The 144179-nt window shown below is 27.0% G+C and overlaps 42 protein-coding genes across 42 annotated transcripts; 21 read left to right on the top strand and 21 right to left on the bottom strand.

The window, feature by feature from the left end:
* Positions 1–1950: 1950 nt before the first annotated feature.
* On the bottom strand, positions 1951–2594 carry OCT59_025752 (uncharacterized protein; the record flags this gene model as incomplete). The annotated part of the gene is made up of 3 exons (XM_066140769.1): positions 1951–1980; positions 2068–2217; positions 2298–2594. The coding sequence occupies 3 exons, from the start codon at positions 2592–2594 to the stop codon at positions 1951–1953; spliced, it is 477 nt and encodes a 158-aa protein (XP_065992281.1).
* A 717-nt stretch (positions 2595–3311) lies between these two features.
* Positions 3312–4013, bottom strand: OCT59_025753 (uncharacterized protein; the record flags this gene model as incomplete). Its single annotated transcript, XM_066140771.1, has 2 exons — positions 3312–3799; positions 3881–4013. The coding sequence occupies 2 exons, from the start codon at positions 4011–4013 to the stop codon at positions 3312–3314; spliced, it is 621 nt and encodes a 206-aa protein (XP_065992282.1).
* A 4753-nt stretch (positions 4014–8766) lies between these two features.
* OCT59_025754 (uncharacterized protein) lies at positions 8767–11633 on the top strand (the record flags this gene model as incomplete). The annotated part of the gene is made up of 8 exons (XM_066140782.1): positions 8767–8814; positions 8878–8980; positions 9042–9175; positions 9247–9636; positions 9728–9876; positions 10891–11185; positions 11342–11471; positions 11539–11633. The coding sequence occupies 8 exons, from the start codon at positions 8767–8769 to the stop codon at positions 11631–11633; spliced, it is 1344 nt and encodes a 447-aa protein (XP_065992283.1).
* Positions 11634–12535: 902 nt separating this feature from the next.
* OCT59_025755 (uncharacterized protein) lies at positions 12536–13069 on the top strand (the record flags this gene model as incomplete). The annotated part of the gene is made up of 1 exon (XM_066140786.1): positions 12536–13069. One exon carries the CDS (start codon positions 12536–12538, stop codon positions 13067–13069), a length of 534 nt encoding a protein of 177 aa, XP_065992284.1.
* A 5507-nt stretch (positions 13070–18576) lies between these two features.
* Positions 18577–20199, bottom strand: OCT59_025756 (uncharacterized protein; the record flags this gene model as incomplete). The annotated part of the gene is made up of 3 exons (XM_066140795.1): positions 18577–19055; positions 19200–19585; positions 19979–20199. 3 exons carry the CDS (start codon positions 20197–20199, stop codon positions 18577–18579), a joined length of 1086 nt encoding a protein of 361 aa, XP_065992285.1.
* A 946-nt stretch (positions 20200–21145) lies between these two features.
* Positions 21146–23014, bottom strand: OCT59_025757 (uncharacterized protein; the record flags this gene model as incomplete). The annotated part of the gene is made up of 6 exons (XM_025312204.2): positions 21146–21314; positions 21393–22162; positions 22241–22557; positions 22630–22681; positions 22751–22849; positions 22937–23014. 6 exons carry the CDS (start codon positions 23012–23014, stop codon positions 21146–21148), a joined length of 1485 nt encoding a protein of 494 aa, XP_025164138.2.
* A 2327-nt stretch (positions 23015–25341) lies between these two features.
* Positions 25342–25830, top strand: OCT59_025758 (uncharacterized protein; the record flags this gene model as incomplete). Its single annotated transcript, XM_025331860.2, has 1 exon — positions 25342–25830. One exon carries the CDS (start codon positions 25342–25344, stop codon positions 25828–25830), a length of 489 nt encoding a protein of 162 aa, XP_025181063.1.
* A 487-nt stretch (positions 25831–26317) lies between these two features.
* On the top strand, positions 26318–28556 carry OCT59_025759 (uncharacterized protein; the record flags this gene model as incomplete). Its single annotated transcript, XM_066140813.1, has 10 exons — positions 26318–26530; positions 26598–26658; positions 26727–26815; positions 26899–27099; positions 27174–27489; positions 27618–27667; positions 27745–27825; positions 27948–28219; positions 28309–28361; positions 28432–28556. The coding sequence occupies 10 exons, from the start codon at positions 26318–26320 to the stop codon at positions 28554–28556; spliced, it is 1461 nt and encodes a 486-aa protein (XP_065992286.1).
* Positions 28557–31007: 2451 nt separating this feature from the next.
* On the top strand, positions 31008–32870 carry OCT59_025760 (uncharacterized protein; the record flags this gene model as incomplete). The annotated part of the gene is made up of 6 exons (XM_025310571.2): positions 31008–31085; positions 31162–31260; positions 31335–31386; positions 31482–31789; positions 31873–32624; positions 32696–32870. 6 exons carry the CDS (start codon positions 31008–31010, stop codon positions 32868–32870), a joined length of 1464 nt encoding a protein of 487 aa, XP_025181061.2.
* Positions 32871–35290: 2420 nt separating this feature from the next.
* OCT59_025761 (uncharacterized protein) lies at positions 35291–36625 on the bottom strand (the record flags this gene model as incomplete). The annotated part of the gene is made up of 2 exons (XM_066140827.1): positions 35291–35445; positions 36256–36625. The coding sequence occupies 2 exons, from the start codon at positions 36623–36625 to the stop codon at positions 35291–35293; spliced, it is 525 nt and encodes a 174-aa protein (XP_065992287.1).
* A 1967-nt stretch (positions 36626–38592) lies between these two features.
* On the top strand, positions 38593–39489 carry OCT59_025762 (uncharacterized protein; the record flags this gene model as incomplete). The annotated part of the gene is made up of 1 exon (XM_025328075.1): positions 38593–39489. One exon carries the CDS (start codon positions 38593–38595, stop codon positions 39487–39489), a length of 897 nt encoding a protein of 298 aa, XP_025168322.1.
* Positions 39490–44154: 4665 nt separating this feature from the next.
* OCT59_025763 (uncharacterized protein) lies at positions 44155–44754 on the top strand (the record flags this gene model as incomplete). Its single annotated transcript, XM_025309585.2, has 1 exon — positions 44155–44754. One exon carries the CDS (start codon positions 44155–44157, stop codon positions 44752–44754), a length of 600 nt encoding a protein of 199 aa, XP_025168321.2.
* A 1273-nt stretch (positions 44755–46027) lies between these two features.
* OCT59_025764 (uncharacterized protein) lies at positions 46028–46816 on the bottom strand (the record flags this gene model as incomplete). Its single annotated transcript, XM_066140842.1, has 1 exon — positions 46028–46816. One exon carries the CDS (start codon positions 46814–46816, stop codon positions 46028–46030), a length of 789 nt encoding a protein of 262 aa, XP_065992288.1.
* Positions 46817–47147: 331 nt separating this feature from the next.
* On the bottom strand, positions 47148–47642 carry OCT59_025765 (uncharacterized protein; the record flags this gene model as incomplete). Its single annotated transcript, XM_066140846.1, has 2 exons — positions 47148–47212; positions 47288–47642. 2 exons carry the CDS (start codon positions 47640–47642, stop codon positions 47148–47150), a joined length of 420 nt encoding a protein of 139 aa, XP_065992289.1.
* Positions 47643–51130: 3488 nt separating this feature from the next.
* Positions 51131–51943, bottom strand: OCT59_025766 (uncharacterized protein; the record flags this gene model as incomplete). The annotated part of the gene is made up of 1 exon (XM_025329491.1): positions 51131–51943. One exon carries the CDS (start codon positions 51941–51943, stop codon positions 51131–51133), a length of 813 nt encoding a protein of 270 aa, XP_025168319.1.
* A 1220-nt stretch (positions 51944–53163) lies between these two features.
* Positions 53164–53634, top strand: OCT59_025767 (uncharacterized protein; the record flags this gene model as incomplete). The annotated part of the gene is made up of 1 exon (XM_025328074.1): positions 53164–53634. The coding sequence occupies one exon, from the start codon at positions 53164–53166 to the stop codon at positions 53632–53634; it is 471 nt and encodes a 156-aa protein (XP_025168318.1).
* A 1149-nt stretch (positions 53635–54783) lies between these two features.
* Positions 54784–55383, top strand: OCT59_025768 (uncharacterized protein; the record flags this gene model as incomplete). The annotated part of the gene is made up of 1 exon (XM_025328073.1): positions 54784–55383. The coding sequence occupies one exon, from the start codon at positions 54784–54786 to the stop codon at positions 55381–55383; it is 600 nt and encodes a 199-aa protein (XP_025168317.1).
* A 1965-nt stretch (positions 55384–57348) lies between these two features.
* OCT59_025769 (uncharacterized protein) lies at positions 57349–57795 on the top strand (the record flags this gene model as incomplete). Its single annotated transcript, XM_066140880.1, has 2 exons — positions 57349–57429; positions 57490–57795. The coding sequence occupies 2 exons, from the start codon at positions 57349–57351 to the stop codon at positions 57793–57795; spliced, it is 387 nt and encodes a 128-aa protein (XP_065992290.1).
* Positions 57796–60912: 3117 nt separating this feature from the next.
* Positions 60913–62063, bottom strand: OCT59_025770 (uncharacterized protein; the record flags this gene model as incomplete). Its single annotated transcript, XM_066140890.1, has 3 exons — positions 60913–61238; positions 61717–61756; positions 61821–62063. 3 exons carry the CDS (start codon positions 62061–62063, stop codon positions 60913–60915), a joined length of 609 nt encoding a protein of 202 aa, XP_065992291.1.
* A 1613-nt stretch (positions 62064–63676) lies between these two features.
* On the bottom strand, positions 63677–64093 carry OCT59_025771 (uncharacterized protein; the record flags this gene model as incomplete). Its single annotated transcript, XM_066140906.1, has 1 exon — positions 63677–64093. One exon carries the CDS (start codon positions 64091–64093, stop codon positions 63677–63679), a length of 417 nt encoding a protein of 138 aa, XP_065992292.1.
* A 3449-nt stretch (positions 64094–67542) lies between these two features.
* Positions 67543–68778, bottom strand: OCT59_025772 (uncharacterized protein; the record flags this gene model as incomplete). Its single annotated transcript, XM_025330818.1, has 1 exon — positions 67543–68778. The coding sequence occupies one exon, from the start codon at positions 68776–68778 to the stop codon at positions 67543–67545; it is 1236 nt and encodes a 411-aa protein (XP_025168315.1).
* Positions 68779–68886: 108 nt separating this feature from the next.
* On the bottom strand, positions 68887–69180 carry OCT59_025773 (uncharacterized protein; the record flags this gene model as incomplete). Its single annotated transcript, XM_066140925.1, has 1 exon — positions 68887–69180. The coding sequence occupies one exon, from the start codon at positions 69178–69180 to the stop codon at positions 68887–68889; it is 294 nt and encodes a 97-aa protein (XP_065992293.1).
* A 451-nt stretch (positions 69181–69631) lies between these two features.
* OCT59_025774 (uncharacterized protein) lies at positions 69632–74935 on the bottom strand (the record flags this gene model as incomplete). The annotated part of the gene is made up of 9 exons (XM_066140930.1): positions 69632–71012; positions 71086–71540; positions 71603–71864; positions 71925–72720; positions 72784–73025; positions 73088–73311; positions 73381–73673; positions 73740–74287; positions 74748–74935. The coding sequence occupies 9 exons, from the start codon at positions 74933–74935 to the stop codon at positions 69632–69634; spliced, it is 4389 nt and encodes a 1462-aa protein (XP_065992294.1).
* A 2920-nt stretch (positions 74936–77855) lies between these two features.
* OCT59_025775 (uncharacterized protein) lies at positions 77856–79208 on the top strand (the record flags this gene model as incomplete). Its single annotated transcript, XM_025328071.2, has 2 exons — positions 77856–78123; positions 78241–79208. 2 exons carry the CDS (start codon positions 77856–77858, stop codon positions 79206–79208), a joined length of 1236 nt encoding a protein of 411 aa, XP_025168312.2.
* A 619-nt stretch (positions 79209–79827) lies between these two features.
* Positions 79828–80781, top strand: OCT59_025776 (uncharacterized protein; the record flags this gene model as incomplete). Its single annotated transcript, XM_066140942.1, has 1 exon — positions 79828–80781. One exon carries the CDS (start codon positions 79828–79830, stop codon positions 80779–80781), a length of 954 nt encoding a protein of 317 aa, XP_065992295.1.
* An 8281-nt stretch (positions 80782–89062) lies between these two features.
* OCT59_025777 (uncharacterized protein) lies at positions 89063–90088 on the top strand (the record flags this gene model as incomplete). The annotated part of the gene is made up of 4 exons (XM_025328069.1): positions 89063–89086; positions 89160–89631; positions 89871–89950; positions 90053–90088. 4 exons carry the CDS (start codon positions 89063–89065, stop codon positions 90086–90088), a joined length of 612 nt encoding a protein of 203 aa, XP_025168310.1.
* A 7807-nt stretch (positions 90089–97895) lies between these two features.
* Positions 97896–98713, bottom strand: OCT59_025778 (uncharacterized protein; the record flags this gene model as incomplete). The annotated part of the gene is made up of 3 exons (XM_025328068.2): positions 97896–98041; positions 98192–98440; positions 98524–98713. The coding sequence occupies 3 exons, from the start codon at positions 98711–98713 to the stop codon at positions 97896–97898; spliced, it is 585 nt and encodes a 194-aa protein (XP_025168309.2).
* Positions 98714–99132: 419 nt separating this feature from the next.
* On the top strand, positions 99133–100588 carry OCT59_025779 (uncharacterized protein; the record flags this gene model as incomplete). Its single annotated transcript, XM_066140957.1, has 4 exons — positions 99133–99684; positions 99752–99874; positions 99941–100063; positions 100130–100588. 4 exons carry the CDS (start codon positions 99133–99135, stop codon positions 100586–100588), a joined length of 1257 nt encoding a protein of 418 aa, XP_065992296.1.
* A 2118-nt stretch (positions 100589–102706) lies between these two features.
* Positions 102707–103113, top strand: OCT59_025780 (uncharacterized protein; the record flags this gene model as incomplete). Its single annotated transcript, XM_025328066.1, has 2 exons — positions 102707–102728; positions 102803–103113. The coding sequence occupies 2 exons, from the start codon at positions 102707–102709 to the stop codon at positions 103111–103113; spliced, it is 333 nt and encodes a 110-aa protein (XP_025168307.1).
* Positions 103114–104348: 1235 nt separating this feature from the next.
* OCT59_025781 (uncharacterized protein) lies at positions 104349–104803 on the bottom strand (the record flags this gene model as incomplete). The annotated part of the gene is made up of 2 exons (XM_025311792.1): positions 104349–104584; positions 104674–104803. The coding sequence occupies 2 exons, from the start codon at positions 104801–104803 to the stop codon at positions 104349–104351; spliced, it is 366 nt and encodes a 121-aa protein (XP_025168306.1).
* Positions 104804–109291: 4488 nt separating this feature from the next.
* Positions 109292–109546, top strand: OCT59_025782 (uncharacterized protein; the record flags this gene model as incomplete). Its single annotated transcript, XM_025328725.2, has 1 exon — positions 109292–109546. One exon carries the CDS (start codon positions 109292–109294, stop codon positions 109544–109546), a length of 255 nt encoding a protein of 84 aa, XP_025165355.2.
* Positions 109547–110268: 722 nt separating this feature from the next.
* Positions 110269–110658, bottom strand: OCT59_025783 (uncharacterized protein; the record flags this gene model as incomplete). Its single annotated transcript, XM_025328724.2, has 1 exon — positions 110269–110658. One exon carries the CDS (start codon positions 110656–110658, stop codon positions 110269–110271), a length of 390 nt encoding a protein of 129 aa, XP_025165354.2.
* Positions 110659–111991: 1333 nt separating this feature from the next.
* Positions 111992–112273, bottom strand: OCT59_025784 (uncharacterized protein; the record flags this gene model as incomplete). Its single annotated transcript, XM_025328723.2, has 1 exon — positions 111992–112273. One exon carries the CDS (start codon positions 112271–112273, stop codon positions 111992–111994), a length of 282 nt encoding a protein of 93 aa, XP_025165353.2.
* Positions 112274–116878: 4605 nt separating this feature from the next.
* On the bottom strand, positions 116879–117495 carry OCT59_025785 (uncharacterized protein; the record flags this gene model as incomplete). The annotated part of the gene is made up of 3 exons (XM_025328722.2): positions 116879–116947; positions 117016–117060; positions 117133–117495. The coding sequence occupies 3 exons, from the start codon at positions 117493–117495 to the stop codon at positions 116879–116881; spliced, it is 477 nt and encodes a 158-aa protein (XP_025165352.2).
* Positions 117496–118852: 1357 nt separating this feature from the next.
* On the bottom strand, positions 118853–120174 carry OCT59_025786 (uncharacterized protein; the record flags this gene model as incomplete). The annotated part of the gene is made up of 4 exons (XM_066140991.1): positions 118853–118920; positions 119304–119372; positions 119540–119572; positions 119805–120174. 4 exons carry the CDS (start codon positions 120172–120174, stop codon positions 118853–118855), a joined length of 540 nt encoding a protein of 179 aa, XP_065992297.1.
* Positions 120175–122202: 2028 nt separating this feature from the next.
* On the top strand, positions 122203–122415 carry OCT59_025787 (uncharacterized protein; the record flags this gene model as incomplete). The annotated part of the gene is made up of 1 exon (XM_066140996.1): positions 122203–122415. The coding sequence occupies one exon, from the start codon at positions 122203–122205 to the stop codon at positions 122413–122415; it is 213 nt and encodes a 70-aa protein (XP_065992298.1).
* A 2221-nt stretch (positions 122416–124636) lies between these two features.
* On the top strand, positions 124637–124837 carry OCT59_025788 (uncharacterized protein; the record flags this gene model as incomplete). The annotated part of the gene is made up of 1 exon (XM_025328721.2): positions 124637–124837. The coding sequence occupies one exon, from the start codon at positions 124637–124639 to the stop codon at positions 124835–124837; it is 201 nt and encodes a 66-aa protein (XP_025165351.2).
* A 736-nt stretch (positions 124838–125573) lies between these two features.
* OCT59_025789 (uncharacterized protein) lies at positions 125574–126111 on the top strand (the record flags this gene model as incomplete). The annotated part of the gene is made up of 2 exons (XM_066141014.1): positions 125574–125631; positions 125702–126111. The coding sequence occupies 2 exons, from the start codon at positions 125574–125576 to the stop codon at positions 126109–126111; spliced, it is 468 nt and encodes a 155-aa protein (XP_065992299.1).
* A 415-nt stretch (positions 126112–126526) lies between these two features.
* Positions 126527–129598, bottom strand: OCT59_025790 (uncharacterized protein; the record flags this gene model as incomplete). The annotated part of the gene is made up of 15 exons (XM_066141021.1): positions 126527–126931; positions 127004–127384; positions 127450–127507; positions 127568–127681; positions 127752–127869; positions 127953–127980; positions 128049–128226; positions 128291–128508; positions 128584–128612; positions 128681–128721; positions 128797–128847; positions 128942–128965; positions 129045–129267; positions 129337–129382; positions 129572–129598. The coding sequence occupies 15 exons, from the start codon at positions 129596–129598 to the stop codon at positions 126755–126757; spliced, it is 1713 nt and encodes a 570-aa protein (XP_065992300.1). The 3' UTR covers positions 126527–126754.
* A 194-nt stretch (positions 129599–129792) lies between these two features.
* OCT59_025791 (uncharacterized protein) lies at positions 129793–130305 on the top strand (the record flags this gene model as incomplete). The annotated part of the gene is made up of 1 exon (XM_025329660.2): positions 129793–130305. One exon carries the CDS (start codon positions 129793–129795, stop codon positions 130303–130305), a length of 513 nt encoding a protein of 170 aa, XP_025165347.2.
* A 120-nt stretch (positions 130306–130425) lies between these two features.
* Positions 130426–131640, top strand: OCT59_025792 (uncharacterized protein; the record flags this gene model as incomplete). Its single annotated transcript, XM_025312088.2, has 1 exon — positions 130426–131640. One exon carries the CDS (start codon positions 130426–130428, stop codon positions 131638–131640), a length of 1215 nt encoding a protein of 404 aa, XP_025165346.2.
* Positions 131641–139707: 8067 nt separating this feature from the next.
* On the bottom strand, positions 139708–142380 carry OCT59_025793 (uncharacterized protein; the record flags this gene model as incomplete). The annotated part of the gene is made up of 8 exons (XM_066141054.1): positions 139708–140086; positions 140158–140431; positions 140536–141057; positions 141169–141489; positions 141576–141728; positions 141912–141988; positions 142082–142250; positions 142350–142380. The coding sequence occupies 8 exons, from the start codon at positions 142378–142380 to the stop codon at positions 139708–139710; spliced, it is 1926 nt and encodes a 641-aa protein (XP_065992301.1).
* Positions 142381–144179: the final 1799 nt, after the last annotated feature.

Genomic DNA, 144179 nt, shown 5'->3' on the forward strand with positions numbered 1-144179 from the left:
TAGAGTTGCCGGACGAAAAGTATGGCCGGACTTTTGAAATTGAGGTAAGAGAAGGACCGGGAAGGATTTTCGTTATTTTTTTTAAAATTTATTTTTTTTCATTTTTGTAGTGTTGCCAGATGAAAAGCTCAAGATAAGGGAAAACCAGAAAGGGTTTTCATTATTTTTTTTAATAACTAATTTATTTTTTTTTGTTTTTGTTGAGTTGCCAGAAGAAAAGCATGACCAGACTTTTGAAATTAAGGTAAGGAAAAATCGGGAAGGGTTTTTGTTGCTTTTTTTTAATATTTTCAAACTAATTTATTTTTTTTTTCATTTTTGTAGAGTTGCCAAACGAAAAGCATGACCAAACTTCTGGAATTGAGGTAAGAGAGGACCGGGAAGGGATTTTGTTACTTTTTTTTAATAATTTTCACTAATTTATTTTTTTTTTCATTTTTGTAAAGTTGCCAGGACGAAAAGTATGACCAGAATTCTGGATTGAGGTAAGGGAGGACCGGAAAATTTTTGTTATTTTTTTTTGATAAATTTAATTAATTTATTTTTTTTTTCTTTTTGTAGGGTTTTAATAATTAAAAACACGACCAGAATTTTGAAATTGAGGTAAGGGAGAACCGAAGGAAAAGATGTTTTTTGCTAATTTTCTTTAAAAAGAAACGTCACTAACATTTCTTTTCTTTTTATAGGGTTGCTGGATGAAAATATATATAGCGGGGAGACTTATTTTAAAAATGGACAAAATTGTCCAGAATTTTTTTCTAAGAAACGGCACAGTTATGCAATTTATAAAAATATCGGTCTATGCTTAAGACGAATGATAAACAAATAAATAAATAAATAAATAAATTTATTATATTGATTTAAAAAACATTTTTATTTATTTATCGTTATAAACGTTTAAAAAATAATTTATTATTTAAAAATATTAGCCAATCAGAATTGTGGAATTGCGGATTACTAACCGCAATTTGACTCCAAAATCCGCAATATTGCGGATTTGAAAAATCATTTGAGGGCCCATCCTTACCTTAAACAATTGTAATAATCATACTATTTCATTATTTCACTGATTGATTAAATAACGCCTTCGCCCTTAAACTACTGTTTCACTGATAACGTCTTAATTATAATAAGTCCTTCTCCTACCGTAATACTAATTTAAAACAAAGTCTTGCTCCTATCGTAACACTGATTAAAATAAATCCTTTGTTCTTACATTCCTACTTTAACACTGATCGATTAAAAATAAAACCTTCACCCTTACACAATTTTGAATTTAAAATATCATCAAAAATAACAGAAGTTTTTTTACGACATATATATTATAAAAATAGTTAACTATAAAGTTGTATATATTAGCGAAACTTCATAAAATAAACTTTGTAAACTTGAAAATGTGAAAAAGCCGTCTTTCGTTAACTAGACCATTCTCTTTGCGAAAAGGTACAAAATTTTCTGGACGTAATATTCTTCCAAGGCATAAGAAGTTAAGTTCGTATAAGTAAAAATAAATTGGTATATAAATAGACTTGAATAACCATCGGGAAATTTTTTGGGGTGCAGATCTGCGCAGATCTGCAGGTGACATTTTTGCGCAGATCTGCGACCCTGTCGGCAGTCTTTGGAAAAAAAAATTCATCAAAAACTGCGCAGAATTTCAAGAAACAAAATTCTGCGAAAATTTTTAAAAAATAAATAATGAAATTCTGCGAAGATTATAAAAAAACAAATAACGAAATTCTGCAAAGATTTTTAAAAAATAAATATTTGAAATAATTCAAATATATTTAATTTCACTGATCATCACAATTATTACAAACAATTTTATATATAGTAATTTATTTAATATGTAATTTATTTAATAAAATATATTCAAAAAAAATTGAAGAATTTCAAATACAAATTTCCGAATTCTGAAAATTAATGTAATACGAAGAAATTTGACGAATGTTAAGAGAATTTTGAATCTAAACTCTTGAGCTGTAAATTTTTTTGATTTAGATTATTAGTAAAATAAATTAACGCAGTGTAAAAATCATTATATACCAGATAATAACTTTGACTTACTAATTCTTCGTAACTACTACTATTACCATCATCAGCATCGCTCGATTCTTCGATAATAGACGAAATCTCTGGACTTTGTTCTGAATCTTCTTTCGCCGCTAACTCCTGCAACAAACGCGGAGTTACAGTAACTTTATTTTTGATCGATTGCTGATAATTGATTATACATTAATATTTGCGAAATATTTTAAAATTTTTAACTTCAAAGTACTAATAAACGTTATTATTACCATAAGAAAATCAACTCTCTTTAAAACTAACTTGTCATTGCATTTAATCCCAGGGCTACTGGGATTTAAGACAATATCGCAGATGGCGAGTACATAAACCCAGTGTTCTGGAGGAAGCTCACTGCCTTCGTATGATTTGAAAACAGAAGAAATTATTTTCGTGAGAATACCTTGATTTTCGAAAAGTTCTCGATATGCTTCTCGCGTTTTTGCACTTTTTTTCCATTCAGCAATCTTTTTAGAGGACGCACTGCTATCCACACGTTCTAATTTCTGCTCACCGAAGTTAGAAAACATAGTATTTTGAATATTTGCCGCTAAATCATTTCACTTACTTCGGCATTTGTTTTTTATCTTAATAATCAAATAATTTTGGATTATTATTATTATTATTATTATTGATTATTATTAATGATTTCACGTACTTCTAGTAATAACTTTGATTCGAATAGGGAAACCCACGTATTTCTTCTGAGATTTTCAATATAATGACTGGCATGTTCAGCGAGGTATTTCTCTAAAGCTTCTAAGGTTGCTTGTCTAAACCTCTTCAAAATCCTACGATTAGTTTCATCAAAATTTTACTATAGATTTATTATAGTTTCGGCAGAGTTTTGGCAGTTTCGGCATTTATAATAAGTTTCAGCAGTTTCGTCTTTCTCCAAAGTTTCGCCAGTTTTTTAATATAACTTTAATATAGTTTTGGCAGAATTTCGCTTTTCGGCGAAACGCCATCTTGCCTAAACCCCTAGGTTTCGGCAAGCAACCTTAAAAGCTTCACGGTACTCCGTATCTGAGGAAAATAGGATCTTCGGAATAAGTTCTTTGGACACCTTTTTATATGCGCGCTGTAAAGACAATCAGTTATTTTTAAATATCTTGAGATCAAATAAAGTTGCTAAATCTATTAAAGTAACTTATGTTCCAAAATTCATCCGAAAGCTCATCAACTACCACAAGTCTCTGTATCATTTTAGAATCTAATCATTGTTGCTCACTAATACGTCAGCACAATCAATATATTGAAGTGATTTTTTCGTCTAATAATTTCATAGTATAGTTGAATTTCTCAATTGTAAGGTAACGTTCGTCACGTTCTTCGAAGTTACAATATTCGTCATCAATTTGCATAGGTGTGATAGGTGTAGAAGCTCTGATAGGTGTGGGTGCTTTGATAGGTGTGGAAGTTCTTCGGTTTGAATCATCATCGGGTTTAGTTGGAGAATTTTCAAGATTTCTTGTTGAATTATTACCAACAATGGGCGTTAATGATCTACCCTGATTTTTTTTTGGCTTGCCACTTTTGATACTTTTTGTAGGATTATTGGATGTTGAAGACTTGAGAATTTCATCTGAAACAACCAACACAAACGGTCCTTCAGTATGGGGTGTTGAAGTTAAAATATTATCGTAATCAGGGCCAGTACGAGTTTTAGTATAAGATGTTGAAGCTGAAGCATTATCATCAACATTTCCTGTATCTTGTGATGATACATCATCAGCTGTTGGTATCGATTGAACAAGCGAAGATTAATTATAATATTAAATTAATGTAAGAAATGCAATTCCTTGACGGACTGTACCTGATAAAATTTGAGATAATATATTTCCAGTTTTTTGAGAAGCTTCATCTTTTTTTTCCGGACTATTATGGGAAACTTTCATTTTTTTCTTTGCATTTTTTCCAGTTTTTTTCTTAGTATTTTTCATTGACATTATTAACAACTAATTTAGAAAATTGTATAGGAAAAAATATACTTGAAATTTACGAAACAATTTAAATAAAAAATTGATTACCGAAATCGATAAAAAAATCCAAAATCTATAAATTAAATAATTTAATTATCAGTAAAAATATTAATTAAAATGATTAAAATCTGTAAATTAAAATGATTAAAATTTAAAAATAGAAATAGTTAAAAATCTGTAAATTAAAATGATTAAAATTTGAAAATAGAAATAGTTAAAAATCTGTAAATTAAAATGATTAAAATTAAATAAAATAATTAAGAAATCTGCAAATTAAAATGATTAAAATTTAAAAATAAAATGATTAAAAATCTGTAAATTAAAATGATTGAACCCCTGCGCCAAAAATGTAAAAAAATCAAAAAAAAAAAAAAAAAATTGAGAATTCACACAAACGAAAGAAATATCAAATTCTTCATTAAAATTCGCAAATTCACAAAATTCATAATTTCGCATTAATTAAAATAATCATTAATAAAATCACTAAAATTCGCTTAAAATTAGCAAAGAACAAATAAAAACAAATATTTACTATACCGCAAATAAATCCTCATAAATTGTTCTTCAAATAAAAATGGTTAGATATCAATGCCAAATTTGTAAAAGAGAATTTTCAACTTACGGCGGTTTAAAACAACATGCCAATGCTAAACATCACGGGAAAATGAGATCTTCCCAACTAAATGAGTCACCAGTATAGCAAAGATCTTTGTTGCAGCCATTAAGAGAAATGATAAAATCAGAACATGATGCAGAACTTTGGAGCACGTCAATTATTATGCCAAACCCAACTACTTCACAAGAAAAGCTTACATCACAGGATGATGATGATGAGATGAAGCAATTTGAACCTTCATCTCAAGATGAAGACTTAGTAAATATTGCAAATGAGTTAGAAGATGAACCACGTTATCATTTGCGAAAAAGGTTATGGTCAGAAGAGAGGGTCGAAGCAAATTTTGAAGAATCAGAAGCAGAATTAGAATTAGTAAACTTTGAAAATACTGAATTCATTGATCCTGAAGACCTTCAGGGTGCGTCATTAGATGATGCCATAGATGTAGTTGATGGAAAACCCATACCAGAGCGCGTAGTAAAATAGCCGAATGATGCATATCGTGACTTTTTGGAGTTGATAGTAGAGGGTAATATCTCTAATAAGATAGGTGATAAAATAATAAAGTTTTTCAACAAACATAGTAATTTAGACAAATCACCATTGCCAAGTTTAACGAAAAATGGCAAGGATTATCTTAATCAAATAAATTCACCTTTGATAGACTTTAAAGAAAAGGTTGTTGCGACCTATAATAAAATTAATTTTACCCTCTACTATCGCCCACTTTTTCGTGCTATTCAAGCTCTTCTGCAACGACCAGAAGTAGCCAATAACTTTGTCCATAAAGGAATCCAAAATAAAATGAAGGTCTGTATAATAATTTGATTTCCGTCTGCAATAATAAATTACATTATTTATGCTTATTTAGTTGTTTATATTCTCAGGATGATAGAGGTGAAACAAGAATATTTGGCGAACCTTTCGAAGGTAACTGGTGGTTAGAAACTGAAAAGAACCTTCCATCATTAAATCGACTATTGTCCATCATTTTATACTCAGACGCAACAACTTTCGATGGACTTGGGAAATCATCAGGCCATCCAGTTTTTGTAACTCTTGGTAACATTCCAAATCGTGTTCAAAATTTGCCGGAGGCTAAAATTCTTTTAGGATTTCTCCCTAAAGTCCAAGATACAGGAATCAAAACAACTTTTCAAAGCTTACAGCACGATGTATATCATAAATGCTTCAAAATTATGCTCCAACCTTTATTAGAAAAATCTGAAGCGCTATATTTTGGAATTAATGGACAAGTGATTACTTTCGCTGCACGGATATCTTTTTTTCTTGCAGATATGCTTGAAGCTGATGATATAACTGCGACATATAAAGGAGCGCGGTGCAAAATGCCATGCCATACTTGCATGGTTTTGCAAAGTGATCTGAACAATATGAGTCTTAAACTAGAGAACGTACCTCATAGAACTCATGAAAATATGAAGCAAGTAATCAACGATGGCCAAGGAAAGGAGTATTCTGTGCATTCTGTTGAAAATTCCTTCTGGAAATTTCCGTAAATATCTTTATATTTCTGTAATGAATTTCAAAAATGTAAATTTTTATGCACATATAATTTGTTTCAGAAATTTGAATATATACGAAGCCTGCGTTCCTGACCGTATGTATACTTGCCGCCCATTTAAAATCCCCTCCCCTCCCATCACATATTCCATCCCATCCCAAATCCCAATCCCAAATCCCATCCCATCCCAAATCCCAAATCATCCTAAATACTTGTGTAACATTTCTCCCATTGGCCAATTATCACGTGACGTTACACAAACTTCCAAAAAAGGAAATTTTGCCTCCCGCAAAAAATGGGCGGATTTGGTTTCACAAGTATTCCAAAAAAGGAAATTTCTATGCCGATCACATAATTCCGGCCGTAATATTTTAGTCTAATGTTAATTCAGGTCAGAATTTAGTTTAAATCCTTATCCTACATACACCAATTTTTAAGAGATTTACCGATCAGATTTTAATGAAATTTATATCATTGGATTTGTCTTGATGCAAGGAATTTAATGGCAGTGAAATTATATTCCTAACATTAATATTGACTAAGTTATTATAAAAAATGTATTTTATAATATATATTATTAAATAACATGTATAAAGCAAGCAATAATTGGTTACTTTTAATATAAAAAGTTTTTAAAATATATTTATTCAATTTATTATTTTATATTTTTTATTACAATTTAACTTTGAATTAACTTAAACCTATCTATTAATTCATCAAAAAAAGTTTGATTATTTATTTCTAATATATATAATTTGATAGATATTATTATTATTGCATAAATATTTAATAAAATAATATTTACAAACCAGGAATTAATTTACTGTTAATCTAAAAAAACAATATCAGCAGATATCATCAAAATTATTAATTCAAATAAAATAATCAATATATTACTGAATACTAACTGCTAACATGTTACTTTCAAATAATATATAGTATAAAAATACATTTTTTATAATAAATCAGTCAATATCAATCATTGGTCATGTCACGGATCGGCATAGGGACTTTTTATTATAAAATGATTGATATATTTTGTGTAACAGTAAATTCCAGTAAATTTTTGCTCTGTACGAAATATTTTACATAACAATACACTTTGAAATTTTAAAAATATCTTTACAATATCTTGAAATTATCCCACATTAATTTTTATTAAAATTAAACTATTATTGAATTACTTTTATTAATAACAACTTTTATAAGTCTTTTATCTAATAAAAAAAATTATTAAATTAAAAAAAAATATAATTGTTATTGATTATAAGATGTAATTTGCACCAAATATTCTTTTTATGCTATTAAAATAGAACTTATTTATGTAATTTTTACAAGTTTAATATAAGCTAATTGGATAAAAAAGTAAAAAACTTGAATTTTCTATAAAAATCAATAATTAACCTGCCTTTTATGCAATATGTTTTTTGATTCTACATAAAATAATACATATATCTGCATTATTAAACTGATGTTTAGTTTTCATACAAACTTGCATCTCTGGATTAAAGTCAAAAAAAATAGGAGAAGTTAACCTAAATATAAGTTTTTTATACAAGTATTGTACTGTCAAAATAAACGTCAAAATAAGCAGAAAAAAGCCTAAAGAACAAAAGTTTTCTAAGGTCCATATAAAGGTTATTTGAGAGAAAACTATGTTATATTAGAAGCGTTTGTGCAGATCATTTTTTATTACGCAAATTTTAATTAGTAATCAACACTTCCCGTGACATGACCGAGGATTGATATTAATTTTAGAAATATGATTTCACTACCATTTAATTCCTTGCATCAAGACGAATCCAAAGATATAAATTTCATTAAAATCTGATCAGTAAATCTCTTAAAAATTGGGTTTGTAGGATAAGGATTTAAACCTTTATAATTTGTAATTCCGGCCGGAGTTAAAATATAAACTTCGTAAATCTGTTCGGGATCTTAATTTTGCTCATATTCTGGTAATGGATGCAATGCTGGCCAGAATTATATGATCGGCGCAAAAATTTCCTTTTTTGGAATACTTGTGAAACCAAAATCTCAATTTTTGCGGGAAGCAAAATTTCCTTTTTTTGGAAATTTGTGTAACGTCACGTGATAATTGACCAATGAGATTATTTGGGATAAGGGATGGGATAAGGGATATGGGATATGGGTGGGATTTGGATTTGGGATTGGGATGGGATTTTGGCAAATGGGAGGGGATTTTGGCAAAAGGGATGGGATATGGGATGGGATGGGATAGGGGATTCTCCCATCCCATTTAATATGGGTGGCAAGTATAACCGTATGCACCATATCGATCTTACTTTAAATACCAATTGGAATTTACACAAGATATTTTGAAGGCAGTCGGAGGAACAGAACTACAAAAAAAATTTGATGATTGACTTTGTCAGATTTCTCGCTTCCCGGGTCTTAAACTCTTACATAAATTAGGACATTTAAACGTACTTACTGCGTCAGACTATCGTAACATAATGAAAATTGCCCTTTTTGTCTTAAATGAAATTTTTGAAGGGAACGAAATAACCTGTAAAGAACTTTGCAAACTTTACGCAAAGTTTAGTAAGATGTACATAATGAGCAGAAAAGAAATGTACACTGAAGAAGATCTGAAAATTTTTGAAGTAAGTCAAAGTTCATAAAGTCACATTGGAAATCATCAACACACTAAAGATTATCAATTATAGTCAGCAATTATTGATTGGTGCATTGATTTCAAAAAGATCTTCTCTCCATTATCCACTACTGACTGCAATTTTCCGAAGTTACACAGTTGGCGGTATCATGCAGGTAGGACACTAGTAAACATACAGTATATGATTTTATCCTAATTTATTTTGATTGTTTTCAGTGCCTGCTATTAGAAAATATGGTGCATTGAATGGGTTGTCAACAGAAACGTACGAAACCCTCCACAAATCATATGTCAAAACCCCATATCGGTTATCAAACAGAAAAGACGTAATGAGACAATTGGTGATCGCTGTTAGTTGAATCCGACATGACTGAAATCAATTTCTTTGAAATATACATACATTTAATAATATTTTTTATAGGTAAAACATAAAGAATTGACATCTTCTGCTAAAAAAGTTATTCATCGTAAAGCCAAAGGATTTGAAAAAGTACTTTGGGAACTAACATTAGATAATATCGACCAAAAAATAAAATCGTTGAAAAAATCTGAAAATCCGCCACATTCAAACTTCATTGAAGGGTTATCACAATTAATTTCAACTTTAGATACCTTTCTGGATATATCTTCGCAGGAGTCTGAAAGTGACGAATTTTACATTAAAATTTATGATTCAGTACACCTGGAAGATAGACATATTTTAAGAACGACAGGAGAATTCCAAGGTAAAGAATGGTTCAGTAATATTGCGGTAACTCCTGCAGAAGATCAAGAGCAATACAATTCAGATGAGGGAGCTTGGTATGGAAAAGTAAGTGAATGATTAAGATTGATAAAGTGTTGTATGTCATTAATCAATTTTCTTTATAAGGTGTTGTTATTATTTAAATTCTTCGAGTTAGCTTCTTTCGAGTATAGACTTGCTCGTTCGTTGGTTTGATATTATTACAGAGAAACCTGAACAGTACGAGTGTCCGCAGTTGTATTACACCAAAGAATACAACACAATACCAATCGGTTCAATTAACCAAGAAGTTCATATAGTTCCAAGGTTTGGCAAAGTAAATCGTTATTTGTTAAATAAATACATGTTTTAAAAATTACTGGAAAACTTTAACGAAAGTAAAGTCAGAAAGTTTAAAAAATAAAATTTGTAAATTTGTTGAAAAACTTTAACGAAAGTATTAAAAAAAACTATTAAAAAACTTTAACGAAAATAAATTGTCAACGGAAATGATCGAAAAGCTTAATTAAGTTTAATTACTAATTGAAATCGAAAAGTTTAATTAGTTAGTTACTCAAAGTTTAAACGCAATTATAAACCTGCAATTTTGAGTTAAAGAATTCGCAGAGTTTCACAAAAAAAAAGGACAAAAAGCGAAGATCTACTATTTCGCAGAACTTCGCAAAACTGGCATGTTTTAAATTTTCTGTTAAATGAAATTCTGCAAAATTGCAGAATTTTGCTGATTTTATAGATAAAAATATTCAATTATCTGCGAAGTTGCAAAGTTTGCAGAACTTCGCAGAAATACACAAAAAATGACAAAAAAAAAGCGGAGATCTGCTAATTTTACAGATCTCTGCAGTTCTGCATCCCAAAAAATTTCCCGATGACTATTACATCTAAATCATATGTTTCCAAGTATCCAGATTTTTTATTATTCTTTAAAGTCAATATTCAAACAATATATATTAAAATTAAATGATTTTTTAACTGTTTCAAACTTTCGGTAGTACTTATTAGTATAGATAATAATGAAGGTAATGAAATGGAATTACAAGATGAAATGAACGATAACTAAGGTTGCTTGTCTAAACCTCTTCAAAATCCTACGATTAGTTTCGTCAAAATTTTACTATAGATTTATTATAGTTTCGGCAGAGTTTCAGCAGTTTCGGCATTTATAATAAGTTTCGGCAGTTTCGCCTTTCTCCAAAGTTTCGCCAGTTTTTTAATATAACTTTAATATAGTTTCGGCAGAATTTCGCTTTTCGGCGAAACGCCATCTTGCCTAAACCCCTAGGTTTCGGCAAGCAACTTTAACGATAACGTCGATAATAGTGAAGAAAATGAAGAAAATGTTGATAACTACGATGAAGAAACTGATTATAACTCTCACGACGGAAATGAAGAAGAAAATAACTATGGAGAAGAAACCGATTATAACCATCATGACGGAAATAAAGAAGAAAATGATGATAACTACAGAGAAGAAACTGATTATAACTACCATGAAGAAAGTAACTACAGTGAAGAAAATGTTTATTATGATGATAGTAGCAATATAGAAGACAAGGACAAACTGAAAGATGATTATAATATGGAAGAGAATAATATTATTGATGAAAGTGATAATGTAACTTTTAATTTATTTGTTTGCTCCAAAATAAACTAGATTTGGAGTTGCAGTCACAATCAGACTGGTTCTTACGATCTGAATCAGAATTGATCAATGAACCCATCCCTAATGCTGATGGCATATTTTTTAATGACAATTTTTCCATTTTAAAAGCATGAAGACACTATAGTTGATTCGTCAATAGGTTGTGACCATATGTTGAATATAGATGGAAGGTTTGCACCTTACTTTGAAAATTTGACCTCTGCATTATTATTTTGTTGGATACAGAAACACAACATATGTAAGTCTAATTTTGCTATAACGAACCTATTTGACAATTTATTTAAAAGATTTACACCGATATATAGCAACGCATGCATATAACAACTTGGTAGAAGTACTACACCATCAAAATTTTAAAGTTAAAGACGTTGTAAAGAATATACGAAGGCTTCGGCAATGAAGAAATCGGTTACTATTGATGCCAATACAGACGCACCCTGTTAGAATAAATCCAAAGAAGACGCCATCTACGTCTAAAGGAACAAAGTCTTATTATTATTTGTCAATTTGTGATATTATTCAGAATATATTAAATAATCCGTCACTCTACAATACATTATACTTCAGACCGGAAATAGAATCTGAAGAAAAAAAGGAATATTGGCATGGGGATCTTTGGGCTGAATCACCATTGTTTGGCCAAGAAAAAATAGCCATCAATAGAGGTACTTTCGATTTATTATTATTGTAAATGAAATAAATGTATGTAACTTATCTTATACTTCTTTGGTATTTAGAAATTTATTGACCAAGTGAATTTGTTTTATATATAGAAAATGGTAATCGAAGATTTGGACGAATACGATCAATAATATTGGTCAATGATAAACTTCGGGTAAAATACAACGTACGAAGGAATCGCAATTGTGAATAGTAGATCAATATTTAAAAGAAGGTAGTATTATTGCAAATACTTATGAGATCATTAGAAAAGTTAATATTATGATTATTCATGAAACAAATACTACTGACGGAATTTTTATTAAAGAAATTTTATACAAAAGTAATGGTTATTAGAAAATGCGAAATGTGACGCTAGATTACAAGCATCCAGTTGAATATTTTGTTCTAAGTTTACCACCACTACAATATAAAAATCTACGAGTTTTGAAGATATTTATTGATATCTACTATGATGACTTCAGTACCTATCGAAATGTTTACCATTCCTTAGGCAGAGTTTATGTTCAATTGGAAAATATGCCATTCGATATAAGAAAACTTGTTCACAACCATTTTGTCTTAGGTTTTGTTCCCTTTGGTGGTTGTTTTGAGGATTTCATTTGTCCTTTCATTAAAGATATGAAGCGGTTGGAAAAAGGAATATTGATGAACATCCAAGGAATAGATTGCTGGATCATAGCTAGCCTTGGATGCGTTACTGCAGACCTACCCCAAAGAAACGATTTAGCAGGTGTAAAACGCCATGGTGCGATAAGGGGGTGTAGAATATGTCTGGTCACTAAGGAAAACTCGACAGATCTTATATTAGATATTGCCAGTGTATCCCGTTGTCACCATATTACTGACTCCCAATTCAAAATAATCTTCACAGCTTCAACTCTTAGGCAACAAAACAATATTGCAAAGGAATACAGTTTACAAACTAGATTGCCAATTCTTGATCAACTTCAATGTGAACGACACTTGCAGTCACCACAAGATATTTATCACATAATAGCCAGTAAAACATTAAAACTACTAAAAGTAACAATTTTCATGTTATCTCCAGAAGGTGAAAGAAATTTTATTAGTGTCTGGAAATTATTCAAATACTCTCATCAATGGTCAAAGCTTCCAAATCCCATTAGTCATATCGAAACTTTTATGATGTGACTTCGATTGGGAATGGTAATGCCATTTATTTTAAATAGATCGCTGACCATTAATTGTTTAAAGCCACAAGAAATAGAAAAACTACAAGAGCGAACAAACATGAATTGCAATCAAGTAATTTCTAATATTATTAAGTGCTGGGCAACTGTAGCTAAATGTTCCCAGTTGGCATTTAAGATTTCGTTAACAAAGAATGACTATATAGAGCTTGAAAATTATTTGAATAAAGAACAAAAAGCATTGATTGAGGTAAAATTTATAGTTGTTACGAAAAAAAAATATTATAAATTTCAATTTTATTAGGCCTTTGAAACTGAAAAAGAATAAATTCCTTACATTTGGGTAATTTGGATTCAGTTCTACTAACTATGACTATGTTATACTTATTTATACTTATTACAGTTAATGTTCTGAAAAAAATCTGATCCGATTCGTATCCGCAGATCTGATCTGAGACAGATCGGATCGAATCATAGATTTTATGATCCGTGATCTGATTCGGATCAAATCAAATCAGATCAACAATTCATTCAAATTGGATCAGATCGGATTTGATTCAAGCGGATTCAGATCAGATCCAGATCAGATTAGATCAAAGTGCCCTGTTACGTTGTGAAATGTTAAGTTAAAACGTTTTGCAACATTTTTATTAAAATGATTAAAAACCGTTGCGAAACGGTTTTTTTATTCGTTAAAATGAAATAATACGAAAAGATGCCATTTCGGCATCTTTTTTGATAAAAAAAATGAAAAAGATACTGAAACGGCATCTTTTTTATAAAATAATACGAAAGATGCCATTTTGGCATCTTTTTCTCATAAAATAATACGAAAGATGCCATTTTGGCATCTTTTTTCTCATAAAATAATATGAAAAGATGCCAAAGCAGCATCTTTTTTGATAAAAAATGAGTAAGATGCTGAAACGGCATTTTTTCGATAAAATAATACAAAAGATACTATTTCGGCATCTTTTTTGATAAAAAAGTGAAAAAGATTCTGAACAGCATCTTTTTTTTATAAAATAATATTAAAAGATGCCGTTTTGGCATCTTTTTTGATAAAAAAATGAAAAAGATGCTGAAGCATCTTTTTTGATAAAATAATATTAAAAGATGCGTTTTGGCATCTTTTTTTTCATAAAATAATACGAAAGATGCTGTTTCGGCATCTTTTTTAATAAAAAAAAATGAAAAAGATGCCAAAACATCTTTTTTGATAAAATAATATTAAAAGATGCGTTTCGGCATCTTTTTTTTATAAAATAATACAAAAAGATGCCATTTCGGCATCTTTTTTGATAAAAAAAATGAAAAAATGCCAAAACAGCATTTTTTTTATAAAATAATACGAAAGATGCTATTTTGGCATCTTTTTTGATAAAATAATACGAAAAGATGCCATTTTGGCATCTTTTTTATAAAATAATACGAAAAATGCCGTTTCGGCATCTTTTTCTTATAAAATAATATGAAAAGATGCCGAAATGGCATCTTTTTGATAAAAAAATGAAAAAGATGCCGAACAGCATCTTTTTTTCATAAAATAATATTAAAAGATGTTGTTTCGGCATCTTTTTTGATAAAAAAAATGAAAAAGATGCTGAAGCATCTTTTTTGATAAAATAATATTAAAAGATGCGTTTCGGCATTTTTTTTCATAAAATAATACGAAAAAATGCCATTTCGGCATTTTTTTATAAAATAATACGAAAGATGCCATTTCAGCATCTTTTTCTCATAAAATAATACGAAAAGATGCCGAAACAACATCTTTTTTGATAAAAAAATGAGTAAGATGCCGAAATAGCATCTTTTTTCATAAAATAATACAAAAGATGCCGTTTCAGCATCTTTTTTGATAAAAAAATGAAAAAGATGCTGAACAGCATCTTTTTTTATAAAAAAATGAAAAAGATGCTGAACAGCATCTTTTTTTATAAAATAATATTAAAAGATGCCATTTCGGCATCTTTTTTGATAAAAAAAAATGAAAAGATGCTGAAGCATTTTTTTGATAAAATAATATTAAAAGATGCGTTTTGGCATCTTTTTTTCATAAATAATACGAAAAAATGCCGTTTCAGCATCTTTTTTGATAAAAAAAATGAAAAAGATGCCAAAACAGCATTTTTTTGCATAAAATATTACGAAAAGATGCCGTTTTGGTATCTTTTTTGATAAAATAATACGAAAGATGCCGTTTCAGCATCTTTTTTGATAAAAAAATGAAAAAGATGCCGAAACAGCATTTTTTTTCATAAAATAATGCTGTTTAACATTTCTATTTATGCATTTAACAAAAAAACGTCTTTCGCAATATTTTTAATTGTTTTTATCAAAAAAGATGCTGAAACGGCATCTTTTTGCATAAAATATTATGAAAAGATGCCGTTTTGGTATCTTTTTTGATAAAATAATACGAAAGATGTCGTTTCAGCACCTTTTTTGATAAAAAAATGAAAAAGATGCTGAAACAGCATCTTTTTTCATAAAATAACGCTGTTTAACATTTCTATTTATGCATTTAACAAAAAAAATGTCTTTCGCAACATTTTTTAATTGTATTAATGAGAAACATTGTGAAACATTTTTTATTTAATAATTTAACGAAATAAAAACGTTTTTTGCAGCGGGTTTTAACTATATAAATAAAAAACGTTGCAAAAACGTTTTTTATTTAATAATTTTACTGATAAAAAATCGTTTTCGCAATTGTTTAATAAAAACATTGCGAAATGTTTTTTTGTTTGATAATTTGCTATAAAAAGTCTTTTCGCAACGTCTTTTAACAATATTAATAAAAAAAGTTGTAAAAAACGTTTTTAATTATGAAAACCAATTTGGATTCGGATCAGATCCGGATCAGATTAGATCAAATCAGTTGGGATTCAGATCAGATCGGATCAGATCTAATTTGGATCTGAATCAGATCGGATCAAATCTGATTTAATTTGATTCAAATTCAGATCAGATCAGATTTAACTCAAATCCGGTCTGATCTGATCCGTTCAGAACACTACTTACAGTTATCTGATGAATTTGTGGGTCTCCCTAACCTTTACGCTAATTACCATTTATTGCGACATGCAAGAACATTCGGTACTTTTACAAATACGGCAGTCAGAATAAAAGAAATGGTCTATCGTATCTTTAAAAACATAGTTCCGCATACAAATTTCAAGAACATTGAATTAGACTTATTAAAATGGTATACAACCTTACAATCTATTCGGTATCTTGTAAATGGTGGAATTGATCCTCAAAATTTACGATCTAGTGTTGAATTTATGAACTTATCTCAAAATTCTGATAGCTTATTTAAAGATTGGTTTATTATGGAAAATTCAGAAATGGATAATGAAAAACTAGAACACTAGTCAAAAACCAATATATCGGGTACCCGATATGTGTAGTATTAATGCAGAAAATCGGGTACCCGATATGTGTAAGATATGTGTAAATATATATATCGTCTACATATCATTTACATATCATATACATATCAGTACCCGATATGTATATGATATATATATTTACACATATCTTACACATATCGGGTACCCGATTTTCTGCATTAATACTACACATATCGGGTACATATCTGATACATATCTGCTACCCGATATATTGGTTTTTGACCAGTGGAAGGTAATATTAATTTCTTTATATAGTTAAAGTATATATATTCTAACATTTTTTATTAGTATGTTCACAATCTAGTGAGTTTCAGAATATAGTATTAAGAAAGCCAGCATCAATTCGCAACACGAATATTGGAATTAATACAATTTCGTTTCATTCTGATTTGGCTCTTGCGTATAAAAGTTTTGGATATCACGCATCATTGATTAATAAGGCTTGTAATTTTTACGAATATGTATCTTACATCCAAGTTGTGCAAAATGTCAAAATCCAATGTCATTTGAATAAGGGCGATATAGTGACGATTAAAGAGGTTGATTATGGAGAAAGTTATGCGGTTATCAAAGGTATTTTTAAACACCAGAACAATAATGGATATTATTATCCATTTATTTATGTCAATTGGTTTGAAGATACCTATAAGAAACACAACAAATTGGATTGTCCAATCTTCGTCCTTCGTCATGATAATCATTATCGCAAGATATTTCCATTGACGGTCATAGATAAAGTTCGGAAGGCGTATTTTGTACATGATTGTAACGCGAGATGCAAGGAATCTGATCATTTTCTGGAAAATAATCATTATTTAAAAAATGAATTTTTTTCGCAGCTGTTTAATTAATACAGGTAATAGTATAATAATAAATAATGAGATAATTTTTTGTTTATTTCGTACCATGATCAAATTAACACTTAAGTTCGTTCATTTTTTATATTTTAAATTTGTTATACTTTCGGAGAACATTAATTATTTAATATTACTTATAGAATATATATTTACAATGTGAAGAATACATGAATTTACTTTACATTTAACGTATATTTATTACAACTTTATTACATAGCACCTTTGTATTATCTATATGTTTACCTTAAATTAGCAATATATTTACTTTTACATTTCCTATATAGTTGCTTCATAACTACTGTATCACTTCTATACATTTGTCTATATTAAATATTTAATATTGCGTTGAAAATAACATAAAGTAGCTGTACGCTTACTATGTAAGTGGTGGCAATATGAATACTACAAAGCCCCGATTTATTATTTTTATTTATTATTATTATTTTATGTGAAGCTGGACAGACTATTAAACAGGACATATACCACACGTGAGTTATTTTACTTTTAGCTATCATCCATCACCAGGACGGATCCAAACTTCTTTAAAAACGTTGGAACCAGCCTGATCCCCTCCACTACCGAAAGAAGAACAGGAACGAGAATAAAATTCAATTAAATGACGAGCACTAATCCGTATTTTTCTTTCAACCCATAGGGCTGCCACCTGTAAATACTGTAAGAGGTGGAATGGTTTACACTATTTTAAGTTGTTAAAAGTCTAACATAAAAAATGAACTAAAATGCTAATAAGCATGTACAAATAGAAACTAATATAATCATAAATCTATATATAAAATTGACTAACGAGTACTAGATAGTATGAGCAGACGAACTATTTTCTAAATCCTTCGAGGCGGATAATATACAAATCTTTTTATCTAGATGATAACCATAATGAGTATCTAAATTACCATTATCATTGGCACGTCATTTAAGCGGTCTGTCGTCCATAATGGCACAAGGCTGAAAAGCCAAACCGATTTCATCCCTATAGTAGTTGACGATAAAAGCATCTTCATAAATGTTAACCCAAGAGCGTAACTCTTCTAAAATTTTAGTATCTTCACTTTTTTTCTGTTCAATTTCTTGTAATTTTTGTAATCGTCATTTTTCGCGTTTTTTGCGTTCACTTTGTTTGAGTGATCCAGATACGGTTGGTAATTCGGGTATTACTTCAGATAAGATTTCAAGTAATTTCGTCTCGTAATTGTACTGAGCGTCGGTGACTTCTATTACAAGATTGCATAGATTCTTTCGGTATTCGCCTTGGTCGGGGTAGTATCCCATTGTATTTTAGCAATTATTCTTTCTTGTTCATATTTTGTCATCGTTCCATGATGATCATAGATTTCTTTCATGTGAGCTAACCAACCATCACTGCCAACTGCAAGTGGTTGTAAATTCTTTTTCCAGATTTTCATACGAGAAGGTTGATTCAATCGACCACCTTCGTAAATTGCAGATTGAGGAATTAACGGAATATAATGTTCAGGTATGTTCTCCCAATTGTCGGTATTAACTGAGGATATAGGATTACCATTCGATATAGATGCGACAGAGCTAACGTTACAAATTGTCTCCGCTATAGCAGGTGCAGGTACGGTCTTAGTTTCAGGAAATGAGATCGGAAAGGTATAGTAACCTTTTGAAGGTTCAATAAATTTTTTCTTATATCGAAGATGTTTGATAGGAGCGGTGAATTGTTGATTTTCTTGAAATAATAATTTGTGACGTCATGCAGCTCAAAGTTTATCATCCATCAGCGCATTATCATCCAGCTTGGCATTGTGGAAAGTATGCCTAACCGAAGCATTAAAACGTGCTTCTTGTCTTTTTTTGACTTTTGGAGACAAACTGGGAGTAAATTGAAGATTCCCATATTTTTTGCTGTAAATAAAATCAAGTTTTTTTGTAGCGACAACATTAGTGTTATACGCATGGTATGATGTGGTGAAAGAAATTCCTAATCGGTTCGAGAAATTCTGATATTTCTTCTTCTTAGCCCATCTGTTGTGGAGGCGGGATGCGTGAAAATTTTTAAATGTTTTGCAATGACTGACATCAGGAATTTTGTTATCCTTCGAGATGAAATATAGGACTAGATTCTTGTGGTGAATAATACAGGCATGACGGTGATATGACATTGTGAAAGGAACTGGAATGGAACAGGTCACAACAGTATTTGTCAACAGACCCACTGTACGAGCATGATTACATGGGAGGTAAATTCCAAAATAAAATCTATATTTTTTGTACGAAAAATTAAAAAAAGTTTTAGTCATGTGATTGTTTTTGTCCTTTTTTTGGGCACGTAATGTTATAAAATCCAAACGCTTCAATAGTTTTTTACGAATATATGTAAAAAATTTTTCTTGCAATCTTCGAGGGATAACTTTTTGTGTTGAAAAAAAGTGCGTGAGCTGTTTTGATATTTGAAATTTAAAATTCGGGAGTTGGCTCGTGGAGTTGTGATTAATCGGGATAGAGGACATATGATAATCATTTGTGTAAATCTTCAATTGAAGTTGATTGGTGTTTGGTAATTGATCAACCAGCTCAAAAAAGAAACTTTTTGAGCGCCTAAAATTGTAAATCTTGTTATAACCGGCTCTATGATGTGGAGTCACGTGAAACTTTTCGTATTTTGTAGAAAAAATATAATTTTTGTTAGGCGAAGAAAAGGGCCTAATATCCTCAAAATCGTTATGAAATGAAGGTGTATCCGATAAACTGTCTTCAGTAGGAGGTACTGTTCGTGTAGTATCGTGGTTGAATATGAAGTCGTCAGGACCAGCAGGTGTATGGTCGTATCCGGGTGCAGGAGCAAAATCATCGGCTCTTGGAAAATAAGACATAACCAACCCTTTGAGTATGGGTGTAATAAGAACAATAAAACCTCGTCTTATGCCCGAGGCGCCTTTAGGGCCTCTTCCCTTTAGGCGTTTCAAATAGAAACTAAAAAATAAAATTTGCGCAAAATTACTGCGGAAAACTAACAAAATGGAGAAAAAGGGGAAAGAGTTTTTTTTTTTCCAAAGCCCCGATTTCATGGGTTTCAGTAAAGAATTTAACTAATTTTAATAAGTCACGTGGGGTGCGCACATGCGCACAAATTTTAAACCCATAATAATAATAATAATAATAATAATATATAATATATAATATATAATATATAATATATATGAATGAATATGAATATGAATTATGATATGGTTAGAATGATCGGAGTGAAATCATGATAGACCTGGCGCAGATGCATTATGCATTGCACAATTTAAAATTATCAGTTATTTATACGGGCTAATCTAAACGTCTCGAATTTTTGAAGAGAGATACTGTATAAAGCCAAATGTAATTAGACTAATTCGATAGAAAAAGAAGAAACAGTCCATGTGTTTATTGACAATACAAATAATTAGATATTGAAAACAGTTTGAAGAACTATTATTCTGGTTTATGCTAATCATATAGTTTCTATACCAAGTTTGTAAGTCTTTATTAAAGACAATAAAGAAATAAAATAAAATAAAAATTCCGTGTATATTAAATTGCATTAAATTAACTGCGCCTCAAAATTCTCCATGAACAAATTATAAAAGTTAAAATCAGTTAAGCAAGCTTGTTACATATAGAATAAGCATAAACATGAATAAAGATATACTATAGATGCAGAATAAATGATGTATAGATGCGGAATTAAATGATATATAGATGCAGAATAAAAAATATACAGATGCGGAATAAAAATATATAGATAGTTACAGAATGAAAAAATTAAAATTAACATAAATAATATTTAATTCATTTAGCCCTCTTCTCGAAAATGATTCCATTATTACTTGGGAGTGCTACAGGACCTAACCTGAATTTATCCTCAATTTTACCACTTTCTGTACGGATATTATAATTTAAAATAGCATTATGCATAAAAAATTTAATTTCATTTATAGCAAGAAATCTTCCAGGGCACCTAAATAATTTATGATATTTAATTAGATTGATATTTTATATTTGTTTCAAAAATAATTAAGTTGAATATTATTCTTACATATGTTTACCACCTCCAAATGTCAGGAAATTTCTACCAACTTTTGATGCTGGAACGTTATGTCTATGTGGTTCAAATGATGTTGGATTTGGACCTTGTAGTGATTCATCATGATAAGTATCGTAAGAATAAATATCAACTACATGACCTTTTGGTACTTGCAATCCATTAGAAAATGTGTGATCTTTTAATACCCAATGTGGAAGTGCAGCTACATCTCCGGTAAATCTTAATGATTCTCTAATAAAACTATCTAAATTTTTCATTTCTTTAAGTGATTCAAATGGAAGTATACCATTTTCATCAGTCTTTTTATGAATTTCCAATTGTTCTTCATACAATTCTTGCATATACTCAGGTCGAGATGCTAAATCCACAACAACATTTGCACAAGCTCTTGATGTTGAATGAATTGAAGCAAAAATAAATATGCTTAAATTACTTGCCAATGCAGTATAATTAATATTATTGGGGTCAAAACTTTTTTGTTCCATAAAATCTTGAAGTAAATCAGTAGGTCGCTTCCATGAATCACCATATTTTTGTTTCTCTCTTAAACGCTTATCAACTTGATGTTTAACATGTTTAATAAGCGTATTTACATGTCTAGTTACCGGATTATACAACCCTAATCTTATTGGAATACGTTTAACAAAATCTTGAAGACCTGGAAAAATTAAATCAAAAATTGGAGGAATTAAAAAAAATACTGCTATATCTTTTGTAAATTCCGCGAAAGTGCTTATAACATCATCATATTCTGATTCCTCCTAAGAAATAAAAAATCAGAAAGAAAATTTTAAAATTTTAACATATTTTTTTAAACAAAATCTCACAATATTACTTACTTCACCAATAAAAACATTTGCGATAGAAGCTGAAATAATTTTTGTTATCGCAGAATAAATATTATAAATTACTTTTTGATCATTACAATCACCAATGTGTTTTTGAGTGGCCAAATAAAGTGATTTTTGTATGCGTTCAGTATATAAATTCAATTTATTTGAAATAGATGATCCTCTAATCATTTTTCCATAAGATCTTAGATCGCCAAAATTATCAATACTCGTATACATGACATCACCAGGTATCATTTTTCTAAACAGTACCCCAAAATCAAACACGTCACTTCTTGAGAGTACTTCATGCGTATATTCTTTTCCTATAAGTATGGTATAATATTAATTCCGCATCACTGAAATGTTAAATCAAAAAATACGGATAACTACTTTACCAACAAACGTAATTGTTCGACCCCATATATATAAACTAAACATTTCACCATACTAATACAGTAATTTAAAAAAAAGTTTATATTAATGAAGTAAATAAATTTAATGCGCTATTTTACCAACCTCTTTTCTGCATTGACCAAGGAATTTTTCACAATTAAACGTATATCTAAACGTATGTCCAATAATTGGAATTTTATAACGAACGAGTGGTGGCATATTCTAATGAAAAGAAAATTTTTTTTAAGAAAAGGAGCGTTTCCAGTAAAATTTTATTTATAGTAATATTAGTATTAGTTAATATATTACCAATTTTGGATTACGCGGATGCTTTAAAATATAGAGCGTTGTCAATAAAATAAATCCTAAAACAATGGTTTGAAACATTTGAAAAAAAGATTGATTAAAAGCTTGTTTTAAAAAAAAAACAAAAGGTAAAAAAGCCAAAATTTAAATTTATAATTTTTGGATACTTTCCATGATATATATTGTATAAAGATCGATGCAATATGATTTCAATTTTGCAGTCTATCATTCGGCACAATTAGGCCTTGCCAATTTAAAAGTTCGTTTAACATGATCCTCCAAATTTTATGATGTAAACGAATTATTAAATTGATGGAAATATTATATTCTGGATACGGAATATTTCATGGTGCAGCCGTGAAAATCATGTGAATAATCATAGTAATTTATTTGAATTATTTAAACGGGACCGAACATGGGTTTAAAAGTAAAGATCATATATTTAATATTGTACTGAGAAAAAAAAATTAATATTTTAATACATTCACATATGTATTTAGTTATATAAGAAAAAAAAAAGAATTTTCGTTAAGTGTTATGGCAAGTAGTGCTTCGATTCGTTTACGGATTGATCCCGGATTGTCAGATTTCGGATAACTTAAAATATATCCGAAACCAGTGATCTGAATTTAACAATTAAAGGCTTGTTCCGATAGTAGCATTGCGCATATAATGGTAGGACCGAAATGATTTTCATTAAATATAATTGTTTTGATAACTCAAGCGATAAAAATGATGATACTATACATTTTGTCCCAATGGAAAAATAAATCATTTCGGAATCTCCGTATTGAGAGGATCATTCTGATACCAAATTTTACGATGATTATCTCCTTGATATTTAAAACATATCAAATAATTCGATAGATTTTTTTGTGCCGAAATGATGATCATATCCTGGAATGCATTAGATCATTAACAATCATATCTTAAAATGAAAAATTATGAAAATTTGTGAAAATTTGTGCGTTTTTATGGGTTAGTTAGTGCATTTTTATGGTTTAGATTTTGCATTTTAATCTAACCATAATCCAAATTGGGAAAATTCAAAAAAATAATTTATAAAAATAAAAAAGGAAATGGCCTTCCTTTTTTGATTTATCTTTTTCTCTATTTTTTCATAAAAAACGCTTTTTTCGTTGAAAAAATAAAAAAATTAAAATATTTATAAAAATAAAAAAGGAAATGGACTTCCTTTTTTGATTTATTTTTTCTCTTTTCTAAAAATTTTGAAATAAAAATTCAAAAAAGTATTTATGATTTATTTAATCAAAAAAAATATAATTAATAATTTTTTAAATTTTTTATTAATAATTATTTGAACTTTTTTTTAAATGATGTATGCGATGTCTGCAGATCACTATTTACAACATGTATGCAAATTTTTTTTTAAAAAAAATGATGTCTACGAATTTGCAGATCACTATTTACAACAATTTGATTTGTCATTCTTAAAAAGTGATTTATCTTAAAAAGGATATCATTTTCTTATTTTAACTTAGTAAAAAAGTTTTGAATTGAAGATTGTGATAAAAATACTTAACTAATCTAAAAAAGGAATCGTTTTTTTTTTCAAATAAAACTTTTGCAAAAAGAACTTTTAATAAAAAAAATGTAAATATGAATATTTTTTTGTTTAATAGATACAATGGGTAATATCTTCAACATTACCAACTTTCTAACTCAACAAATTCCCCAATCCAAATAATTTAACTATTATACCATATTCACAACTTATTTAATTAATTTTTTTTACATATAATGACCATTTTTTTTATTTCTTTTTTTATTTTTAGTTTAAAATATATACCTTTTTATTGTCAAATTAATAAAAATTTCTAATAAATTTTTGAGAATGTCGAATAAAATAAATCTAACTAAAAATGATAAACAATGTAGATTATTTCTAAAATCTCTTTGAATTTATGTAAATAAAACGTAAAAATAATGTTTAGAATAATATTATACAACTATATTATAGTTAATAAGAAATTAATTATACACTACTAATTATAACTAAAACAATTTTACTAAATCACATTAAGGTGATTAAACTAATACAACTAATATTATCACATAAGCTTCCTATGTGTTTAATTGTTATTTATAAATTCATTCATATTGTATTATACTTTTATTAATAATAAAATTACAAAAAAATATTGGTTAATAATAATATTAAGCAATAATTTAGTATATCAGTTGCATTATATCAATTTCAAAAATACAATCTATTTTTTTAACAATTATTTATATAATCAATCGTAAAAATAGATAAAAGAAAGGTAAAAAAATTGTAAAATTGACTCTTTTCTAACTTTCGATTTTATCATAAAATTACACTTTTTTTAAAAAAATATTTCACATATAAGATCTCAATATTTTAATATAAATTAATACATACAGACATGCCTGCCACCTTCATCAATATAACGGTAGACCATATTATGAACATCAGGTCTATTGTAGATGAAAAAAATGATTGGAATTTTCTAACAGGAACTACAACTAAATTAAATCCACCAACAAGAGTTGTAGCAGAAAATGTTGAAGGAAAACCAGTTCATTCAACCTTAAAAATTAAAGATGTTTGGCAGTCATTAGTTATGCATCAAAATCTACATCAGGAACATAAAAAAATAAAAGCTATAATTATAGATGAAGTTTCTATGTTCTCAGCAGATACTGCATATTTTGTGGTAAATGGAGGTCCTTTACAAGACGCATTTACCCTTACTGTTCATAAAACACAGGGCCTAACATTATCCCATTCTACAATTTCTTTGGATACTTCTATGTTTGAATATGGTCAATCATATCTTGCCATGAACAGAGCGAGGGTTGATGTAGAAACATTCCAAGAATTTGCACAAGAAGAGAATAGGACTAGATTGTGAATTATCTTATTGATATTTAGAATACCTAATCACGAAAATTTTACATGAATTTATAAGTTAATAAAACTTACTTGATTCCCTCTTTAAATAGTCCTTATTGTTTTATAATGCAATGAAATAAATCAAATAGCAGCTCCCCTGCTAATAAATCAATTTCTTGATTTAATATACTAATAAAATTCCTGTCGATCGGTAACGTTTAGTTTACCCCGTATAAATAATTTTTGATAATTAGATCGGACAATTTGATCGGCAGATTTTAAAAATTAGATTTTCAATTAAATTTTCTTTTAAAAAATTAAAAAATTTATACTGTATGATGCATTTCTTTTTCCGGTTTTTATTTTTTGAAACGTGTGTAATACCGTATTAAGTGATGTACCACGCATGAGTTGCACATTACAAATTTATACTGATATCCCCCGATTTTTTAATATAAATAGCTCTGGTTCTCATATGAATCACGAATTAACTATAAGAACAAAAAATGTTTGCTTTAATATTTTTCGCTATTACATTTGGTTTTATTATTAATTTCATTCGTAAATTTAATAAAAAACCTGAAGGTCTTGAGAATATTCCATATATTTCATTTATTTCTTTATTAAAAATATTGTGGGCTTATTTCCAACAAAAAAATTACGATGAAGTTGAAGATTTAGTTCAAGAACTTATAGGAGGTCATCATGATATTTATTTGGTAATGTCACATGATACGCTAATTTTTCTCTTATTTACAATTATATAATTATATTTACTTTTATTAGAGTCAGTTCGGCATTGTTCTCAACAATCCTGAATACGCTAAAATTTTATTAACTGAATCAGGTGATTTGTTTTTTTTAATGTTGAAACATAACAAAAACTTTCCTTTAAATAATTAAATTACTTTTTAGAGGATGTTGCTATCAAGTACTATTCAAAAACTGATAATGTTTTTTTTGATAAATTTTTCGGATGTGGTTTATCATTAACTAATGGAGACGTGCGTAATCTCGACTTCGATTTTTATAACTTAATTTTGTTGATTCCTAAGTAAAATCGTTAATACTTAAGTAAAATTAACAGAAATGGAGATCTACTAGAAAATTAGCGGATTCTGCATTAAATCTTGCTTCACATCAATATCCAGAGGTTGTTGGTGAAATTACAATGGATCTTTTTACTTTCATGAACCCAAATTTAAATCGACCAATTAATATAATCGAACCTATGCGACGTATTTCAATTGAAGCATTGGGAAAATTTGCCTTTGGATATAAGTTTGGGGTAAGGGTTGGAAAATATTTTTGTATATTTTTTTTATAATTATTATTTAACTTATTAAAAAAAAATTATTTTAGTGTTTAGAGTCTCAAGAAGTTCCTCGTCTCATAAGTGTTTATGAATATATTGTTTCAGTTCTTGGATCTCCTTTCCGTCGTGTATTTCCATGGATAAGTGAATTACCTTTAGAATCTAACAAAAAATACTTGGATGCTATTAAAGAATTTGATGGATTCATTAATGATATTATAGAGACGAAAAGAAATGAGATGAAGAAAGATTCTTATAATGGTCATGATTTATTAACGAGCATGATAAAACAAGGAGAAATTAATATTGATAAACATCAATTGAGAGATGAGATAGCGACCTTTTTTACTGCAGGACATGACAGTAAGTAATTTAAAACTGCGCGTTATCTGTTATAGTGCGTATTAGGACATAAAGTTTTTCGGGAACAGAAAATTATATCCATGAATTACGAAGATCTTTATTTAAAACTTTTTAAAAAATTTTTTTAGCCACTACAACGGCATTGAGTGTTTCGCTTTATTTTCTTGCAAAATATCCAGTAAGTAGTAGAATTTGCGGTTGATTTTTCAAAATTTACATCTTTTTATTAATCTTTTTGTAATTCAAAATGAATAGGAAATGCAAGAAAAAGCACGAGCAGAAGTAATCCGTATTCTTGGTAACGAACCAATTATACCAAGTTTAGATCAATTAAAGGTACTATTAAATCATTACAATCATTTATTTGTTCCCACATTTCACGATTTTATTGTATTTCATCCAAAATCATATATATTAATTATATACTGTATGTCTGTATATAACTATATATATATTAGGAATTGAAATATGTCAATGCAATTATTAAAGAAACTTTACGAACCCATCCACCGACACCAATATTAACTGTTAGAAGATTAAAGAAGCCAATTAAGGTTGGCTCCTACATTTTACCAATAAACTCTACATGTATGATAAATACTTGGAAAATTCATCGTGATCCAAAATATTGGGAAAATCCTAATCAATACAACCCTGAAAGATTCTTATCAAGTGACGAAAAAAGAGACAAATTTGCTTGGATTCCTTTTTCTGCTGGTCCAAGAAATTGGTATATATAGCAAATACTTTTTTTTTTACAAATATAAAATAATTTTATCATATTTTAAATTTTAAATTTTTCTTAAAACATTTTTATAGTGTCGGACAAAATCTCACTTTATTACAACAAAGAGTTGTTCTTTCAATGTTCCGTAAGTAAAGTATATTTGTATTGTTTTATTTTGTTCATAGTTAAGTTATTTAATATCATTTCTATTAAAGTGCTCAGATATAAATGGGTCCTTCCTGAAAATAACGTTAACAAGGACAAAATATTATTAAAGTCTCATTTTTTACTAACTCCCATTGATATAAAACTTGTGTTTACTGAAAGAATTAATGAATAAGTTATTAGGATTATTCTCAGAGATGATAATTATGTATAATTTTGTAAAAATGAATCTAGTTATCCACTTGCCTCAACATACTCAAGTATCTTTGTTGAACCTTGATGCAATAACAATACTACTTTAAAGAGTCGAATTTGAAGAGCAATAATTTCATTTATTATTTATTTATTTTATTTATTTTAAATTTTCTTGTAATACTATCTATATTCGATTTACATAAATTTTATTATTATAATTGACTCTTTAAGAGTGAAAGGTCATTTTAACTTGAGTCTTCTATAAAAACTTAATTATAAGACAAATTTTGGGCAGTAGTTTACATTATGGCTTTGTTTACCTGAAGGCCAATTGAAATTAATTTAGTAGGACGTCTTTGACCCTTGAAACAATGTAAAAATTATTAAAATTATTAAAATAAATTTGGCTCAATTCTTCTTTTCAATAATCAAGGCCAATACTAATCGAAAAAAAATATGATAAGCCTTTTCGGTCATTAAACCATACATATTCTATTAATTTTTAGATATCTGATAAATGTTCCTTTGCTGAAAAAATGTCATTTTTAATGAATTACAACAATATTGGAAACAGTAATTAATATGTATTTTTATTAAGTCAACAAAAATTTATCTTCAATTTTCTCGAATTTTCTAAAGTATTATAATAATCGTGTTGTAACGGGCTTTAATTTTCTCAAAAAGTGGAGAATTTTTTTTGATTAGCGGGTTAGGTATTAGAGTCTAAAAAAAAAGATCTGCAAATATCCAATCATGTGATTAATGAAATTTAATTATTGTACAGTACAGGGAGGCGATGTATTCAATTCCGTAATCCGCATTTTTATGGATATACACAGTATGATCTCATTTAAATTAAATTATTATTATAGATTTACATGGTGCTTTTGTAGACCATACAGTTGGATTAACAGCAGAAAAAATATTTGATATGTAGACCAAATCAAACCATATCCCATTGGCCTAAATTAGATGTTCATCGTTGATATAGCCTTAAGGCATTATTAGAATGGGTCGATAATTTAGATGGTTTGGAGTTTGGTCTACAACAGTTGCAATTTCTTCGATTTTAATATGAAAAAAAGGCAAAAATACCACTTTCACCTTTACAAATAAACTGATATTATTATCAACTGTAACGCCGATCAGAATTAAAGATATAATGTGAAAATTACGCACAATCCTAATGAGCGTGTAATAATATCCCATGTTTACTAATGGGCGCCCGTGATTTTTCATAGAAATATCAGGTGTATTTCATTTTACAAAAGATCACTTACTCTAATGAAAACAGATATCATAATGTGCTTTTGAGACATTTTATAACTTTTAGTTACTGAAAAATCTGTTTTAAACTTGGATAAAGGAAAAATAATAAGACATAAGAAAAAATAGTAATAATTAAAATAACTATAAAATAGTCTACTTTTTTATCACGGGCGTTAGTTCAAAACGTGTCGCATGAATATCATGATTTTTACGGCGCAGCCGTGAAAATCATTGATTGACTATGATAAATTATAATTAACAAAATGGAGACAAATTTAGATTGTAACACTAAAAATTTTAGCAAAATACCAAATCTATTTATTTTATAATATGACGAATTTAGAATGTCATCAATAAATAATAAATTTATGATAAACTATCTCTATTATATCTCCGATAAATTAAAATTACAATAATAATCAAATGGAGACAAATTTAGTTTGTAACACTAAAAATTTTACAAATCTATTTATTTTATAATATGACGATAATCTCTATTATATTAAAATTACAATAATAATCAAATGGAGACAAATTTAGTTTGTAACACTAAAAATTTTACAAATCTATTTATTTTATAATATGACGATAAACTATCTCTATTATATCTCCGATAAATTATAATTAACAAAATGGAGACAAATTTAGTTTGTAACACTAAAAATTTTAGCAAAATACCAAATCTATTTTATTTTATAATATGACGAATTTAGAATGTCATCAATAAATAATAAATTTATGATAAACTAGCTGTAGCCCGTCACGCTGCGCCGGACGGATGAATAAGCCAATCAGCATTTAGATTTTGAGGAGTTGACATCTTTGTTCTCTCAGTGCTGCAGCGAAGGCGTGTTTTAGGTTTTTAATTTCTTCTTTACTATTTATTTTATGTTATTTCTATTTCATCTTTTTGCTTTACCTTCAACTTTGTAATTCTGGCCGGAATTATGTGATCGTTGGAAAATATTCCCTCTACTGTGTATCAACTAGCTCTAGATAATTTAATATAAATGAGATCATACTGTGTATCAACTAGCTCTAGATAATTTAATTTAAATGATGAAAATCTCTATCTATAAAAAGATAAAAAGTCAACAGCAATTAAAATAACCACAATTCTTAAACTTTGAATATACGAAATTGTTTTTTTTTTCTCTTAAAAATGTATCAAGCGATCATTTTGGGATCCCTTCTGTTTATAACGCTTTACATTTTAAAGCGTAAGCGTGAACCAGAATTGGTAAGATAATTGATTTAAACAGAATTTTATCGCTTTTTCTCCTTTTACTCAATTTTATTTTATTTTATTTTCTTAGACCATGCCGCCACTTGTTTCTTACAAATTCCCAATTATTGGCCATACTTTTGATTTTTTTTTAAATCCCGAAAAATTTCTTAAACAATGTAGAGAAGAAGTTCGTATATCAACGAATTTTTTTTTTTTGGCGTAAAAATTCAATTAACGTTAATTATTAATTATATATAATAGTATGGTGATATCTTTTGTCTATATATATGGGGTCAAGTGAGAGTATTTGTTGGTATAGAGATTGCTCGTATTTTTTTTTGCATAAATATAAAATATTTTATATATTCTAATTTATAAATTCTTTTTAATTACTGCACAAACTTGTAGGAAAAGAACATTTTGGTGAAGTATATTCAAGAGATGATGTGTTTGATGTTTTAAAAGCATTCAACAAACGATTTCCGATAGATGTATTATGTCCAGATTTGCTGAAAGTTTCACCAGTTGCACCAAAAACACTTAAAGACACGATCTTTAGCAAATTAAAACTTTATTCTGATCGTATGCAAAAAAGGGTTTATTTATCAACTCAAAAACATTTTGGAGATTGTGATGAATCAAAAATTTTTTATAATCTATTTGAAATTGTAACAAAAATTATTTCTGATCCTATTGCAAATATTATTATTGGTGAAGTAAGTATAGATACTTTTTTTTTATGATACTAGTTAATTTTGAAAGAAAAAAAGTTTTAAAAGAAAATTACTTCTTTTTATAGGAGGAATCACAACATGAAGAAGTTTTAAATTCATTTGCAAACTTTATAATAGATAGCATGATATTTTTAACTATTCCACCATTTCTTGATATAATTTATCCAGGACTTCAAGAATATGTTAATCGTATTCAGATAAGATTAGGATTATATAATCCAGCAGTTAAACATCGAAAACCACTCCTTAAACATATAGAAAAGCAAGTATGTAAACGTTTACAAGAGAAAGAAAAATATGGTGACTCTTGGAAACGTCCTGATGATCATCTTCAAGATCTAATGGAAGAACATGATCCTAATAATATTAGTTGTCCGTATCTTTTAGACAGAATATATCTAATCATTTTTGCATCAATTCATACAACGGCAATAGCCATTACAAATGTTATTTTAAGTTTAGCATCAAGACCCGAGTACATGCAAGAATTATATGAAGAACAATTAAAAGTTCATAAAGAAACGAATGTAAATGGCATAATTCCATTTGAAGCTCTTAGTGATATGAAAAAATTAGATAGTTTTATTAGAGAAACATTAAGATTAAGTGTAAATGTTGCGGGAATTGACCATCTCGTAAAGAAAGATTATACGTTCTCTAATGGATTGCAAATACCAAAAAATTGTATAACTAGTATTTATATTGATGATGTTTATCGAGATGAACCAAAATCATTTGAACCATTCAGACATTTAGATATAAATGTAGCATCAAAAGTCACTAAAAATTTTTTGACATTTGGAAATGGTAAACACACGTGAGTATATTTATGTATATATGTATTGTAGTACAGTAAGTCAACAACTCAGTTATTATTAAATTATTTAGATGCCCTGGAAGACAACTTGCTGTAAATAATATTAAATTTTTTATGCATAACGTTATCTTAAAATATAATTTTCGTACAGTAAGTAGTAAAATTGAAGAAAGCAGAGGAACGGGTTTTACGGCATTACCAGTTGAAACAAGTACTGCTGGTGTGATTTTTGAAAAGAGGGTTTAAGTTAAATTTTATGCAAACTAAAATCCATTTTATTTTGCAAATTCTACTATGATACTTAACAAATTATCAATAATTTTAATTTATATATAAATTAATATATAAACTTCTTAATAAATTTTTAAAATTTTAGTTTTATGCACCAGAAAATTTCTGTAAAGCTCAAATTATTGCTTAATTTGAGATAAACTAAAATCCATTTTATTTTCTATTATACTCAACAATAATTTTGTAAATAACAGATAATATTACTTGAGATTTATGTTATCACGTGATCATAAATGATCGACAAATTTACTATTTTCAGTTTTACTATCTACATGAAACTCTAGTTTAGATACCCTATATGTTAATTATGACTTTAGTTAAAACTTGTTGTATTTATATTCTTAATCAATGATTATTTTTATTTTTTTGTGATTTGATTTTTTCTATTTTTTTCTTAAAGGTTGATTTTGAGTTTTGGACGAAACTTCAAGCCATTCCAATGAATCTTGATGATCTTTATAACAACTTTTGCAAAGCTTATGATTGTGCATTTGTGCTTGTTTTTACTTTTACAACCATAAATGTTGCAATATGAATTATAATCCAAAGAAGTGCAAGTAACGTGTTCACATCAAAATACAATCCGAATTTAAATAGCAATTACTACTTCAATTAATGCTTACTTTAAGTTGCTTTAGAAGTATTGTATATGTGATATAAATAGCGACTTTAATAAGAATATATCAATATCTTATATGGGAATCTCTTTTATTTGCATCAATAATATTTTGAACAAAATAAAATTATTTGCATTTTGTAAAAAATATTGTATTATAAGTATTATTAAATAGTAATTAATAAGTCAATACTATTAAATAATCTGATGCTCTCTTAAAATTTATTTATTGATACGTATTACTATTGCTTTATAATAAGTATCAAGTGTTTTAATTATTAATATCTTATTTGTCTAATTTATAAATTTATTATTATTGTCCAAGCGTTTATTTCTTTTTTTTTTGAGACGCGGATAAGTAAATGGTAATGATCTTTTATCGAATTTGTTGATGTAATCATTTAATTTCAAAAAATTTTTATGATTAACGAGAAATTCATTTTCTAATTTCAAGTATTCATTTTTTAAATCTGGCCTCACTTCTAGGTCAAGTTTGCTAAAACTAATTGTAGTTTTCAGATTATCAAAAAATCTTTCCAAAGATTTAATGGTATTATAGAATTCAAATCTAAAATCAGATTCCATATGAAGTTCACAATTTTTGTCAATAATGTGTTTCTCAAGATTATCTTTATCAATTGATAATTTGTCATAACAAAATATACAAAAGTCATGAAAGTGTTGCGAGTATCGGCATATAATTAACCGCAACACCTGTGACCATAACTATAATAAATCCAGTAAAATTGATTTTATATCTGTGATTTTTTAGCTATACGATATAACAAATAAATATGTATAAAGTCTAATTACTATTTACTAGTAAGAAGTGAATTTATTAATTAATATGGTTTTTTACAGATTATGATGCTATTAATTGTTCAAAGAGACTAATGTCGATGATCAAATTTAAAAAATTCAAGAAGGATTTTGATAAAAGCGGCAATTTTATTAATAACAAAATAATTAATATATTAATAGTGAAAGCAAGCATAATAATCAAAATATAAAAAATAAGCATTGATTAAATTTTCATAATAATAAAAAGTTGTCAAATGTGCATATGTTATCAATTGTCGAAATTTTCACGCTTGGTATTTTTATTTCATGTTGTTCATTTAATTTTAATCCTGTAAACCTTTAAAGTTTTATATTGAATTAATTTTTATAAAAATTAAATTGTCTCAAACTAGATAAAGTAATTTAACATATTATTTTATGGATCATTTTTTTTAATAGCATTTTTTTCTTAAGCTTCATAATCGCAATAAAAAAAGATCAAATAGGCATAACTCGTAGACGCCACCAACAAAATTTCAACCTTAAAATTCAGTACCGGCATCACATTATTTCTATTATACTTTACATAATTTAATAATAATATATAATCTGATAATTACAATTATTACAAATTTTTAAAGTTCAAAAAATTGTACTATACGAACAAATAAGCTAACATTTAGGTGCTCAAAAATTTGTCTAATACGAAATAACAAGATTTTCTTTAAATTATACACAAATAACATTATCGCAAGCTACTCTGAATAAAGTGATAATGCTTTGTAAATCAAGGTTTATTGTTTTATTTTTTCTAACTGTATATGTGAAATGATTAATTTAATTTTAATTTACAAAATACATTATATATATTATATATTGGCTTCAATTTTTAATAATTAATACTTTAAATTGTAAAATAATTTTATTTTAGATTTTATTACTTAACCTTTTACGACTCATTGATAAATTACACAACTCCTTAATGATTCACTAATGCTTCGCGCTTTTGTCTGACACCATCCTGATACGCAGCTGCTTCACGTTTTTGTCCACCTCCTCCACGATACGGTAATGCTTCACGTTTTTGTCCGCCACCTCCCCGATACGCGGCTGCTTCACGTTTTTGTCTACCACCTCCACGATAGCATAGCAAACATGCTTTATATCACTTTGACGATCATTTGCCGATCACAAGTTTCATTTTATTAAAAAATGATTAAATTATGAAAAAGTGCAAGGCAAAGTAAATGCCTAAATAAGAAAAAAATAAAATATGCCACCTTTTATTGTTGTATAACTTTAAATTAAATAATTTATATAATTTTTAATTTTTATATGCAAAATTATTAATATGTGATAATTTGAAGTTTCGGGATAAAAATTAAAGGCCGAAGCCAAATACGCAAAGCCGAAACTTGAAATTTTGCATGAACATTCCTTTTATTATATATAATCTGTAAAAAAAATAATGCAAGGTTTTGACCCATAATGCAGGTTTTTTGCTTATAGAGAAATTAGCCAATTATTTGTTATTAATATATTTCTAATAAAAAAGATTATTTACATCATTAAAAATAATGAAAAACTTTTAGTTGAAGATGAAGATGATAATAGTTTAAGTGAAGATAATAATGATGAGAATATTGAAAATAATTTAGAAATAATAGAAAGAAATATAGATAATCTGTTTGAAATATTATACTAAACATGGTTAAATTATTAATATAATTATTAGTATTTGTATTAATTTTTATGTTTTATATAAATTTTTAATTAAAATTAAAATTCTGTGAAGTTATTTGTAAATTTTAAACACTTATTATATTTATTATTGTGTAAAATTGATCTGTCACGACATATGTATTATGTAATAAGATCAAATAAATGATCGGCAAATGATCGGCAAATTTGTGATAAAATAGAGATGTTCGCTATGCTCTTCACGATACGGTAATGCTTCGCGTTTTTGTCCGCTACATTCCCAATACGCGGCTGCTTCACATTTTTGTCCACCACCTCCGCGATATGGTAATGTCTTGCGTTTTTGCCTGCCACCTCCCCAATACGCAGCTGCTTCACGTTTTTGTCTACCACCTCCTCGATACGGTAAAGCGTCACGTTTTAGCCCACTCGATACTCTTAAATTATCTGGACTTTTTTCTATATATGACGAAGTATTTTGTAAATTTGAGTATTTAATTTGACTAGCATGACGTCTAACAAGATGGTTGTTAGTATTTGGGTAATTGTTTAAAGTTGCACTTTGAACAATTGTGATAATTATTAAAAAAAAAGTAACAAAAATAAGTTTCATATTAAATTATGAGCTTTTTGTACAGAAATTTTGCATACTTATATAAAGTAATTTATGTAATTGTTGTATTATTTGTTGCATTTAACGTAAATTATGTAAGTGTATTATACATAGTATTTACAAAGTACAGTCAACTCCCTCTATAGTCACTCCCGTTATAGTCACAATCTATCTATAGTCACTATCACACCTATCCTCAAAAATCTTATATTAAAAAGAACCGTTTATAATCACAGTTATATAAAGAATATATTAAATAACTTGGCATCTAATAATCGTACAAAGATGTATCATAGCTTGTTAGAATCGTCTCACTGAGACGAATCGAATGGTGGTAGTTTTATCCTTTTCCTTTTGCTATTGTTTACGGCCAGACCACCCATTGCCTCTTATGAGACTAATCTCGGGTCTGTGTCCTATCATCTTCAATAGGCAACCATTAAACCGAGTACTTAATTCCTCAGGTAACAGCACCATGTAGAAGACATCCCCCATCAAGCCATTTTAGGCTGATCTGAAGCTAGGTACACGCCGCCTACTCATCCTTAATCCATTGCATGATACTGGTACTCAATTTATTTTACGACCTTTAGAGAGCACCTACTTTTATGGAGGACTTTTGACAGGTAACATCAACCATCTAGTACCCTTCCATACCACCATTTTAGGGAGTTTTATCCTTTTCCAATCACTGGCTGACGAGTTATTCAACAAAATGTTAAACATCGGCATTATAATATTTCTTGATTTACGTTTACTGCGCCATTTAACATTTTGCTAGATTTCTCGGTACCTAGTGATTGTAAAAACACGATTTATAGCTCGTTGGAATCGCCTCATCGAGACGAATCGAATGGTGGTAAGCTCATCTCTCTGTGATCAATATTGACGGAGTTATTACTTAAAAACCATTTAATATTTTTTAATTTCGGAAATTGATCTAGTGATTGGATTTCGATGTATCTTATACCATTAGATTCGTCTCATCAAGACGAATCGAATAGTAGTAAGATCGTCTTTCTAGGATCAATATTGACAGAGTTATTACACAAAAACCATTAATATTTTTTTAATTTCGGAAATTAATCTAGTGATTGGATTTCGACGTATTTTATACCATTAGAACCGTCTCATCAAGACGAATCGAATGGCGGTAAGATCGTCTTTCTAGGATCAATATTGACAGAGTTATTACACAAAAACCATTAATATTTTTTTAATTTCGGAAATTAATCTAGTGATTGGATTTCGACGTATTTTATACCATTAGAACCGTCTCATCAAGACGAATCGAATGGCGGTAAGATCATCTCTCTACGATTAATATTGGCGAAGTTACGGTACAATAAAGTTTTAAGTATAATTCTGGCTAAAATTATGTTAATTTTTGGCCAGAATTATGATATACAAATACAAGAAATTTTTTATATAGTCACATCTCTTTATAATCACCAAATATGGACTGTCCCAAATGTGTGACTATAAAGAGAGTTGACTGTATATAACTTATTGTTAAAAAATTATTTGTTTATTAATGCAATGAATGTTTATGGATATTTCATTATAAATTATTTGTCGTAATTAAAATACAATGTCTAATTATATTACTAAAAAGTCATTCCATAAAATTTATTTTAAGTTTACATGTTATTGTGAAAATTTGAAATTTTAATTGAAAACTACACGTAATGTTAAAAATGATTTAAACTGCAAATGCAGTTTTATTTAATTCATTAATAAGCCAACAATACATGAAAGTTTAAATATTTGTACTGTTTATCAATAATACGTAAATAATTATAAATTTATTTAATTTTTCTTTTGTAACGTAAATAAAATTTATTGCAATTAATGGTTTTGAACTATCAAATAATAATAAAATTAATTCATCTCAATTTGCTGGATATATTACAAGATATTCAGATGTTTGCATAAAATACAAAAATAATCATAATATATGCTCAGAAATGGTTTCAAGTCAACAAGTTAATAATGAATTAATTTCAATTTTTAAAACTTTTAATAAACAAGAAGAATCAAATTATTTAGATAATTATAGATTAAAAATTGAAACCCCAAATAGTTACATCAAACAATTAGGAAAAGAATTAATTGCTGATTACAACTATAAATACTTCCCCTCATTACGTAATAAAAGCGAAAAAATAATTTTAACAACAAATAATGACAATTATGTTAATGACTATTCAATTTATTTTGATACACTGAAAATGAGCTTAATTCGTTTAGAACAGCTTTTTATTCTCAACGATTTACCACCATTTTATATTTATGAATTTTTAAAACCTACAAAAAATAAATTTGGTCAAAATATATCAAGTTGGATTAAAAATATAACAGTGATTGATGTAAAGAAAATTAAGCAATTAAAAATATATCTCGATGAGTATTTTCAGTTTATATTTGATCGGCCGAAAAATATCTATAAAATTAATAAATTAGCAGTGCCAATTGATTTTTCAGACCAAATTAAACTTGACGAGTTTGCAGAATATTTAAGTAGAAATTCAATTGTCGTTTTAGATTTTTTTGATGAAAATCTTCGGTTAGTAAGTAGTGAAGAAGCAAATAACAGTTTTATTACTTGGTTTAAAGCAATTTATGAAACAAACAGCTATGAAATGCAAAAAATTACAGAATACAGATCAAATATTGAAAATCTTATAAAAAGAATAAATGAAATTCATTCAAAATATAAAAAAATAAATTGTAACATAAATAAATTAGGAATAGAAGCAAAAATCGCAAAGTTGGCGTTAAAATTGATTCCTGATTATTGTGATAATAACGTTAATACTGAAAATAAGCAATGTTTAATTGATTTAGAACAATTAATTATCTGACATGGAATCTCTACGAGTATTGTTTTTGAATATACAAAAAAAAATGCTAATCCAATAAATAATGATATTATTAATTGGATAAAAATAATAACTAAATTAGATAAAGAAAAAATTGTTTTTTTGAAAGAATACTTGGATCTATATTTAGAATACATTATTTATAGAATAAAAGATGATAAAAATATTAATGAGGTCTGGGATAAAAAATCTAAGTAAAATTATTAAATGGTTGTTTGCATTTAATAAATATGATATACATTCTAATTTATAAGTAGAGTTAGGTAATATATCAATTTAATTATTTGATTAAAGAATATTTTGATGTAATTTTACTTTCATTGTAATAGTATTAAATTGTTATTATCAACATTCTGAATGACGAATTAAAAGTTCATAATAATAATTAATAAGATCCAATTACTTATCATTGCTATATCTAATAACCATTTAACACCATAACTTTTGATGCACGTTTAATGAAAATTAAATTTAGCTTATTTTAATGTGACGCATTATGATAATTATAATAACAAATAGTATCTAAATATTTTCATAATTTAATATATTAATTTTTACAAATGTAAATTTAAATTTAAAAATTTTCAATAATTACAAGATAATTTTTTTTTACCCCATTTATCAAATTCTTTTATTATTATTATAACTACAAATAAATTCATTACACAGGAATTCATGGATTTAAGATGGATTTAAGCGTGAAATGTTGATCTTTACACTATTAAGTTACATTAACAAAGTATAGATTTTCCATGGATTTTAAACAATTATATTTTTGAATAAAGCATGGAAATGTTGATCTTTACGCTATAAAGTTACTAAGAATTAAATTAAAATTTGCGCAATGTAAAATTTCAAAAATTTACAAGATAACTATATACAGTATATCATAAATAAAAGTCTGATTTACCCTAAATTAAGTTTGTGTTGGCATTAAGAGTTTATTTCAATTTTATATTTATTATTTAATTATTTTAGCTTTACTGTCTTTAATAATTAAGTGGAGACCTATTGCAATACTCAAAAATATACATAATTGATTAGTGATTGTACCAAATTGCAATTGTTACAAATCACTTTTCTATTAATTGCAGTTTTCTTTCTACAGTTAAGTTTCTACATTCCATGCAAAATTAATAGAACAATTTATTTTAAAATTCATAAATAGTATGTTTTTTTTTGCTGCAAAAAGACGTTTACTGATTTTCCGAAAATAAAAGGGATATATACAAATATGCTTAAAACATTCTCTTTTAATAAAATTTAAAGTACTAAAAATTTACAATCTGACCAAAATATATTTATGTTTGATGTTTATGTCGTGTAAATTATCTCCTCCCTCTCTATCAAACTTTTGGCCGAAAAGTACGCTAAACTAATTATTAATTTAGAACGGGCCTTACCAACGGGTAATAAAATTTTTCCGAATTAAAAAATTCCACAACTAACAAAAATCATTGATAAGTTTTCTAGTTTAACTGATACAATAATTAGTCTGTAAATAAAATTAGTTAAGAAGTTGTCTCATTTCAGTAAAAAACTACATTGATCATAAATTATTAAAGAAATAAACAAGATAAAATTTTTTATTACCTTTGATAGCAAATCTATGAACTAAGTAATTATAACGAATTCTTTTATTCAGATTAGAGTTCTTGACTACTACCAAATTCAAAATTGATTTTAATTTCAAATAAAATTTTAAAGTGTAAAAAATTAAACTTAATATCAAAATTAGATATTAACACATATATAAATTTCAAAATCATTTTATTAAGTTATTGCTTTTATATTGACGCACTTTATAGTTTTCCATGTATTATTTATTGTATTATTCTTATTAATGCAAGCATTATCAGAATTGTATCGATTAATTGCTTGAAAATTTTATATTAACATTAGTAATCTAATCATATAATGTTTATATTTAATAATGTCAGCATAAATTATCTTAAAGTATTACCAAATTGGAATATTTTTATCATAAGTACACAAGTGTAAAAGTTTTTATTTTTTGAAACAATTATTGAAAACAATTTTATTGGAAGCAGCAGTATTGAGCTGCATAAAACTCATTGATAAAGTAAATAAATCAAGTTTCCTTTGTATAGTGATTATTGTAATGGTATTGATATTAAGGTTAACAAATCTGTAAATTTATTGTAGATATGTTCTTATAAAAATCATAAATTATTAATAAATATATTGAAAACTTTTATATGACATAATAAGTTGAATATTATAAAATATTAATAATACAATAACCAAAATATAATATTAATTTTTTCATGTTTATTTAACTTTGAACTGGGTATTAATTATTTTAAACTAATTCAATTAAAAATTAGATAAATAATCTATAACATTCGGTTAACGCAAATGACATAAAGACCTTTTAACTGATCGGAAAGATTATAAAACTGTATTTGGATATAAGGGTTTTTATCTACGCTCAAATACTTTACTTTACAAATTTCAAGTTACGTAAATATTTAAAATTTGAATTATACAAATTTAGTAATATAATTTATAAACATAATACAAATAAAGTATGTCAAAAATATGGTAATAATAATGATAATACTTAACATGACGTAAGACTTTTTTTAAAATTAATAATGTTGCTAATAACTACAAATTAAAATTAAATTGATAATTTATTGTATTTCTAAAAACAAACAACGTCATATGTTTTGTTTTTAATCAAAATAATATTTGTTATTGTGCCATATGCCCATATATAATATATAATTTTAATGATCAGGTATTGTTTTTATTTACATAAAAACTAGCAATTGTGTCAAAGTATTTCAGAGATAACATATTCATGTATAACCAAATTTTTATTTATAAACAAACAATTTATAAATTAGAAACTTACAAATCTAACTATGGATTGAGGAAATTTGTTTTACTTAAAAACCTAATGAATTATACATTTAATGTTAACGTTAACAAAACATTGAGTGTATTTTAAAATAGATAATAATAATTATAACTCGATTCAATTTTTCTTGTTCTAACACTTAAACACTTATGTAAAATTTATTTATAAATTACATTAGTCACAATCAGCTTAGGTCTTAATAAATAAAAATTAAATAAAAATAAATATGAATCACATCATTAGGCATAGTTATTTAATTATAAATAATGTATTTATATTTCCGATCTAAAGCGTTTAATTTTAAATCGCAAACCAAAATTATATTTGAAAATATTCGTTTTTATTAATATAATATATTATAAAATATGTTATTAATAAATGATATAATAGTAATGAAATAGAACATTGAGACAACATAATTTATAATAGTAATGAAAAAAATCTTAATTTCGTGAAATAATAATTAGTAAATTAATTGTATTGATAGTTCTAAATTTAAAATTGATTATATTTTTATAATATCAGTGTCATTCAAAACATGTAATTTTATAAAATTTTACTTTAAACAAGTTATTATGAGTAAACTATTTAAGAGGATTTGTTCAAGAAAATTACAACCAACAATGCATTAAATGTATTAAGAGCATGTAAAATATATTAGTATTATAATTATATAATGCATTATATTTAATATTATTTGGGCAAATGGATAGTCATAGACTATTTGAACTAACAAATAAGTTGCGATTATTAAATTTAACAATACTTTCTATTATTATAAATATCTCCAACTTAACACATTTTTATTATTATGGATTACGCTATATTAAAACCATTTTTTGATCTATTTTCAAGAACACAAATTCAATCAGTTCTTATAGCTTGGCTGCCTACGAAAATAATGCCATACTTAACAGGGATAATAACAGTAGACATGTTTGCAATTACTGTTATAGTTTCCAGTCTTTCAACATTAACTTACCTATTTCATTCTTTAATATATGATTATTTAATAAGCCACTCAAACGACAAAAATTTAATAACAATTCAGATAGATTATTACAATTTAGGAACATACAATGAAATGAATAAAAATATAATTTATGAATCATTGTCATGGCTAATTTCTGAGCAAACTAAAAAATTAGAAAAGGGCAAATTTATACTTCATTTAAAATAATAAATACAAACATAAGATACCGAACACGACAATTTCTCCAAAAAACAATAATGAAATTACTGTTAAGTTCAAAGAAACACATTTTAACTTAATGTACAAAATTTCAGAAAAAAGTAATAGCCATAATGATAAAAACAAAGGAAGTTATTATAACGTCCCATTTGTATCAATAGTTAACGACGATAAACCATCGATATATTTTTCCACCTTAAATAATAAAAAAACATGTGTTGGAGAAATTTTGTTGTTATTTAATAATATTACTGAAAATTATTTAGAATTTCAAAGAAAAAATTATGGTCGTTTTAGATATGAAAACAATCAATCACAATGGAAACAAATACAAAAATTGACTTCTTGCAGAGGATTTGATAGCATCGCGTTATAAAGAGAGGATCAAGAAAAATTATTAAAAAAAGAATTACACGCTTTTATAAACAATAAACATTTTTATGAAAAAAATGGGTTACCTTACAAGCGGGGTATACTTTTGTATGGAAAGCCTGGAACTGGAAAAACAAGCTTAGTAAATGCAATTTCAGCATATCTATCTCGTGATATTTATTATTTAAACCTTAAAATGATTAAAAACGATAGCGAACTGAGTGCAACATTTAGCGCCATACCTTCTAATCAATTAATTGTTATTGAAGACGTGGATGCACAATCTACGGTTCTTCATAATAGAAAATTTGAAATAAACAGTATCGATAAATTTGTAAATGCAAAGTATATTGATAATAATGTCCAAAATTTTACAAGTTCTGATTTCAGTTTATCTGTGTTTTTGGCATGCTTAGATGGTCATTTAATTTCTGAGGGTAATATAATTATAATGACAACTAATCATATTGATTTTCTTGATCCTGCTTGCATTCGGCCAGGTCAAATAGACGTTCATTTTAAACTTGGTTATTGCACTCATTATCAATTGAATAAAATGTTCAAAAACAATATTAACGAATCAGGAATTCCTGTCAATGTGTTAAAAAATATTAATGAAAATGTATTGCCACCATGTGAAGTTATGGCATTAATGTCATTGTATCAAAATGAACAAGAACAGGTTGTTATTGAAAATCTCATTAAAATAGCAAACCAATATAACAATAATCATAAAAATATTTGTAAAATAGAAAATATTACCATTAAAGATAAGAAAAGAAAATGTTCAATATAATATTTATTAGATAGATAATATACAGAAAATTTGTTAAAGCATGCACAATAAAAAACGTAAAATACGTTCCCTTACATTTCTAGGTAATACACTATTACACTGATTATGAATTGTTGTATATTATAATTGTATTTAATTTTTTTTATTAATATTGTATTGTACGTAATTGTATATAAACATCAATAAAATTATGAAGATTATTTATTATTTCATTCCAATAAACTACTATGCATAAAACTAAACGTGATTTTGATAAATGTCATAAATTAAATTCATGCAATGCTTGTAGTATGAAATTAAAAAGTCAACCAAAAAATTATGATGAATATCTTACACTTCTTTCAAATTGGAAAAAAAAATTAGATGATAATAAAAAAAAAATTAATAATAACAAAAAGTAATTTGTTTCAGTCAACTAGAATAATTAAAGTATGTCATGTTAAATGTAAATTTATGAATATTCAATCCATTGAACTCTATGCAAAATGTATGTGATAAATAAAAATACATTAGTATTGACTTTTTGGCATATCACTATATCCAATAATGTATAAATAATAATGAAACATTAATGAAGATGTAATAAGCAATAGTATTTAAAAAAAATGATAGATTTTATAGAAAATGATAATAAAAGTTTTAATAATTTCGATTTAATGTTATAAAAAAATTCGATTATGATGTAGTAGGTCTTTTAATAACGAAAACTTTGTCTCTGGTAAAAGTTTGTTGATAATTAAATGATGCAATTAAAACAAAATAAAATAAAAACAAAATATCAATAAATAATATGCTAAAAAAAGTTAAATATATTAATATAAATAATAAATTGACATACGTCAAATACACTTGTAATTAATTATAGGCTATTCATTATAACAAAAAAGGGTCTACTTTTTTTATTTGAATTTCCAATGATCCTTTATAGACATAAGTGAGTCATGTTACACGTTTGCTTATTTACAATCATTCAGGCGTTTCAAGGTCAGAATTGTAAAAGCTTATTACTTAATAAAAGTAAACCTGACAAATTTTTTTAATCTAAAATAAGCGTTTCTAATTGTTAGTATCGCATTTTTTCACCCATAAACTACCAATAAAAATTATAGAAATTTTATTAAAATGAATTAATATTTTTTAAAAAAAAACAGTACGGATTATATTGTTTTACAAAAACTTAATTAGTAATAAATATTTTAGGATTGTAAATTAAACTAGTTCAACTACCAGCAATGTTTAATTTGTACATTATGTAATATTTCTGAATATTATGTTAATTGCAGCTACTGTCAATATTAAAATCCAAGGTATAATAAGGCAGAAAATCGTCTACGAAAGAAAATGATGTGTTTATTAATGACGGATCTATTAAGTATGGATCTGTATATAATGAACTAATATAAGTTTGATCCATAAATAAAGACGTATTTCTATCTATTTCCATAAAATCGCATTGTGATGTCATGTCGACATCGATTTCCGGAATATTGAAACTTGTATTCGGCATGTTATTGTTTTTACCAATATTGTTTGATTTAATTTCTAACGAATGAGTCGTCACCGAATCATCCAAAACATTATTTAGCAAATTTCTTTTATTTGTATTATTTGCAATTTTATTTCGGTAAAGAGATCTAACTGGGGAATATTTATAATTAGGATATTCTATTAAATGAATTTTCTTTGTAATTTGAAACAATCTAGTCCAAAATTGCGATTCACGCTTTGTAACTTTTTCCCATAAACAAGAAGCAATTGCGGAAGTGTCACCAACAGACATTTTTAATCCAATTAAACCTTTTGAAATATTTTTACGATACAAAACCCAAGGATTTTGAGGTCTTGGAATAGTTTTTGATCTTGTAGTATTTGAGGGAGATAATAATTCTTGCAAATTCAGAATTGTTTTAATGTCACTATAATCATTAATTAATTCGATAATCAACGGTTTTATATTGGTATCTAATTCATTTAAATTTATTGAATTGGTTTGATCTCGCACTAAGGATTGTAGTTTTTTGATTTTATCTATTCCCAAATTTTTTTTTGTTTTTGTTAACATAATTAATAAAAAAATGTCCGTGTAAATTTCTTTATATACTTAATTATTGGCGTTAAATAAAACTCAAATACACATATTTAGTTAATATTAATGCATACTTAATATGCGTATTATTTATTGTACTAACAATACATAAAATAAAAAAAATTTATTTTATCACATCAATTATATCAAATTAAGTTTGTTTTTATATGAACTAACATTAAATGATTAAAAAAATAAAATAATGTTATCTGTTATATGAAAACGCCCAAAATCGAAGTTATTAAATAACCTGTAAATAGGATATTGTAAAGATACAATAATATCTATATTAAAAATATTGATGGATTTAAGGAAAATATATTTCTAAAGGACCTTCAATGCACATTAATTTCATTCGATTTGCTCCATAAACTAAATTAAAATGTTGACGTCAACTTTTATTACGAGAATCTATTTATTGCATTTAAATTCAATTATTATTCTTACCTTCAAACTTAGTATCAAAAATCAAGGTTGTATTTGTTGGATCCTTAATGCCAGATGGCAAAATTTTTAATGCCGTATCATTGAAATTTTTCACTGCAAAAGGACAACTGAATTCGCTACAAAAATCTAAATTTTCAATAAAACTGTTACCATTGTAGGAATATGAAAAGAGAATTGTCGCCCCTTGCTGTATTTCAATATAATTAAATCCTGCATATTTTGCAAAAAACCATTTTCCAATTATAATTGGATACGGAACGAAACTCAACTCGGCTAATTTTACCGGATAGTCAAAATCAGAACAATTTCTATATCCACTCAATTTATCAATAACCTGGCGATCATATAATACCATTGCATATGTTAAATTTATAAATAAAAATAATAAAATTAAATTCATTTTTTTTATCGTTCACTATGCATTTGTTTTTAAGTATTTATATAAATTAAGTTTTTTACGCCTTAAAAAATTTATAAAAAACACGCGTATTACTACCATCATATAATATTTTAAATTTAATTATAATTTTTGTACAACCATTTGTAAATGTAATGCTAAGATTTTTGCACGTAGTAAATTTTAATAATCGCACAACAGTCTAGTTCTAATAGATTAATTATTTTGATTTGTACTATTGACTTTACCCAAGTTAATATCACATTACGTCAATTACTCACGCTTTAATCGTTATATAGTATAAATTATAAATAACAATACTAAATTTATAAAATCAATGGCGGAATTAATTATTGTTCATTTTATAAGCGTTTGTGTTAATTAAATAAAAAATAAATCAGCCCATAATTTCTTTTACGAAAATGTAACCTAAGTTGCGCTTGGATGACAAATTTCTAAGGGGAAGGCACACAAATAAATGTATACAAATAAATAATAAAATGAACTGAGTTAAGTTATAATTTAAGTACAATCTAAGATTACGTGTTTCTTATTAAAATTTTTATATAAAATTGCATTTTAATTTTTAGAAAAATAGTATTGCAATAATACGCGTAACAAAAAACATTTAATAATCCATAATTAATACGTAGAATTAATTTTATTCTTTTACTTTAAATTTTTGACTTTTATAATTATTTTTGGGTCCTAAATATTTCATGTAACAATTATGCTTAAATATGAATTTCAGATTTAAACAGAATATAATTAAAACCAACATTGAATTATTATTATCCCAAAAATTTATACTAATTTTGCCCAAACTCAAAGTACCAGCGAAATTATATGAAATTCAATCCAGATGAAAATCCGCTAAGGATCGAAGCACTAATTATAACAAGGAGTAATAATTCAATACTTATATAATAATACTGAAAAAATTAATTTATTTACGCAAATAATATTTCTGGTTGCAAAAATAAATTCATTGTTTGATCGTTACCTTTTTTTATAATATTCCAATCAACAAACGCAAACTAATAAACAAAAAAAATAACGAAATTATTATTATTAATGTATTTCAATAGAACACAATTTAAAAAACGTCAATAAGAAGTAAATATATTGTTGCATTACATTTTCTTAATACTTTAAATATAAATTATATTAATAATTTCGTATAATCGAAATCAACTTAAAATTCTATGAATTATATATTTTATTACTAATATTAAATAATTCATCCTTTTAATTAAATACTACCTCGCTGCAAGTAACATTGTAAAAACATGGGAAAAAATTTATTGACAACCATATGGATATTCGTTAAATTTTCTGTGTTATGTTTCACATGATTAATATGCCGGTAGTTGGGTATATATGGTCTCATATATGGTGCATTGGTACCCAGACTAAAGTACTATCATTATTTTTGTTTGTCTGGGTCCCATACTTCCATTTGTAGCCTACATAGTTATTTTTTATAATCAAAATAACAATACCAACAAACCGTGATTAATATTGTTTAATAAAACAACTTAAAATGAATTGCTATTAATAACAAATCTTTTTATAAATAGAAACCACATAATCTAATAAAATGATATGTAATCTTTATCATGAATAAAATTAATAAATAAAATTCATTTATCAACGTTACTGCAATTGTTGAAGCTTCATATACATATTAATTTTACACCGTGAAAAAAAATTTTGTAAATAACACAAAACCAAGTTAGTATTAAGATAGAATTATTTGATTTTATTAAAATTACCACCATTTATAGCGTATGACATTTTATGTCAATATAAATTTATACAATTTAATATGAGAATAAGTCTTACTAATATTAGTTGCTACAGCAAAATTTTTTTATTTACACCATTGATAAAAACTAATAATTGTTTAATTATAAAAGTATGGTTTAATTAAATTAAATTGATGATTTTTTTTGGTAAATTGCAACTATAATCAAAAATAACTTAAGATGGGCGTGGTTGACAATTATATTTATAACTTCTTTTTCTAACATTAAATTCTCATAATCGTATAAAGTCACATGCCGGGTACCCGGGTATACTTTTCCAAAATATGTATACGGGGTAGGGTACACAGATGCGTCACGATCATCGTTAATTGCACCCCGGTTTTGTGGGCGCGGTTTTATATGATCACGTGAAGATTATTTATACAGTTTACAGTAGGATCGGCATCATGCATAAAGTAGAAACCGCGCCCACAAAACCGAAATGCTCGTTAATTTGTTTGAAAGCTAGCGCATTTATTATCTATCTATAACCACATTGTAAAATTGTTAAAAAATATTAAAAATGGTATACTAGAAGAATTTTTTTTATTTTGCACTGATCATATGTATGCTGGTGTTTTTGTGGCAGGACATTATATAAATAAATCTCCGCAACATAAATATTATAGATATACTTCTGGAGTTTTGAACCAGTCTAAAAAATCGAAATTATTGTTTCTAGTCTGTGTTATTTGCTCAAATAATCACACAAATTATTTATATTATAAAAATATAACAAATTTATTCATAATTACCTTCAAACTTTTATATAAACCTTTAAAAATTTTATGTAATTATTTTCGTAAACTAATTCATTATCCTAATAATGAAATATTGATAATAATAAATGATTCAAATTATAATATAAATTTATTATGTAAATCATGAAGTTATTATGAATGTTAATTTGATTTATTTACCGTACACTGTGAATAATTTAATAATTCGAAATATTTAATTTTGTGTCAAATTTAAAACTGTAAGTACAAACGGTTTGTTTATTTAAAAGTTTAAACATAAATTTGATACCTTACACAAAATTTGAATCTATTTATGTTATGTCCACGTAAATTTCGGATTTCCAGTACTCAGATATTTAAATCTTTGGGGACCCAGACAAAACTACATGCATAATTCTTTTTATCTAGTTTAACTGCTGTAATCCCATAAAAAATATATCTTTTATATTACAAGAATATTTACTTATTAATTAAACTTTCAATTTTACAATAATTATAATAATTTTTTAACAACATTTGAATTAGAATTCATGGTTTGACTATTACAATAAGTTAATTGTAAAATTTAAATTATTTGAAAACGACGTTATTCATTACTCAAAAAATCAGCAGTTATTAATAGCAAAAAAATGGTATTAATATAAAACTTATTTGGTAATTTAAACAAGGTTATTATTTAATGTACATTAATTATTTGTTGTTATTTTGAAAACTTAAATTTATTAATTGTAGTAGGTATTTTTTTCATCAATAGATTTAAGTATTTTAAATATTAAAATTATAAATTAAAACTTTTTACAATCGTAGAATTTTATTAAATTGATATTACATTACCAAGAACTACCTTTATTTTTAATTAACACGAATTTATGAACTGCTATGTAAATAAATAAAATGACTAATTGTTTATTAAAGTAGGATCGATGTAAGAAAAAGTAGGGTCTATTTCCATGATGTCCAAAAATGCTTGATCATTTAATAATGAATCATACAAATTTTGATCGTTAATTTTATTATCACATCCGTCTATCGGATCAAAAAGGATTGAATCCGTCTGAAATAGATTTTCATCCAACATTTCGATATCAAATTCATAATTATAATCAGTTTTTGTATCGGTTATGTCATTGAACATAAGTGAATCTTGACAAAAATTTTCTTCCCCTTTTTTTATATTCAAATCAGAAACATCCATATCAAAACTGCTTGTATCCATAGGAATGTTTGTTAAATTCGGTTTTAGATTAGGAATTGTGTTTTTGGTTTTTGTATTTTTTAATTTTTTCCTTTTATCAGTAAAAGGATGGTATTTGTAATTAGGGTACTCTATTGCGTGTATTTCTTTTGTGACTAAACACAAATCACTCCAAAATTGTTTTTCTTCTTCAGATCTGATGCTCCATAAATAAGAAGCGATCCCTGACGTTTCACCAACAGTCATGTGTAAGCCTTTTGATACATTTTTACGAAACAAGTCCCATTTATTTTGAGCTCTTGGAATAGATTTTGTTCTAGTTACGTTAGACGATGAAAATAACTCTTGTAAATTTAATATTGTTTTAAAGTTTTCATATTTATTAATAAAATCGAAGATCAATCGTTTTATTTTAGGTTCTTTTATATTTAAATCTAATAATTTTATTTGATCTTTCACAGGAGTACCGATACCTTGTATTTTTTTAATATATTCTTCAGTATTTTTAACAACCATTAAGCAAAAAAATAGAGACAATATCTTCTTATATACAAAATATAAAACACTACAAAAACCTGTAGTATTATTTAAATATTTTGACGTACTTTAACTTTATTCAAAATTATTGTATGTACGCATTATTTAACAATTAATGTTTACAAGAATACAATTAATATTAGAATAAAATAATAATCATAATTGTTAACTAGTGGATTGGCGTATCTAAGTATAAACGATAACAAACTGTAAAAGATTTGTTATTTATAAAGTCTCGTTTATTATGTATTGTTATTGAGTATAATTCGTATTGTAAATAAGTGATATACATTGTTATATGTTTATTAGCCAGACGGATTTATTAATTGTTTTAAATCTATTAGGTATTTGGTTTTTTCACAATTTAATTTAAAATTTTTTTCGTATTGTTTAATTGAATAGGTTATATTTTTCAATTTTATATCTATATACAGTACAACAATTTTAATCGTTTTTTATTGTTTTTACAAAATTTAGCTTTTACCCATGGTTTGATGCTACATAAATCACTAAATATTTATTTATGATATCTATTCTAAATTACGTACAATGATTTAACAAGATATGCTGCGTACTAATCAATTATAATAATAAACAAGATTTTCTTATTTCGATTTTTTTTTAATTTGTTTGCATCTGATTATGTAAAAATATTATTTTTTTAAAAATATCATCATTGTTATTATTATTTGGTTTGATATATTTAAGAATGAATTACGAGGGTAAATTGTTTAAATAAAATGGTTCTCTGAACGGACAAAAAATATATTTAGCGCATTAAAATATAATATATGTTTGGCTAAAGAATTCATTGTTTAAGTTAATTTGTTTGACTTATAGAAAATATTTAAAATTGTAATTTTCTATTAGCTTTTCAAATACATTTAATGAAGTCGCTAGGGTTTTTTACTTAGTGTTTGTATTCTTTAATTGACTTTGAGTAACTTGAAATTATTTGAATGAACTTAATATTTGCAATAAATTTAGTAATTTTATTTTTGCATTTATTTTTATGCTTCTCTAATTATCATTTTCGATCTTAACTAGATTACAATTAAGATCAATAACATTTTATGTTTTTATAAATAATATTGTATTATGTACAGTATTATTATATGTTATGTATTATTTAAGTTTAAATGTATTGTTAAAATTTAATTTATATAATAAGAAAAATACTGAGTAATTGGATTTTAAAAATGAACTCGAAAAAAACTGCATTAAGACAAAATTTGTTAAATCTTTCCAATGAATTTTATAATATTAAAATTCCTGATTATACTACAATATTTCACGAGAAAATTCATAATGAAAATCTCGAACACTTAATTCATGTAGAATATAATAAAGAACAAAAAAACTATTGTCCATATTTATCATTTGACAACAATTCGTTGAAAGAGGCAGCTTATTTACTTAGTGAATATTTTTATTGTTTAGAAAAAACGTTAGATAAATTAATTTACTCTATTATTAAACCTAAATATAAGCAAGAAAGTGAAAACTTACTTAATTTCTTATTGTGGAAAAAAAATGTTGTAACAATTAGATATTATATGGTTCATAACCTCTTTTACGAATTGAATAATATGCAATGGGATTTTAATATTAACATGATCGAAAAATTGTATGACAGTAAATTTAAAGAAACACATTTTCAATTTAATTAACTTTATTTTTTAAAAATATAATTATTTTTATTTTGCATTTAAAATTAAATTTTATTTGACAAATTATAATAGTTTAAAATCATCTAAAAAATAAATTATTTTAAAGTCAATTTGTATTCATTTATCGGCTTTCCTAATTTAAAAAAATGTTTTTTTATAGGTCAAAAAATATACAAATTGCAAAATAATATTTGGCGTATTTTAAATGCTAATGTTATAACAATCTAAATTAAATATAAAATAACCTAATCATTATTTATTTTAGGTTAATTCCAGCAATTAAAATATTGTATTGTTAATATTGTTAATCGATCATTACTACTATTTGTTAGTTAACCAATATTTATCTAATTATGAAACAATAAGGTTTAAATGGATTGGCATTATTTATAATCTAAAGTTAACAAATTCACTAGGAAACGGGAACCGTTGTAAGTCTGAGTGAGGTATAATAAATAAAGTTTGTATCGGTATTTTACTAATTAGCAGCATATCGCTTGGAATTTCGGTAATTTGCTGCTGATTAGCAGCATAACGCCTTGGAATTCCTGTACAGTGAAACTCACGTGATTGAAAATTTACACGTTATTTTCATAGATCATGTTAGTGCGTAGACATAAATAGTCATTCGCTTCTCTAGTCTCTACTGACAATTATTGTAAATGGAGTTATTTATTATTTTATTGTCATATTCGATAACGCATTTTTTGCATAAATCGTGTTTATGATAATTGATTTTATTGCAATGAATGAAAAAACATTTTTTAATTGGCATATCTTTTGCCGAAGTGTATGAAAAATTTTTGCAAGCAGAGCAAAAATTCATTGTAATTATAATTTTGAAATAAATGCTAATTCATTTTATGCTTTTTTATTTAATACATAATATCATTAATGAATTTAATACTAATAAAATCAATGTTCAACAAATTGTATTATTGCTTAATATTGTCATAAATGTATTGAGGTACTATTAACAATCTTTACATAAACTAAAATATACTTTGCGTCATTAATTCTGTGCATATTCGTTTGTTCTGAAACTAATTTACAATTACAATAAATAAAACAGTAGTATTAATTAAAATTTATGTATTCTACTTAAAATTATAAATATTAAAAAAATAACTTGATGTTAAAATAATAACCATGTCTAAATTAATCGATAATTGCGATGAATTATTTTATGATAATAATTTAATAAGCAATTCAAAAAGTAAAATTTATAACAAAAATACATATACTGTTAATAAGAAATTGTTAGGTCTTTACATTACTCCTGATGGCATTTCAAGTACAAAAAAATCTCGATATATTTATGGTAATATTAATAGTTTTAAGAATTTAGTTAGTACTAATGAAAAAGAAAAAATATTATGTGAAGGTTACGATATTATTCATAATCAATTCAGTGTAAGTTCACAAAATGTTTTAATTCACAAATATTTTGATAAACTACTTAATGGCCCAGTAGTAATTATAAAAAATGATAAATCTGATATTGATGTCGATATTCATAAAAATTTATCAAAATTAAGTAAAACACAAAACAGAAAAATATTTCGATGCGATTCTTGTGATGATATAGTTATTAGATCGAATGAAATTAAATTTTCTCAAAAATGTTATTTCATAAATTGTTCAAATGAGTGCAATCATTTACATAAAATATGTATATATTGTCATGATTTTAAATTGCATAGTAATAGAAATAATAATAATAGAAAAAATAACATTAAATTTCTTTAAATTATGCAAATATTTCGATTTAATTTAAACACGTAAATAATTTAGTTACTTAAATAAATTAACAATTTTTAATTTAATAATAAATTTAATAAAAACAAAATGTGATTTATAATTTTGTCTTACATTATTAATTTTCAAAACTTGATTAACATATTATGGTAATCTTTGTTAAAAATGGTCTTTGATTTTATTTCTTTAATAATTGTAATTAAAACCATACTAAAGTTAACAAAATCCATTATTTTTAAAAATTGTTTGATACATAATACAATGTATTGTTATAAGATCAGCATGTAGTAACATCGAATATGGAAAACATAGAAAACTTGTTTCGCTATACAGCTAATTTTAAAAATAAAGTTAATACTGTTATTATTATAAATTTTATGATGAAAAAAATAAAGAAAATAAAACAAGTAAAATTAAATTTTTTTAAACAATTAATTCTATAGTAAAAAATAGTTTAATTTATATATTTATCGAAACGTAATAGTAAAATTTAGTATCAATACATAATATAACTTGTATTGTTAATTTTCTTTATAAGTAAATTGCATCAGCTTGTAGTAACTGCAATTATGGATAACATTGAAGTAATCCAAAATTTATTACACTATGCAGCTAATTTTGAAAATAAAGTTAAAGAAAAAAATGAAATCATGTAACAATTTTAATTGCCGATCTGCATGTGATCGATAGAATTTATATAATAAAATGCGGCGCAACATTTATATATAAGCCATGTCGATCATGTTTTTATATCAAATAAAATGCAACCATATTGTTATACAATTACGTAATTTAACACCTGCAATATACGTTTAAGATCTTAGAAAAAAAAATTTTTTTATAAAAAGTTTTTTTTCTTTGCAGTTTATAAAGTTTTATATGTGGGAAACGGAGATTTCATAGTATTTACTACTATTTTACTTCTATGGTATAAATGATTTCTAGCTCTTTAACTTTTCTTTGACGCTTATAAAACTTTTTTTGATTATTATTTCTGTCAACTATTACATTTTTAATAACACTACGCACTTTTATATCTCTTTTTCTTTCACAAATATGTCCAGTTTGTAAAAAATATGAATATAATGAAATATATGGATAATAAAAGGACTTTTATTAAGTTTTAGCGTAATCTCAAAATAGGAATAGTTATCTTGAATTTTTTTTAAAAAAATAATAAACAAGTCATATAAATATGGACATAATAATGAAGTTCTGATATAATAGCGCCAGTTGCAACAAGTTTTTTAGGAGTTATGTATGTATTTGACGTTGTTGTTTCTTGGGGAAACAGAGATTTCAAACGGCATTTTTTTTATTAATTAACATAACGCCACATTTTACTATGTAAATTCTATCGATCACATGCGGATCGGCAATTAAATATGATATATATTATTTTCAATATCAAAATATTTATATTAACATATTTCTTTTTTTAGCAAATATTTAGATCTAGAAATTTTAGTACTCAAAGACTCGATAACAAATAATAGAAATAAATATTTTGCAGTAATTATATATAGAAGTTTAAATTTATACGCGTGTAAATGGCAAAGCACTCTTATAATATAACAAATATAAATAAAATCAAAATAGAGGTTGGAACTGGTTTTAATGGCAAATTAACCAATTAAAACTTAATTCTAGTTAGTATTGAATAAACAAACATAATTTAATTCACTGTTTTAGCCGTTTTCAAACTCTAAGTAAAAACACTACTCCAAACCTTTTTTATTTTTAAGTAATGTTGTAAAGCTTAAAATAATTGGCTCATTACGTGGCTTTACAAAGTTAATACTATATCAAAAAATTATAAAATACTTGTATGTCACATAATAAAAAACCTACTTATTACTACAAAAACGTGATAATTTGCGAAAAAATGTTGTTAAAAGTTCACAGTTTGAAATTAAAATAAATTTTTATTATTAGTTTGGCCAAGAATTTGACAAAATGAAAATGGATTATGATATCTTATTAAAAAATTATTTTCATCTTGAAAAAAATTTCGTTAATTTAGGAATAGAAAACAAGGTATGTGTCTTAAATTTTTTATTTATATTGATGTTTTAATAATTACTTTAATTATTTTAGCATTTAAATCAAAGAAACGAAAATTTGATTCTGGAATTAAAATTAAATAAAGAAGAATTATTAAAAATTGCAAATGATAAAAAAAACAAAACGAAAATAGTAAATGATTTTATTATAAATTTAGAATTTATAAATGACTTCAATGAAAAACTATTAAAAAGAAAACTAAAAAAATATGAAGAAAGTATTGATAAATTAACTGATGAATATTCAGAATTGCATTATTTATATAATCGATTATTGGATGATGTAAAAAATGATAAAAGTCGAAGCAAATCTTACTATAGCGATAATAAACAAATTTAAAAATTTATTGAACGTAAGTCTATAACTAAGTTGATCAATAAATTTTGATTTTTTTGCAATGATATTAAAATATATCGACGGAAATATATTTTATGAAGTTCACGTAGTTATTTTTAAAACAGTTTTGGTTTCTTACACATTTCGCACTTAACGCTTTTTATAATTCAATTTGTTATTTAATTTTAATTTTTTTATTTTTTACTAATCAACTATTTTATTTGGTTCTATAGGCAACTTAATAACATTTAATCAGTTTTATTAAATATTAATTTTTATACAACGATTAACCAGTTTTTCTTATTAGGTTTTTATTGTGTTTTTTTAAATATTATGCTTGTATTTTTTTTTATTGTATTTATCTAAGTTTTTTCTCAAGATTTTTATTAGTTTGTTTCAATTTTTTGTTATACTTGTATTCATGTTTGGATTATTTAAAGATTATATGTTTTGATTCAACATATATCTTTTTATCTATTTTATTTCATTATATCAATAATTTTTTTTAAATTTAATTTTATTTTCAATTGAGTTTACGCACGATACTTTTTTATTTTATTTTTTTATTTTATTGTTAAATTGTAATTAGAAATATTCTAAAAATAAAAATTACATTATTGTTTAATTAAAATGTATTAATTATAGCTACTGTGATGATTAAATTATTATTATTTTTTTTTTCCAAAGCCAATATGCAAACAAGTGCGATTTTATTGATTTTACAGATATAAGGTCCATATAATTAAGTACATGACAACAAATCTTGCAAAAAAGTTAAGTAATGAATTAAACACGTAAAACACTACTACCTACACTGCTTGGAGTTACGAATAAAAAAACAAAAAAGACTAAACTCCATCACTATTAAGATGGATTGGGCAAGAAAAAAAATAATATAAAAATAATTTCTAAAACCTAAATTAATTTAAAAAAAACTAAACTAATTTACGCAGCAAGTCTAAAATTTCTGCTAAGACCTTAGATCTTGACCCACCACGGGACTTGTCCTTCTTTTTCTTCTTTTGCTCTTCAGGCTTCTTGGACTTCGTCTCTTCTGGTTTCTTCTTAGAATTCTTAGAATTTGGTTGAGTTTCCTTAGTTTTCTGACTTCTTGAAGTTCGTTGATTCTTATCGGTATTACTACCACGTGATCTTGTTGGTTGCTTCAAAGGAGTATGCCGATTCCCTGATAGGATATGTTCTCCCCAAGTTAATCATTTATCTAATGCTTCACGCATATCAACCTACTTTTCAAAATAACCAATTAACTTATGCTCCCCTCTCGCTGTTTGTATAATTTTAAAACTTTTCAATCCTTTTATCGCAGAAAGGAAAAAATGTGGGCGCTAGTCGGTCCATAAGGTTGCTATCTTCATAGAATCTGGTATCTTATGAATTGTAGCTTGAAACTTCTCACGTTGTTTTCTTTCTTTGAGAGTCCACCTTGCTGGAAACCATCAGACAGGTATCCTCCCTAAATCCGTAGTCCAAACAGGATTTTCATTAATTTCGAACTGAGCTAACCGAAAGGTAATTAATTCTATCTTCAAACAAAGCGTCTGATATTTTCTTTGTGGCTTCATCTGTAAAGAGATAGTTTTCCCACATAGAGTTAGTTGTTTCAGAATATCTTCTGGTGTCCAGAATTAGGGATGGCAACAGTCGGTCACGGTCAGTTATCGGTCGGTCATAACTGGTTAAGGGTCTTTGACCGACTGACCATTTTGGCTGACCGTTTTTCTGACCGTTTAACCGACCGTTTAACCGATCACTTTTTTCTTTTTAACAAATTTTAATCAAGAAAAAACGTTAAAAAGTGTAATTTAATCAAAAAAAAAAACGTTATTTAACTTTTTTTATTGATTACAGCAAATTTCAAAATATACGGGACACTTGAGAAATTTGATTGTCAGGTTGTCGGGTAGCCGGATTACTCAGCAGTAGGTTGTTTATTAGAAAAGTATAAATAACACGTGATGAGTATAATGAATAGTAGTATATCAGATTATATAATAACCTACTGCTGAGTAACCCGACTACCTAACAATCCGACAATCAAATTTCTCAAGTGTCCCGTATATTTTGAAATTTGCTGTAAATTCGTAAAAAAAGTGTTAAGTGAATAAATATGGCTAAAATAATTGGTTAAATGGTCGGTTAAACGGTCGGTCAAACGGTCAGTCAAACCGGTCGGTTAAACAGTCGGTCAGAAGCCTTTGACTGACCAATATCGGTCACGGTCATAACCGGTCATGACCGGTTAATAACCGTGACCGTTGCCATCCCTATCCAGAATACCAGAACGTTATAAACTAAAATGTCTCTGACTCGCGATGTATCATCATCGGTAGGTGTATGACCAGTTATTACATTTTTAACCAAATTTTTATTTGACTTCTTTTTTTGCTTCGAAGACTTTGTCAAATCCACACTAATATTTTCTTGTTGTATTACATGTTGCGGCTGTGTAATATCAACTATTAATGGCGTGGCTGTGTTCAAATTATAATCCAAAAGTAAACAATCGACATTAGGTTGTGTACCAGATGATTCCGCGATCTACCGATCTTGATCATTATTTGACTTATTGATCAGCCGATTTATATTGAAATCTCGATCATCATCCATTAGATTATCATCATCAGCTTCTAAATTCGGTTGAAAAGGTATTGCATCATAATTAAGGTTGCTTGCCGAAACCTAGGGGTTTAGACAAGATGGCGTTTCGCCGAAAAGTGAAATTCTGCTAAAACTACAGTCAGATCTCTATATAATCACACCCCATATAGTCACATCATATAAAATTTCTCTATATAATCACACCTTTGGGAAATACCAATATATATAATTACTATATAAAAAACCTTTATATAATCACATCATAGTAAAAGCCTCTATATAGTCACTAATTTTTGCAGAACTGATTAGGTGACTATATAGAGATCTGACTGTATATTAAAGTTATATTAAAAAACTGGCGAAACTTTGGAGAAAGGCGAAACTGCCAAAACTTATTATAAATGCCGAAACTGCTGAAATTCTGCTGAAACTATAATAAATTTATAGTAAAATTTTGACGAAACTAATCGTAGGATTTTGAAGAGGTTTAGACAAGCAACCTTAATCATAATCTAACTCTTCAGAGTCAGAATTATTTGAGGAATTGAGTTGGGTTTTTGAAATCTTTTTTTTCGATTTTTTTGATTTCTTTGATTTTTTGGACTTCTTGTAACTTTTAGGTAAAAATTCCAGTTGTTTTTCCAGTTCCTCCCGCTTTTTAATTTGTTGTTGTAATAGTATAGATAAACTTTCGTCGTTTTCCACCTTCTTGGCTTTTACTGCGGTGAAGCCTTCTGAAGTGGAATACATAGCAACATGCAGGAAAAATGCAAAACTTTCTGGAGTTATTTGATAACGAGAAGCCCTTCCCTCCCAACTGTTAATATCTTTATCATTTAGGCCAAAATTATGCCATATTATATTACGTTAAACTTCTGTATTTTGTCTATTAAAAAATGAAGAACATAGACTTTCACAATATTGTATATAATTTTGATATGTGTATACTAAAAATGGTTCTTGTTCATATTCTTTAGTCAAAAAATTATTTTCAGCTATTTTAATAATAGTTCTAACGCTTTTCATAATAAAAAAACAAAAGTAAAAATTATTCATTTTTATTGCGGAATTGTTATGTTTTAAATATTTTGGGGAAAGAGTTTTTTTCAATTGATGATTAAATTATTATTATTTTTTTTTTTTTTTTTTTTTTTTTGGTAGGCAAAAGGCGCAAAGCGCATATTTATTTATTAAAGAGAACCTAGTACAGAGTGCCAATTTACAGATAAAGGGTCTATAGTAAAACTATCTAATAACAAATCTTGTAAAAAACCTTAGTAAAGAATTAAACTCGTAAAACCTTACCAACAGCAACCAAAGTTAAAGTAAAACAAAACAAAAAGCACTAAACTCCATTAAGACATTAATGGAAACAACAAGAAATGGTTGCATTAATTTATCTTACCCACCTGGTTCACAACTACTGTAAAATCCAGGATTTCTTTACCAAACAAAATATACTCTTTAACACCCTCCAAGCCTTCATATCTTCTATACATGTTTTCAGGGTATTGTAAAATTTCTTCTTGCTTCTCTCTACAAAAATTAGAATCAGTTCTTTTCTTATCTTTTTTGTTAATCCCATAATTCTTTTCTATTATTTTCAATTTTTCGCAACGAGGTAACCAAATATGTTTCTTTGTTTCATCCATAATATATTGTAAAATCTTCGTTCCCAATTCTATTATCTTCAAATTGTTATTTATTCCCAAGATACTTCCAATAAAGTTATACAATTGAATCGGGAAAACGCCTTTAATTAAATCTACAAAATTAAACTTATTATCCCTAAATTTTGGAAAAAAGATATCAAGTTTTTTAATATTTGTTAGTATTTGCACTTCATCAAAAGTAGCCCATATTCCTTTAATAAAGTAACCATAGTATCTATTGTTTGTCCTATTATCTGCTTTAAAATTTTTCTATTGTAACTACATGTCCACACATGATAGATTAAAGGTTTCTTTTTTCTTGTGACAAAATACACATCTAAAGTTCCGGTAAATATCATACGAAGATTTCTTCATTTGTTCAATTGTTGGAATTTCTTCTATCAAACGTTGTATCTTCATTCTTTTTTGTTTACATATAAAATTATCAGTTTTAAAAGTTGTATCACCCTCTATTTGGAATCCAATATATGCAAAAACAATTTCCCATTTAACATCTAATATTCTATATCTCCAATTTCTATTCAGATTAAAAAATTTTTCCAATCCTTATATTCTAGTCAGAAGTCTAATAAACCGTCTTAAATTCATCTCTACCACGTAATTATTCCATAAGACTGGGAATTTATAGTGTTCTGTATTGTATTTAACTAAAGTGTTAGATAGTTTATCTTCTATTTCGTAGCAATCTTTAATTTCTTTATCCATTGTGTTATGTAATTTATTATCTGAGTGAGACTCTACTTTAATTACATCTATCTGTTGTGATAATTCATCTAAAATTTCTTTTATATTAAACCATATGGCATTATTTTTGTCAAATTTTAATAGATCCTTTGTAGTTATTGTCTCCCATCTATTAGTTAGATACCTATAGTTTTTAATTACATTTTGACTGTCTGTATATATTTTATAGTTCTTATCATCCTGTATCATTAATAGTGCAGTAAAGAAAGCCATAGTCTCTGCTTTTGTTGAAGTCAACCAATGTTCTACTGTCAAAAAGTATTTATCTATGAGATTATCATTTTCGTCATATATCATAACCCCAAAAATTGACTTAATATATTCTGTCTTGTTTCTCTTAACTGATCCATCTATATATATAGATATATTCTTTGAATTATTTAACGCTATCCTATCCTTAATGCAATATTGTATCTACTTCTTTTTTCCAGATTTTTGTTGACATTATCTGTTTTATCTCATCTATCATCATATAGAATCAGGTCTTTATTATCTAGTCTTTGTTGTATAATATTATATCTAAATGCACTATCGTATCTAAGTATCTCATCATAGAAATTAACACTGACCCCTTCATAATAATAAGTACAATTTTGTAATCTTTTTGAATGATGTTGTTTATTCCATCTATATGGTGATAATAAAAATACCCTTTCTATATGTTCCACGATTAAACAATTACTTTTAATTTCTCCTTTGAATACATCTGCATTAATTATCCCTAACTCACAACCTTTACACTTCCTTAGGATTATATTTTTTTCATAATCATCTGTCAAGTTTTCAAAATGATTAAAAAATACTACATTATTATCCCTATCTATTTTAATAATTCTTCCAAAGATTGTTCAATTTTGTGAAACTCCTCTAGTCATTTTTGAAACAACTGTTGCTCCTTTTTCTGGTAAAACTGTGGTCGGCAATAGAATCGTCCCTTTTAAATTATAAACTTCGTCTACAAATAAAATTTGTTCAACAATATTTGGTTTAATTCTGTAACTTATCCTAGAGACTGCTAAATCTGCCAATATATTCTCATAAAGTTTTCCATTCTTTTTTGACATTCTTTTTGTATTTAAAAGTTTAACAAATCTCTTCATTTCTAACTCTTCAATTGATAGTAAATATTTTTTATCCAGGGTAGTGATTTGATCCACAAAGATTAAATTATTATCTTGTAATGTCTTAAAATTCTTAATGTATACTCCATTTGATACAACGTCTCTAATCAATGTTGGTCCACCTTCTACATTAAATTTAATCATAATATTATCATTTCTTGCAAATTTAAAATTATTTTCTATTAAAAGTTTTATGTTGTTTAAGATAAAATGGAATTTAAATCCAATATTTTTAATCTGCTTAATTTTATGAATTAACTTTTCATCAATAACATATATCGGATGGTTTTCTAAAAGCAATTGTTGTTGTATGTTGATAAATCTAACTTCCATTATTTTTCCCAGAATATCTGTATCATTAACCTGTAAAACAAAGTTTGTAATTTTGGCTTATTTTTGATTGGCAACTAAGTTATTCAAATTATAAATAAAATGAGTTTCTAAAATCGCGTTAGGTGCAGTTTTCGCAAATTTCAACCTATTTTTAATAAATGATCTGAAAGGAGCCATTAATCTTTCTAATATTCGTTCTTCTATGACATATAGTTGACTTCTATATTCAACTATTGGAATAATTAGCATATTGAAAAAATAAATCATCATCTTATCAGTAATCCCTTTTCTACAAGATATATTCTTTATTATTGCTTTGATTTCGTTCCTGATTTGTTGTTCTACATGTCTATTATCATTAAAGGCATTTATCCAAACTCCTAAAAATCGTGATGATTGGTTGCAAGCTGTTGGCTTACTAACTTCTATTTCATCCTCTCCAAATTTAATTTTAACTACACTTTCTAAAGGCTTCTTTTTACTAACATTTTTCCTAAGGAGTAATTCTGATTTTTGCTTATTAATTTTTATGTCATTTAATCTATAGAAAGAATCAGCTATTTTTAAAATTCGTTCTAAATTTAATTTGTTGTTTGTGATAAATCCCGTATCATCCATATAAGCACATTCTGGAAATGTAACTAATCTAGAGCGATACACATTTTCGTATACATCCAAATATTCTTTTGCTTCCATTCGAAATCCAAGATTTGTATTTCTTATTCTTGCTAGTAAGGGGTCGTAATATATTATCCAAAGCAATGGTGATATTATTTCACCTTGATCAATCCCTGTTAACATATCAAAAGGCTCGGTCAATCCTGTTGGAGTAAAGACTTGATTCGTCCTATTTGTGAACAATCCTGTCAGAATTTGTGTTATTCTCTTTGGCATTTTTATTCTTTCGAGCGCCTTTCTTAGCATTGGTATATTAATTCTATCGTAAGCCTTAGACATATCCAACATAAGAAACCACATTTTTTTTTTATTTTGTTCTGCATAGTTGATAATTTCATTAACTATCCTTAAAGGTTCAAAAGTTGATTTCTTTGGGAGTCCTGCAAATTGGTATCCTTTTAAAATATCGTTAGTGGTAAAAATTTTAGAAAGTCTATTTGTTAGTATTTTAACAAAAAATTTCCTTGCAGTTTCTAAAAGTGTAATTGGTCGTGTATTGTTCAAGTCGTATTGCCATGGCTTGGGTTTTGGTATCGGATATATATGAGCACGAAGTCAATCTTTTGGTAATGTTCCTGTTTCTAATATTTCGTTAAATATTTCTTGAAGGATTTCTTTTAAGGGTATCAGAGTAAGCTTTATATCTTCATAAGAAATTCCTGTTGGACCATTTGCTTTTTTTCCTGGTAACATTTTTCCTATCTCAATTATTTCTTCCAAAGTTATAGGAGCTAAAACACTATCATATGTTGATTCAGATAATTCTTCTTTTGGCCTATATTCATCAATCCATTCAGCTGGAATTTCTTTTTCGCAATTTATAGATCCTGCACAATTCTGGAAATGATTTGCCACTAACTTTTTAATTTCTCCTTCATTCGTTACTAAAATATCTTCTCCATCTTTATCTTGCACTATTAACCTATCTATATTAATTTTTTTGAATTCCCTTTCCATAACATTATCGATCATATGTCTTTGATTGTATTCTAAATCCTGTTGTCGCTTAGCTATTGCTTCCATAATCTTTTGTTCTTTCCTCTTTATCATCTCAGTATTCAAAAATATATATGCTATAGAATATAGTTCTTTCATTTCCTTCAAATATGTATACTTAAGAATTTTTCTAAAGTTATAACTTAACACATAAAATTCATTATTAATTTCTAAGGCTTTAATCATAGAGCGTAAATTTTTGATTATAATTTTCCAATTGTCTTTAATCATTGCAAATTTTTTATCTTTTTTTAGACTCCTTCTAATGTAAACTATATATCTATAAAATCTATATTCCAATGTATTTTTGATATCTTGATCTTCTTTTTCAAAAGATATTTTAATTTCGCTATGTTTTATATGGCTTTTCTTTGTTATAGAAATCACATGGTTATAAATATTCCATTTCTCTTCTATATTACTAGGTTTATAATTTTTTAACCTATTTTCTAATTCCTTAGCAGCTGTGTCAGTGATCATCTGTTTATCATCATCGTTTAATTCCTCATAGTAATATTTTATTCTATAAGATCTTTTTATTTTGGTTGGTAGTGATGGTTGTGAAATTATAATTCTTCTGTTTAATCTAACATATATTAGCTTATGGTCAGTATCCATCCTATTATATTCTACTATATTTGTTTTTATTACTGCATTATAAAGATTATTTGTCATCCATATATAATCAATACGAGAGAATGTGGCATAATTGCTAAATGTGCTAAAGCGTTCCATTAGTTGCTGATCATCTATTTCTAAGGAATCTTTATGTACATCTATAAAATCATGGTTTTCCAGATATTTAAAAATACTAAGTTGATTGTCTATTCTAACGCCTCTATTTTTTAATTTTTCATATTTAGCATATCTAAGGTTGAAATCTCCTAATAGCATTGTCTGATATTGATTCCTTCGTGTATCTTTAATCATATTTATCACTAATTGATTAATAGTTTGTTGTAAATTCCTTGCCTCAGTTGAATTACCACTTTTATTGTATATTGATATTATTGATAATTTGTTGTGTTTGCTAAAATTAAGATTTATTTCTAATATTCTTCCCATATGATTTTGAACTTTGGTTACGTGATTTGCTATATTATTTTTAATAAAGACTAAGAGTCCTGTACTATTAATATTGGTATTATCTATTGTTCCAAACATCGTATAATTTTTGTTAATTCCAACTTCTTGCATTAAAAATTTTCCATATTTAATATTAATTTTTGTTTCAGTAACCGCTAAAACATCAAAATTATATTTCGTTAACACATCTTTAATATTCATCATTTTTAATTTTGTCATTCCTCTAATATTAAGAGTTCCCATATTGAAAAACGCTTTTGTATTATTTACTACATTTGTTTGATTAATGTTATCTTCTAATTCCTCATTCAAAATATTATCATTATTATTATTATTAATAGTATTATTATTTTTATTGTTCTTTTTTCTTTTAATTCTTTTTTTGTAATTACGTAAATGAACAGGATCGTCACTTTTTCTTTTTTCATTATTGCTAGTTAGGGGGGAGTTATATATATTCAATTGATTTGAAATATTAGTATTTTGGTTGTCTATCATAATTAAATGTTGTTGTTTGTTGAAATTGAAGCATTGTTATCCCCCTTAATAACAGTGCTTTTTTGTTTTTTATTTGTGTTATTTTCTTGATTATCATATATTTGTTCAAATTTAGTACTCATATTTTGTAACATGTCCATCATTTTTTTCATTGTATCATCAGCTTGGTTCATTCGATTTGAAAGAATATAAACATTATTAGCAGCGTTACTTTCTGAACTGCTGCTTTCTTCATTTCTAGTACGTTTGTTATTACTATTAAAAACTACTCCTCCTCTTTTTTTACTTTGATTTTGATTTGTATTTTTTGTTGTATCTTTAAGATTTGGGTTACTATGAACCTTAATCAAATTAAGCTCATTTCTCATCGCCGCTTGTTCTTTATACATACAATCCATCATATCTTTAATTTTTCCAAAGTCATTTTTAATATCCTGTAAGTTATTGTTAGTCTGTCTATGATACCATTCTTCTTTTTCTTTATCTTTCATATGTATTGAACCTCCTTTCTGAGTACCATGCAAAACATCACGTGATCTTACATTTGGCCGCGTTTTAGGTAGTTCATCCCATTCATGCATTCCTACTTCATTCATAATAAAATCTTTTTCATCATCAAAAGAATTTCTATTATCATCATCACCTCCATATAAATCATGATTTATATTGTTTCTATTCCAAGATCTATCTACATACCTACCATTCTGATTACCATCTCGCGCATTATCAGCATAATAATCTCTTTTTCTAAATTTTCTATTACCCTGTGCTACCATATGAGCATATGTAGCAGGGTTACTATAATTGTTTGCTCTATTTCTTGTAAAACGATTTTGACGAATCTCTTTAATCTGTCTAAAATATTCATTCTTTCTCATTGGTCTTGTACGAGGGGGCATATAATCACAGTCTCTTATATAATGGCCTGTATATCCACATCTAAAACATGACTGCACACTGGGATCTGACCATTCAGTCTGTTTGTTTCTTACTAAAAAAATTTTTTGAGTAGCAGCAACCATCGCTACTTCGTCTTTAAAATATACATAAGTATACTTTTGTGTATCATTAGTATATGTATTCCGAGGAATATAAAATTCTACAACGCTATGATGATCTATAAATTTTTTAAATTCTACAGCCTGTGCATTAGGGGGGAGTCCATTTAACTTCATACAAAATTGCTTAAGTCCTTCTTTAATATTTTTATCCATTAAAAATGGAGTAACATATAACATTTCGCCATAGACCCAAAGCACGTGATTATCATAAAATCGATGAACACTATTAGCATCTTTGAAGGTAATATAAACTACTTGGCGATTTGGTGCATATGCATGAGGCCTTCAAGAATAACATTTCTCTTCTTCTAATTCACTATATTTACGCATAAAGGGTTTAATTATAGTAGTAGTCAAACGAAGTGATGCATTAAATACTTGTATGACCTTATCTTGCGAATTTCCATTATTTTGTTTTTGTCGTATACGATTTGTTATAATCTCTTCAAAAAAATAATCTATACCATCACATCGATAAGGAGTTTCTTGTAAATCTTTCCATGTTTGTTGAGAGATTAATGTTGCTTGTAAAGAAATTCCTGTAATAATCTTATTAACTTTTTTTTGGCTATCATTCATTTGTGTAACTGTTCCTTCTGGAACTTTTTAAGTTATAATTTGAACTTGAAGACTAATAATATCGAGGGGTGAGGGGGGCCAACTTATTTGTTGTGTAACCAATGTATCACCATCATAACTGTCCACCCCTGAATTTTATACCGATTTTTTTTTTGTTATATAATTATAATATCAAAAAAATATTCCAAGCCTACAACTTGTAATATACAACGTTTCTAAAAGCCGATGTTTGAGTATAGATTAGCACACTTGAGAACTGTTTAATACCAAAGTTTCATAATCTTTGGTGCATTATTGGCTTTCTGGTTAGTTCAAATATGGTTAATTAAGGGTTTTTGTGTAATTAATTTTTTTTTCTCGGTTAGAAAATTAATAAAACAAACAAATTTTTTTAGTTGTAATAATTTTTTTTATTATATTTATTCGATATATTGTTTACATTTTCACTATTCTATAGAAATAGTTTTTTTTTAAGTGCTTCATCAGTAAAAGATGTCCAGTTTTTTAAATTGGAAATAATTATAGGTACCAATTTTTGTTTTTTTTTATATGGCGTTGAAATTCCGAATGCCCATATTAACCACAATAATTCTGATACTAAAAACATCTTGGTGAATGAATCTTTTGCTTCTTTAAGCTGCACCCATAGCCTAAGTTGTTCCAAAGCGTGAATAGGATTAGAAGGTAAATTACCCTTCTTCATGAGAGAAGGTTTTTTATTTTCTGTTGTAGAATAACTTGAACGCATTGTTTTCAAGTTTTCTCTTAAACTTGCAGTACCTTTTTCTGGAATATAATTGTTAACTTCTCTGCACGTTTTTTGACGACTTCTCATGTAGATTGAGATACATCGTTCATAAATAAACCCAAGTTCATCATTTTCCAATTCGACATTATTATCCATTGATGATTTCAAAATTGTTACAAACATTTGGTTCAGAGGTGAATTAGAAAGGAGACTATTCGTCACATAGCGTAAAATGTTTGGTCCTAATTCATTACTTTTTTTAAACATTTCGATTACTAAAGATTTTAAATAATACATAAAACGAATGAATTCAGGTCCAGGTATAATGTTGGTGGTCTGTGATTTTGTTTCTGTCACATATTCAACCTTTTCTGTACGGAGAGCTTCAAGTAAAGTGCGCATAATTGAAAACTTTGGATGGGAATTCATTAAATGGTCTCTTTTAAGTAATTTAAATAGTACCCAGCCAATAATATATGAAAATTTTAATGATTCCGCTTGATTTAAGGTAATGATATCCCTAGGAGTTAATGTGGAATCTGCACGTTCTTCTATATTTCCATTTTCGTGATTATTACCTTTAAATGTCTCGTCTATTACTTTGCGAACAAGAAAATAAGCAACTAATCTTTGTGTTGTTGTAGTAGAATGATTTTGTATAATAACCTCTTGAAATTCCAAAAACCAAATGCCGGAACACAAATAATTATTCAAACTAACTTCCAGTTGAGTAATCCATGTAGGTGACCAAAGTTTTCCCTTTTTTTTAGGAATTAATTTTAAAACAATATTTTTAATATTATCGTTCCATTTTTCTAATAAAGAAAAAATTCTATTATTATAGAGACATGAATTAAAGAACTGCTGGCGCTCTTTTTGGAAAAATGAGACCTTTTGATTTAATTGATTAATATCTTCACTGAAAGATAATGTCTGAATTTCAATTCTTCCCATAAACAGATCATCTAAAAGAAGAGCTTTAAAAATTTTTTGTACAAAAGGTGGCATATTGGATAATTGTGTAGTACTACTTAATAAAGTAGAATGCATACTATTATTCTTTGACATTTTAATTCTATAATCGCTTAATTTAACAAAAAAAAAAAAAATTAAATTATTTTCATTTAAATACAAATATTAATTTAAAAACAACTTACTATCTAGTAAGATAATCAAATTCCATTCCAGTTTGATTTGCTTTTCCGTAGTTAACACTTTGTAATTCAGAAGTCATTCTTGCAGTGACCTGAAATTTATTTAATGCATGTCCGTATCCTTTTAATATCTGTGTTGATGAATCACCTCCAAGCTGTCGAATTGTTCCAAATAGTCCTTCTAACATATCTTGTGATACTCGGCGTGGTTCAATAGTTGAATTTGGATGCAAGGTGAAAATCTCTTTTGTCATTCCCAAAAAACCTTGGATAGATAAAAGTAAATCAAACTGGCACTGTGATGAAATCCAATTTATTGCACTGATTTTTTGATGATCTCTAATTACAAACCAATCATAAATTTTTTTTAAGGTTTGGAGACGAGAATCTGCAAGACCTTCTAAGGGCTTTTTACTATGAAATATTTGCCGGTATAGACATGAATAATGTACAAATTCCTATATTTAAATAAAGGTTAATATTAATTAAGATACTAGTAATGTTTATTTTATTTAATTACCCTTGTTCCTGTTGATATTTCTTTAAGTTCATCAATTAAATTCATTGCATTTTCAACATCCTTGGATAGAGTATGTTCAGCAAGATCAACTCGCATCTTGCTCCATGAAGTAAGCCAAATATGACGTTTGGTAAGTCGGCTAATTCTTGCTGTTGAATTTTGAGCAGTATACTCATAAACACCTTGGATATGACGCCAACTGACTTCTTTTCCATCTATCATAATTTCTCTAATATTTCGACCTTGACCTTCTCCAATGTGACTTTTTGAAAGATTATTTCAAAGTTTTTTGAAAACGTGTGTGGGATCACTAATAAAAAACCATGGTATACCAGTAATTGGATTTATTGTTTTATAATTTGTCCAATGTATTTGAGCATCATAAAGAGGTCGAACATTCATATCTTGAGATACAACTGCTACTTTCCATCCTTCTTTATTAGAAGAAATTGTAACGTTAAACATTTGTGCTTCAAGGTCAACATTTGTAATAATAGCTGTATGCCATTTATTATCTTTAGGACTTTTAAATTCACACAAATCATTAATATTCCAATTCTGTTTAATAGGCATTAGTTGCCTTAATGAGCTGCGATTAACTTGAAGTTCACTAGAAATGGATGAATCTAATAATTGTACTGTAAATTTGCTACGATCAAGACTTGTTGCTATAATTTTAGCACGTTCATAATTATTTTTTCCAATATCAACTTCAACAATATCCCCTAAAGACCATGAAAAAGCCCACCAGTCAAAACTTTTGATGTGATTCCTATTTTCTCCAGCACCATCACAAACAGATCCATAAGTATGAATGCCAATACATTCAAGATTTGCCGCAAGTTGAAAAAGTATTTTATTAATTTCGTGTGCATCAAGAGTATTAATTCCATAATATGCTATAGGGTATGCAAAGTTATAAGTAGCTGAATGCCAAATAATTTGATGCACTTGTGTTGCTAAATCTCGGTTATTATCTTTCAAATTAGGTAAGTTGCTTGTGTTTTCCCCTTGCAGCTCTTTTTCACATTGTATTATAAATGATTGTAATTCTTCTTTCTCATTTTCAAAATCCAAGTATCCAACATAACGATTATCCCGCTGACTCCAAAGTAAACCTATTAAATATTAAACAAGTAAATAAATTCTTTTTAAATATACAATTTGGTAGCAAAACTAACCTTTTTGAATTTTAAAAGAGTCGTGAGAAAAAAATCCAATTCGACCATGGTTACCAATATTTTCTACAGCCATCTTTTCTAGTATATGGTATGCAGTTTTAATCTGCCATCCTGAGCATTGTTGGCTTTCATTTATATAATTTTTTATTGTAGATACTGAAGGTAATCGCATAATACCTTTCATCGCTTCATAAGCAGTATTGCCTGCCCGACTATACACAGAAATAGCCCATCGCAAAAACCTAAAGAAATTAAAGTAATTTATTATTATATAATTTAATTAATTGTATTTTTTTACACTTACATTGGATGATATCTCACTCCATTTACTTTTCCACTTTGGATTCTAATTAGTTCTTGAAACATCGGATTAAAGGAAGAAAGATCAACTTTCTTTTCTCTAACATCACGAGCTACTTTTTTGGCTATTTGACCTAGCTCTTCTGATACTACTTCTTCCTCCTCTTCTACCTTTTGTTGAAGCTGAAGTTGTAAATTACGTATTTTTTGTTCCTGACTTGTAATTTTCTTTAAAATAAACAAATTAATATTAGTTTCTTATTTTTTTAAATTAACATATTTTATCATAATAATTACCTTTCTTTGAATTTGAATTTTTTTAGACAGAACTTCTTGAGAAGCATGAGCAGACTTGAAATGTAAAGTATCCATAAAATTTCGATTTTTGATTTTTATTAGCGTATCCTTCAATTTTTGACAATTTTTGCACACATTTGTTTCAGTTACTAACAAATGACAGTCTATTCTCCTATAGGCTTCTTGAGGTTGATTTTGGTTCTCCAGGATAGCAAATGGTTCGTGAATATTATTAGAATTTTTTTGATTCCTCACAAGATGAATTCCGCGAAGTTGAACCACTTTTTCGAATCCTAAAATATAAAAATCTTTTTTAAATTAATATGTAAATTAAAATTAAATTAATAATAATTAAATACCTTCAGTCTTTTGTCCTGTGCATATTTTCGTCATAGATATATAATGAATTATCCTACTTATCTCCGAAATGGTTCTTTCACTTGTAATTCCTGTTTCTATTCCATTTATTTCTTTGACACTTTTTTTCAAGACGTATAACTCATAAGAGATTAAGTTTTTTTGCCATTTAATAATTAAATACTTTTCTATTTTCTGTTCTTTTCCAAAAAATGTAACGCCAATCCCATTAATAATGTCTCTTATCCCTACACCAAAAAACTCTGTCTTTATTAATGATGTAACTTCTGCAATATTGATCGAATCACAATTTTTCCAATATGAACTTTGCTCTGTTCTTAACAACGAAGCTAAATTGGAACCAGAAGAGTTTGGTTCAAAAAAAATTGTAGCAAGTGCCGATCGTTCACCACTAAATATTTTTCTAACTTTAAGAAATTTTATCCAAGAACCAAAAGTACCAAATTTTTCGCCTGTTTTTTTATCAAAAACATAAAAAATCTTGTCTTGTTTGTCATAAATCAAGAGCCCCTCTCTATATTGCTTTTTTCTGTAAAAAAAATAAACTGGCTTTCCGTTAAATTTTGGCTGAAGACGGTACAAATCTTGAAGGGCTTCGAGATGCTTAGTTTTTTTGATACTTGAGAAATATTAACTTCACTTAATACACGTTTCTAAAAATATAAAAAAAGAATAAATCAATAAATATATTGGTAAAAAGGCTTAATTTGTACTTTTTTTACCATAATTACTGAATTAAAATCGCCGATGGAGTTTATTTTTTCTCAGAGAAGCGCGTCTGCAATTTAAAGTACTTGTATATGCTGAGGAGGATCTGATAGGTATCACGTTTTAAAGGATGGCATGTTGGCTTAGCTAATTTTTTTAATTGCAGGGGTTTATTGTAGGCGGATCAATGCATTTTTATAATAATGTATATGAATTTTATATGTAGGACAGTTTTGTTGATTAGGAATATTATTGTGTAACCTTAAGTTGGCCCCCCTCACCCCTCGATAATATCTTCTTGTTTAAGCATAGAATCTTCGAGAATACTATTTTGTACAATCTTCATAAACTTTTTATATTCATCAATATTATCAGAGCTGTTGATCGGCACTTTAAGTATGGCAATGATTTTATTATTTTCTAATTTATGAAATTGATTAGTGTCGTCATCTTGCTCATCTATAATCATTTCTATATCGGGTAAGATAACTTGCTGATTGTTTACAATTTGGTCATTTGATGTAATATTGTTATGATCGACAGATGTTTAACCAATAGCAGAACTAGATGTTTGTTTGTTAGATACATCATTATTTACGTCTAGATTTTGGTCTGTTGATTGGCCCGCTGTGTTTGTACTGACTTTTTTGGACGAAGAGACCAAGAATACTGGTGACGACGTATTTTGTAAAACTTGATTATTGGTATTAAAACTAACTTATTATTTCTTTTTACAAAGTTCACGTCTGCTAGAAGCCTCTTTAGGTTCTAGCGGTTCATTTATATTAGTTTGCAGAGGAGTAACAATATTGTCAGGTTCCTTTTTTTTTTGAAGAAACTACAGGGCCACCGTCATTTTTATCTTGGACCAAGTTTTTGGCCATTTCTGAACAAGTACGTTGTGAGAGAGGGGCGTTGGCGTCGCCATATTGTTCATATCAAAAGTAATTTCAACAAAGCCTGGGTACAAAGAGCTAAAATATGCCAGTTTTTTATAAACACTTTTCTTAAAAATTTTGGTAAATGACAGGAGCAGTTTTTTCAAATTCCCCTGATGATTAAATTATTATTAACACCATTATAATGTTTAAATGAAAAAACAAAAATAAATTTGGAATTCAATTTGCTGATCAGATTAGATTTGGTATGAAAATTTGTTGATCCTATTTTTGGTATTAGCAATTTGATTGGCCAATGTTAGTTTGTTATTATCAAAATATGGGCATGATTTGCACAATTTTTTTTCCGGAAGTATTATAGTACTTATTAATAGTACTAGACAGGACAGGACAAGACAAGACAGGACAGGACAGGACAGGACAGGACATGGACAGAACTCTTAAACCACAATTTTGTGATTTAGAGCTTCCTGTGGTACTTTTATGTCATATTAAGTTTAACCATCAAATTGTAGGTTTTTTGGTAGAATTTAATTTTGTTGATCATTTTTATTTACTGAATTTAAAAAAAAACATTTCAATCGCAAATTCACAATTCATTATAACAAAAAAAAAAAATTTTATTTTTTAATAATGTTGTGTTAACATGTAATAAGTGATTAATAAAAAAATATTTTGAAACATTTTTTAATTATTTTAACAAAAAAAATGTTGCAAAACCATTTTTTATTAATAAAAAAAACAGTTTCGCAACATTTTTTAATTGTTTTAATAAAAAACATTGTGAAACTGTTTCTTTAATAATAATTTTATAAAAAAATGCAAAAAACATCGCAAAAATGTTTTTTATTAGGTCCATCACTCCTTTCGTCTCCCATCACTCTTTTTCGTCTCCCATCACTCCTTTTCATCTCCCAACACTTCTTTTTGCCTCCCATCACTCCTCTTCATCTTTCCATCACTCTTTTTGCCTCCCATCATTCCTCTTCATTTTTCCATTACTCTTTTTCGTCTCCCATCATTCCTTTTCATCTCTCATCACTCCTCTTCATCTTTCCATCACTCTTTTTGTCTCCTATCATTCCTTTTCGTCTCCCATCATTCTTCTTCATCTTTCAATCACTCCTTTTCGTCTCCCATCACTGGTCATTTTTTTTTACAATAACTTCCACTTAAAGATCTTTCAAAATTATGTCAAGCTCCCTCATGAAAATGACCTCTTGTTATATTAAAAAATAACAATACTATAAATTAAAAATATAAATAATTATATAATTCCAAATTCTTGGATTAAAAAATTTTTTATTTTTAATATTTGCGATTTATTAGTAATTTCTTTTTTTTTCTGTATTCGCGATTTTTAAGGTTTCTCATAACTTTTTTATATTTTTGAAGCGGATATAACTCTTCATGTTCTTTTTTAATTTTTATTGATTTTTCAATATATGGCAATTTGTTTTCTTTTGTCGTGTTATTCCACATATTTCCTATTATTTTCGACAATTCACGAGATGTAGTGTTGGGATATTTTAATTTTACAAGTTTAAATATTTCACTTTTAAATAAAATAAATGAATTAGGTGGTTTTTTTGTAAGTAATTCAAAATCATACAAAACATAAAGTGGTACATTTATGTTATTTATTCTTTTAATGGCTTTTTCAGAATTTTTGAATAACGATTTATTAATAAGAACAGGTATATAGTCATTTTGAATATAAAAAATATCCTTTGTATTATATAAATTAAATAAAGACATAATTTACAAAAAATTGAATCTTCGTTATATATAATGAAATTTTTTTGTAAATATAAATACATATATACAAATACATATCAATAAATTAATAATACGACTAATAATTTAATAAAAACAAAAAAAATAATTAATTTTTTTTGATCATAATAACATTAATCGTAATACTTATTATAATACAATTAAACAAATAATTTGTAATAAGAATACATTATTAAGTATAATTTAAGTAGAGACAATTATCGATTTACATTTTAGTATATATAATACATATTAATTAATTATAATACAACACAATAATTCAATGAAATGAAAGAAATTGAAATACTTTGAAAATATAATAGAAATATAACATAATTTTAGTATAAATTACTAAAATACAATTTAGCAACAACTACACATTACGGTGTAAAATTTATTATAAATACGATAATGATTTAAATTCTAGTAATTTAATAATAATACGATAAAATAATTCAATGAAATGAAAGAAATTAGTTTTTTTTTTTGAAAAAAAGATAAAATTTAAAATTAGTTAGTAATACTTATTAAATACGATTAAACAATTAATCAAGTGACAAAAATTAAACTTCAATACATAATAAAATAAAATTAAATACGATTATTTATTTAATTACAATAATACTGAAAAGTTTTATTTATTTTTTCAATACTGGCATTAAAATATATTTATGTATATATAGGTCACATAAATTTACAATGTTATCAAATAAAATGGCAACCCTTCCGAAATCTCCCCAGGAAAATCAGTTTACAGTTGCCGATATTCCAAAAGATAATATATTGGAAATTAAAGAAATAATAAAAAACCCAATATTTAATGAATATTATATCAAAATAAAAGAATTAATAACGGAATATAGAAAGGATACAATATATCACATATTAATTCCTTCTTTATTAGCCATTTCACATCACGCATTAATTAATGAAGGATTTTTAAATAATAAACATGAAATTAATTATAAAATTAAATTTAATGGTAAAACTAAAAGCTATAATTATATTATCGGCAACTCATCTAAGGAGAATAAAGTCAAACCCAAAGATAACTTTGCTTAAATTATTGGTTACGATATAACGAATCTTCCTGAGTTAGCTCGATTATTAGCCGTAGCAAATCACTTGACAGAAGATTCGGTTAATCAACACTTAGAATGGATGAAATTGAACACTTATACCTTTAAGTACAAAGAAAAAAATATGAATAGAATAGAATATACAGGTCAAATACAAAGCTTATTAGAAGACCTTACCTGGCAAAATGAATATATTAATGGATGGAATAAATTAGTTAGATATTTTTTATTGGGAATCATGATGTATGGATACTACCAAAATGATTTAAGTAAATCAATAAAAAAAAATAAAAAAGCAAAACAACAAAAATCAAATTTTTTGAACGAGCTAAATAAAGCAGTTTCTAAATGCACCAATAGTATAATGGAAGAAAGTAAAACTAGTACTACAATTAATTCTGCTTTAGAAATAATTAAAATGGATAATGAATCTGCTGATAGTAAACTAACAAAGGAAGAATTAATTAAAAAACTCAAGGGTCATTTAAAGTTTTCATATTACTTATTTTATTTTGTTAGAATGTTTGGATATGTATCATTGATAGCTTCAGTTTCTCCAGATCTGGCAGACAAACTACTAAAATCAATTAATCCAAAAAATTTAAACGAAATTAATAATTCTTTTAATGATTTAAAAGAAATTGATTTAGGAAAAGATCTAATCGCAAAAAATGCAGAATATGGAAATATAATTTGCAGAACAGTAATTGAATGCAGTCAAACTATGAAAATACATAACGATAAATTAAAAGAAGGCTTAGAGGAATTAATTGATCGTTATGCTTTTAATACTTATAGTAACATAATATTCGAAGAAATAAATATTAATAATGAGAATAACTACAGAAGCGAATTTAATGCAATATCAGACGACGACGATATAAGCATGGACGAGGACGAGAAAAATAAAATAATGGATAAATTAAATGAAGATATACAAGATTTAAAAAGAAAATCAAGCATTGGTTCAAAGAAAATTGATCGATGAGAAAGAAACTGGTTAGTAATAAACGGATAAATAAAACAACCGCTCCTTATAAAAAAAATAGAACACGTGGAAATAAAACCAAAAATAAAACCTTTAATTTAGAAGCGTTTAATACAGAAAGCCAGATAATTGATGACATTAAAAAAAATGAAATGCGTTCTCATATAAAAACTATTCGTAATGCACTTGACGAAAACATTTATAATGAATTAATTAAAAAATCAAGTGAAATTTTACATTAATACAATAATTTGAATGAAAGTGATGCAAAATTAGCTTCACAATATTCAACATTTAAAGAATTTATAGATTACAATCATGTATTTATAATGGAAGAAAAAGAAAAAGAGATCATACAAAAAAATGTTATTGATTTTCGATCAGAATTAAATAATCTTCAACAAACTCAATTCAATAACAACTTCAATACAATTACATCACAATATCAAAATAACGTTGGCTTTGATTGTTTAAATGATGATGATAAAAATCTTTTTATATTGAATGAAACAGTTATTTATTGCAACAATTCTAATTTTTTTACACAATAGTATTATCATTTTTTACAATACAATTTTTTATATAAATTTGACTTCTTGTCAATTGATAACAAAATTCAATGGCCGAAGAATTAACTAATTTATTTGATAATCTTCAAATTGAAAGAAATAGCAAATATGAAAATACAAACGTATATTGCGAGCAGATTAATACTATCTCTAACACTTACGATCATTTATTACTAAATTTGATTAAAATTTTAATAGCAGATAACACAATGAAAATTAATATTTATGATAGAGTAATAATTATAAACAATGTTTTGTTTTGCATAAATCTTAATCAAAATAATCAAATTGAAGATTATATTCCATATAAACCTTTAATGCGATTACCGGCATATAATAATAAATTATCATTTGTTTCTAAAAATGACCCAACTTGGTGGGATGAATGTTGTACTGAATTTGAAAATTCTATGTTACATCTTAAAAATTTAACTAATAATACTACAACATTCAATATTAAATCAATGATTGACCAAAAAAATTATATAGAAATTGAAATTATCAATTTAACCATTAAAATTATGAATAAAGAAAAAATAAGTGAATTTAGTTTAGTTCAAATGTACATTTTATCATTATACTTAGAAAATTTTTTTATAGAATATAAATTAGAATCAATTTATAGCGAAGAATTTTTATATACAAATAAATACTTTACTTTCTATAGCCAATTAGTAATAAACTATTTAAAGAAAAGTGATCTGTTTTATTCTTATAATGAGAATTTTTATTTAAGATTCATTAACCCATCACTATTATATTTATTATACAGCGTTAAAAATACATTAATTCTTTTTAGACCTTATGGGTATGATGCATTATGTGATAATTCGGATATTATAGATTTAAACATACATGAAATAATTTCATTCAAAAAAGAAGGATTAAAATACTTTGCATTAAATAATTTAATTGAATTAAAATTAAATAATAAAAAATTACATATCATTAATTCTGACGAATATGCTAATGTAATTTGCAATGATGCTTATATATTGAATTAGTTTTAGTATTAAAGTATTAGTATATCACTTTACTACATATCGGCGGATTTGTTTCATCACCTAAATATGCTGAATTTTTGCATTATGTAAGCACAGCAAAGTTAAGGATGCATTGCACGATATCCATAAAGATGTGTGATTAAAAAAAATCAATTTTGATACGATTTTAATTTTGGCCGGAATTAACATAATTTTGGCCAGATTTATGATATGTAGATCAGTGTAACATCATATGATAACGCTAAGCCACTCCAATAAAATGTTTTTTTACTTTCGCTTCTTTTTAATTTAATTTCTAATTTTAAAAAGTACACAATTAGTATACGAGTCTCAAGTTAAAACTAAAAAATTGATTTTTAAATTATAAATTTAATCTATTACAGTATTTATATTAATACTTTAAATTTAAGTATAATAAGAAACATAAAACATTTTGAACGCTCAACACTTGTGACAAAAAAATAGTGAAATATAAAGATAACCACCCAAACTCTTTTCAAAAATTCACTTTCAAAATATCTTTACAATAAGTCTTCTCAAATGAACCTATATAAGCAAAAAGGGAGAATTTAGAACAATATTATTTAAAAAACTTCTTAGATCTAAAAGGTAAAAAGAAAAAAAAAAAGAAATAGAAAACTAGCCAAAAGAATAAAAAAAAACTCCAGCACTAAATATTCATACAACTCACAGACTGACATACCTTAAGTCGGATAGGTTGTAACTATGTCGGATGGGTTAAAACACGGTTTTTTTTAAAAATATTTTTTTTTTAACGTTGGCAAGTTCAAAAAAAATTTTTTTTTCAATTGATCTACAACTCACCTGATGTGAAATCTTGTGTTTGCTGATCAGTTTAGTATTACGCAAAAGGACTAATAAGGCAATAAAGCAATTTTATCCCGTGAATCAAATCCGCCCATATGAGCAAAGTGATATATATGAAATTTATTATAGTTACAAAAGAGCACGATTGATTAGATAAATTAAAATTTTAGTTTGAACTAAAAATATATTTGAGTTGTATTTTTCTTATTACTTTATGTTTAAGACTATTGCAATAATAAATCGTTTTGCTTATTAGATTATCATAAATATCAAAAAATACTTGTTGTTATTATAGTACATGTGTATTTTCAGCAGAATTTATTTGGAAAAGTATTCGTTATTGAGGCGTCATACATTGTTGCCGTAATTTTTTGTATGGAAATGCAATTATGTGCGACGATAATTGTACATGCTATTCGCAATATTGTTGAATAAACGTATAAATGGAACACACTGACACATTATGGAAAAATTCAATAAAATGAATCAAAAATTTATCAAGGTTTTATTATTCGTTTTATAACCCATTTTTATAATGCCTTAAGAATTTTCAATTATTTCCGTTGTGACGTATTCCATGGTGATCATGAGACAATTGACAAATATTGTTCTTTAACAATACAAAAAAAAAAAATACAATACAATACAAATAAATAACTTAGTGTTTCATTAGTATAAAAAAAATGCTCAATGCACAAAAACAATAATTATTAAGTTAAGTCTTAATACAATATGAATTTAATAACATATATCAAATTTAAACTTAATTCAATATGTCGGGATATTAATTTATTATATATTATGTATTGTTTATTAATTTTAATTGTTTTGAGTTTGTAATTATAATACGATAATAGTATAAATGTATTATTATGATTTGATACAAATTAAAAATATTTAAGTAAATTTTTATTATTAGATTTATCAAAAAATATGTTCAATAGAATATCTGTCAACTCGTACATTGATAATAAATGTAATAGAAAAAAATATTTATTGATTTTCACACAAAAATAAATTGAAATACTGCACTATCTTTGCTTCAATTTTATAATTGTTATTGATTGAATATTTGTTATTATGCAATTTAATTTTTTAAATTATCGTTGCCTCAATTAAAGCTCCGAACGGTTCGGGCTAAACCGGGGAACTGATCCGAAACCGGCTCAAAATTCGGTTCGGTTTGGTTCAGGTATTAGAACCGAAAAACCGGCGGTTCGGTTCGGTTTAATCTGATTTTTTATAAAAATGCGAAAATCGAATAGCCGGCCATCTAGTGATCGTACAAAGTCGAGCCATATATCATTGGATTCCTCTCGACGAGACGCGGCGAATGGTGGTAAGATCATGTCTCTAGCATCGATAGAGCACACGTTAACCCACGCTAAATGATTTATCAATAATTGGAATTAGCAAGCTATCTATCGGTGCTAGAGACATGATCTTAGCACCATTCGACGCGTCTCAGTGAGACGAATCCAATGAATATAAATTCGTTCGTGTAGGATCACTGGATGGCGAATAATATCAAGTTTCACATTTTTTTAAAATTTTCGAGCGTTAAAAATTAAAAATTCCGATACATGAATTTATTCGTCGTCCAATGGTCGTATAAATATGAATTAGGACTCATTGGATTCGTCTCGATGAGACGAGTCGAATGGTGGTAAGATCACATCTCTAGCATTGATAGATAGCTTGCTAATGCCAATTTTTTATAAATTATTTAGCGTGAATTAACTTACGATCTATTAATGCTAGTGACATGATCTCACCACCATTCGACTCGTCTCATCGAGACGAATCCAATGAGTCCTAATTCATATTTATACGACCATTGGACGACGAATAAATTCATGTATCGGAATTTTTAATTTTTATTGCTCGAAAATTTTAAAAAAATGCGAAACTTGATATTATTCGCCATCCAGTGGTCGTACACGAACGAATTTATATTCATTGGATTCGTCTCGACGAGACACGTCGAATGGTGCTAAGATCATGTCTCCAGCACCGATAGATAGCTTGCTAATTCCAATCATTGATAAATCATTTAGCGTGGGTTAACGTGTGTTCTATCGATGCTAGAGACATGATCTTACCACCATTCGACGCGTCTCGTCGCGACGAATCCAATGATATATGGCTCGACTTTATATGATCACTAGATGGCCGGCTATTCGATTTTTCGCATTTTTATAAAAATCGGATTAAACTGAACCGAACCGCCGGTTTTTCGGTTCGGTTCTTACGGATTTCGGCTCTAATCCAAACCGTCTATAATCCGGACCAAACCGACCCGTTCGGAGCTTTAGCCTCAATTTTATAATCGTTATTGATTTAATATTAAGTCTAATATAATAATTATGACCGAAACTGAAGATAATATTTATTGATTTTCACACAAAAATAAATCGAAATACTGCACTATCTTTGCTTCAATTTTATAATTGTTATAGATTGAAATTATTGTTGCCTCAATTTTATAATTGTTATTGATTTAATATTAAGTCTAATATAATAATAATGACCGAAACTGAAGATAATATTTATTAATTTCCACACAAAGATAAATCGAAATACTGCACTATCTTTGCTTCAATTTTATAATTGTTATAGATTGAAATTATTGTTGCCTCAATTTTATAATCGTTATTGATTGAATATTAAATCAATACAATAATGATGACCGAAACTGAAGATAATATTTATTGATTTCTACACAAAGATCAATCGAACACTGCACTATTTTTGCTTCAATTTTGTAATTGTTATCGATTGAATATTCGTTATTATGCAAATTGATACGATAATGGTTTATAGAAGATAATATTCTTTGATTTTCACACAGAGATTAATTGAAATACTGCACTATCTTTCTTCGATTTTATAATTGTTATCGACTGAATATTTAATCGATACAATGATGATAACCGTAATAAAAGATAATATTTATAGATTTGCCATTCAAAGATAAATCAAAATACTAGATTATTGTTTTTTTAATTATATAATTGTTATCAATTAAATATTCGTTATTATGACTCAATTTTATTATTTAATCGATACAATAATGATGGCCGTATTAGAAGATAATGATTATTGATATCTAAACAGATAAATCAAAATACTGCATTATCTTTGCTTTAATTTTATAATCGTTAATGCTTGAATATTAGTTATTATGTGATGCTTCAAATAGATATTTAATGTAAAAAAATCAAAATTTATAATAATTTTGTCAGCGTTTGTTGAATTGTATATTATAATATAGCATTAATACATAATTAAAGCTATTCTTTTTCTATCAAAAAAGGTAATTATTATTATTATTATAACTTAATTTAAATTAGTATCACTTGTTGTAATGAACGCAAATTTTTATATAGAACAAAACGTCACTTTCATGAAAGCTTAACATGCTTTTAAAGATTTTTTAAATGAAAGTTATTGAACACTGCCATTAAAACTTCAATTTGACATATCAGTCAATAAGGATTCAATTTTTATAATATTAATTATTAATTTTCTAAATTATTAGACTATAGTATAAATCTAGTTATATTAAAACACATAAAAAAATGGTTCATTATATTTTTTATCAATAATAATATAAGAAATGTTTTAAAACATTTTTTTTATATAAAAGACTTATAGATAATAAATTCATTATAATACTATCAACTTTGTAGGCAAGTCAGAGCAATAAATTTATTAATTTTAAACTAATACAAAATTATGAAAATACACAATATAAAATTTTCATCTATTACTTTGCGACTTTGCAAACATCACTTAAAGTTTTGTTTTTTTATAAAATTAATAATAGCATACAATTGAATTAACATTGTACAGTTTTGTATTTATTAATATTTCATTTTTATATAAAGTAAGTAAGTAACACTTAATAAATACAATTTAATGATACAATACTTAATATATTTATAATACTGTTTTCATGCTGCAATCATGCAACACATTCAATTGTCCAATGAATTATTAATTTGAAATGATTGTTCATATTATAATTTGTTAAATTATCAAATATCAATAGCGACTAATTTTAAAAGTAAACATATTGATAACATAATTTTGTATTACCTATTGTAATTTTTTACGACTGTTGTCTTTGAAAACGCACAAAACAATAAAATTTATTTTTGTAAACAAAAAATACATAAATGAATGTGACGAAAACCACATATATTATAAGAACACTTTACAATTCAAAGTTATAACGTAAAAAAAATATTTTCAAAATAAATATGCATATACGAAAGTTAATTTAGTTATAATTTATTATAAGTATATTTTCAAAAGCGTGAACTTAATGCTTTTTTTTTATAGTTCTGGATGAGCGTGTAAGTATGATAAGTCTTTAAAACAGTTCTATTATTTGGTGCAAGATGTCATATTTAATCTGATTAAGGACAATAAAGAGTAGGTCAAATCAATAACATCATCAAAAAAATTATTTCTTGATTTACTAAGTTTTGTATTTTTTAATTCGCATATAGCCTATAATAATAACAATATGACACAATTAATTGCTAATTCGGTTAAGATCGGCAGTGTCTTACTATGTAAAATCGGGGTAAAAAAAGAAAATAATTATCTCTTGATCCAATGATCCAATTTCAATGAACTTTTTTTTGTTCTATAGATCTTGATTTCCTCAATAAAATAAAAAATTTATTGAAATTGAAATACTAAATTATAAGAAAATCGTGAAAAAGTATTTCATATTATTATTATGACTAAATTTTAGTAAATCATAAAAAAAGAATTGATTCCTAATTCAGTGATCCAATTTCAATAATTTTTTTTTGTCTTTTAGGTCTTAACCTCTTCTTCACAATAAAAAAAAGTTTGTCAATATTGGACTGCTAGATCGGAAGATAATCACAAAGATATATTTTGCTATATCACTGAATCTAAAAATCGTCTGGCAAAATATGTTTTCGCAATTATCTCACGATCTAGAGGCCCAATTTTGACAAAATTTTTTTATTATGTAGAGATTATTGAGATCCAAATAACAAAAAAAAGTTTAAATCGAAATTGGATACTGAAAAAAAATCAGTTTATCGAAATTGGATAATCAGATAATTGTCTGCTTTGTTATTAATGGAATCTGATCGTTGTCAGTAAAATATGTTTTTGTGATTATCTCACAACCTAATGGTCCAATTTCAATGAAATTATTTTTATTTTATAAAGGTAATCCAGACTTACAGAACAAAAAAAAGTTCATCAAAATTGGATTATTAGATCATATGATAATTATTTTTATTATTTGCACCAATTTCCCCAATTTTACATAGTAGGACACTGCTGATCTTAACCGAATTAGCAATTAATGCGATTGATTTATAGATTCATAACATTTATAATAAAAACATTTTATTGTAGAAAGATGAATATTTTTTTGACCTTAATATATTAAATTTAAATTATTCATTTTTCGGACTACTGTACTAATTAATAAATGTGGGCTTAATTGTTATTTTCATAATTTATAATTCGTTATAGTTGCTAACTGATAAAAATTCATGTATTCTTACAAAATATATTTCAAGCATGATCAAATGAGTTTAGTTAATTTGAGCCATGCATAATTTTCATACTATAATCACTGATTGATGATTACTTTACGTTTTATAAAAAATTGTTTTAGGAGAACATAACAACATGCATATAATAATATTGCAAATACAACTAATATTGCGATTATTACTAGATAACAGTAATTTCCGCAGTTTAACCTTTCTTTGTTATAATGTGTTAATGCCTCACTGAAAGGTAGAAAAGAAAAAGGAAGCAGTAAGATTAACAAGTATATCATATTTGAGTACTATACGTAACTAACAATTGTTTTTAAATATCAAATTTTGTATTATTGACAACAGTATTATTATTTTACAGGTTGTATTGTTCTGCGAAAGTACTTATGTTTAGACAATAAAATAAATTATAAGTAATCCTGATTTAATGTTGAATATTTATATCTGTATTATCACGATCATAATAATTATAATGATTTCAATCTAATTGTATCGAAAAACAAACGTTACGACATGATACACAAACATTCCAATGGGATAATAAATATTTGAAGTGATAAAGTTAATTGTCCTTTTTTTGTTAATTTGAATCTTAATCATCAAGTATAATTAGTAACATTAATAAATTTGCAATGCAAAAGTTAATTACAAAAAACATTTTTTTTAGTCAGGTGATAGAAATAAAGGTACATAGTATTTTATACAAAGTATTTTCAGTATCTGAAAGATCAATAATTAACCATCCTTATATAGCTTTATATCAAACTATTTTTAGTAATGCTGAAATTAAAAAAATTTTAATCTCCCAAAATGTTTACGTAATACTACCATGTATAAATATTTAATAAAATTGGACACTACTTTAACTATTTATTTGTTTTTCTCCCACGCCCAATTTTTGATACTTTTGTTATATTGCTTTCAAAATATTGTATTCATTATTTTTCCCAATTTTCAAAAATAAAACAATTACTCATTTACGTATAAGTTGGAAATTGTATCAATAATTATCAATCATCTAATTAAAAATAATATCAGGTTTTTAAAATACTGGTCATTTTGTTTAATTTGATTAACAAAACAAGCATATTCATAACATATATAAAAATAATTTATATAATTGTAATTTACGTAATATTACATAATGGCAATAATAAACATTTAAATATTGATTTGGTATACGTAATTATTATAGAATATCATTAATATTTAATAACGCAATATTATCGCAAAACATAAAAATGTAAACCAAAACGAACAATTTAATTTTGCTGTATTTGTTTATGAAAATGATCATTTATGGTTAAGTTTTAAACTAATTTTTTTAAAACTGAATTATATAGTGTGCGACACTGTCTCTGCCTTTTTGAATTTTCAGAAATTCAATAAATTGCTCATATTTAAGCGCAGCTTAAAATTTAAATATTTTCTCTTAAATGATGACATGCACACTTTCTCTCGATCGATTGCCTAATAAAAATTTCTTTCGGTTAAAATCGATTTTCATTTATAATACTTTTTAATAAAAGTACACATACACAATATTATTTAATTAAATAAGTGTAACAATCACAATTTATTTATTTTATCAAACCGGCATCAATATAAGTCTATTTAGCTCACTGATCTAAAACGGATCATAAATTACATTTTGCTATTTATAATAAACTAAACAAAGAACAAATGCATTATGTTAGTTACCTTTGAACTTCAATTCCTTCTATTTTAGGATTGAATGGACCTTCAGATTCATGTGTAACTTTATGAAACTCGTATTATCGTTATAATAGGAAATTAATAGTTCTCTTATCTGGGAATAATGCAATGCTGAAAACATTATAAAATTTCAGCTAATTACTTTAGTTTTTAAATGATTAAAATATATCGATATGGATCATCTTTTTCTTACTTGGGTTTGTTTATTTACAATATAGATTTTAATAATTTAAAATAATGCATTTACTTATAAATTTTTTACATATTTAGAATTTGTGCTTAGAAGAGAGTAATAACTTGCAAGTAAAGTTTATTTTCGGTAAATACTCTGAAACTAGAAAATATTGTTTGGATTGTAAAAACAATGATGAACAATTGCAGCATTTACGTGTTTTTGCAAGTGGATTTTTAGCGAAGATATACGTATCTAATAAATTTCCTGATTTAAAAGGAAAGAAATTTGACGAAATTTGTAACGAATTGCAGGATGACATAATAAGGAGATTTTGCCAAAATAAAGATTATGAATTTTTTGAAGATGAAATATTGATTAAAAGATTATCTCGTTTCTTTGATCAAAAGTTAAATGATTACAGTAAAATATGTAAGAAATTTGTGAACGATAAAATTGTATATTTTATTGTAAACGAAATCTATGGAAGTAGCAATAACGATAACAATAATGATAATGATAAATTATCTGAAAAGAAAACGATCAAGAAAATATTTTCTAAACTAGAAAGTAAGGTATATTTAATCTATCAATATTAATATTTGAAGTCAAACTAACTATCGTGCATTCAACATTACTGTACCGTTAATACTTAACCAACCTCATCACTTGAATGTAATTCATAATATAAGCATTACCATTACTCAGATAAATAGTAATAATGTTAACTTTAGTTGTACGCAGTAATTTTTTTAATAAATAAATAAACCCGTTTATTATTTAACGTTAAGGATATTTATTATTTTTAGATCATTGTGGAATATTCCGTCGTATTTTGAATTCAAATGATTTATCTAATGCTTATAAAAATAACATTTCTCTAAGTAATGTAATACAAGAAATAATTTTCGGATCACTTTTTGAAAAGTCTTATCATCATTCATTTAACGTTAATTATTTTAAAATATTTAAAAATCTTATATTTTATTAGTTAGGTTTAAGATTATTTTTGTTTATTACTACATAAAATAAAATTTTATACTCAATATAAACAAATTATTGATCTTAAAATAAAAGTATTATATTTTTAATTTTCATATCACTAGGCTTTTTGAAAATGGATCATAGCCACATAATTGTTTAAGCTTTGATATTCTAATTTCTTAGTCGATTATAAATATTTTCTTAGTTTATGAACAGGTTTATTGATATTGATCATAGCCACATAATTGTGTGGCTTTGATATTCTAATTTCTCAGTCGATTATAAATATTCTCTTAATTTATGAACAGGCTTATTGATATTGTGTGGCTTTTGATATTCTAATTTCTCAGTCGATTATAAAGTTTCCCTTAATTTGAGTTTTTTATGAACAACTGTTTTGGATGGATTTTTGGCTTCCTATTGCTATAGAAAGTTAAGAACCTGTCTAAAGCAAGTTTAAAGAATTTTATTTCTTATAATTAACATCGAAAATATACTTTGTCCGCCACGTGATCATTGCCTAATGAAATCGCAAATATAAATTTTTCACTCTGGAGTTCTGGCAGAACGGTTCCAAGCAGGTTTGCGCATAATTGTTTCAGACCTTTCCTTTAGTAATAATTCTTACTGAATTATTATTACCTTTTTTAGGCTAAGGTTATCATAATTTCGGCCCAGAAAGAATGCGTGCATTTTACATCACATATCAATATAAAATTCCCAACATAGATGGAATTTATAATAATTACCACACAATTGAAGCTTTTATTCTTTTGTAAAAAAAAACTTATTGGAATTTGGAAAAATTAACTATTATACTTCAAATACTTGTAACAATGAAGTTAAAATATTTGAAAAATTTCTTAGAATATTTTGAATAATTCATGAATTATGCAATGCAAATAATTTTTGGTGCATGTATGAATTTCAAAAAAGTGATTTTGTAGTCAAAAACACAATTGTTTTTGAAAAAATCGTTGTAATCAGATTGATTCCAAATTTCTTTCAAACATTTATAATAATTTAACATTAGAATAAATAAAATGTGAAATAGATTGGAATGAATATATAAAAATTATAAAAAATGATTTTATTAAAAAATGTATTAGAAATAAGAAGGGAGTTTTGGAATGAAAAATTATACTATAGTGCAGAACTTCTACTTATGTATAGTAACAATTGATTAATTATAAATTTCTAAAAAAAAAATTTTTTTATATTAAAGTAAAAAATTTAACTGATAGTTTTTATAGATATGATCATTAGCTTTAAAAATTATCAGTTATTTTTTTTCTAAATAAAATTTTGGCTAAGTTTTAGCTGTTTAAAAATCTGTAATTTAATTATACTGACCAAATTTAGTTAAAATTGAGACTAGTCTAATTTTTGCATTACAGATCTTTTTTAGCAACATTTAATATAATATTAATTGTTATTATACTTCAGATTTTTTTTCAATATGCTAAGAAGAAAAAAAAGTTCTAATATTGCAAAAAAAAAAAATTAATAAACAAAATTGTTTAAATATAGGTCAATTTAATGTTATAAATAATGATATTTAAAAGACAGTTTAGATGATAAATTTATACACAAAAGAATTCAAAAACTAAAGTAATTTTACTTTAATTTGGTTAAAAAATGCACATAATAAAATATAAATCTCATTATCATATACCTGATTTATCAGTTTATAATGAAATATAATAAACAAATATATTATATAAATTTTTATATCATATAATTAATAAAATCTTAATTTCTGATTGGCTAATATATGTATCACGTGATGCTTACATAATCTAAAAATTGAGACTTTTTTTTTAATTTTTAAATCAATTCCTTTTAACAAATAGAATTCAATTCTTTTTATAAAATTAAAATTCAATCATAGAATCAAATTTTATTTAAATTTTTTTAAGTTTCTATTATAGAGGTTCTGCACTGTAGTTTAATTTATTATGCGAGATTCTTTAAATAAGTCAATAATTAACGTTAATATAATTGATTTTAACTTCTTTATACCAAAGTTAAACATATTAACTTACGTTTTCTTTTTTCACAAAATACTATTAAAATTAACGTAATACCTATATCTGATAAAAAAGTACAAGGCTGTACTTTGACTGTGATACATAATATTGTATGTATTACAGAATGTGGATTTTAATAAAAAAGTACAAACCTTGTCCTTTTTTCTTTGTAAAAACAAAGTACAACCTTGTACTTTTTTTTATCAGATATAAGTACAAGTTTTTTTTATCACATTTTATTTATATGGATTTATTTTTGTATGATACGTTCAAATTTTTCCTTTCAAATACCTCATCCGTTCACTCCATAAAATTTTAAATACTTGTTATTTTTCAATATGTCTTCATTAATGAATCTGTCTTTTAAACAAATATGCACAGAAATTACTTTTAAAAATGACCTCGCATTGACCCACAATAGAACCTTTAAAAGTGACCTCACGTTGACCAGCGCGAGGGAACCTTTTTAAAAGTTACCTCGCATTGAAACGTGCGAAGGAACCTTTTCTTTAAAAAGTTACCTCGCATTGAAACGTGCGAGGGAACCTTTCCTTTAAAAGTTACCTCACATTGAAACGTGTGAGGAAACCTTTTTAAAAGTTACCTCACGTTAACCCGCGCAAGGGAACCTTTTTAAAAGTTACCTCGCATTGAAACGCGCGAGGGAACCTTTTCTTTAAAAAGTTACCTCACATTGAAACGCGCGAGGGAACCTTTTTAAAAGTGACCTTACATTGAAACGCGCGAGGGTACCTTTTTAAAAATGACCTTGCCATTATAAATTTTGACATTAAAAATAAAAATTTATTTTAAATTCTTCAGAATCAAAATGGTCCAACTTCTCTTTAAACACAAAAAAAATGTAAAATACATGTAAGTTGTAAGTATAAGATTGTAATATAGTACTGATATCGGTATATGATATTTAAGATAAACCATTTTTTTTAGAAAAAGAAAGTCAATGTTTAGAGCTCCGAATGGGTCAGGTCAAGTCAGGTTAATTGATAAACCTGACCTGAAATTTTTTTTCAGGTCAGGTCAGGTCAGGTTATATCAGGTTGTCTGTTTGACCTGACCTGACCTGAAACCTGATTAAGTATTGAAAAAAAACGGTACAAAACTTTTTTTTTTTTAATATAACATTATGAAAAAAATGTTTTCGCAACGTTATTATTGAAATATCAAAAAAAAAATGTTACGAAACATTTTTTTAATATAATATTATGAAAAAACGTTTTCGCAACGTTTTTTCTCGAAATATTGCGATTCAACATTTTTATATTAAAATCATATAAAAAAGTGAATCCCAATACTGCAATTCACTTTTTTTATATAGAATTAATATAAAAAAAGTGAGTTGCGGTATTGCGATTCACTTTTTTATATTGATTTTGTATAAAAAAAGTGAGTTGCGGTATTGCGATTCACTTTTTTATATTGATTTCATATAATAAAAGTGAGTTGCGGTATTGCGATTCACTTTTTTATATTGATTTCATATAATAAAAGTGAGTTGCGGTATTGCAATTCACTTTTTTATATTGATTTCATATAATAAAAGTGAGTTGCGGTATTGCGATTCACTTTTTTATATAGATTCTATATAAAAAAAGTGAGTTGCGGTATTGCAATTCACTTTTTTTATATAGAATTAATATAAAAAAGTGAATCCCAATATCGCAACTCACTTTTATTATACGAAATCAATATAAAAAAGTGAATCGCAATACCGCAACTCACTTTTTTTATATAGAATCTATATAAAAAAGTGAATCGCAATACTGCAACTCACTTTTATTATATAGTAGAATCAATAGTTTCAGGTTAACAGGTCAATCAGGTCAGGTCAATCTTCATACCTGACCTGAATTTTTTTTAAAAATCTCATACCTGACCTGAATTTCAGGTCAGGTCAGGTCAGGTTACCTGAATTTGGCTGACCTGTTCGGAGCTCTATCAATGTTAAATTTTAAGCCTTACAAACTTTTTAAATTATATTTCTATTTAGGAAATCATAAATCGTGAAAGTACGTTGCGTATTACTTCAACAATCTAGCTGAGTCGTTATCTTGTTGACCTAATATTAAAGCGTGGAAATCTATGGTAAATCCATCACGTAATGAATCAACAAGTTAAATATACACAACTTTGTGTAATCTATTTGTATTAAATGACGCATTTATATATGTCAAATGAACGCTCATATTTTTACTTTAAAGCTTTTTTTTAAAGAAAACTAATTAATATAAACAGTGAATGCGCTGGGTGTGATGCTGAAGCCATTTTGAGTTGGAAAATCACGTAATCTTTTGATTCTCTTAGAGCTTATCATCGATTTGTTAATATTTATGATACAAGATTTTATCAGCTTCACATAAAATATTTATGATACAAGATAAAGAATTTTTTAACTAAAACAAAATTGCACAATTAAGTAAAATTAAGTTATCTCTGAATGCTACCTGAAATTGTGTATTTTAGATTTAGCCTTTATTAATTTTAGATTTTTATAGAAATATTGTGATCTCTATATTATATTTCATATTAAACCAATTAGTACTAATTATTTGTTGAATTAAAATATTTTGTTAAACATATTGATATTTAAAAATTCATAAAATGTTTTAATTAAAATACTTGTGTCAATTGTTGATTTATGGCATAAACTAGTTAAATTAAAATGGCAAGATAACTATAGATTTATTTATTGTTTGACTAGGACCCAGAAATATATATAAAAGGGTCAGGTTTGAGTTTGCGTATTTTGAACTAAAAAAGTCATGAAAATCTTTCCTTTTTTAGATAATTTTTGATAATGCCAGTCAGACTTTTATTTCCTATTATAGTAACCGACTGGCATTATCATAATTCTGGCCCTGAAAAAATGCGTACAGCTCATAGTAAAAAATTTTTTTCATCACCTGACCCCTATATATATATTTCTGGTCCTGTTTGACTTATTGTTAGACATTATTGACATATAAAATAATAATAACTCTGAAAAATATGATTCAATTATATATGAATTATGCTGTTTGTCACAATGCAGACACTATTTTATTCTGCAATAGATTCAAAAATTTCTAAAATTTTAAATAAGCGATTTGTTTTTTTGTGATACTTCCACGATGTTAACTGAATTTGTGAGAATATTTCTCAATTGAGCTTTTTGTCACAATGCGAACACTTACGCTTTCGGTTAAATTAAAATACAAATTCTAATTTTTGTAACTTCAATCAAAATTAAATCTAAAACAATTTGAAAAATATGATTCAATTATATGTGAAGTAGGCTGTCTGTCAAAATGCAGATACTTACGCTTTTACCTAATTTTGCAATGAATCCACAAATTTTTAAAATTTAAAACAAAGCGATTTGTTTTCTTGTGATTCTTTCACAATATTAATCGTATTTGCGAGAATTTTTTTCAATTAAGCTATTTATCACGATGCAAACACTTACGCTTTCACCTAAATTAAAATGCAAATTCTAATTTCTATAATTTAAATTAAATTTAAATTTAAATAAATATGACTTAAACATATAATGATAAATATAAGAAATACGATACAATTATAAATTATGTGAATTGAGCTGTCTGTCACAATGCAAACACTTATACTTTTACCTAATTATGTTTAAAATGTATTTTTTCAAAAATTTTACTTGGATTTATTAATTTAAGGAATATAAATAAATGTATTAAAAGTTTAAGACAAAAAAAAAGATAAAACAAAAAAGATTTTTTATTTTAAGACTAGTCAGGAGTAAGGTTGCTTGTCTAAACCTCTTCAAAATCCTACGATTAGTTTTGTCAAAATTTTACTATAGATTTATTATAGTTTCGGCAGAGTTTCGGCAGTTTCAGCATTTATAATAAGTTTCGGCAGTTTCGCCTTTCTCCAAAGTTTCGCCAGTTTTTTAATATAACTTTAATATAGTTTCAGCAGAATTTCGCTTTTCGGCAAAACACCATCTTGCCTAAACCCCTAGGTTTCGGCAAGCAACCTTAGTCAGGAGAGTATATATATATATATTTTTTTTCAGGAAGAAGTAACCAATGAAGAGTACATAATAGAAGTAACAACTATTTCTAGCGGATAACTATATTATTATGAATGCTGAGGTTATATATCCCTTCAACAGTACCTTACCCTCTGGGCGAAACTACGCTAACAGTAAAACAACACTACTGACAATGGGAAAATGAGAAAAGATAAAATATAAAACGCTCCTAACAATAAATCTATATAAAAAAATTAGTAAGTTATCAGTAGATGTTAGAGTATGGTAAAAAAATGCTCGTCGGACTTATATGTGAAATAAAAATAAATTGTGAAAATATTGAAGTGAGTTTGTGACAGATCGTTGTTAAGAGATGATAACCATGGTAAGTTGTGTAGAAAATTTGAGGACGTGAGGTATATCCATTAATTGTTATTTTCATTATGTCTTCTGGAGTCATTTAGCGGGCAATGATAGTGATCGTAATAATTTGTATTGTTGAGAGATCATCTTCTTTTAAAAGAATCCCGTTGTTTTAATTTTTGGCTTTTTTAAATAATACACTGCACAACTGGCAATAAAAAGTACTTACGTAGACAGGTAGACAACTACAGAAAATTTATTTTTATTTATTTACGTCAATAATGTTTAGAAATTGAATAAATTATACTAGTTGCCATAATTAGAGTAATCCAAACCAACTATCCAATACTCTTGTTATCACAAACTTTATGTTATTTAAATTATTAATGTATAAAATAAATCAAAAATCTAATTTTATTTTTGAACAAATTCGAACTCTTGCAATTTTGAATTACATGATCAGATAATATTAATAATAAAATCAATAATAATGCTTTTATAGTCTTTAACTACCAACTGAAGCTTCTCAATTTATCAAAATATTTTTGATTTGATATGTTAGTTAGAAATATCTCAAATAAAACTGAAGTGTAAATAAATTTAAAGTATCCAAATTATCACATTGTGAAATCCAGCCTAAAGAATTTATACGAATTATTCGAGAATCAACAAATTCAATTTATATTTAATAAGTGTTTTCTTTTAATTAATGCTTCCTCAATTTCAATATAAACATCGTCAATTCCATATAACAATTGAATTTCAAGATTTTGTTGCAATTCAAAGTAGAAATTTTTAGATCGTAACCTAAGTTCCAGCTAAAAAATTCATATATTTAATATTTTCTGCAATATTAAGCAAATAACAAATAACAATTACTTACATTTTTTAAATTATTACAAACAACGTTAATTACAAAAAATTTTAAATTGCACTATTGCTCTTACATAACCATTTTTTTTTTATTATAAAAAAGTCTCGTCAACATAATTTCTGTCCAATAACGAAATATTATGATACATTTGTGAATATGATAAAAAATTTAGCAGGGAGAATAACAATATTAGATTTAGCTAAATCCATTCAAACATCTGGCCAATAAAATTCAGAATTAATCACGTGACATGAAATCACAAAAATAATTTTTAATATTATCGAGTCGAATAATAAAATTTGAACATAATCCTGCACAAAGACACCTTCCAAAGTAACCTCGCAAAGATCCTGCGTGAAATAACCTTACAAAATGTTCTAATTTTATTTTGCGAAAAAGTTTAATATGGCTATCTAATATCTGGTATAGAGTATAGACACTTAATTAATAAACTTCAAAATTATGAAAAATTAAATACTTATAACCACAATAATAATTACAAAAATGTTTAAAATAAAAAAATATAAACAGTTATAAAAATTGCAATAAAGAAATTTATTTCACATGTTAAAAATCGTTATACATCCTCATCATTATCACTTTCTTCTATATTTTCTATATTTAATTCTTTTAAAAGTTCATCCCATTTTTCATTTTTTATGTCAAGTAAATAAGATGGTCCAATATCACAAACTTGCCATTTTCTTTTTACACAACTTTTAGCTATTATATAAAAACGATTTGATAATGTTTTGATTCTAGTTCTTTTTTTCTTATTATTGATTAAATCAATTATTATTTTCTTGACAAATTTTTTATCGTTATAATATCTTAAAAAATAAAGATTTAGTAAATTCCTATAATAAGACACACCTTTACTTCGATTATTTAAAATATCTAAAATATTTCCAATTTTAATTTTAATTTCAAACTCTTCGAGTACTTTTTGAAATCCAGAAAACTCTTCGAATATTTCAATATCATCTTCGACATTTACTTTATTATAATTTAAAAACGTGCGAAATTTATCGTAAATCTCAATTTGTGTCGCTTTCCCTCTACTTTTAATTTTATAATTTTTTTTACGTTTTATTTGTCGTACAATTTGCTTAAACGTATCATCTAATTAATAATAAAAAAAAGAAAAAAAAATTAATAAAAATAATTAATAATAATATAATTATAAAAACAATTGTTATAATTACCAAAAAATGATTCCGCATTTAATATTTTAGTAAATTCATTAAGGTCAGAGTCTACCCACTCATTATTTTTTTTTTCATAAAAATTGCCTTTAAAATAAGCATTATTGTTACTAACAATAGTAGTTTCATTATTTTGTGATAATTTTGTTAGTAAACCTTTGTCATTTGATGAGAGACTTTGCGTATTCATCATTAAAGTACGGATGTGGAAATACTTGTGGAAATTCAAACTATATTTATACAAAAAATAATTTTTAAAAATGACGTAATTTTAAGGGGCAAACAATTACTAACCATGTGTCCATGTCACGCGATTTCAGTGGAAGAATTATTGAATTGTAGTCACATTACAAAACTTTTTGCTTTTACCACAAATTCGGAAGTAATCTCTTTTAAATAAAAGTTGGTGAAAGTTTCTAAAGATTTCGTGTTTAAAAAATTTCAATTAAAATCACGTGTCATGAAACTTTACGTCAAACACGTGATTCAAGTAAACATTTTTTTTATTGGTGTTCTAAACCAGTTGGAAATTTGCTTTTTGGGCGTAAACAAAATATTATTTAAACCACTCTATTAAGTCTACAAAATTTGATTACAACTTTCGTTAATATGGAGATACTTATTAATACTTATATCGCCGAAATTAATGAATATAAAAGTAAAATAAATGATTTAAATAATAAAAATATTCAATTATCCAATCTTTTAATCGATATTCAAAAAAATACCAATTTAAATCTCGACAAAGCTCAAGAAAATGTCAGTTCAAAAGGCAAAATTGCTAATTATCGTAAAGAAATTGAATTTCTTACACAAGTTATAGATTCTTTGAAACATAAAAATGGTGACCTAAATAATAATATCAAAGCTCTTACGATTGCTAACGAAAAATTGATGAATGATTTTGTTGTTGTTACCGATAATTATAAACTAGCTATCGGTAACCAAAATGCTTATAAAAAATATATCAAAGATCTTACAACTGTTAAAGAAAAATTGGAACTTGAAAATCAACAATATAAGGAAAATATTGATAAGATTACATCTGATAATGACAAATTAAAAGAATCAATCTATAATCTGAATGAAAATGTCAAAGCTCTGGAATTCGATAATTACAATTTGGAAAATAATTTTATCGTTGTTAACGATAATTTAATTGTAGCTGTCAATAATCAAAAAAAAAAATGAGCTTGAAAATCAATAATTAATGAAGATTATTGATAAGATTACATCTGAAAATGACAAATTAAAAGAGTCAGTCTTTAATCTGAATGAAAATGTCAAAGCTCTGGAACTCGATAATTACAATTTGAAAAATAATTTTAATGTTGTTAACGATAATTTAAAAGTAGCTGTCGATAATCAAAAAAAATATGAATGCAAAAATCAATAATTAAAGGAAATTATTGATAAGATTACATCTGAAAATGACAAATTAAAAGAGTCAGTCTTTAATCTGAATGAAAATGTCAAAGTTCTGGAACTCGATAATTACAATTTGAAAAATAATTATAATGTTGTTAACGATAATTTAAAAGTAGCTGTCAATAATCAAAAAAAATATGAACTCGAAAATTAAAAATTAAAGAAAAATATTGATAAGTTTGCATTAGATAACGACAAATTAAAAGTAGTAGTAATTGATTTAAAAGAAAATGTCAAAGATCTTATAACTGTTAAAGATATATTACAATGCGAAAATCAAAATTTAAAAGAAAATATTGTTAACGCTACTTTTGAAAATGACAAATTAAAAGTAATAATCGATAATTTAAATGATAATATCAAAAGTCTTACAAACGTTAACAATGAATTGGGACTCAAAAATCTAACATTAAAGGGAAATTTTGAAAATGGTATTAATGACCTAAAATTATATATTGCAGATCTTACAACTGTTAACAACAAATTGGGACTCGAAAATTGCAAAGTAAAAGATGACTTTACTGCTATTAACGACTATTTAAATGTAGTCATCGATAATCAAAAAGTATATAAGGCATTTATCAAAGATCTTACAACTGTTAAAGATACATTACAATTATACTTCTCCGCTAATTAATTACGTCATATTTCGGCGAACAAACCAATTCACTATTTATTATAAAATTACTATGAATTAATTACGTCTGTCAAAATACATTACGTCTGTCAAAATAAATTTAATTAGTATTTTGTCATTTTGACGAAAAGTATAATTACAATGTGAAAATCAAAAATTAAAAGAAAATATTGGTAATCATTTAGTTGTTAACGACAATTATGAAGTGGTAATTAAAAGGTTGAGAGAAGAGAATTTGCTTTACACTGGTTTTATGAGAGTGAAAAAACTAAAGGAATAGAATTTAATAAAGAGTTCAAAAATTTTAAGAGAAATTGTGACAAGAAAAATGGTTGATTTAGTTAGAGTGAAAATCGTTACTTTTTTAAAAATTATATTCAAAGAGATAGTTCAGCTCGTTTATTTTATGAATTTTATTGATTAGAAGAAATTGACTATTTGACAATGAAAAAAATAAAATTTATTTTAGTTTGAAATATATCAAACACTCCATCTTATTTACAGTTTAAATAATTTGAATTAAAATTTATTTATTTATTTATTTATTTTATTTCAGAGAGGAGAAACCTATTACTAATACATAAAAGAAGTTAACAACTATAAAAGTAAATAACTATACAATTAATCGTGTTGTGGTTACAATCCCATAGACAGGTTCTCACCCTGTCTGCAGGATACCCTCCGGGTTACACTATTCTAACAGTAAAACTACGCTACTGATAAAGAGATCGAACATAAAAAAAAATCTAGGATCCTAAGAAAAGAAATTAGTAGTAACGAATAGTAGGTAGTCTAGTTAGGAAAGGTCATGATTATTGGGCTTATATGTGAAATAAAAATAAATCTTTGAATATTTGTGAATGAATTTGAGATAAATCGTCATTTAAAGATGACAACCAAGTTAGGTTATATAAAAAGTTGGATGAAGTTAAGTGTATCCATAAGTTATTGTTGTCAATTAACCTTCTGGAATCATTTAGAGGGTAATGATATCCATTTTATCATTTGTGGATCTCTTGCTGAAATTGCGTTGCTGTCTGTGAGATTCTCACTGAAAATTTTTATGGTAATCAATAAAAGATTTTTTTGTTATATTATGTAATTTTTTGGATTCTTTCTATTTAATAACTCTTTGCGAATTTTTTAAAAAATTAACAAACTATAATTTGTAAATCTTCGATTTGATCCTCCACCAATTTATGAAAGAGACAAACCTAATTTTAGCAGAATGTAGTCACATCCAACGGTTTACTATTTCCATAAAATTCCAAGCATTTTAATTTTTTACAATTCTTCAATAAAAAAAATAAAGCAGGAAAATTTACAACATCTATAGTAGCTCACAATTTGGTTAAATTTCATAATGCAATGAAATCTCTAAGCGTTTCCAATTTCAATATAAAAAGCTCTATTACATATAACAAATATTTCTAATTTTTGGATCATGATCTAAATTCATAATTATCGCTATAAATACATTTGAATTTATTAAATTAGTCAATTCTAAACTAACAATATGTATAACAATCAAATTCAAATACGAAATCCAAGGATTTTAAACTAGCATACGGACATTATTTTGATAATTTTTTTGCTGAAGCATCTCATGGTCAATTTTATCCAAAATCAGAACTAACATATAGTTGATAACAACATCAATCTTGATAAATTAGGTAAAGTTGCATTGGATAGAAATTGATAAAGTATTATCTCGAACATGATTATACTGTTTATGATGTATATAATGGACTATACAGTCTACTCTACGTAATGTATGATGTAGTGTTTCTGGAGTCATAATTTAGAATGGGTATTTTATTTTCAAGGTATTCTTATTTTTAATTTAAATAAGCAAAATTTTTCATTTTTTACCACCCAATTATTTTACAATTTAACTTCAATCAAAAATGAATTGTACATGTGCCCGATGTGTATTATTTTGCTCAACCAACGAAAACAACGAACGCGTGGAGAGAAGAATCGTCTCAATTAACACTTACAACCAACACAACAAACATGGTTGAGTAGTGCGATCTATTCATATTACTGAGGCCGAAAAAAAAAAATATCATACATGTTCCAAAAGTATAAACTTAAAATTGGCCCAGAATTATAAAAATGATCAGAACCTACAACAAAGGTTCGAAAACAATAAAGTAATTTTTTATCGAAACAAAAGAAATCTAGATAACTTAATTCATGAAATAATACAAGAAGATGTTGCCATTCCTCTCTATATCTTTGAGCCTCGTATTTCTTCTCCGTATTTATATCCTTTATCTAAATCACCATCACCAAAATATTTACTTTCCCAACCTCCTTCTCAATCTGCTGCTTCTTCTTTCGTTGATTTTCTTCAAAACGTCAGTCCAAGTTACTTAGCGCAAAAGCAAAGAGAATTACGACGAAAAATCGAATTAGTAAAAGGAAAATCTGTTAAGAAAATACAGGACGAAGTAAGCTTAATTGATACTTTATTAAATGCAGTATCTGACCTAACAAAAGAAAATATTGAATTAAAATGACGAATTGTTACTATCAAAAAAAGATTATGTGAGTTTAATAAAACTTTAGAAAGACATAACTTAATCGAAACAATTACACTTGATGAGTGAAAGCGCAAGTGTCAGCTCATCATTTTATCCAATTTAAAATATCGCTTCGAATTTGATTTATTGAATCAAGATTTTAAGCATCAAAAAATAAAATTATTTTTTTGGTGTATTTGTAAAGCAGATAAATCATTACCGTGTAAATTTAATGTACACCATTCTTGTACAAAAGCTAAAAAAGAGTAAAAATGTTTGATAATTTTATGTGGCTTGTTTATTCAAGCAAAAATAATAAGTGAAATAAAATAATATGGTGTTTATTGTAATATAATAATAAATGAAAAGGACGATTCCTTAAAATTGGAAATTACACCCCTTGCAAAATTTTTTAATGATATAAAAACGTATCAATACGTAATTTCATGATAATTAAATGATGCTTGTTTTTCAAGCAAGAATATTAAGTGTAAATAATATGTTGAGAATACTTTTTATCATGATGTAACAATAAATGAAAGGGACAATTCCACAAAATTGGAATTACGGTATAGCACCAAAATTCATTTACTAATAAACAAGAATGTAAAAACTTAATATTTTGCAATCCATTTTTAAAAATTTCTCGCAAAAGTTCACGCGAAAGAAATCGAGTTATTGAATTTTATAATAAACAAAAACACATGATACCGGTATATCCTTTTATGAATAAAACTGATTTCTAATAAATCTTATTAAATTACTATCCAAGAACTAAGGCTCCAGCATAATATTGTATTTATGACTCGTGTTATCCTATTAGTATTGTTAGCATAGTCCTAGTTTCACGCATAATTCGACTGACACGTGAAATTCAGTAGAGAATACAGTTCTGAATACTGTACAAATATATTAGTTATTAGCATTTTACTGTAATAATTTGAAATCGAACTGTTCCTTAATGATACTGTAGCCTGTTGGTACTTCTATCAAATTATAAAAAAGTGATAACACGTACTTATTACATCAGATATACAAACAAACTATTATTTGTGATAACGTAAATAAATTTAAGAAAAAATTGCTCTTACCTGGTGAATACCTGAAATCCTGAATACTAGAAATTGCCTATTATCATGTTAAAGAAATTTAATCCAATTATTCGCATCATGTGACAAATGAAATAAATTTTAACTTTTATTGGTATAAAAATCTATGATAGATCAAGCTGATTAATAATATAAATCAAAATATTCTAATTCTTTATAAGAAGAAATAACACCATTGATTTTTCCCATTTTATAACTAAAATATGCATATTTAAATTCTTCAACTAAAGCCCAAGCCTTATGGTAAACTTTATCATATTGGCCGCTCATAAAAACAATGTCATCATTATCTTCGTAAGTTTTGACAGTAATCGCATGATATTTTTTTCTATTGATACGAACAATTAACATTGTTGTTCCTACAAAATAAATAAAATAGATAGAAAGTTAAATATTTTAAAATAATCTAATTATTACATGGTCATATTCAGAATATAATTTCACAAACCATAATAATAAACAACTGCTGATCTTAATAAAAGAGGAGATACAATATTTGGTCCAGTAAAAGTATTAACTATATCATTATGTCCGAAGGCATGAAATGAAATGGTTACTCCAGTATTTTGAATTGTCATTATTATATGTATTTAGTAAAAGTCGTAAGTCAAAATAAATAAATCAGTTTAACGAAACATTTTTATATAGATTTATTGTCACGCGTCATATAAAAATTGAGTTAATTGACAGATGTTATGTAATTTAATTTGCCATTATAAGCAATGATCGAACGTTACAGTCAACTGAACCAATTTTGATAAATAACTTTTGTGTAATGTATTGCATGTAAGGAAAAAATCAATAAAGAGTGCATTTTAACTGCGATAGAAACTGTTTTGAAGTAATTTATTATCAAAATGATTAAAAAGTAGCTTTTGAAAGTTCATCAGTTTGGAAAAAACCGATACTTCTACTTCAAACTGAATTAAAATAAGGTGAATATAATTGTTTATTAATTAAGTCCAGGTTCGAAATTTGAGGACGTCGAACTGTACCTGAAGGATAGGTTTTATAGATTTATTCTTTATCGTCCTGCTTATTTTTATAAAGAGTATAAATGGTTAATATGTGATTGTATTCACTCAGTTTTACTGACTACCTTTTATCTATAGGCAAATGTATTATTTAAATCATCGAAAACGTATAAAGTGAAAGCTTAAAAAAATTGACAATAAGTGTAAAAACACAAATTGTCAAATTCGTATTTTAATAATTTTATTAATATTTTTAAATTTAGCAATTTATAAACTTTATTTTGATTTTGCGAAAAATGTATTGATTTATTAATCACTAACGCTAAATATGCAACAATTTATATTTTAAACGTGTAGTCATTTATAAAAAAATGAATTAAATTAAAATTACTAGGAAAATAATGCTTGATCATGTAACATTAAAGGGTAATAAAAATCTAAAGATAATTAGTTACAAAAAGAAAAAAAATAATATAGTAAGGTTTAATATATAGGTAAAACTAATATTTCTGATTCTAATTTGAATTAAAATTGAAATTAACAAAATAAAATGCGTAATTATATGACAAATCACTACAATATCCCATGCTACACACTTTATAAGTCACTTTTTAATCAATAACAATCATATGTACAAAACAAAAACTAGTTAAATAAAATATAAAAAATATTGTTCGCTATATTTCCGACCCTTCCTGACGCAATGCGGTGCAAACGGACCTCTACTCTATAGCAAACATATATACTAACGAAAAAATATAAAAAATATTGTTCGCTATATTTCTGACCCTCCCTGGCGTAATTATTAAAAAAAATCAAACAAAAGCATAAAATATTAAAATTAAATAAAGATAGGATTAAAATATGGATTAAGATATAAAAGCTACTTGATAATGTCTAATTCTTAATTGTAATTGAATATACTATGCGAATATATTGTTAAGTTGCTGCAAAATCCTCTGCCATAAACTCTATAAGTAGTATTTCCATTAAATAAATATATAAAAAGTTTCAGAAGATGCTTAATGTTAAAGCTTAATGCAAATAAAAAAATAAATAATAAATAAAAAATAAAAAATAAATATCTATAATTTAAAATTATAAAATTTTTAACTTTGTAGGGATAATTCAGAAAAACAACAAATAAAATGAACTTAAAAAAAATAAAAAAAAGTCTTAAAAATTCAATAATCCATTTAATAATTTCGTTAAGATTTTTCTTTTTAATGAATTTTTTTTTTGGTTCGCATTGTAAAGTGTTGGCAAATTTAGACTCATTATCATTTTTTGCATCGATTGTAAAAGAAGACGTATTCTACAAAAATTAAAATAATAATTAGTAAAATTCAAATAAAACTATTATTAAAAAACATTAATATATATAACCTGTAAAATAGAAGCAACTTTTTTTTGATTATCATTAAATTTTTTCTTTGATTCGTTATTTAAATTTTTGTCAATTTTATTTTCGCTTTCTAATGTCTCGTGAGTAGTTTTATAATTTTCTAAAAGTCGTTTGTTATTTTCAATATATTAACATTATAAAGTAATTTATTGTAAGTAATTATATCCAGTATGTACAAATTTTTAATTTTGTTATAAGTATTCTCTAATTTCAATTGTAATTCCATTTTAATATGAATTGTAAATTTATTTACTTGCCATCTTTACGATTTATTATATTTCTCTGTCTGCATCATAATCAAATTTTGAATAAATGGTCAAATGTTCGATATTGTTTGAAATAACTTGTTTCTTAACTTGGTTTTTTTTATTCATACTTGCTCTTGCATTAAAAAACATTGCGAAATTTTCAAATTTATAATAAATGAATACTATATCAGACTAGGTCTCCACATTATTACCAAATATAAAATCAAGATGTCATTTGTACATAATCAATTTATTTATGGGGACACTTTATTATGAAATTAAAATAGAAAAAGCCAAGAAGGATCACTATAAAATTCGTCGGGATACAAGTTTATCAGCTGAACTGATAAAATCGATTCAGTTGTCAAATTTATACAAGAAATACCAGCACTTAGCCAACTTCACTTTTACCACAAATTCAGGTAATTCAATTTTTGAAACAATTCAATCATAAAAAGTCTGAACTTTAATTTAAAGAGTGTGAGAACATTTACCACATTTGAGAATACTTTACCAGTTTTAAGAAAAATCCAAAGATAAAAATTTAAAAAGGAATATTATTAAAAGGTATTAAAAGGTGTTGATCCAAATTGGCAAAATTCCGCAGTTTTGCAAATGTTACGTCTTTAAAAGTAATATATAAGGTTGCTTGCCAAAACCTAGGGGTTTAGGCAAGATAGCGTTTCGCCGAAAAGCGAAATTCTGCCGAAACTATATTAAAGTTATATTAAAAAACTGGCAAAACTTTGGAGAAAGGCGAAACTGCCGAAACTTATTATAAATGCCGAAACTGCTGAAACTCTGCTGAAACTATAATAAATCTATAGTAAAATTTTGACGAAACTAATCGTAGGATTTTGAAGAGGTTTAGACAAGCAACCTTAGTAATATATTTTAAAGATTTCATTAAATTCTTTGCTATTATTTAAGATAATCATTATTGATGAAGTCAAAATAAAAAACAACTTTGTATAAAGAGGTATGTTGCGAATTTTTTTAAAAATTTAACAAACCATCATGTGTAAAGCTCCAATTTGCTCCAATAATTAACTCTACCAAACCATGCAGTATCAACAAATGCCAGAGATTCCAGATTTTCACAGGAACATTTTTGCTTATTTAAAGCATTTCCGATTTTATAATGAAATTCAGAATTATATAATACCGTCCAATAATATCTCACTTTTGTATCCTGACTTAAAATCACATTAATTGTATTTGCAATCATCAAATTCGTCAATTCTAAATTTACTCATAATTTGTATAAACATTCAATTTCAAATTTAAAATCAAACCTGAATAAAAATTTGCAAAAAATAAAAATATTTTTTGGGGTATTTGTAAAGCAGATGGATCATTAAAAGTTCATTAAAAGGAAATTGAGTCATGTTTGGTAAGAATCGTAAAATGCTAAGTATTAGTTATTTACTAATCTAGTAGTATCACTGGTAAAAAAATGGTTTATCCTACACATATCCTACACATATCTTACATATATCAGGTACTCAAAATGTAGAAAATCATACACAAATAATACACATATCATACACATATCGGGTACTTATATATATAGTATACCTATCAGGTACCTAATATATGTATGATATATATATTAGTACCCGATATGTGTATGATATGTGTATTATTTGTGTATGATTTTCTACATTTTGAGTACCCAATATGTGTAAGATATGTGTAGGATAAATCATTTTTTTACCAGTGTATATAAATGAGTTATCATCTGAAGGATGATGGCCTATTTATATACTAAACTAGATCAGTAAATAACTTTTTTATCATCCTAGATATACTAATTGGTCCGCCAGTTTATAACTGGCGGAAAAAATCCTAAATACCAATTAGTAGCCAGGTGATAAAATACAGTATTAACTACTGTACTTATATATACACAAAACAAGTTATTAAAGTTTCGAGTCTTCTTTACTTATTAATTTTAAATCACACGCAATTACACCCCTTGTACATATGAAACTTTCAAAATTTTTTAATAATATAAAAATGAATCAATACAACTTTTAATCAATAATTTTATGAAATGGCTATTTTAAAACAAATTAAAAACGAAGAAAGGAAAGATTGATTTTAAAACAGCGTCGTTTAGAGCTTTATCGATCGTTAATTAATAATCAAATTGGTAATTTTTAATTAATGCGTTATTTGTTATCATTTTATTTATATTAACTAGTGTTATTAACGTATTATTTTAGGAGACGCAAATTTCTTTACACAATTAATTTTGCTAAATGAACCAAATCATTTTTCTATTTGAAAAAATTTATAATTTCTTTTTGATTTTTCGTTCTTTTTAAATAAAACAAAAGTAAAACAATAAAATCTGACTGCAAACGTGAAGCTTGAAATTTTACGAATTCGCATGATTTGAACGTTCTGCAATGTTAACAATATTTTTTCAGACAAATGCTTTATGACAAATTAGAACGTGACATTAATATTAATCTAAATGGAATTGGTGATTCAATAGGCAATACAGCCCAGGATGTAGGCGATTCATTAAATAATGCTGCAAAATATACTGGCAATGCAATACAGAATGTTACCAATACAGCTATCGGGGGAATAGATAAACTTGCACAAGAAGCTATCACAGCTGTACTATCAGCCTTTGATAATTTTGTTCTTAAAGTACCTACCAATGCCTATTCTTCTCAGTAGATGACACGCGATTCATAGAACACAAAAGCTTACTTTGCTCTTTACTTCGAAATTGTACTGATCCAAGGTTTCATTTTTAGCTTTCAATTCATTAAATTCGGTGACTTAAGAAATGTAGTTACTTTTCAAAGTAATAAAACAGCATTACTAGATTTCAACAATTGAAATTCAGAATCTAATAAAATATTTTCCCGAGTTAAACATTTACAAAGTATCTTTTATGCAAGAATTTTTATTTAATATAACAAAAATAAACAACTAAGCAGAAATATCAGAAAACTCCAACAAATTATTATTTTTGATAAAAATAAGATTGAAGAACTTGAAAACTTGGTTGACTTTTATAAAAATAAGGTCATTGGAAATCATATGAGTGATATGATTCAAGAATATTCAAAAATATTTTAAAATCTCTTCTTTTTATAAAAAAACTTAAAATTATATGTGAAATATCATTATGAGATTTATCCTTATAATTGATATCTTGCATAAACTTGTTATTTTCACATTGAAGCCTATTCTTCTTGTTAATAAGTACGCAATTCGCAGAAAATAAACGAGTTGTATGCTCGGTAAGATCTCTGACACATTGATTTTTCTCCTTAAGCTCCACTTTAAGTGATTTATTTTCTATTTGAAACACTCCAATTTTTGGCCTAACAACGTTTCTTTTAATTTGTTTATTACAATCATTGTGTTGTTGCAATTACTCATTCAATCTTTTAATTTCTACTAGTAAGTTTTTTTTTTCGTTTGTTAATTTTTGATTTTGACTTCTTCTCACGTAAAGCATTAATTTCATTTTGGAGTTTGCAGACTTCAGAATCAAAAACTCTAGTTTCAAATTCCAAAGATTCATTTTTAGCTTTCAATTCTGTAAGAACGGTTAATTGTGAAATGTAACTGTTTTTTTCAAGTAGCAAATTATTATTACTAGATTTCAACAATTGAATTTCAGAATCCAAACTTGAATTTATAGATTTCAATGAAATATTATCCTGAGTTAAAGAATCATTTTCAATTTGATATTTTGCGATTTCACTATTAATATCGGCTGTGAAATCTTCAACGAGGCCTACAATAATGTCTTTACGATTTGAGTTATTATTCATATTGTCTGTTTAATAGATAAATATATATTAATAAAAATCAAAAATTAGTTAATATTCTTGTTTAAATAATAAAAATTACTAGTCAACTTATCTGCAAGATTAAATCATTTGAAATTTTCTCATTCAAATTTTAGGTATATATAGTTTGCGCATAGATTATCTGCCAATTTGACAAAATCTCATGTGAAAAGTACGCAAATTCAGATTTATGTAACCGTTTAACCTTTTTTATTCGCAGTTGAATCAAGAATTGTAAATAAGAAAGTGCTGTACTGCTTTGTACGTTTCCTTCAATTTTACTTCATTTATTTGTATAAGATACATATAGCTAAGAGAATTTTTTATATTTACAACTTTACTCCAAGTTTTATAATATTGGATTTTGCATTTGAATTTGGTTGTTTATTCAAAATGACGAATTTGATGAATGAAAATTGATTCAAATTAATGATTGTAACTTTACTTTAAGAATCTAAAGTAAGCGAATGGATTTTGAAAGTCAATAAAATCATATCGATATTGGCAGGTGACATCATTTTTGTTTATGATTTATCTAGAATATTGGCATACTGCATGTTTGTAGTAATATTAAAATTTGTCAATTTATTAAATTGCAGCAAAATTTCAACTGGATTATTTAGACTGGATTTTACATTGTAGAAATTTGGAATCCATTTTATTTATTAACACTGAATAAGTTTCACCATTTGTAATTTTGGCTTGCAAATGATTGATAAATATTCTGATTTCCATCGACATATTCATTATCATTTGAGTTCCTTTATAAAAAATAATTTTATTTTTAGAATTATTGTATCTTCTATAATTACAAGAACAAATAATGACTTTGTTCTTACCATGATTATAAGTAACTTGATTTGTATTATAGGTATCAAAATAATTGTTACAATAATAAGAACTAAAAAGTTAAAGTTCCTTTAACTAAAGTTCGATTTGGCCAATGACCAAATTCACATGTAACATAAAAAAAATAAAATATTTCGTGCCTAAAAACTGTGTGCGTTCTTTTTTTCTTGCAATAAATCATTTCCAACTAGTTGAGAATATCTAAAAGTATGAGTTATGGAAATGTGAAAAAAATAATAATATACTTACTACGACTAATATACCCGAAGGAAAAATAAAAAGGTTGTCGAAGAATTAAAAAAGTTTTTACATTAAAAAAAACTGAATTATTAAATATACATAAGAAGTAAAAACGATAAAATTGAAATTATAAATTAGCTTTATATTTTATGTTATGTTTAGTTTTAGCTAATAAATCTATTCCTATTTCTAAATTCTTAATATTATTATTCATAATTTCTTTCGTTTATTGTATTTGATATTCTAATAAATGAATTGCATCATCAACATGTAAATTGTGAGCTTGCATCCGTTCATTTATCATATCTAATTGCACTTGGCACTGACAATTATTATCATAAGAGTTATTTATTAATAAAAATCCACAAAATACCAATAAAATCATAATGAATCCAATCGCTAATAAATGAATATATTTTTTAATTTCGCGTATAGCTGCTTCATATCTGTAGCACCAATTTTCACCAGTTGAAGTAGCAGTTACCTGAGAATCAGACGAATCAGACATATTAATTTGAATGTTAATAAAATGTTTTAACCGTTGTTGAGAATTATTAGCGTTTGTAAATCAAATCTTCGCTTAAAATTGATACAAAAAATTCAGTCGTTTATATAATAAATCAAGTTACACTATATGATATAATACAGTATTGATTTCAGACTAACTTTATATAGAGGTCGTCTAAAGCGAAGCTTCCTCAGTATCACCATCACTTTTTCCACCCCACGTGATTTTGTAAAATTCATCACCGGCATCACACCCCACCACGTTTTCACTGTTTATATTTATCTGAAGGACTTAGTTTTTTTTTGCATCACAAAATTATTTTTTTCAAATCCCTTTAAATGTCACCGGTCACGTGGGGGTGGAATTTTAATTATAAAAGTTTATTTATTTATTTATTTTATTTCAGATAAAAGCCTGCTTCACATAAAATAAATTTTATTTCAGATAAAAGTGATGGTGATACTGGGGTAAATTCTAAAGTGGAGTCAAATTACGTGATTCAATATAATATGAATGAACTAATTTTTTTATGAATCAAGTTTAACATAAACTTGAAAATCATAAAATAAGTGTATCTTAGCCTGCTTTACGAGTTTACTTAAGGTTAAAAAGTAGATTTTGAATACTGGTTTTCACTTTATATATTAGCAAAAGCTTTTTTGCCGATCATATCTAAAAATGGATAGACAAAAATGAAAAGTCAAATAAATCGAAAACGGCATTCAAAACTCATTTTGTCATTTTAAGTAAACTTGCGGAGCAGGCCAAAATACACTTGGTATATATATTTAAAAGGTCGTATATATATTGTGAAAAATTTTATTTAGAAAATAAATTTTTTTGAAGTCACGTGATTTGACTCCGCTTTAGACGTCCCCCTTTGTATGATGTCGATTGTATCACCAAAGAATTAATACTAATAATACACTCTGATAGGATAGAAATAATTCCTACATTTGAATTGTTGAAAAAATGCAATATTTTAATAAAACAAATCGTACTTCTAAAAAAAATATTAAATAAATTACTTATCAAGGTATTTAACTTGATTGTATATTTTATATTAAATTATATCTATTGACTTTTTATTTAATAAAGGAAAATCAACTTAAAGATCTTGAAAAAATTGTCAATAATTTACATCAAAATCAAAATTCAGATGCATTAAACAATGAATCTTATTTATATTATAAAAGATCAAAAAACCAAAAAATTGAAGAAGTTGAAATTTGAAAAATTTATTGGTAACTAAAATTTATTTATTTGACTTATATTTGTCAATAAAAAATTTAATTAAATTATTTATTTTAGAGGTATACAGCGACTTGAGTATTGAAATTCTATTATATTTGAATGAAAATAAACATCTTTCATTACATAATATGTATGAAATTGATGCATTTTTGCTAAACAAAGTTTATTTGCTTTTTTTCTTTAAGATAGTAAACGAAAATTATAAATTTATACGAGTTACTCGAAGAATAATTTATTTCACTAAAGATAAACAATTATTACAATTCAAATATAATTCTAAATTAGATGCATTACTAAATAATAATATATCTTTAAATTAATATTATCGTTATATAAATATCTGTGAAAATATAAAAAAGCTTACAACTTACTACATTCAAAAATAAATTTTTAATTGACCGAAGTTTATATCAACATTTTGCGAAATACTACAGTTAGTTTGCAAATCTTAATAATAGAATATAATAGTTGCAACATTATGTCTCGAATGAGTACAATTAAAAATACAATATTATGTATCATAACGATATTCTTTAAAATTGAATTAGAATTAAATAGCCGAAAATAATAGTAGGTCCGCACTCCGCAGGACCGTAGTAAATCAACTTTATAAATAAAAGAACCAAACATATTAATCAATATAAGTAATTAAAGCCAAAAATTATTTTATTAAATAATTTTTTGTATTGTATCTCAGCCTAATGAGCCTATACCATTCGACTTAGAATAATCTTCGCTGACTTTTTATTAAGTAGAGTAATTTTTTTTCCTAGAATTCCATTTCAACTTGTGATAAAATTTCTCTGTAACTTTTGCTATAACCCAAGTTTCAATAGTGCAATTCTTAAGAGTTACAATATTTGGATTAAAAATACTCCAAAGTCCAAAATTTGTCAACAGATATCCTATTATTGATCAATTCGATTTTTTCGAGATTATAATTATATAAAGTAAAAATCGTTATTGTTATACTATTCCATTTCCAATTTTTAAATATTAAGACCTTTAAATTCCTATAATTTTTTATTAAATTCCTTATATAAATAACGAATGTTTCCAATTGTGAATTATGTGAATTATAATCAAGAAATTCAAGTTCTAACTAAATAATAACAATTATAATAACGATAATATAAAATAGTTAGTAAATGCAGTTTTTTCATCGTAATAAAAAAAAATCGAATCAATTATATACTTTTTCTATTTGTTCAAGTTTACTTAACATCGACATAGCTTCATAATCCACAAAATTGACTTTAATATTAACTCGTTTCACATTTAATATGGTTTTCTCATAGCTTTTAAAGGGTATTATTGATTTAGATATCCAATATAATCTTACATTTTCTTTGATCTTTGTTTCCAAATAAAAATTCAAGATTAATAAATTCAATCCATCAACTAAAATAATATTTTTTAAAATATATTGTAGGCTTATTTCTAGTTTGTTGGGATATAGATCAAATCGGTTTAAAGTGGGGAGTATTCCGTTTGAAGCTATGCATAATTTACAAAATGAGCAAATAAATTCATAATAATCGAATTCCTTTAATAGATTTTTAAAACTGATAGTATTTTCTGCAAATTTTTTGAACTTATCATAATTAATCTTTTTAGTAGATAGAAAAGATTTAGTAATTAATTGCAAGTCAACTATATGAGTGTTTAAAAAGAATAAATTATCAAGGTCATCAATATAGTAAATATATAAACTAACTAATAATCTTTTATATTTGAAGTATTTAAAAGGATTGCTAAAAATAATTTTAAGAATAATGCTATTAAAAATTCTATTAACGACGCGCAATTCTAAATAATCATGTTCAAACTGAAGTAAATAAAAGACTTCGTCTATAATTTGTGTGATAATTTCAAAAGATAAGGAATACATTTTATATCTGATCATTGAAAAAAAAGCAGATTTATTTTTTATATAAATAATTTAATGCAGATTTAAAAAATGCAAAATATTTTTTTGACGTGTGCTTTTATAAATTTTATGATAAATCAGTCTTTGAGTAACTTTCTACGTGTTTTTTTATGGTTAATTAAAACTATATATAATAAGCATTTATTTACGATAAAATTTATCCCTAACTTCTCTGTCTTTAATTTATTATAATGCTCAGAAAAAAAAAATATAAACCACAAAAAAATACGTTTGATAACAGATTCTATAACAATCCATACTTTTACTAAAACCCTATAAAAAAAATTTTACTTAAAATATATTTAAAATATATTTAATTTTCTTTAAAATATACTTAATTTTCTTATTTTATACTTAAAATATACTGAAAATTGAATTTTCGCAAAATTTGAATTAAATTGTATTTAATATATACTTAAAATATATTTAATTTACATTTAAATTTTGCCCATTTCAGTATATTTTAAGGATATTTAAAATAAGAATATTTTAAGTATATTATTATATACTTAAATTATACTTAAATGATATTTAATTTTTGCCTATTTCAGTATATTTTAAGTATAAAATAAAATTTTAAGTTTATTTTAAGTATATTTTAGCAAAAATATTTTTTATAGGGAAAAAGTAATACACAAAATGAAAGCAATCTAAAATATAATGCTTTTATTAGAGATTTACGTTCGGAATTCAGAAATTTACGAAAAGAAAACTATCATTTAATAAATCAATTATCTTTGAAAGTAAAAACGGTTAAAGAACTAGAAGCAGAAAATGAAATGTTTGGTAAAACAATTGAACTGTTGGAATTAGAAAACGTGTCACATAAGAAGGAACTAGATTTGATTAAGAAAGAAAACGCGTATAGAAATAACTATGAAGACAAATACGTCGAAAATTTAATTAAAGAAAACACATCTTTAATTGAACAAATAAAAATTTATAATAAAGCAATTAAAATATACCAAAACAAAATTGCTATGAAAATTTCCAGGCAAGTGAAACCAGAATTTGACTTATATTTCTTAAATTTTGATTAAATATTCTGTGTTTGGCATAGATTTATTTTCTCTTTTTTTATATTCGGTCAATCAATTTATAATTTTTTGTATTTTATTTGCAAGTCAGTGTAATAATAAATATGAATCAATAAAAAGTAAACGTTTATTACGTGAGTCACATAGGCACTTTATTCGAGTCTTATTAAATATGTTTAATAATCATGAACATAGTGTGAGTGCTCATTGTTAGAGATTAGCAATTCATTTTTCAAGTATAATGCCGTAATGCAGGTCAAGATTCACGTGAAAGTGGAATTGTATAATTTTGACATAGTAAAAGTGGTTTTTCTTTATTATTCAAATTTGATAATATAATCATTTTTTAATTTGTAAACAAACGTTACTTTATTCGACACACAATTACCTATGTCCACTGCGTCTTTTTCGATCTTTTCGAGTTTGTTGTCTTTGTTCTTTAATTCTATTAGACTACAAAAACAAATTTTTTTGAAAATTTAATTACGATTAATTGTTATAATAAACTCCTATATAATTACCTGTCGAACTTTTGAGGTAGGTCTATCGTCATTTATATTTTCAATCTAAAAATTGTAATGATTTAGAAATTTAAAACTATATTAAGTTGAAGTTTATTGTACTATAAAAATAATTACCTTTAGTTTTTTAAATAAGGTTGAAAAATTGTCTTGTATTTGGTCATTGTTTTTTTGATTTTGCTCTTTAAATTCTAGAAATTTGGTTCTAAGTAAACCGATGCTACTTTCATTTTGTTTTTTTAATTCTTCTTCAAGATTGCTAAAATTATTCGCATTTTGACTTGTCAATTCATCTTTAAGATCGTTAAAATTTTTATCTGTCTGACTTCTCAAATTATTCTTTAGTTTATCAAAGTCTTTCCTAATTTCTTCAAAATTATCGCACAAATCAGCTTCAAATTTACGCTTCAGATCAATTACATTAATACTACTAGATATTCCTAGTTCATTTGGAGTTGGTGAACTATTTTGAAAATTCATTATATTATATTCTATCTTCAGATATATAACGATTTGGTGTAGTAGGAGATAGAATTTCATTTTTGATAACACCAACGATGCCTGGACTCTCATCTGCCAAATATCCTATAATTTTGTTCAAATTTATTTCATTTAATTTTCCATGATCATATAATTTTTTCAATATGTTTATAAATGCAAGATTTTCAACATATCGAAAAATGAATTTACTCAACATTTTTGCATCAATAGAAAGTAAACTTTTGCAACTTTCAATGTGATTTCTCCCTATAAAAAATTTTTGTCGGATACATTCCAATTTTTTTCCGAATTTGTTGAAAATACTCCGATTATACTGATAATATTCCGATTATATTTCAAGTTAAAATTTAGAAGTTTTGATATGGTAAAAAGTATTAGGAAATACTCTGAAAAAATTTTGAAGATATTCCGAATTTGTATTCAAATTGAAAATGTTCTGATTATATCCCGATTATTTAAAATATTTTTATTTACAATATATTTCAATAATACAATTTGGCCCATATTTGACCTCAATTAGTAACGGTAAAGATCAGCAATTAGACTCCTAAATCAATTAATTTACACTTTTTTTTAACTTTTTAAACTCTCCTTCATTTTTCTTTCCCTTCCCTTCGTCCTTTCTTTGTCCTTCCCTCTTTTTGTATTTTCCCTACCATTCCCTTTTCTTTGTCTTTCTTTCTCCTTTCCCACCTCGTACTTTCTGTTGAAAAAAAATCCTAAACGAAACTTTTAGCCATTTTTTCGGTCTCCTTGAACACGAAATTTTGATAAGTTTTTCAAAATTTTTTTATTTTATTTTAACGAACTTTATAGCAGTTTGTCTTTTTTCTTTTTAATTATTCATTTAACAAATGTCTTATTAATGTTTCATTTTTTCTCTTTTTTTAATGGACTAGCCTTGAACATATGGAAATTTTGCGTGGAATCATTAATCTTTTAAATGGTAGGAAGGGTTTTTGGACGCGTAAGAATCTGGCGAGCTATTTTCCTGTTCTTTTTATAATTCATCTATGTTAACAAACGGTACTAACAGTTCATTTCATTTCTTTTTTAGTGGCTCTTTTGGTCTCTGGAGTGTGCATTAGTAAAGTATTTTAACAAAGAACATTTCATTTTTTTTTTTGTTCTTTGGAGTATCTGGACATGCAGGAAAATTCGATGAGTAAATATTTTTCCTTTGAATTAATTCTATTTTAAAATAAAATGATTGCTAACATGTTTTTTTATTTTTTAGACGACTTCTGATTTCAAAGCACTGGAATCATAGTGAGTTTTTGGAATCTTTCAAAAACTAATTTAAAAAAATGTTTATTACTGTAACATTTCATTATTTCTACTTTATAGAGATCTGGTTAAATCTTGATTCTGAATCTTGGGTGAGTTTTTGAAAAAAGTCTGAAACTTTAATAAAATACGTTAGTATGACACGTTTACTATTTTCTTTTGTAGGTTTTGGCATCTTATTTTTGATCTATAAGCGAAACCTAGTATGTTTTCTAAGTGAAACCCTTCAAAAAAAACTAAGAAGCTTTTATCCAAGGTATCAATCCACCTCTTAAGTGCAAAAATATCACACCTAATAAAAAACTCGAGAAAGTGGTATCACTACCTATTCCAATTTCTAAGAACGTCACCTGATATACCAATATCTCCAAAAATGGACGAAAATACTCCAATTTCTGAATCATTTCCACATACTGATATTGCTATTTCATTCATGTCTATTTCTTAATGATCATCAAGTATAGTTCTTACTAAAATAAAAACTAATGACGCCCAATTACCTTTACGAGAAAGGAAAAGAAGGTCAACATAACCAAAACAACAAAGGTCACACAACACTTGTAAGAAAGCTAGAAATAATGATGGAGAATCTTATTAATATAGAGAGTCCTATTATTAATGTATCAATTTATTTATGTATTATTGAAAAATACATAGGTCACATTCATGAATACTTTCAGATAATATCCTACAAATATAATTGAAGTGTATCTTGATTGCATTCAATAAAACTTACTGAATACTTTCGGATAATATCTGTGTAAATTATCTGATAATATTCCGTTTAAATTTCATAAATTTACTGAGTATAATTTGAGTGTTTCCGGGTAATAACCTAAAGTATTATTCCGAAAAATGATCACTTTTCGGAATGGAATCATAATAGTAAAAATCGGAACATTTTCGGAATACAAAAACCAGATAAAATTCGGAATACTTTCATAAAAAATTTTTTATAGGGTCTGAGTGAATCAAAAACAAATTGTTTAAAAAACTATTACATTGATCATTATTACTACAACCCCAAAATAAATTCCCTTTTTTCGAAACAAATATTTTGCATAAACATAAACAAGTAGTACATTTTACTCCTATAAATTCACATTCTTCATTATTACAAATTATGTATTCGTAATTATATTTGGATATTCCACCGGGTGTTACTTTATGGCATACTTGATTACAAAAGCAATAAGCATATTCTTTGAAGCAATGGATACAAGATTTTACATGAAGATGATTATCCTGACAAATTTCTTTAAATTCTTCGCAATTTTCGCAAGGCGGTACTAAATTATTTCTAGTAAGTAATAAAGGTATAAGTTGTCCACTATACTGTTCTTGATTTGGTGGGTAACTTTGATCTTCCATTTTTATTTAATAATTAGAATTGTTAATTAAAAATTTAAAATCTGGTAGATACTGGCTAGTTATATACAAAATTTTTGTATACAAAACGTGAGTCGTACTATCGTATGGTCGTACAATAAACAAATTAAATTTTAGGAGCGCATAATAGAAAAGAAAGATTTATTGGATACGTAAACGAAGTCTTCAAGGAATGCTGAAAGATCTGAAGGATCTAATATTAAATTTCATTAAATTTGTTGCATTTAAAAATGTGATATTAGTATAGTTCCTTACCTATTTATATACAAGATTTTTTTCAAATTTACGAACTCTTGATATTTATTAAAAGAAGTCTTAGTATTTAAAGAAAAAGTAAAAAATGAATTATTATAAGATAGCTACCTAAACTACATTTTTTTTTCATTAGGTAATTTATTATAATCTAATATATTAATCGTATCTTTATTAGGCCGGACCAAGCAAAAAGTTTGTTTAACATAATATATAATACTACAGCCTAGAGGGGGGGGAGGGGGAGTTAAACAACAATAAATGAGTTGAACAAATATAATTTTGGCCAGAATTGTTCTTAATTTTGGTCAGAATTATCCTTAATTTTGGTCAGAATTTTAACAATATAAAGTTGTTTTTTATTATCATGTGTAAAAAAATTTATTACTATTTAGATCAGATGTAGTCTTCTTTATGTTTTCAATAACTACTACCATAAAACTTATAAATCATTTCTTTTTCTTTTTCGAGTATTAGTTTTAATTTCAATTCTTCCAAAAAATTCTTTACCCGCAATTTGACATATATTACGTCAAAAATGTCTATGCAAAACATAAGTTATAAAAAATTTTTTGACATGTTTAGTCACAATTCCTTATATTATGTATTGCATCTATGAATGCGATTTTACTACCATTAGATTCGTCTCGACAAGAGGAATCCGATGAGCTGTGTTTCATCTTTCTGTGATCACTGGATGCGAAGTTATTAAATAAAACATTATTGAATATATAAGAAACTATATAAAATGATGATTGTTACACAAACTTTGACAATTAATTGGCGCCGATTTACCAATCCGATCATAGTGAAATTTAGTTTAAAAAAATCCTCTAACTAAGGAGATTCCAATAATTTTGTCAAAATTTTTTTTTTAAAAAATATTTTATAATATTATTATTATTAATTTTAAAAATTTATGTATATTTTAATATATGAAAAAATGTATTTGTAACAGCCTGTTACATATCTTATTTGTAACATCCTTTTTTTATTTTTTTTTAATAATAAATTTAATATGTGTTTCACAAATAAAATTTTTATATGCAAAATTTAATTTGGAAAACTTTTACTTAATGTATTTAAGACAGTTTCATAGACAAAATTTTAAGTTATAAGCAGTTTCTTGAAATTTTTTAAAAAATTCTTTTGTCTTAATTACACGACTGATCTTTTGTTTTTGTTTACATTACGCCTGATCTTAAATTTTAATTGGATAAAATTGGGGGTTGTTACAAATAAGACGCGTAACAGGCTGTTACAATTAGATTTATCCTTAATATATAATTATAAATATATTATTTATATAAAATTAATTCTAAATTATTAAAATTATTGGTTTTTTTTAAGTTTATTTAATAATTTAGGCTATTTAATATTTAATTTATCATTAAATTTATAATAAAGCATATTGTTAATTTTTATAAAATTATTAATTTATTAAAAATACAAAAAACTGCAAAAGTAACGCACCACCTTTTTTTGACAAAACGTATCATACTAAAAAATTAACCAATCAATTTACATTAAATTTTTACCATATTTTGATAATCATATGATAAATGATTTACATTTTTAATTTTATTTTGATTGGCTTTAATTTAATACCACTACATGTGATTAATGATCAATCATTTGCATGGTGCGTTACTTTTGAGAGCCACTATATGTTCGAGGATTATATATGCCAAATCAGATAACCCTTTATAAGCATGCATTAGTTTATAACGGGTGGGAACTTTTAGAAAAGTATAAAAGATGGGTTTTAAAGCATTTTCTTGTTCTACTATCAAGAAAAAGAATCATAATCAAGTTTCTACTTTTTTTCGTAAAACACTCAAAAATGATGGTGATTTGCTTAAGAGAAAATCTGCAATACAGGAGATAATAGAATATGAAAATAGATCACTTTATTTTAATTACAATGTATTATCCAAATCTCCAAAAGTTAAGAGAATTCGCATTAAATAAAAAGAACAATTATATTTTATTAATTAATTTTATTTAATAAATACTTTTATTTATTTAGGCGCATTTTTGTATTTGGTTAGTTATTATAGTTAATTAATATATAACGTGTTTACCAATTTCAATTTTTTATTTATTTTTTTTTTACTCTAATAAGTGATAGAGTAAATACTATATGTCTATAACTATAATACAAAGGATTGTGAAATATAAAAATTGAAATATATATACCCTGCTGTACATAAATTTCCGTTAATTTCTCTTGATACACGTTTTTTCCATTCCACTAAAATTTCTTCACGCAAAAATTTTGGCCGCCTAGTTTTCTTGTAATTTTTAGATTGTTGATGAATCAATTGCTCAAGAGGATTTATTTCTTCTGATTGATCATGTGAATTAGAATTCCATGGAATAGGATTCAAACATACAACATATGTTTCTTGTTTTTGCGAATAACCTTTTTTTTCTCATTGATCAGAATTCAAAATTTCACTTAAAATTTGATATGCACCATCACCATAAAAGATACACTTGTAATTTCCTTTTGCTTTAGAATAATAATGAATATGTCCAGAAAAAATGGAAAAAAAAATACTTTCAGGACATGGTATAGAACCAACTTCTTTCCCATAGACTTAAAATTTAAAACCAATTTTTTGTGTATCTCCATCACCAAAATTTCTTTAAATTCGGAAATTGTATTAGCAGGTACATCATCAAGACCTTGGCGTTGATTATATTTTTTAATTACCCTAGTATGTTGTGTTAAGTCTCGTGAACTTTTGAATTGTCTTTCACAAGTGGAACACAGAAAGAAGTTACTTGGTGGAGGAGTATGGGGAAAAGTATGAGGAACCGTTATCATACTAATGGGTAAAAGAGTGATGAATGGCTGTTGATGAATAAAAAGTTAATAAATTTGACTATATAATTAATTAGTTTCATATTTACTATTAGAAAAAGCTAGTTTTTAAATACTAGTACCGTAACTATATAAAATTTTACAAACAAAACATGTCCAGCTCTTATAAAATATATAAATGCAGTTCTTCTTCGTTAAACTCTATGAAAAGAGATATTTGTAAGTTATTTTCAATAAAAGTTTTGGCTTATAATCGCACAGCTTTGTCATTTTCTTCACCTTCAGAATCCAATGGATTTTTGCCGAATCTAATGGGGTTTTTTTAGGGTGTTTTGAGGTGTTTACGAGGTATTCTTAGGTATTTAGACGAGGATCAATACGTTTATTGACCAATAAAATTTGAAAATTTGTCGCACAAGAATTCCTAAATAGGATCTAAAATCTGCAGATCGGCAGATATGATTGCAATCAATCATTAGGCGAATTGCAATCACTATACTCTATACTGAGGATTCTACTAATGACCAATCATCAGTCATAATTTGTGAAATTCTTTATAAGCATCAAGGTCACTGGAAGATAAGGAATGTCGCATATTCCTATTACCATCCTTCTGAATTTGCCCCATTAGAAGAGTCAGACATTAGTCTTCCAATATATAAACTGTACATCGATTTTTACTACGATAACTTCAGAACATTTCGTAATGTCTACTACTCGTTAGGTAGAGTTTACATCCAAATTGGGAACTTACCCTTCGATAAAAGAAAATAACTCAAGTAAGGTTGCTTGTCTAAACCTTTTCAAAATCCTACGATTAGTTTCGTCAAAATTTTACTATAGATTTATTATAGTTTCGGCAGAGTTTTGGCAGTTTCGGCATTTATAATAAGTTTTGGCAGTTTCGCCTTTCTCCAAAGTTTTGCCAGTTTTTTAATATAACTTTAATATAGTTTCGGCAAAATTTCGCTTTTCGGCAAAATGCTATCTTGCCTAAACTCCTAGATTTCGGCAAGCAACTTTAAACTCAAGAACCATTTTGTATTAGGTTTCGTTCCATTTGGTGGTTGCTTTGAAGAATTTATAGCTCCATTTGTTACAGAAATGAAGACATTGGAAAATGGAATAACTATAGATGTACAAGGGACAAAGAGCATTGTAATCGCAAGTCTAGGAGATATAACAGCAGATTTGCCGTAAGGCAATGACTTGGTTGGAGTAAAACGACACAATGCCACAAGAGGTTGTCATATCTGTAATGTGACAAAAGACTCCTAGACTTCCAATAATATCAATTTGCCATTGATGTCCTGATATCACCATCTTACTAATTGTCAATTTGAAGAGATTTCTGCAGTACCGATGATGACAAGATGTAAGGAGATTGCTGCAGAATATAGATTGTGTACACAGCCACCAATACTTGATAACTTAAAAAGAGAAAGACACCTTCAATCGCCACATGATGTCTATCATGCTATAGCTGGAAAAGTATTAAAATTTCTCAGGATTACTATCGATGCACTCTCTTCAGAAGGAAAATTAGCATTTATTTTGTCTTGAAAGGTATTCAAGTATCCTAGATCTTGGCAAAAATTGCCAAATCTGAACTCCCACTTAGAAAGTTTTATGATGTCTGACGGCTTACGTTTGGCTATGGTAATGCCATTTATTTTCAATAGGATTTTGAAGCCTCAAAATTTCAAACAATCCGAAATTGATAAGTTTCGAAGCTGGACAGGTTTTTCTCGTAATGATTTGGCAATAAAACTTTGGCTGAAGTGTTAGGTACTGGTGGCAAAAACGATGTCAATGGCATTTATGCATTCATTCACCAAAGAAGACTATATTAAATTAGAAGAATGCTTGGATGATGAACGGAAGCTCTTGTCACAGGTATTTCATTACTATTCATCTAATATATATAATTTGTTATTGTTAATTTATTAATTATTATATTCATTTTTTTACATGTTTTGCAATTATTATTTGTTCTTTCAAAATAAGGTGTTCAAAGATTTTGAAAACTTGCCGAATTTACATATTAACTTACATTTGATACAACATGTTAAAAACTACACCACTTTATTGAATACTGGCGTAGGGACGAAAGAGATGATGCACAGAATTTTCAAGACCATCATGTCACGGACAAACCGTAAAAATGTGGAGTTGGATTTGCTAAAGCGCTACACAACATTATTTGCAGTGCGCCATTTATTCGATGGAGGTATCGATAGTCATCTTTCCACTACGATTAATACCTTAAATAACCTTCCGCATCACTTAAAAACAACTGATGGATGGCTGGTTTATTGCCAAAAAGTCTTTAGATTTTAACGATGATATAAGCGAAGGTTTGCTCTAAGTTTACATTAATTAATTAATTTATCTTCGAATTTTATTTTAATTAATATTTTTAAACAGTACATTTACCAGATGAACGTATCTCAAAGATAACCTTGAAGAAGTGCATATCAAGAAGAAAGGGTGAAGATATTTTGCCGAATGATGCTGATTTTCATAGAGAATTGGCAATATCATACCGGGATATGGGTTATCATTTAGCAATTTTTGGCTATTCATGTCAATTCTATGAATATGCATGTTTTTTTGCAGAAGAAAACGATACTAATGTTCTACATCAGCTACATATTGGTGAAATTGTCACTATAGTCACCGAAGATGACGAAACTTTTGCAATTATACGGTCAATTTTTAGCCATCAATACAACAACCAACAGTTCGCTTTTGTTTCTGTTGATGGATTCGAAATTACCAATCGAACAGTGCTGGAATGCCCCGTGTTCAAGCTCCGGTCTACAAATAGGCAATGACGTATCTTTCCTATAAGCGTGGTTTGTACAAGTACTACGCATTTTATTCATTATTGTAATGGGAATGAATGCATCGATGGTCACAATCTAGAAAACGAAATATATATACGAAATCTTTATTTCTTTAAAGATGTCTAAATATGTATTTTATATATATGCTTTATTTTATTTATGAATGTATTGATTTTACATTTACAATTAATTATTACAAGCAAATAAATTGACGATTTGAGTTATCTAATACTCAGTTTATGCATGAATAACATTTCAATACGATTTATTGAAGATTTATTATAAAAGCTGTTATAACGTAATTAAGATTTATTCTATATGCGCTACAATGTGGTTATGACGTCGTTAAGAAGGCTCTGTAATTTATTAACGACTTGTTAAAGTTTTATTACATAATCTGTTACAACGATCAACGATTTATTAAATTTTATTTACATGATTAGTTATGACGATGCTATGTTATATTATATAAGCTGCTATCAACGATATTGCGATTTATTGACGATTTGTGAATATCGCCTTAATATCCAGTAACTAAATCTATGACGAAGCCGTGACTAACTCAAGACTAACACATGACTAACATGTGATTAACTCTTTTCTGATTGTTCACAAGATAGCCATGGCTTGGTCACGACTTCGTCTTGGTTTGACATGTTTCTGTAAAGTTCTTCAGACTTTGGTTTTTTCGGCTTTTTTGGTGTGCGGGATTTGCTTCAATAATTGTTACTTTTCCGGGAATAAACTTTTCTTTTTCAGCTCTTTCCATTATACGTTTGAATCGAGAAACTGTGAAACGCAACAGTTTCTGCATGTCATAAATGAAAAAAAAAATAGAGTGAGTGTAAATCTTAAGTCTAAATTGTGGGATGTTACCAACCTTAATTTGTAACATAATGCGTGCAATTTTAGTTAGCTTCCAAATCTCATCATATGAAGTAGGGATATCGAACTTTCCCAACTCAAATGATGCGTAGAATCCACCTCCTACATATATTATAAGGACAGCACGAAAGTAGAACCACGATGATGCGAAACCGGGCATAATTAATTTACTACAAGCATTTAAAACTTGCTTTGAAAGTGCTCCCCCACTTTCGATAGCAATTGCTTTGACTAGGCTTCTGTGCATATCTCTAAGTGTTTTTAAAACCTTAAGAATGTCTGAAAAATTCTTGGTGTCGTTATCTACTTTAGAGCCTGCACGCTCACATAAGGAAAATTCTCGGCCATATGATATGTCTATTCCAAGATCATGTTTCTATATGTAGGAATCTGTTAGTAATCAAACAAAAAATATGAAAACTTCATAAAGATTAATTATACCGTGAACATCCAATCTAGGTGAAACCCTTCAACCTTATCCGGGGCATCTGATGCTTCACTTAGAAATAATCAGTATTGTCAATAATGAAAAGTAATTAGGGATGATAATAAAACATACAAATGGGTATCTAGAATATCGTCGAAACAAGCAAAAATGTGTCTTTTGATGAACATATCTATGTCCCTTTCGGAGTTTTTTCGTTGCGGAATTCTTTTGTCTAATATTTCACATCTGATTGTAAAGAATTGCAGTATTAGAAGCTGTGTATGCATCCAAGCTGAAATTTAACAAATGAACTTACGTGTAACGAACCAATTCTAAGATGTATCCCACCTCTTTATCAAGATAGTCATTCTCTTCAAGAACCAATGATAGTGTTTTATTATTTGTGGGTTCGTCATCAAACAGATCAGGTTCTTCTATGTTCAATTCTTCGATATTTTGGATTATTTTCCGAAGTTTACAAACTCCCCATGTATTCCTTCATACTTAACCATTTCACCTATCATACGGATCTGTTCATTATTCAGCTAGAAACGAAATTATGCTAATTAAGATTATCATTTAAAGATCAAGATGCTTCAATGTCAAAAACTACCTTTGCAAGAGATTGCAAACATCTTTCAGCGACAGGCTCTAACACTGTCCAATCATTCTGATGTCCAATATTAAGAACATTTGAAAATATGGCATTAAGTTCTGAAAATTCTTCTTCGGGTATGAAATCCTGTACAATTTTCGGATCTGATGCGTCTATGATTCGCCACCAGATTGGTCTAAATAACGAAATTGATTAGGACCTGCACAAATAAAAAGGAAAAGTATTCATTAATCACTTACTGTTTTGCTAGTTCGAATTTTTCTAAAGGATCTGTCTGCGCGGTTGTTAATGTTTTGTGTCGATCCATCGCTTTTTTTAACCAGCTTGGCATCAGTGTATCGAATTCCCAGCCTGACAAAGGTTCCACGTCGAGAATTTCAGAATCATCGGGAATTTCAATTCTATCATTTTCGCTGGGGCCAGTATATTCATCAAAGGAAACGTTAAACGTTTTGGCCTGTATCGTATTACAAAAAAATGATATAAGTCATATCTGTACAGAGTTCACAAAACGTGTGTAGACTATACTTGCTTTTTTCGTATCCGAAGTTATAGTTTCACCTTCTCTAGTTCGTTTTCTCTGGTCTTCTAACAGTTGCTCCCCGACATGTTCATTCTCGTTTGAATACATCGTATATGTTTTTTCGCGACGACTACTTGAAATCTGTATCTGTCGTACGTTGATACGTTTAAGTAACAATAAAATTCATCAAGAGCAATCAGCTCAAAGGATTTTGTAGCCTACCTTAAATCTTTCCTCGAGAACACAAGACCAATCAGATGTATCTTCGACCACCTAATGTTTCAAAATTTTGATTATTTGCGCTTTCCTAATGAGTAGCTAGTCAAAGATGGAATAAGTTGCGCAATCATGAGGATGAGGGCGTCACCTATGCCACAGTTCAGGGCGTAACCTGACTGAGGTTCCGACATAATCACTAGGGTGAGGACGTCACCTATATCTGCAGTTCAGGGCGTAACCTGACCCGATACCCTAATAAACAGAAAAATAGAGTCGAAGATAGAATACTTTCCTTGGAGATGTTCAAAACTGACGCTACATAGGTAAACCGCTTTGCCCATGCACCTTGCAGTGCTGCAGATTTATTTGAATCCGGAGGTGACCTAGCTACGAGGTCAGTGTTCAAACGAATAAATTCCGACAATGTTGGCACAAGATTGTTCTCTGATGTCCGTAGGAAATATGATTTTAGAGCTGAAAAAGTTGTTGGTTGGTGTTACATTGGTGAACAAGGTATAGGGTGTCGTTTCTTTTATTTCTTACCTTCAAAAATATACGGATGGGTAATAATATTACTCATGTTCATTCGCTGTTACGGTAAAGAAAAAATTTAATGGTTGAAGATTAAAGATAGATATCATTACGTAATTATGTAATTGTACGGTTTTTAAAAAGTCACGTGACATGTGATTATTGTGATATTTGATTTGTACTACATTATATACTTTTCGATAGAAAAAAAACTCTTTCCGACGATCGTTAAATACCAAAAACTCACAGAAGAAATTTCCACCATAAAATACATTTCTTTATAAACAGTGTCATTTTTTTCTACAAATTTTGGTCTCTACGCTCTTCTCGGAACATTATCATATGAGTTTTGCTATAAGAAAAAAATTCTCGAACAAATTCCTGAAAAATATAGAAAAAACCTATCGTCCTGTTTCCAACGACGAAGATATATATCGTACATACTCGTCACCCAACAAAAAATCCAACATGACTTCCAGTCAACCTATAGGTCCTACTCAGACTGCTAACAACGCTACAACGGACACAACTATGGAAGAAGCATCATCTTCCTCTCCCGCTCATGCTCTTTCGCACAGCGAAATTGAACTTACATCACGTGACTTACATGAAAAAGATATTCACACGCAAACACCAATCACTGAAATATTGACTAATATGGATGTAGATCCTATTATTACTAACACAGATAAAGGAAAATCGCTGGAAACACAGTCAGCCACACAAACAAATACCCCTAATCCGTTACAAATTACGGTGCTAACAGATATATTTGAACAAACACCACAAGTTTCAAACAAAGCACACAAAGGATTTATTCCTAGAGATAGTTTCCCACCGAAACTCTCTAACAACGAAATTATCAATCTAATAAAAACGTCATTCATCAAGGATAGCAATGCTTTTAGATTTGACGTCAATACAACATCCACCTACAGATATTTTACTATCTATTTCAGAACACGTGACTCGCTTGACTAATACATAGCAAAAAGTCCCGATAACCTCAAACATGTAAAAATTTACGAACTCACCAATGAGGCTATCAACACATTAATAGAACAAAAATTCTCTAATCTAGACCAGGCTGTTATAAAAATTATGGATATACCATACAACTACGATACATCCATGCTTATCAAGCACCTCGCTATAAAAACAGGCAGCAATATCATAGATCATAAAGAAATTAAAAAACCTCCAAGAAAGATTTCCAACCGCAGCACTCGCGGTCGCCCTATCTTCATAAAACCTGCTTACAAACAACTTATTGTCCGATTTGACAAACAAGCAGCATATGATTATTTCATGAATGAAAACTATTGGAGCCTCGAAATCGAGAACTTCGTAGTAAGAATCTTACCTGGTAACCCCGATGATCCCGAATATAAGAAACGCACCAGTCATTACTTCAAAATCACTGGTCTCCCACTCAATTCCACAGCTAAAGACATTGAACCTCTTATTAAACACGTCTACGGACGAACTTGTACATTTACACAAACCACCAAATATTCAACCATGAAAAATGCCTATATTTACGTCTCACCAAACAATTATCCGACAGACGCGATCAATGGCGCCTCCTCACTTTTCGAAGGATACAATCTCCACGTCCTACCAGGACACCTTTCACTAAAGACATGTAATACTTGTGGATCACCACTCCATGAGGCAAAAAACTGCGACGACAAAAATTTCGACATCGATCAAAACAATCGAAAAATCTTCAAAAAACGATTTATTAATCGTAACGAAGAAAAAATTGCAATTAACGAAAACCACAGAGCTAGATTTAACCATGTCATTACTCTGAATGCAAATAAAAGATCTCCCACGATGTCACAAAATCCTAAACCCAACCATACACCACCGCGCAACTACAACAACAAGAATAACCAACAATCAGGTAGCTTATTATATCCACGACAGACCAAACAACCATATAATAACCATAATAATTATGGCAACAATAACAAGGATTTAAAATATGATAATTCCTATATCGCCCCTCACCTGGACAATCCCCAAGTGACCGATATCAATCGTTCTGAACAACGAATTACACAATTGGAACAACAAGTCCAATCCCTCTTACAGAGTGTTAAAACACTCCAAGATGGAAAATCTAAAGTCGATAGTACTATCGCCGATATCCATCACAACCACAATTTAATGAGCTCTTCGCTCAATGACATCTCCACCAGACTTGACAAATACGACACAATTATCCAACAACTCACGACTAATATTAATTTACTTAGTCAAGAAAAGATTTCAGAACATAAAGAACGTAACGTCAAAACACCAAAATGACCGTCTCCATACGAACAATCCTCGTATAGAGTAACAAAAAATAGATACAACCTAAGAGGCAATAAACATGGTAATACCACAGCGGATGACAGCGAACAACCCTTGGCAACCGATGAAGACACCGATGCCCCCGACGAGGCCGTCATGTCAGACGGTGCCGTCTTTGAAGGAATCATTGATGAATTGTCAAATACAACACTGACTGAAACTAAATTTTCAGTCAAATCCTACAATCCCCTTAACCTCCTCCCGCAGTTTAATGCGACACGTTAATTACGTGCTTACCATTAAAACTTATATATCTCCTCTTTATTTTGGATATACTTTTTGGACTTCCCCATTTTGATTCTAACGGTTTAACATTTCTATACACATATTGATTCTCTTTATATACAATTTTATTATGGAATACACCAATTTACAACCCCCGGCTGACCTCGAAAATCAGCCTTTTGCACCAGTTTTACAATATTCTCATACTAAACATAACAAAAACACAAAATCACAAAAAAATTATAAAAAACCCCAAAACCACAAAAATATTAATCAAAACTTTCATACCCCAGACAATAATGATGCACCAACAACAAGTTCACGATATTATATTTGTGAACCTCGTAATGATGAAGATGAAAATATGCTAAATTACATTGAACACCATTTATTTGATGACCAGGATACAATAGCGTCAACGTCGTCTACCTCTCAAATACACGACACCCCCATATCAACATCTTCTCAATTACGAACACAATTTATTGATTACCATAAATTTGGTACAATTAATATTCAAGGAGGATTCAATAATAAATTGAATGATATCCTCCATTTTTTCACGCTTCATAATTATGACATACTTATTTTGACCGAAACAGGTCTCCACCAATATACTAATATAGATATGGACCTTAAGAAAGCAACACATTCAACGCATTCACTTCCAGTACTGAATAATGATAACATTATTCATAATATTCATTTTTATATAGATGACAAAGGAAATACCAAAGGTAGTGGAGTTTCTATGATGATCACGGATCAACTGCAAAAACATATTATCAAAATCAACACCTTTCATAGCCGTATTTTAACGGTCGATTTATGCTTTAAAGGCAATCATTATATCAAATTTATATGTTGTTATTTACCAGCTAATGCTGTTGACGACAAAGAATTGATTATTAAATGTTACAAAGAAATTGAAAACATTTTAATCACGGCTAAACACAATTATTTTGAATGTATAGTTTTAGGTGATTTAAATATTAGTTTCGACAAACTAAAAAAATCTAATCATTACCCTATTTGGAGACGTGAAATCAATACAATCTTTAAAAACTTTGGTCTTAGAGACTTACTTAAATCATTTCACGATCACCCGAGCCCGACGCATACTACTAAAAGGAAAGAAGGATCAGATATACAATCTCGTATAGATTACATCTTCACCTCACCTAATATCCTTCACTATAGCTTTTATGCTTATACTCATAGTGTCTCTGAAGATTTTTTTACCACAGATCATCAGGCTCTTAGTTGCTATTTGACGCAAGATTATTTCAAAAACAAGTCTAACAGCTCTAGGAAAAGCTTAGAAAATTCACTCACATATAAACCTAATACAAACCCCAAAATTCAATTTAAATATCACTTAATGACCACAGAATCCTGGTCTGATTACAAAGTTACCAACGGTATTATTTATCGACAACATATTAATGATAAACCAACCCTACCGGATATAACACCAGAACAACAGATCGAATTATATTGGTCTAATATTAAAGATATTATCAAACAGACAAAAGATCGATGTATCCCTTCTTCCACATATAAAAAATACACGAAACATGATCGTCCATTATCTTTACAACAAAATAACAACAAAATACTGATACTTCGTATGATTTTACGAAGATTTTTTAATATTAAAATTAATCGATTACAAGATGATCTTGACAAATGGAAAGATTATTGGAATACCTGGGATAAATCACGCAAATAAATTCTGGTTATCGACGTTCACTTTAACGCCAAACGTACTATTTGGCTACCATATACTTTGACGCCCAATAATATATCTGACGTTAAAAAAGATTTACAAAGCCTTTTGCGTATATCTATTGTCCTACACAAACAAAAAGAAGATTCATGGACTATTAACAAAATTAATAGATATATTAATGATAGGAATAATAATTTAATTCATAATCAAAAAAGGATGATTAATAGTATCCTTGACCGTAAACCCCAAAAAATAACATTAGATCGTTTACATTATTACGATCATCAAACTAATCAATTTCAATTTACTAACAATCCTCATATTATAGCAGAACAAACTAATTTACATTTTCAATGTTTAGGAAAAGACCTTAACGAACTTAATAATGTTAAAAAGTATAAGTCAATTCAAGACCTCCCGTTATATTGGAGATCAACCTATGAACCTATTAACAACCGTGATTGTAAACACATGACGTCATTAGCGGATGAATTTTCAATTGACGAATTATCCCAAGTCATCTCATCACTTCCAAACAATAAAGCCGCAGGCATTTCCGGCATTACATACGAAGACATCAAACATACACACCAAGACTTTAGAGAATACATTAACAAATTTTTCAATTATATTATGCAGGTCCAAATTTATCCACGGGACTGGTTACATGCATTCCTTTTCCCTATACCTAAACCAAAGGCTTGGGATTGCAAAATAGAAAATACTCGACCTATAGTCTTGTTAGAAACGTTTAGAAAATTGTTTGTCAAAATTTTGATACAAAGGATTAACATCACGCTTACGACATACAACCTGATTAATGAAAACAATCGGGCTGGCCTAACGGGACAATCCACGTTACAACCATTACAAGTCGTCCAACATATAATTGAATCTGCTTATAAAGATAAAAAACAATTATGGATTGGTCTACAAGACCTCAGCAAGGCTTACGATAGAGTTAATTTATCTCTGTTACGATTAGCATTAGAACGCCTACACTTTCCGACTACAATTACCACTCTTTTAATTTCTTTATTTAGTGATCGGAAAAATAATGTTATTTTACCTTTTGGTTTATCTGCCGATTTTGATGTACTTCAAGGCATAGACCAAGGAGAAGTCATCAGCCCAATTGTATGGATTATTTATTATGATCCTATGTTCACATATTTGTCACAATTAACCGAAAATTTACATGTCACCTCCGTTAACAAGATCAACAATATTTACCAACCTGACTCCGACCTACAGATTAATTATTCAGCATCTGTGGTGGGTTATCTTGATGATACCAGCTGGTTTGCTTCTTCCAAATCACAATTGGAATCCAACCTCCAAATAGCAAATTCTTTTTATGACATGGCGAACATCACTATCAATCATGACAAATATATCATCCTTACCAACAACCCTAAACTTTGTAATAAGGAGTTACAATTCCAGGTCACCCCTGACAAATCAATAATGATTAAAACAGCGTCACGGGCCTCATCTAACCGCATTCTTGGAATCTACATTAACGCATTTAATTCACATACGCCAACGCTAAAGAAGATTAAAAAAATAGTTAATCATTTTGCGTATACAATGCGTTTTAAAAAAATAACTCACGACCACCTTATTTATATTATTAACAAAGTATTATTACCCAAACTGGAGTATATCAATCAATTTACTATTTTCACACGTTCGCAATGTGATTCTTTATTAGCTCCAGTTAAAAAACTTTTTAAACAACATTTAAAATTACCAATTTCTACCCATAATAATATTATTCATAACAAATTATTTCCCTCCATTAATAGTTTTTTTTATAACCAATTTTATTCACATATATCAATTGTTAACGTTATTTTCAACACTCCCATGTTTTCCACTATTGGTTTACAAAAGATTTTGAATACACAATATGATTTTTGGATACCGAATTTTCCAACGTCCAAAGACCTATCTAATCCTATTTCTTCAAATTATCAATCCCTTTTAACCCGACAATTACGTCTCTTTAACAAGTTTTATATAACTTTTTTACCACACTGTAACACGTCTATCACAGGTGGTAGTAACTCTATAATATCGTATTTTAATTCACATGATTCTCTCGATACTTTATCCAGTAACGACCTTCAAAGTTTACGGAAAAAACGTATAATGTTTATGGATCAATTAACTTCCCTCGACGGTTCTTTTCTAAGTACCTGGAAAGACGTCAAAAAACAAAACCCTAAGGCAAATTTTAAAGGACCTACGCCCAAGTGGTTTCAAAACCTTGAACAATTTAATATTCTGGTGGATGACAGTTCACGACGCCTATTACGAAATTTGATAGTTTCGCCTCCGGCCAGATTTGACTCTATGTCTCCCCCTTTACGAAAAGCTCATAAATACCGCCCTAAGAATGAATGGACCATTTCTTGGGACATGGTACACCAGTGTGAATTATATGGCTAAGGTTGCTTGTCTAAACCTCTTCAAAATCCTACGATTAGTTTCGTCAAAATTTTACTATAGATTTATTATAGTTTCGGCAGAGTTTCGGCAGTTTCGGCATTTATAATAAGTTTCGGCAGTTTCGCCTTTCTCCAAAGTTTCGCCAGTTTTTTAATATAACTTTAATATAGTTTTGGCAGAATTTCGCTTTTCAGCAAAACGCCATCTTGCCTAAACCCCTAGGTTTCGGCAAGCAACCTTATATATGGCAAGACGATTGAACAACAAAATGATTTATATGGTACTAGCCTTACTTACCGAACACATTATCTTCCTGTGGTTAATGCAGATATTAGAACCAATTTAACACCCAAAAGAATAACCCCTATTTTACATCCTTGTACAGGACTATGTGGTCATAGTGTACCTTTTAGTGGTGATCTACGTCCAAAATGTGTTATTGTTTCTTTAACATCACATTTGATTCTTTTTAAAGTTCATGCAAAAACTTTTATACCTAATAAACCTTTTATAAAATTAGAGAAATTTTTTATTTTTCCAGTTACACCTTTACATACCCTTCGTACTCAAGCGTTTACATATAGTAAATATAGATTAATTACACCCAATGTTTTACCTCCAACGATTCCTGTTTTATCTTCTTTGGACTCATATTTAAATGAGAATTCTTTATTATTTACTAATAATTTGATCAATTTAAATTTAAATATCTCTTCTTCCCTTTTTATTAAAAATATTTTCGTAGGAAATAGAGATTTAATTATTCAACTTTTAGAAATAGCTAAACAATTTTTGTCACGGAAAAAATTTATTTTTTATACTGATGGTTCCTTTGCTTCTATAGATGTTAATTCTTCTACTCAAACTCAAATGGGTTTTGCCTGGATAGAGATTACTGATATAACTCCTGATTCCAGTTCTCCTCCACCAATATACAAAGGCGCTTTATCTTTTAATCCGTCTTCTACCAAAGCAGAAGTTTATGCGCTTTTAACAGCCATTATTGCTGTACCTGATGCGAGCGAATTGGATGTCTTCACAGACTCGCTGAACGTTATTCATACTTTCCATACAGTTACTAATAAATTAACCTCCACAAGAAGAACGTTGAAATGCAATAATCACCTAGCGTGGCGCCTAATAGACACGTTAATTACGAAGAAATCATTAATCGTCCGTTTACACAAAGTCAAAGCTCACTCCAATAATTTTTGGAATGATATGGCTGATAATTTAGCTAATGCTACACGACAACTGGCACCCTATGAAATCAATCCCACAACTTTACCGGGTTCTTTATTGACCCCTATTTGGGCTTCTATAGCGCCGATTGACCGTGATATCAGAAAATTTTGTCACAATTTAACAGATGTTTACACTTTTAATCAATTTTTGGGTAATTCTTCACTCTCACCCATTTTTGATAGATTCCCCTTATCCTCAATACATTGGCCTCTAACTAGAGCGTGGTTGCAATTTAATTCCACACCGGATGTATGTAGCTCCACCAAATCCTCACACCACGCCTATCGAATTAAAGCACTTAATCATATACTTCCTTGTGGTGATGTTCTTACCAAACATTACCCTGATTTCTACCCCAATAATTATATACCCTGCCCGGTGTGCAATGACCATCAAGATACTAATGAACATTTGGGAATTTGTTCAAATCTTTTACCTGTAATTAATCACATTTTAGTGGAACACAAGAATATACTACAACGTCTCCTTGAGGAGCATACTTCGTACAATCCTGCCCTCATCACACAATCCATCGATCAGTTGGATCTTTTATCACCGATCTCGGAGTCGAACTCTTACACCCATCCAATATATTTAATTATACACCAACTTATTTCACAAGATTTTTATAACCTTGTGCGGTCTTTTACCTTTAATGATAAACTTACCCGTTCCATCATATGGGAATTCTTAATCTTATTTCACGACCAAATCTATCAACAAATATGGCCTAAACATTGTTCTTTGCTGAAATTGTGGGAACAACGTAATGGAATCACACCCAAACGCAAACGTGATTTTCGTAAGAAAAAACCTAGGAACTCACGTGATCACCAAACAGCACAGCTTATTACTCAACCTAGAATTGTCTCTACTTCTTTTCACGGATCACAAAATCTCTCTCCGCCTAGAGCTAGGACGAACTTTTCACCTTCAGATGGTATTTCTCGCCGTTCATCCCACCCTTGGACTTCTTCGGCCCCGTCTACTCGTCCTTCTCACTTACCGCAACTACCGATGTGGTTGATTTTGTGCACATGTAATTTTTTACATTCCGGTGGATGGTTATCTTCTGTCCGGCATCCTAGTAGTTTTGAGTTAAATATAGATAATTTTTCTTCTTCATGTAATTTTAATTTTAATTTTTTTAGTTCTTCCTTTTCTTTTGATCGTACTTTCTGAACTCCCGGTTATGCCTGTTTGTTCGGTTGAATAATGGGCAAGACGACCCCTTCGGGCTTCTTCCGAGAGGTTGGGTATAACACTAGCTTAGAATTCATTGATCTCTTAGACCATGTTTATTCCTATTTAGCGTTCGACCCCAGTCGAGTCTATATTTTAAAAATAAAAAATAAAAAATAAAAAAAAATACTTTTCGATATACCTGATACGCAAAACGTCAAAACGTGAAACTTTTTTTTTGAAGTATAATATTGAAGTATTATATTTACACTTTATACTTTTTAATTTTAGCAATGAGCTCTAAGACATTACAAAGTATAGAAGGTAAGTGTTTATTTATTATTTTCTTGTTAAATTTTTAAGTTTTTTTTCAAGTCTAACGAACAGGGCGGACATGCATTATATCACAATGTCGATCACTTGCCGATCATGATATAAGTGATATCACGTTAAATTTGAAGCTTTATTCCAAGCAATAAATGTCCTGACAATTTATGTTAAATTATTTTATTTAATAGTTTAATTTACCAATAAATTAATATAAAAGTATTGTGGCAAAATAAGGTGTGTTTCCAAAGTTAGATTTTATGTCAAATTTTCAATAATTAATATATATGCTATATATATGCCGATCATCTGCTAACGTGACTTTGAAGCTTTGGGCGAAGCCACAGATCTTCGGGCGAAACTTGAAACTTTTACAGTATATTATTTAGGTATTCAAGAATCAATGGCTAAAATAAACCTGGATAATTTTTGATAACCCAAAAGTTATCATTAAATAAATGCTTACAATTATTGTAAAATTAATATATGTCTGATATTTGACAAAATCTTTATGAATTATTTTAAGAACTAATTTATTAACAATAAATAAAATAAAGTAAATAAAATCGAAATTTTTTACATCATTATGTAGAATTTGTGAAAAAACTAATTCAACGGTATTTTTTTATGTGATAATATTAGACAAGTGATCGGCAAAATGATCAGCAATATCGTGATAATATGGGGATGTCTGCCCTGTTAGTCTAACGTTACATTTTGCTTATTGTTTTATTGACTTATTGATACAAAAAATGAAGAACATAATTACTAAGTGAAAATAATTGTAATATTATTATATTTTACTTATACCATACATTAAAAACCTAATAAAGAATAATGAATAAAAAGGTAATCTAGCTGTTTATATTTTTCTTTATGGATTGGGATAAATTGTGCGATAATTTTGAAATTTTTCTCTTTTTCCTAGATGGCATCATATTAGGATCATTCTCTTTAGAATGTTTACGCCTTTGGATTGAAGCTACTTGTACTGGAATTTTGCGATTTTTCACATTAAATCTTGAATCCAAATTTTGATAATTTTGGTGTAAATATGATACTAGTTGTCCATTAGATGTATTCTTAGCTTTTTCATACCCCTTTTGAAAACTTTCCATGCCTAATAATAATTGATCGTTATTTGTAACATCTTGATAAACAGAATCAAGAAATTCTTTAATTAACTTGACACGATATTCTCTATTTTGGTGATTAAGTTCTAATTCCGAAGATCTAAAATAAAATATCATAAACACTATAATATCAGACAATTTATTTAAAAATTTAAGCATTATTATATATACCTTGCAAAGATTTCCGATGAGTTCGTATCTAACAATCTCAGTGCATTATTTTCCAATAAATTTGCATGATTATTTTCTGATGGGCTTGCATTGTTATTGTTATTTTCCAATGGGCTTTCTGGACTTTCTGATGGATTTGTATTATTATTTTCCCATATATTATTTATGTTACTATCATTTCCTAATATGTTTGTGGCGTTATTTTCTAAAAAATCCTTAGTTTTTATTTCAGCATGAAATTTTACATAAAAGGATTTGTCCATTACACAAATGCCTTGTGCGATATAAGTATAACACATCAAAAATAATGAAGGTATATAGTTGATTGATGATTAATGGCCACAGCTGCTTGATGTTTATAAGGCCCTCCTGCATTACCTTTCGGACATGTGCATATACCAATATTTGAATCAACTATATAAAATATATCTGACTTTGACGTACTTTGAACATAATACATATGTTCAATATTAGCAGAAACAATTTTATTTTGGTCAACAGATTCCCACCTTGGACAAAAAAACCTTTTTGAAATACTGTTTAATTGCTTATTTGCAATAGCTAAAAGCTTCCTTTCATAAAATCTTTCCATATTACCAATAATAAAAAAATAAATTTGAATAGGATTATAAGCTTTAACTCTACTAAAAATAATATCTTTTATAATTCCAAAGCTCCTTTCTACATAATTATTTGTATGATTTCCTCTTGTTGAAGCACCATTACGAAATGATACTGCCCAAAATTCTCTTCTTTCCCAAAGGAGTGAACAATGCCTTGCCAATTTAGAATACTTATTATACCATTGTAACTGGAATTTCTGGTATTCAACATTCATAATATTTTCTGAATTGGCATATAAAATTCTTTTAAAATCTGAAATAACTGTTGAACGATCATCTTTTTTAATTTGGTTATTAGCATTCCATAGTCAACGCCATAATGCTTGTAGCACATGAAATATACAAAGAAACCTTTTTGAATTTGGCCAGCAAAGTTCAATAGCATTACGTTCAGCTGCAGAATCATCAGTCATAAACATAGAAGGATCTAGATCTACTCCTCGACCAAAAAATGCATTTGAAGGTAAAATACTTTTTAATTTATTAATGGCAAATTCAATTGTAACTTCTGATTCATCAGAAGTTAAAAAAAGATCAAAAGGAAGCGCACCAGCAACACAACTGGTATATAATAACGTAATTGAAGTATTTAAAGGATCAAAGCTAGATGATGCATCAAAATAACAGATCTCTCCTGCCTGTCTAATTTTTTCATGCACTCTTTTCATTAAATTAGTTACAATAGCAAGAATAAATGGTTGCCCAAGTTCTTTATTATATTCACATAGTATTGCATTTCCTAATCCTGAATTATAACTTCTTCTTTTAATTTTTCAAACATTCTTGATCCATTACTTGCACCTAAATTAATTTCTCTATATTTTTTAAAGAGATTGTAAACAAAATTATAGTCTGAATTTGTTGCTCGGTCAGCCAACAAAGTAATTAATTCCTTTTCATTAGCAGCTGCTAAATGTAAATTATCTTCATAAGTATAAATTGCAGTTGCTGGTGAGTAACCATTTTTAAATAATTCAATATATTTATCTCAGGTAATTTTGCTAACTGGGCGGAAGCTAAGTGATTCAGCTGAATATGGAATATGATTATATATATATTTAATGTGTACATGCATTATTAAATTTTTTTTTTCAATGCGCATTAACATTTTGGATTGACAATTAATATTACGTGTACGAAGGCTATTTTCTTGTTTACTAGTTCTTGAACCCTGTTTTGTTTTTACAGTTTTACTATGTATACAATGCCTTTCTTCTTTAAAAACAATTTTTTTTCCTGTTATAGTTTGCTCTCTAGTTATACATATTGTAGTCTTTGATTTTTCTTAAAATTTTTCAAACCATATCAATGCATCATCTTTTGTTTGAATATTTATTAATAAGTCAAAGATAAATTGCTTTAACTCTATATCTTTATCAGTAAATAATGATGGAAGTATGTCCATTTTTTCAAGCTGATATTTATAATCACAAGGCAAAATTTCTTTTAAGTCAGGTGGCAATTCGGACTCTAATAAGCAAAATGTAACGTTAGACTTGAAAAAAAACTTAAAAATTTAACAAGAAAATAATAAATAAACACTTAATAAACATAAAAATAAAACTATACCTTCTATACTTTGTAATGTCTTAGAGCTCATTGCTAAAATTAAAAAGTATAAAGTGTAAGTATAATACTTCAATATTATACTTCAAAAAAAAATTTTCGCGTTTCGTATATCGAAAAGTATATAATGTAATACAGATCAAATATCACAATAATCACATATCATGTGACTTTTAAAAAACTGCACCCACAAAACGGGAGTGCAATTGTACAACTGCTTCTATCATGTAATCTTAGATATTTGCATCAGGAACTTATAAAATTTTCGAAAGCAATTTATCAAAAGAAATCAAAATTTTTTGCCCAAATCAAAATTTTTTGCAACAAGTCACATATTAAAATAAATCACATGATAATATTATTATTGGTTCTAGATAGATATTATCATGTGATTACATTCAGTAAGCTGGAAACCTGAAGTTCAAAATTCGAAACTCTTCATAATTCCAGCCAGAGACACCTGGTGACTTGAGCTTAATTCTGGCCAAAATCAAAATAAATCGAAATTTTTAGTCAACTGAAAGAAATTTTAATTCAAATTGAAATAATATTTACTGGGCTAAAATAAATGCTATAGCAATAGTATATATAAAACATGCACACACATTTAAAAAATTTGAAGTAAAATCTTTATTATATTTTTGTAAAGTAGTACATGAGAAAGGGTCGGCCAGTTAAGTAAAAAATGAAACTAATAAGAGATATTGGAGTAGCAGATTGTTTCAAGGAAAGAATTTTGCTAAGCCCCAACCCATATAATGGCAGTTCCTTCCCTGCTACTCAGTAACGATGTAAAATCAAGTTGGATAATTGATTTATATAGATATAAGGATATAAAAATTATTAATTATTTTGGTACATTGTGATCAAATTTTGATTTCATCGGGAAATTTTTTAAGATGCAGAACTGCGGAGATCTGTAAAATTAGCAGATCTCCGCATTTTTTTTGTGAATTTATGTGGAAGTCTGTGATTTTGCAGATTTCTGCTTTTTATTTTTTACAAAGTTATGCAATAATCTGCAATTTTGCAAGTTTCCGATTTTTATGTATGAATTTCTGCGGTAATCTGCGATTTTGCAGATTTCTGCTTTTTTTTATGTGAAATTTATGCGGAAGTCTGCAATTTTGCAGATTTTTGCTTTTTTTTCATTAAAATATCAGTTCGATCTGCAATTTCATCATTGATTTAATATTTAAACTTTAATTAACTCTAACTTGATTTAATACCTAAATGATTTTTTCTACAATACTCTTTAAAAAGAAAAACTTTACAAGACTTTAAAAAAATAATTTTTTCTACAACACTTATTACTAAAGAAAAAAACTTTGTGAAATAATTTTTCTACAACACCTTTTAGGAAATAATCTGTTAAAGATTCCAAAGAAAAAATATTTCTATTATTTTTTAAGCTTCGAAACTTATCAGAGAAATTTTTTTTTTAAAAAAAAAAATTTATTTGTAAGGTTCGGAGTCTTTAAGGCAAATTTGTCTAACATTCGGCACATAATCTATGCAACATGCAGGGAAATTAGAACTAAAAAGAAGTCGTATTCCTTTTTTTTCTTTGAAAAAAAAAATTTTTTTTAATGAACGTCAGTTAACGTTCAGTTTGTAAGTCAAGAACATAATAGAGTCTATTGTCAATTTAATTTGGAGGTATATCACCTCTGAAACTTTAATTATTTTTAGAGAAAAAAAAATTTTTTTATATTATATAGGTTCCAGATGGAATCTATCGATGATTTTATTTGGAATTCGGAGGTATGCTTACCTCCGAAATTTAATTTATTTTTTTTAAAAAAAAATTTTTTTTTTATATTATATAGGTTC

This window comes from Rhizophagus irregularis, chromosome 5, assembly GCF_026210795.1.
Source record: "Rhizophagus irregularis chromosome 5, complete sequence".
Taxonomy (NCBI): domain Eukaryota; kingdom Fungi; phylum Glomeromycota; class Glomeromycetes; order Glomerales; family Glomeraceae; genus Rhizophagus; species Rhizophagus irregularis.